This window comes from Ochotona curzoniae, unplaced genomic scaffold (genome assembly GCF_017591425.1).
Source record: "Ochotona curzoniae isolate NIBS_2020 unplaced genomic scaffold, NIBS_Ocur_1.0 contig_3498, whole genome shotgun sequence".
Lineage (NCBI taxonomy): Eukaryota > Metazoa > Chordata > Mammalia > Lagomorpha > Ochotonidae > Ochotona > Ochotona curzoniae.
Genome location: NW_024465885.1, coordinates 46,478,245 through 46,622,423, shown reverse-complemented (window position 1 = coordinate 46,622,423; position 144,179 = coordinate 46,478,245). Strand labels below are relative to the sequence as shown.

The following is a 144,179-nucleotide window of genomic DNA, read 5'->3' as shown; positions in this document are numbered from 1 at the left end:
GGTGCACTGGCAGGCCCGGGAATAGCTCACCATGTGCACATGGTGGCTGGCACGTGGGATCCAGGCTAGAGACGCCCCATGCTGAGACCCACCAGCAGCCGGGAGGCTGCTAGAAGTTTAAATTCCCAGGCCCAAGGCCGCACCCCTCCCAAATCCCATTCAAAATAAACAAATAAGTCTTTAAACAAAAGAAGAGGGGCCCTGCAAAGTGAGCCACAAAAAAAAAAAAAAAAAAAAAACAGGCCCCGGGGCTCAGGGTGGGGACACTGACTTGCCCAGCTGAGCCCTGGGGCTGAATCTCAGCTATCACCTTTATGCAGGGCGAGGGCAGCCAGCTGCCCCTCTGTCTGTGCCGTGGTCTCTCCTTCCTGTGCTATGGCAGCTCCCCCTGGGGCTGCGGTCTCAGCCATGTTCAAGGCCACACCACCTATGACAGCGCTCAGCTCCTCAGGCCAGCTCCTGGCAGCTCTGCTGCCCATCAGTGCCTGTGTCCGGCCTGAGATGGGACACCTCTGCCCAATCAACCAGCCACCCCCTTGTCCCCTCCACGGCTAAGAGCCAATCTCAGATAAAAGACATCCTGTAGAATTCCATACAGACCGTCCAAGTCAGAGCGAAGGCATTATTGGGGTGACATTTCACTCTTTGTCATCTCTGCTGCGGGGAACAGCAAAGGAACTTGAGCCCCAGCCTCATCAAAGCCTCCCCCTCCACATCATAAGAACCACCCCGTTTGGGAGTCCTGCAGGCGTCTCAAGGCCACTGAGGGGTCACAGAGGTGGCCTGCACAGGGAAGCAAGGTCTCAGCTAAGTGGCCATGAGCTAGGGAGTGGTGGCATAGCCTAGCCACCACTAGGATTCCGCCTCTCCTGGGCTCAGGGTCGGCTTTGACCGTGGTCTGGTGAAAGCTTTGAAGTGAAAGGAGAGGGAAAGGAAGGACAGACCTTGGGAAGACCTGGGCTCGCAAACCACCTGTGGCTGCCAGGGCCGGGGGCGGGGCGGGGCTGAAACCACCAAGGGGAGCCTCCTGCACCCCGAACCCTCTGCCTAGTCACACTCTCAAGGAACCTGTCCCCAGAGAAGGGCTTCCTTCTGAAGCCCCCATTTTTACACAACACTGTCTTTAGAACTGTTCTTTCTTTTAAGGATTGTGTATTTGTTCCTTGGGCAGGCAGATTGACGAAGGGGAGGGGCAGGATTCAATCCCAGGGCCACATAGTCCAATCCAACCACTTTCCACAGACCCCGCCCCGCAGCCATCGCAGTCAGCTTAAGTTCCCACCCTTCTCACACAGGAGATCCAGAGGGGCAGTGTCTTCGTACAGCCGGTTAAGCCTCTCTATTTGGCATACTGCTTCAAGTCCTGGCTGCTCTGCTTCCAATCCGCCTTCCCACTATTGTGCCTGGGAAACTGTGCATGATGCTTCAAGGATGTGAGCTCCTGACACCCACATGGGAGCCTGGGTGGAGTTCCAGGCTTCTGCCTGGCCCAACCTTGGCTGTTGTGGCCACTGGGGGGTGAACCACTAGTGGAAGATCTCTGTCTCTTTCTCTCTTTCTCTCTCTGTGTCATTTTGTCTTTCTAATAAATCTTTTTTTATTTTAAAAAACTTATTTTTATATGAAAGGCAGTGATAGAAAGGAGAGAGAGTCTTCCATCTGCTATCTCACTTCCCAAATAGCCACAATAACTGGAGCTGAGCTGATCTGAAACCAAGAGCCAGGAACTTCTTCCAGGTCTCCCACGTGAGTGCAGGGGCCCAGGGACTTGAGCCATCCTCTGCTGCTTTCCCAAACCACTACCAGGTAGCTGGACAGGAAATGGAACAATCAGGATTTGAACTGGCAGCTATATGGGATGCTGGCGCTATAGACTGAGGCTTAGCTTGCTATACCAAGGTGCCAGATTAATGACTCTTTTTCAAAGCAACCTTAGATTTTGAGGACTAAACTCTTGCCTGAACTCGGGGTACAAACTCTATCAAACCGTAGCAGGCTCTCCCTCTAAGATGTTAGTCTGGGGGAGACCAGGGCGTGTGTGTGTGACCCGGCCCTCTCCCACACCCCTTTGCCAGGCACCAGGACTGGAAGAACCAAGCTGCCCTATTTGTTAGAGTGGAAATGTGCATGGCATGTCCTGAATTATCCGGGTCATAAGACCCTCAAAGATCCAACTGCTAGGCCTGGGTCTTTATGTGGTAACCAGAGCTCAAGGAATGTTGGCACTCCCTGCTGACCCGTGCCCAACTGACACGAGCATGGTCCTGAGAACAGGAACCCGGTCCTGCCTGCTCTCCACACCCTCTCTGCTCACAGGGCTGGCCCCAGGGCATTCCTAGTGAGGACTCCACCACACCCACACCCCCTCTGCAGAGCTGATCCCTGAAGGCACCCAGGACAAGGATGGAGACCCCTCTTGCCGGCTTCCTCCTCCTTCCTCAAGCCCCACAGAGACTCCCAAAAGGCAGGGAAACTGGGTTCCCAGCCTCTCCTGGGACTTAACTCCCAGGCAGAGAATGGGACCAAGCAGTTCTTGCTCAAAGATGCTCCCTGCTGCCTACAAGATGTAACTGCCTGGGAGCACCCCACTAAGCCCCAAGTTCAAAGTCAAGGTGTCCAATAGTGCAGTGCTCCCTGGATAGTTCTAAGGGAGGCTCTGTCGCTGCCTCTCCTCCCTTGGGGCTCCCTGGCCCATGGCTGCACCGTCACAGCCTCCACCTCGGGTTTTCTCGGAACTTCCTCCCGTGTGTCCCCTCCTCACTCAGAACCCACAGCCATGGGTCGCTCCTCACACACAGGGACCTCATCTCCGCTCAGTCACCTCCACAAGGACTCGATTTCCTACCAAGATTGGGAAATCCAAGGTTCTGGAATCAAGTGCTGGCAGAGGCACTTTGCAGTCCACACCAGCATCCCTCGGCAGCATTGCCTACTGCTGTCTCCACTCCAGGAGCGAAATCCCACGTCCAGGAGGAGAGCCCGGCGTCACCCAACCCCTGCACATACACAGGCCACATTGGGTGACAGGATGTCAGTGTGTCCTTAACAGAGCCCCACGGGACTTTCCAAAGTCGCCAGCCCCCTGCCCCCACGGGCCCGCAGCGTGTTCTCTGAGCTCGCCCACACCCCCTTCCCAGAGCAGCCCTGTTCCCTCCTCTGATCTTTTATGGTCATTTGCTTATTTGTTTCTGCCCTTCTTGTTCCAAAAAGGGTTTCGGGCAGCTGCTTTTTATTGCGAGGCCAAGGGAACACGGTGGCATCCTGTAGCAAATACAAATACACCCAGCAAGTGTGAACTTCCATGAGGCCAACATGAAGAGGCCCACAGCGCTGGGAAAATCAGCAGGAGCGGGTTAAGGCTCCCCTTCTTGTTCCCATCACCTCACTGCAATGCGCTTGGTCGCCCCCACCACTTCTTTCTGGAAGGGGCTTCTGACTTCTGCTCCAGCAGAACTGAAGATAATGAGTGAGGGTTGGAGCAAAGAGCAGGGATGGAGCCAGCATCATAGTGTAGCAAACCAAGCTTCCACCAGCTGCACCAGCATCCCATATGGTTCTAGTCTCAGCTACTCCACTTCCAATCCAGCTCCCTGCTTGTGGCCTGGTATGGCAGAGGAGGAGGGCTCAAGTCCTTGTGCCCCTGCACCCCTCTGAGAAACCTGGCAGAAGCTCCTGGCTTCAGACTGGCCCAGCTTCAGCCATTGCAGTCATCTGGGGAGTGAACCAATGAATGGAAAATCTCTCCCTCTCTCTCTGTCTCTCTCTCTCCCTGTTTCTCCGACTCTGTATAATTCTGCATTTCACATAAAAGCGATCCAGAAAAGAAAAGTAAAGTAAAGAAAAGAAAAGAAAAGAAAAGAAAAGAAAAGAAAAGAAAAGAAAAGAAAAGAAAAGAAAAAGGAAAGGAAAGGAAAGGAAAGAAAAGAAAAGAAAAGAAAAGAAAAGAAAAGAAAAGAAAAGAAAAGAAAAGAAAAAGGAAGGAAGGAAGGAAGGAAGAAAGAAAGAAAGAAAGAAAGAAAGAAAGAAAGAAAGAAAGAAAGAAAGAAAGAAAGAAAGAAAGAAAGAAAGAAAGGAAGAAAGAAAGGAAGAAAGAAAAGACAGTGAGTGAAGCTCCCGAGGGACGTGGGACCCTCATGATCATGTGACCGAGGGCAGTCCCAGATAAGGGCTTGGGGAAGGCACCAACCAACCCTTTGCACTGAAATGGTGAAGCACCTGTGGTCTCCTGATTTATCCCACATGCACAGGGAGGTTGTGGCTGGCCTTGGCAGCTCTGCCCGGTTTATCTCCCTACAGACAGTCCTGGGGCTGGGCTACTGCCAAGAGCCGTCTCAGGACACCCACATGCACACCTGGGTGCCTGCGTGTATGTATGCCCACACGTGCTCCTGTACTCACACCTGTGTGTGAGTTTCTGAGTGTGCATGGGGCAGGACAGGGCCCACATTCCCCACGCGTGGACAGAATGTCCAAGGATCCCCACCAGGCCCCTCCTCAGCCTTGGACTTTGCAATGTGTTGCAGCTGGAAAGCCTGTGAAGGTGTTACAGGCAAGGAGAGTTGTCCTGTTTCCTGAGTTGAGACGGCGCCTAGAGGGGACTGCATGTGGAAACCCTCTGATACCATGCCTGTCCACTCCAGGAAGCCTGCTGGCCGCTCGTGTCTGATCAGATCCCGTTACTCCTAGCAACCACTCCTGACTGCTCTCGGCAGGGCTGGCCACCAGGGCAGGGCTGGCCACTGGAGCAGGGCTGGCCATCAGGGCAGGGCTGGCCATCGGGGCAGGGCTGGCCACTGGAGCAGGGCTGGCCATCGGGGCAGGGCTGGCCACTGGAGCAGGGCTGGCCACCGGGCAGGGCTGGCCACTGGGGCAGGGCTGGCCACTGGAGCAGGGCTGGCCATCGGGGCAGGGCTGGCCAATGGGGCAGAGCTGGCCACCGGGGCTGGGCTGGCCATTGGGGCAGGGCTGGCCACCGGGCAGGGCTGGCCACTGGAGCAGGGCTGGCCATCAGGGCAGGGATGGCCACCAGGGCAGGGATGGTCTTGGGGCTGATGACCAGTGTGATGGTGGGTGGGATGCCCAGACAGGATAGCAACTGCCACCCACGCGGACAGAGCCAAGGGCAGATTGGACAGCCATACACTGGGCTGGGGAAAGCTCAGGGGCGAGGAGCTCGGGAGGTGCGGCGGGCAGCTGTGGTGATGGACTTGCGTGTGAGCAGGGCAGCATCCAAGATGGGTTTGGCTTTGTCCAAAATGGCAGGTGGATGACTGGGCCGTCTTCCCCAGCCCACCCAACCTACTACCAGCCAGGCCCTCATGGGCACAGCTTGTCCTGTGCAAGCCGGTGCCCCCACACCCTGCACCCCAGAGTTGACGCATTCCCCCTCCCCCACCACAGCGTGTCCCCAAGAAACTGACGCTGCTACAGGAAGCTCCGAGTTTTGCGAGTTTTACATTTCTTGGCATGAAGTATGTCTGCACTTGTGCCCTCTTCATTGTCCCACACCCCCAGAACTGTGCCAGGCTTCCAAACAGAGACCCCAAACCCAGTAATCTCTGATTCCCCATCCCGCTCCCTCGGGTCCCTGCACCCCAATTCTGCTCTGGGTCCCTGTGAATGAGCTGCTCGAGTGAGGACCTCACATCAGTGCAACCTTTTTGTGATGGGCTCACTTCATTTCCAGGGTTGAGGAATGTTCTACTCTGTGTGTGAGAGTGCTCACGTGTGTGTGCGCACTGACCCTGTGTTGTTTACCTAAGCACTGACCTATGCACATTTGGGTCACTTTGGGTTATCGGGAATAAAGCTGCCGTAAACTTGAGTAAGCCGAAAGTTGCTCAAGTCCCCATTTTCAATTTTTTAATCTCATTACATATTTTTAATTTAGTTTCATATTACTTACAGAGAAACAGATCGAGATCTTCCTCCTGCTGCTTTACTTCCCAAACACCAACAACAGCCAGGGCTGGGGTGGACTGAACCCAGCAGCCAGGAGCCCTCGGAAGTATACAACAGGAGTGGCAGGTCCCCATGTGCCCAGGCCATCATCTGCCACCTGCCGGGTGCATTTGTTAGATCACTTAGATCAGAAAGGAAGGCAGGATTTGAACCAGCCATTCCAGCACAGGATCTGGGCCTCCCACACAGCTGCCCAACCTGCCACACCCCAACCTCATGCCTACCATCCTCTTTCTATTTTCAGACATCATTTTTCAGATGTCGCTTCCCATCACATCAGGCGGTCCCTAGGGGTGTGTCTCATCCAAAAGGCTGTATCTTTCAATGTCCAGGAAACAACATGGCAATTAGCAAACCCAGGGCAGTGTCCCCATGCCACCACTGCGTAGACTGCTGCCAGCCACGCTAAGGGCACCAGGCACTCAGAGGTGAGCTTAGGGGTTTGAATTTCAGAAACATTCCCACTGTGCCATCTGACCAACATTAGCCGACACACTCACACCCAGATGGAGAAGCTGCAGCCTGAGCTGCGATATGCCCGGCCTTCGAGAGTTAGAGTAGAAACGGGCTTTTGTCTCCTCTAGTTCCCCCGGCCTTTCCTATTAAAGACATTTACTGTCAACCCTTTCTCTCCTCAGGAGATCTCCTTACCAAACAGAATTCTCTAAATAAATTACAGAGCCATATTTAAAAAAAATTTTTTTTTTAATCTACAGTTTGAAAGGCAGAGTGACAGAGAGAGATCCATCTTCCATCTTCATCCCCAAATGGCTGCAACGGCTGGGGCTGGTCCAGGCCCGGGTCAGGAGCCTAGAACGCCACCTGGTTCTCCCACATGGGTGTCAGGGAGCTGAGCAGCCAGGCCTGGAACTGGCATCCCATATGGCATGCCAGCCTTGTAGGCAGCAGCTTAACTTGCTGTGCCACAGCATAGGTCTTCAGGGAGCCCTTGAGCCCTAGTTATTTATGAAGGGCCATTTTGAGACATGGGGAAATAAATGCCTTTCGACTTTGAGGGAAATGAGGAGTCCCCTGGAGTCACTGTGTGTGCTCTGGGCAGCCACTTGGTTTGCTTTTGTGGTCCCTTATCTCAGGATGTGAGGGCATCGCGAAGTACCCCAAGCATCAGCTTCAGAAGCGAGACAAGGGCGTGGCATGATGGCCCAGTAGCTAAATCCTCATCCTGCATGCACCAGAATCCCATATGGGCAGCTGGTTTGTGTCCCAGCTGCCCTGCTTCCCTTCCAGCTCCCTGCTTATGGCCTAGGAAAGTAGTCGAGGATGGCCCAAAGCCTTGGAACCCTGCACCCGTGTGGGAGACCCAGTAAAAGTTTCTGGCTCATGGCGTCAGATTGGCTCAGTTCCAATCATTGCAGCCACTGGGGGAGTGATCAGCGAAGATCAGGACCCATCCATCTCCCCATTTTCCTTCCTTCGTTCTCTCCATCTGCCGATCCACCCGGCCACCCACACAATCATCTGCCTTCCTGCCCATCCATTCTGAAAAGTCCATGAATTTCCATCTCCTGTAAAGCAGAGAGAGCCCTCACCCAGTGCAATGAGTCTGCAGGTGTTAGGGAAATGTACAAAACCCCTGTATTGGGCAGCCTCTGGGAACTGAAATGAACACCTGAGGTCATTGACTTGGTAAAGCGAAGACGCTTATTTAGCTCATGATTCTGATGTCTAAGTCCAAGATGAGGGCGGCCCCGCTGTTTTGGTGAGGTGGTGAAAGCACTGAGCGGCAGGCAGGTGCGGAGAAAGGATGGCATGGTGAGTCAGGAAACAGAGTGACTGGGCTCAGACGTGGGCTTCTAGAACATGAGAGCCACCTCCTTCAGGTGGGCTGAGGGCTTCCCACAGGGCGCCATCCCCAAGGGCTCACTCCCTGCCAACAGCCTGCTGGGGCCCAGGCCGTTAGCATTCAGGCTGATGTCCCTCCTCTCCCTCCCGGTCCGTGAGTATCTGGGACTTCCAAGCCATAAGACAGTCCCTGTCCCTCGCCCAAGCTGGCCTTTGGTGACTGACAACTGGAAACCAAATCGATATATTTGTCCTTAGGCTGACCTGTGATGTCCTCGTGGCCTTGCCCTTTGCCCCGGGAAAGGCTGCACCCTTCACGGGTCCAGGAACTGGGGCCAACTTCTTCCCGAGAAAAGCAAGACTAGCAAAAGTTGAACAGGATGTCCACAGCCACCTCCTTCCTGGCTGAAGGCAGGATGCCCACATGTTCATAATGTTCTCAGTTTGGAGTTTACATTTGCTCTCTGTGGAATTTCCCAAGAGTGAACACAGCAGAGCAAAGCCATTTATCAATCAAATGCATTCATCGGAGCCAAACAGTCCCAAAGGCAAAAATACCAGCCGAAAAGTTTCTAGCAGAAAAAGATAGGCAACATGGTACATTACACTACACGTGCCGGTGTCCGTTACAGACCCAGGACTCCTAAAATACGATTAGCAGAAGCAAGTATTCTATGTCCATATCAGTTTATTCCTTTCACAATTTCACTTCAACTCCTGTCTATTAAAAAAAAAAAAGATTTATTCACTTACTTGATTCAGTTATGGGAAAAAGGGAAAAGGGCAGACACACACAAAGGGTGGGGGTGTCTTTCATGCTCTGGGTCACTCCCCAAATGGCCACGACAGCCAGGACAGAGCCAGGCTGAAGCCCATCTAGGTCTCCCACGTGGGCACAGGGAATTAAACACTTGGGCCATCTTCCATTACTTTTTCAGGCACACCAGCATGAAGCTAGATTGGAAGTGGAGCAGCCGGGACATGAACCAGCACCCATATGGCATGCCAGTGCTTGCAGGCAGAGGATTAGCCAATGGAGCCATTGCACTGGTCCCAGGACACAGGCATCTTAACCCTGGGACCCAGCACCTGCCCCCTGTAGCCAGAGCCTGGCAGACTCACAGGTGCTAAGCAGACAAATGGGAACCTGAGTCCCTAACCTTGAGACCTCCACAGTGGAACTGAGCAAAGAAGGGTTCTAGATGTGGACCAGGAAATCTGCATCCCACATTCACCAGCAGCACACGTGGAGGGGCAGGAGGCATGCCCAGCACACCTGATGCCCTCAGCATCCTCCCATGCTCTCCTGGCTTTCCGCACAATCTCCTAACCCTCTAGGGGACTCCCAAAGAAGCCAGCTGCTTCCTGGGACATGACTTCCCTATTTCTACCACTGTGCCCGGTGGGTAAGTCAATTACCACTGCAGGGACACCAGTCCCTGACCCAGGGGGAGGGGACACACCTGTCACAAAGACACTTATCCTTGCCTGTGTCTGGCTCTGCCGGGCCCTCAGACTTGTGCGGGTGGTAACTTAGCATGTTTGGACGACTCTGTCAAGTGGCTGGTCCCGTGGAGTTGTGGGTGTGGGTTAGTCAGACTGGAAAGCACCAGCAGCCGGCATCTTCATCCAGCTCTGTCCGCTTTCCAACTCAAGCTCGCTGGGTTGGACAGAGCCATCTGTAGAACCATGTGTAATGTGGGATCCACACTTCGAAAGGCATCTCCAGGGAAACTGAACAAAAGGAACCCAGATGTTTCCTTTGTGACTGTGAAAATGTTGCCGTGAATATTTTGTCTGTCTGCCACCTGTTTTTGTTTTTAAGATTTATTTACGTTTGAAAGACAGAAAAGAGATAAGGAGAGACAGAGAGATCTTCCCTACACTGGTTTACTCCCCACATAGCTGCAGCAGCCAGAGCCGACCTGATCTGAAGTTAGGAGTTATTTCCAGGTCTCCCAGGTGGGTGCAGGGGCCCAAGGACCAGGGTTATTCTCTGCTGCTTTTCCAGATGTCTTAGCAGGGAACTGGACCAGAAGTGGAGCAGCCAGGACAAGAACCAGTGCCCACATGGTGTACTGACACCACAGGCACAAGCTTTTTTTTACTTATTTTTATTATTATTATTTATGATACAATTCCATAGGCCCTGGGATTTCCCTTAACCCTCCCTTACACCTTCCCCACCCCACTGAGTTCCCCTATATCGTTACTATAGTATAGTTCTTCACACACAGTCATATGTCCATCATTGCGGGCATGGACAATGGCAGAGAGTCCAACATCCTATCATCAAGATATAGTAACCAGTTTCACTGGGAGTCCATCCTTATCTGGAAGTAGAGATGCATACTGCATTGTATCCTCACATCTGGATATGTTAGTCTCCACCACAGTTACTATACATCCGCTTAAACAAAAAGCCACAATACAAAATCAACAACAGGAAGAAAAATAGAAATTTACAATGCCACGAAGTTAAATAACATGCTACTGAATGATTAATGCGTCACAGACACAAGCTTAACCCACTACACCACAGTGCCAAACCCATTCTACTTGTTTTTTAAAGAAAGATCAATACAGCTGACTATAGATACTCCTGAACTTACAATGGGCTGTGCCCCCACTAAACCCTCCTAAACCTCAGGTCATCTGTCCACTTGGGTGTCCAAGACAGCCAACAGTCCTCCATTGCACTGCAGCGGCAACCAGGCAGCCAACAACACGACTCCCAGGACACGCCCTGGGCCACCTTCACTGGCCTCGCCCACTCCACTGTAGTGTGGCTGGGGTCCCTGCCAGGGAAGGAGTCTGGAGGTGGCTGTGTGCTGCTGGGCCGGGGAGTGCCCACCAGGCCACAGAGGCTTGCAGCTCTGTTGTGCCTGCCAATGGCGCCGAAGCACCGGAGACCAGCGACCACTTTGTTTTCCAAGGTTCCTCCTTGGCAGGTTCACAGGCCTCACAGCTGCGCCCCAGCGAGAGCAAAATAAACCCGCCAGACTGTGATTTCTGATGTCTGCTTTCAGAGCGTGTCCATTTGCAGGCAGAGCCAAGTTCATGGACGAGTCACCTGTAGAGTTAGGCAAAGGGACCACACTGAGCTGAATACACCACAGCAGTTAGCTTGAAAGTCTTGATTAATTTTTAAGGATTGCAAAGCAGAGCTGAGAGAGAAAGCAGAGAGAGAGATATCTTCCATGTGTTGGTTTACTCCCCCAAAAGGCCTCAATGGCCAGGGCTAGGCCAAGATGAGGGCAGAAGCTAGGAACTGCATCCAGGTCGCCCAGCTGGGTTCAGGGGCCCAAGGACTGGGCCATGTTCCGCTGCTTCCCCAAGTGCATCAGCAGAAAGCTGGATTAAAAGTGGGATGTCAGAGTCCCAGGCACCTGATGCCAGCTCCTGGAGTCCTCGGGTTTCAGCAAGGGACTGCATTTTCACTCAGGGCTCAGTTGGGCAGGTTGTGGTACCAGTCCTGACAGCAGGTGAGGGAAACCCACAGCCCCCCGAGCAGCTCAGAGCTGAGGTCCGAGTGGAGCGGCACTCGGCCTGCCAGGCCTTGCACCATCTGAGACGCATGCCTGGCCCAGGTGCTTCTCACCTCCTAACGCAGATGAAAAATGTGTGCCTCAGGGACTCGAACCTGTGCCCACGTTACACCACCGCCGCCGGCCTCTGGCAAGCCTTTTCTTCACTTCTACACACCTGCTCTCTTCCTGAGACCCAAGTCCCCTGGGGTACTCAGCTCACTTCTGTGCCAGGAAGTCACCCCTCCCCAGGAATTTGTATTTTCCCAAAGGACCTTAAAAACCAAATCCCCCCTGGCCCTGGTCCTGGCATGTGACTGTGTCTCCTGCACAAACCATAATGCTTGAATGTAGCTCATATGGGATTCTAGCATCACAGGCAGTGGCTTTACCTGTTATGTCACAGTGTTTGTCCCTAAGACCTGGATCTCTAAGGTGGGTTGGCACGCTGGAGAGCCAGAGCTCGCTTTCCATAGGGAAAGGCCTATGTGCCACAGGACAGCTGCTGAGACTCTGTCTAGAAAGCTCTGGAACCTTCTAGAAATCTTTCTTTGTTGGCTGTTTAGTTTCAGTGCCTCCTGTGAAGCCCAGCCCCCGACATGATCGCATTTGGAGCAGGGGTCTTTGGGAGGTGATTCAGGTTGAATGCAGTCAAGAACATAGGGGCTCTCCCGATGGGAGGAAGTAAGACCGGTTTCTGTATCTGCACACAGGGGAGAGGGCCCGAGAGCACCAAGGAAGCAGCCATACCACCAACACACACAGCTGTGACCTTCCCGGCCTCTGTGACTGTGGCTTGAGCCAAGCAGCCTCCTGTGGTGCTGTGTCCAGCTCCTCCTGACAATGGTGCTGGTTCGGGCCGGGCACTCAAGCTGAGCAGCAAAACTGCCCATGTCCCTTGTGGCTGTGCCAGGATTCAGCTCCAAATCCGGCTTCCTGCTCACACAGACACTGCAAGGTGGCAGCTGCACACTCAAGTAGCTGGGTTCCAGCCACCCATGTGGTATAGACGAGGACAAAGCTCCTGGCTGCTGGCTGCAGCCTCACCCGGCCCTGGGCATTGCAGGCAGCCGAGTGAACAGGTGAATCGAGCTCATACAGGTGCATACACACGTACACACACACACACACACACACACTTTTTGTTTTATTCAGACTTTCAACAGCTCGGACAAGGCCCCTCCTGCCCTGCCCCCTGAGTAGTGAGAGCCCTCTGCTTGACTCAAAATCTATGGATTTACATGTTGATTTCACCCCAAATACCCTCACCCTGCCACAGAGTCACACGTGAGGAACTCTCTGGGGTCGTGCGGCCCTGCCAAGCTGACACATCCAGTCCACCATCACACCCTCCGAACACAGGCTCACCCAAGCCTGCCTCCCACCACTCACCACCCACCACCGTCTTCACCCCCTCATGGAATCCATACTCCTGTCTTCCAGTTGCCTGAGAAAGTAACCTCAGAGCCGTGCTTGACACACATCCTCACCCCACAGCGCCTCCTAGCAGCTTCCAGAAGCTGAGCTCACTATCGCCCTCAAGGCCGCGTCTCCCAGCACCTCACCCAGATGGCTGCCGTAGCCTCCTACCTGCTCTCCCTGATTCAGCCCGGGAGAGTCCTCTCTGCCTCAGTTTCCCTATCTGTGAATGAGAGCAACAATATGCACATTGATAACTTTTTAAAGAATTAATTAAATGCCCATGGAGGCACCCGCACATCAGATACACTGTCAACATTTGGTAAGTCTGGCCAAGCGTGTTTTTGCTCTCCCCATTAATGACAGCTTTGGAGCACCTGAGCTCCAAACACTGCCCGCACAGAGCGTGAGCCTTAAACCTCGTGCCGCACAGTGTTTTACTTAGCGTTGGTAAATCTTAGTCTTGTTCTCATTTGACGCCATGGCTTTAACCACTGCAATATATTTCCAGTTCAGTGCTTAAATAAGTAAATGTCAGAAGCTCAGAGAAGTCACAGAAGAGCTGTCTTATTCCAGCCCAGCTGTGACAGTAATCTATTCCCGGGGTCTGGGCCGCTTTCTCTGCTTGGAAGTGCATCCCAGCCAGTGGGAGGCCCCCACAGAGTTGGGCTAGGTTTTCAAGTCAAGACCAGGCAGCCTTTTGAGTGACTTTATTCAAGCCGGGCCTGCACCCCAAACTTTGGTTGCAATGGTCTACAAAACCAAGACTTGTGGATGTAGGAAAACCAGGCACCCAGCATGAAAAGGTCAGCCAGCCATCCAGGCTTGGGTGTAGCACAATTAGTGGCAGGTAAACAAGTGACAAACCCGAGACCCCCCAAACACCCTGGAGGCCACAGCAGTGGAGTCACTTGACCGCTGAACTGCTCACTCCCTGGAGTGGGCTTTGCTCTTGGATTTTCGGAGCCCCCAGAAGGTTTTCTGGGTTATTCCTTCTTCTCTTTGGATTCTGCCCCTCCGCCACCCACCTCCCCACACACACTTGGGGTGCTGCTTGACTTTCACCCCCAGATCATGCTGTTTTCAAGCCTCCCCTCCCACAGTCAAAAGGGAATGGACTTTATTCTTTTTTTTAATTATATTTTTGACAATCTTTTAATGTTTACATAGTTAATTAGGGTAAAAAGGTTCAAGAGCTATAGGAAAGTGGGTAAGACTATTATTTCCATATTGTTTCTTTCATATATCTGAGGTAAAGGGAATATTGAGGGAGAAACCCCACCCAGTTTCGCACCCACCCCAGGTCCCGGATGTGGGGCATTCTCTGAGATACTTGCACAAGTGGTTTGGATACTTCACCAGTTATGAATCACTGCCAATCTCACCACTCCGAGCACGAAGAGGTTGTTGAAGAATCTACTGATTGACACAGTCCCTAATAAAGTCTCCATTTACCCAGTATTTCGCTGCTAACACATAGCTGAGGTGGTTGATTGACTTGTTCTATCTTCTGTCTTTTCTTGGTTAGGGTTCTGAGTCCGGCATTTTGATTAGGGAGATGCCCAAAGAAACTTTGTCTGAGGTGTTCCCAGACCAGATTCTTGTGTGTTCTAGCAAGCACAGGGCCTAGCACAGTCCATCGCCCTGATCAGCAGCTGGTGGCTGCAATTGCTGAGTTGGTTCTGCTTTCAGCCCCAACTTCCACTGGAACCAATGGGTGTTGCAGTCCAGCCTGGTTCTACCCAGCACATACTCGGCCCTCGCATAAACCAGTGGGAGCTGCAGCCTAGTCAGAGCGACTCGCAATAACCCCCACCAGGCCCGTCCCCTACCCTGGTTTGCCAGTATGTGTAGCAGACTAGTCAGTCCAGTCTGTCCCACATCCCATTTAGCTCTTGTACATGTCGATGGCTATTAAAGCTTAGTTCCATCTAACCAGCTCCACTATCCAGCCCTCACAAATGTTGTTGAGTGCCTCTCTGTCTAGCCACCCCAGCCCCTGTCCTGGTTTTCATGCCCTCCCGTGGAAGTGGTAACCCGTGAGGGAAGAGCCCACTATTTCCCTCCCAGGCCTCTCTCACTCCCAGATTATGCACTCTCCAGATAGTTCTGTGGTTTGACTCAACAGAATTAGCCCCCAGTGCCGGCTTCCTCCAGCTGATGCTGTGGCTAAGCCCAAACAACCCTCGCCCACTCTAATTTTGTTTGTAACAGTAGGAACAATCAGCCCAGCCTGGCTTTTCCCTGATCTAGTCCACATGAGGCACACAGGTGTTGTAGCCCTGCTTAGTCTGGTCTGCCCCCATCCCAGCCCACGCTCTCCAGTGGGAGTAGCTGTCCAGCAAGGGAACCCCCCTTATTCTCCCTGCTGGCTTGGCCCCCTTCCTTCCTGGTTCTCATGTGTGCTGGTTGAGCGCTGCAGTCACATCTGGTTCAGGCAACCTCACCTTGGCATTCCGTATTGTGCACTGGTTTTTGTCGCAACCAAACCTGGCTCGACCCACACTCTGTTCTGGTGCTCGGATTTGCCAGAGGATGACGTGGACAGATTCAGCCTGGTCTGCCCCTGACCCATGCCAATTGTATGCCAGTGGGTAACTTTCCATGGCCTGCTCTGGGCTGTTTCCTATCATGTTTCTTGCGCTTACGTGCAGGGTCTGTGTTCTGCCAGAGGAGTTGCCCAGGCTCCTCCATCAGAACCCCTTCCAATGCCAGATTTTGCGCATACCAGGGGTCCATGAGCCAGACCTACTCAGTTTACCTCCTGTCCTAGCAAGAACAGTGGCTTTTCCTGACTGGCCTTCAACCCAATCTGGTTCTTGCTGTTGGATGTTTCAGCCCAGCCATGGTTTGTCCATACCCACATACGGTTCACATAAGGCTCACTAGGGGTTGAGACCTAGCCTAGTCCGTCCCACATCTACCCTGGTCCTCCAGGACACCAGAGGGTGTTGGGGTCTGGACAAGCCCCGAGCCTTAGCTTTTGCATGGACTGATGTTTGGTGCTTAGCATTGCTAAGTGATTACAAGTTTTACAAAGGAAGAGTTACTGTCACTGGGATTCTTTAGGATTGACTCACATCCCAGAAGCACAGTGGGTTCAACCTGGAGCTACCTAAGCAGCGATTCAAAGAACCCAAACCCCAGAGCTCCCCAGCCGGGTGGCCAGCAGGCGGAAGCTGGCACCAAATGGCACACTGGCCGCCTGGGGGACAGCTCACCACGTGCACATGGTGGCTGTCGTCTGGGATCTAGGCTAGAGACGCCCCATGCTGAGACCCACCGGGAGTGGATTTTTTTTAGAGCTCCCCGTGCCCTACACCAAGTCAGTGTTCATTCTTTCCCCGGGGCCGCAGCCAAGCTGGATGCCCAATGGAAACTCATTCTCTCTGACTCCTGAGGCCTAGAAGGCTGGCTCCTTCTGAGGGCAGTGAGGGGCACTCCCTCCAGGGCTGCTTCTCTAGCTTCCTAACAATCCTTGGCACCCCTTAGTTTGTGCTTAACTCCCTCCCATCTCTCCCATGCTCTTAATGTCTGTCTCTACTCTTTATAAAATAATAATAATAAAAAAAACCAGATTTATCTGTTTGAAAGGCAGAATGACAGACAAAGAGAGAGATCTTCCATCCTCTGTTTCACTGTCCAGATGGTCACAGTGGCCATGGCTGGTCCAGGCCAAAGCCACAAGCCTGGAACCTTATCTTTGTCTCCCCTAGGGGAGACAGGGACCCAACTACTTGGGCCATCTTCTGTTGCCTTCCCATCGACAACAGTAGGGAGCCGGGTGGGAAGGGCAGCCAGGACACGAACAGCAGCTGGGGGTGGCGGTAAGTGTCCAGCTTTTCTCTTCTGGGGGACACTGTTCAATCCATAGCACCCTCAGGTGAGGCCGCTCACACAACACTTTAACTTAGTTTCTAATATTTCAGATATGCCCTCGTTTGCACCGATACATATATGAGTTTTCACTTTTCTAGTATTTTTTCTTGTGCATTTTTTGCCTTGTTTGGCGAGGTTTTGGCCATCTGTTCCTTGAGAGATGAAAAACCCAACAAACTTTCCCAACTGTCTGGTTAGACATAAAGCAGCTATTAAAAGGCAATCATGTGTTTTATTAAACGAAACAAGATGATTTCATTCTGAAACACAGATCTACTGCATTTTTAATGGATTCTAATGAAATCTGCTGAGCTGAGCTCAGAGTGTACCTCCTGGGGAAGGGGTCAGGCCTTTTGTGGTCATGGTACCTGAAGTTTGTCATTTCCAATAAATCAACAACTTGTTTAGTTGCCATGAGTTGAAAGCATTTAATCACATACTGTGGTTTTAATCTATATTGCTATAAGCTTCACCCTAAAACAGTTCAGGAAGTGAGTTTAATCTGTAAGTCGTCATTTCTATACCATTTGGGCAAGCATTTCCATTGGTTTTCACACATGGCAATAGCAAGCATTATCATGGTCTAATGATTTCCAGTCTTATAATGACCTTGTGCCCACCTCTCATGGAAAGACTGGTATCAAAGACCACGTGGGCAGGCGTAGAATGTCCTCATAAACTTGAAATACATACGCCTGCCACTCTGAAAACTAAGCCCAAGAAAGTTCGAAGAATTGGGAAGGAAACTTTCTGGCAGAACCAAAAGACTGCAAGTCAGGCCAGCCCACATGGACGCAAAGTCGGTATTCCAAGATAACTGGATCACTTTCTCTCAACTCACATCTGTACAGGAGGATGCGCTAAGGCAGCACCTCCAAGGACAGCCATGTCTCCAGGAGCAAGCCACAGGCGCGGCGTCCATGATTAAGAAACCAAGCATCCCCCTTAATAACTAACTGAGCACTTAACAGCAGGCTCTCTCCTTGTGACAGGGCACCAAGTCACCATCTTCTCTCCCACTGCGTAGCTTGGCTAATGTGTGATTCCAACTCTGCTTTAAACTTCTTGGGAATCCACGAGCCTTTCAACTGTAAAGCAGTGGTGTGGCTGGCATGACAGGGAGTGTGTATCCTTATCTTCAGTTGCTGACCCTCCATGGAGTGGCCAATCTTTCAAGGGTCAGAGGTCACGCTGATTCACAGGTGACTCCTCATTTTTCTTCAGTAAAACTAGATGGAGTGAATTGACTTCCATAAGGCCCCAACTCTGCGGTAGGAGCATCCAGGCATAGTCGTGTGTGTGTGTGTGTGTGTGAGAGAGAGAGAGAGAGAGAGAAAGAGAGAGAGAGAGAGGTGGCCCATCTCCATTCAGCAGGAAATTGCTCTGTCTACAGGGCAGTCCCACGCCGAACCAAAGCCTGCGTGACCCAGCTGCCCGGGTGCTGCACAGGTGGCTCTGGGCAAAGCAGCTTCTAACATGCCCCAAGCATGGCTTGCTCCTGCCCAGAGTTGCCATCGCCTGCCCAAGTAGCAGTGATGTCCTCAGGGGATGATCTTCTAGGAATGAGGTGACACAGTAGCCAAATGTCAGACCTCCAAGGCACCTGGAGGGTGTGGGAATCAAAATCCTCCCAGCCCCAGGTCTGTAGCCTCTCCAAAAAGCCTGAACAGTACCAGGGCTTAGGTGAGCGCACGCGTGCGCACACACACACACACACACACACAGAGTAGTCACGGATAGGACAACATGCCCAGGAACAGCACAGAGTGAACATTAAGAGTAATTTATGCAGACCTCCACTTACATGAAAACTTTGGTACATGTTCCAAGTTTAGGAGACCAAATGTACATTTAAGGAGTGGGCCATTTAAGGAAGTTATATGGGGACCTGATGCGGTAGCCCAGTGGCTAAAGCTCTCATCTTGCATGTGCTGGGATTCTATATGGGCACCAGTTCTAATCCCAGCGACCCCACTTCCCATCCAGCTCCCTGCCTGTGACCTGGAAAAGCAGTTGAGGACGGCCCAAAGCTTTGGGACCCTGTACCTGCATGGAAGGCCTAGAAGAGGCTCCTGGCTCCTGGCTTCAGATAGGCTCAGCTCCAGCTGTTGCAGCCACTTGGGGAGTGAACCATTGGACAAAAGATCTTTCTCTCTCTCTCTCCTCCTCCTCTCTGTATATATGCCTTTCCAATCAAAATAAATAAATCTTTTTTTAAGTTATATGGGAACTTTGGAATTGTACGCTATTGTATGCTGAATGATACATATTTTTCCTGCTTTTGAGGAAATTAATAAGGTGTCATTAAATGTCTTTACTTTGCAAATAATTTCTTAAGACAGATGGAAGCAAGTGGGATGTTCGTGGTAACAGACAAGAAGATCTTGATCGGAGTTGGACTGGGTTGGGCTTCAGACATTCACTGCTGAGTTGATTCCCGGTTTTTTTCTACACTTTGGCAAAGGCAGCTGAACAGTGAAGAGAACCTGACAGTCTGCTGGCCTCCTGGCAATGAACTGACCCCATGAGCCTGTGCGAGATGTGTACAAAGCAGCTGGCACTTGGACTGTCTCAGGCCACAGGGCAAAGCTCTTGTCGCTTCACCTCCTGTGTTCCCACAGTAACATGTATGTGTGACATGGAAATTCTGTAGAACACGAACAGGATAAACCACATCTAAGCTGCTTTTCACGGGCCAGTTCCTAATGATGAGTGAATTTTAGCTTTAATCATATATACGATTGTTAGCATTCATTAGCTGGGCTCCTAAGAAGGTCCACAGAAGCAGGTGCCAGGCACGACATCCAACTGACCATCTCAGTGAACCTGCGCTTCTTAGATGAGGTTTCCATTTGACAATAGGAGAGAAAAAAAATGTGTTTGCATTAGAATTTATATCATTTGTGTACTCAGTTTTTTGAATTTAGGGCAAAAGAAGAAGAAAAAAATGAAGCTTGAGAATTTAAAATAGATTTTATTTTTGCTGTCTCTTTGCTGTTAATGGCAGGAAGCACAACCTATTAGGAGTGGCCTTCTTTAAAAGAAGATTTAGTTCATTTTTACTTGAAAGGTAGAACTGGAGAGAAAGAGAGACAGAAAGATCTTCTATCTGCTAGTTCACTCACCCAAATGGCTGTAACAGGGCTCCAAACATTCGAGCCATCTCTGCTGTTATTGTAAGCCATAGCAGGGAGCTGGATGGGAAGTGGAGCAGCCAGGACTCTAACAGGTGCCCACATGAGATGTTGGCACAGCAGGCAGAAGCCTAGGCTAGTAGGCCCTAGTGCTAGCCCCACGGGTGGCTTGTATTTACCCAGAGCCTTTGTTATCCACAACAAAGAGGAGTTTGAGATCCTATTTTCAGATCTCTTCGCTTCCTGCTGTGATGTTGGATTTCATCTTAGTTACGGTGACTCAGGTTGGAAATTGGGAGCATCTCTTGGGACCAGAGAAGCAGTCCTTGGCTTCATCCTAAACAAGAAGGCTGTGGAGGGTCCAAATTCACTTCCTGTCTAACACCGTAAGATTGGGCCCATTATATCTGCACGTAGGGTTTTAAAAACTAGTGCACACAGGTACACATGTACACTTTCAAGATTTCACCAGAGTCTTACAAGAAAACCAAAATTCCAGGCTAAGCGCAATAGCCTAGAAGCTAAAGTTCTCACCTTACACGCTCCGGGATCCCATATGGGTGCCAGTTCTAACCCCGGTGGCCCCACTTCCCACTCAACTCCCTGCTTGTGGCTTGGGAAAGTAGTCAAGGACAGCCCTAGGCCTTGGGACCCTGCACCAGCATGGCAGACCCAGAAGAGGCTCCTGGCTTCGGATCGACTTAGCTTCGGCCATTGTAGCCAACTAGGGAGTGAATCAAAGGACAGAATGGAAGATCTTCCTGTCTCTCCTTCTCTCTGTATATCTGATTTTGCAATAAAATTTAAAAAATAAATCTTTATAAAAAAAAAAAGAAAACCAAAATTCCACCAATAATTACAGTGCCAGCTATCAAAAAAAGAAGAAAAGTGTTGGTATGTCTGTTATAACTGGGAGCCCCACATGGCACATGGAATCAATTCACCGCTCTCATCTGTATCTCTAGTCACAGTGACATCAGCGTTCATACCATAGTGAAAATTCCAGCTTACCCTCGTCTACTCGAGCACACACTGAGTAACTAAAGGTATCTGAGTCTGGCAGCATATTTTCTACCAGAAGCATCAAACACTGTGCTGTAAAAATATCCATGTTGGTAGAAGTGTACGCTTTTCAGATAATACGATGCCTGCCATTGTCCTAGCAACAAGACCCAGCACAGGGCACCTGCACACAGCACAGACAGGAGTGTCGGGGTGCAAGTCCTGGCTCTACTTCTAACCATAGTCTCCTGCTGCTGTGCTCCCTGGGAGACACAGCAGGTGACAGCTTAACGGCTGGGTCCCTGACACTCACACGGCAGCCCTGTGTGGCCCGAGTGTCTCACTGCCTGGCTTTGGTCTAGCCCCATCCTGGCTGTGTGAGCATTTGAGGAGTGAACCAGTGGGATGGCAAATCTCTCTCTGCCTTTCAAACAAATTAGTTTTACAAATATTAGGAACATCATCTGACGGTGCATCTGCCCTCAGTCCTGGCTGAGCTGTCACACTGCCCACTGCTGTGGAAATGATGCTTCCTGGGGTGGTGAACTTCAGAGTTGACCACAATGGGGTCCGGGCAGTCTGGAAGGTAAGAAAAAGGAGAGAACCCCACTGGGTGCCATAGGGACTTGATTCTTTCCTTAAAAGGGGGAGGGGTTCTTAGCACAGTGGTGTGTCAGCCTAATCCTCTGCCTGCAGGGCCAGCATCCCATATGGTCACTGGTTCATGTCCCAGCTGCTCCACTTCCAAATCAGCTCTCTGGGAAAGCAGCAGAGGATGGCCCGAGGCCTTGGGTCTCTGCACCCATGTGGGAGACCCTAAAGAAGCTCCTGGCTTTGCATCAGCTCAGCTCTGGTGGCTGCAGCTGTTCGGGAGTGAACCAGCAGATAAAAGACTTCTCTTTCTCTCTGTGTCTGTCTTTTCTTCTCTCTCTTTCAAATAAAAATAAATAAATGTTGAAAAGGCCAACAAAACCATGTAGCTGTCGGACACCAGAAGAAGAGAACTACGTCGAAGTCTTCATGGGAGAACAAGGCGAACCCTGGCTCCTTGGCACCAGTGCTCATCAGCAGGATCCCAACCCCCTAAACAGCCAACGCTCTCTTTTCCCACTTCATTATTGCTTCCTTTAAACTTGAAAGGGACTCCAAGTTGAGTGATTTGGCCACAGTGGTTTTTAACCTCACGTTCTTCTTTGGAAAACGGGGTGGGAGGTCAGGTCAAGCAACTTTAGGAGATGTCACCAAGACGCCTTTCCTGGGAGTGCCACAATCGGCACATGTAATGAAGTACATGGGTACCAGCTTTTCCCAAACACACTTGCCATGCACACATGTCCCAACACAGGATGGCTTGCAATGCAGTGTGGCCAACGGGGCTTCTCTGCGGAACCCCTGCCTTGACATAGCACCAGGCCACAGGCGAGCCCCAGCACCAACTTCAGGATGTATCATCTCCTTAGATCCAGGCCCGCCCAGCCTGCCAGGGTCTGTCTGGAACTTGACAAAGGCTGTCACACAGGTACTCTGTGCTGTGTTTGCTGCTCCCTGCAGAAGGCCGGGCATGGATCAGCTCCTGCCTGCAGGACACACATTGCCACAGCATCAGAGAGGTGTCATGGCATCTCCAGGGGCATGCTTCGCTTAGAGCTGTTTGTCTATGGAATGGCCGCAATGTGAACCGGCGCCTACTGGGAAGTCAGCATCACCAGAAAGAGCAGCAGTGGAGAGGGTCGAGTCCGGGAGCTATAGGCTCATGCACATGAACACTGCCCTCATAAATGAGCAGATCCTTGTGGCACGGGTTTAAAAATAGCACCCTAATGGTTTCTAAAGTTAGCAGCCGTCCGTGCTCTCCATAAATACTGAGACTTCAAGGAGCTCGTGGCCGACTTGCCCCAGCCTTGCAGGGTGCAGCAGGCCCAGCTCCACTCTGCCACCACATTCTTCAGGATCAGCAAACAATAGTTGACCTTGACCAGCTAAGAGCTATGAGAAGGCACAGAACAGTCAGGGCCAGGAACAGCCTGTGCAGCCCTCTGCCCACAGGCACTGGGCAGTGGGACTGAGCTCAGAAGCTTTAGGTCAGGGAGCTGTAGTCCAGAGCCGCTAGGGACTGTCCCGAGACCACCCTCCCAGGCACTGATGTCCAGCCAAGCAGGAAGGTTAGGCACCTTGGGGATCCAAACTGATGCTCGGGGACACCTCTGGGGAGGTGCCTGGAGTCCTCCAAATCTGTTTATGATCTCTCTTTCTCTCTCTCTCTCTCTCTCTCTCTCTCTCTCTCACACACACACACACACACACACACACACACACACACACACACACATCCACACACGAACTCTGGTCCAGTAGACAGCAATGAAAGGAGAAATAAAACCTAGAACAAACAGCTCTAGCCAGGTCAGGCCTAACACTGAGGTCACAGGTGGCGCTGCTCTAGGGTAATCTGGGCATGGAGCTACGCACAGGGGTGCCGGGTGAAGTTCCCCTTGCCACCACCACCTCACCTCTGCTCCAAGCTCTGCAGGCAGCCACAGAGCCGCCCCCTTAGCCTCCACACAGCAAGGGCTCCTGACATGGTCCCCTCCCTTCCGGATCCCGCCCTGTGCTTGCAGCCTGCGAACCCCCAGGAGCTATTTTCTAGAAAATGCTAATTGTCACACCTGCTGCCTTGGAAGCAAATGCGTCGAGGTAATCTTTAACTGCTCTCCTTTCTCTCCCCGCCTCCCTCCCTGACTTCATTAGGGCTCCTACCGGCTCCTGAAGCTGCCCGCCGCCACCTGAGGGTCCCTGGGCTGCTTGCCGGCGGGACCCCGCGGGCGCCACGGCCTCGGCCATGGCTAGCACGGCTGTGCAGCTCCTGGGCTTCCTGCTCAGCCTCCTGGGCCTGCTGGGCACACTCATCACCACCATCCTCCCGCACTGGCGGCGCACGGCGCACGTGGGCACCAACATCCTGACGGCCGTGTCCTACCTGAAGGGGCTGTGGATGGAGTGCGTGTGGCACAGCACCGGCATCTACCAGTGCCAGATCTACCGCTCGCTGCTGGCGCTGCCGCGTGACCTGCAGGCGGCGCGCGCGCTCATGGTCATCTCCTGCCTGCTGGCCGGTATGGCGTGCGCCTGCGCCGTGGTGGGCATGAAGTGCACGCGCTGCGCCAAGGGCACGCCTGCAAAGGCCGTCATGGCCGTGCTGGGCGGCGTCCTGTTCCTGCTCTCCGGCTTGCTGTGCATGGTGGCCGTGTCCTGGACCACCAACGACGTGGTGCAGAACTTCTACAACCCGCTGCTGCCTAGCGGCATGAAGTTCGAGCTCGGTCAGGCGCTCTACCTGGGTTTCATCTCGTCGTCCCTGTCGCTCATCGGGGGCACCCTGCTCTGCCTCTCCTGCCAGGACGAGGCTCCCTACCGGCCCTCCCAGGCTCAGCCCAGGCCCACCACGGTGTCTGCGCCCACCTACCGGCCTCCGGCTGCCTACAAAGACAACCGTGCCCCCTCGGTGACCTCAACGACGCACAGCGGGTACAGACTGAACGACTATGTGTGAGTCCAGGGGCTTTGCCCAGCAGGTGCAGGCTGCACAACCACGTGGGAGTTCCCCAGGCAGGTGCAGGCTGCATAACCTTGTGCTAGTCTCCCAGCGAGGAGCTGGGGGTGGGGGGTGCCTAGAGTAAGCCTGCAGGACTGCCTGTGTGGGCAGTGGACAGTGTTTATGTTTCCAGACTGTTCTACCAAGGTGCTGATCGTCACAATCAGAACCTGTCAGGCCCAGGGTCAGGGTCACTGCCTGCCACCCTCAGGAGTGACACTCGGCCGATGCAAGCAGGTGAAAGTGGCACCACCTCGAGGGGGTCTCCCCGCTCGACTCTCCTCCAGGGCCGCTGACCTGCAAAGCCCCTGATGGGTGAGTGGCCTCAGCACAGCTGCTTCTGAATGCGAAGAAGTGGTGTGTGCCAGGAGGCAGTGTGCTGGGACACAAGGAAGGGGAGGAGAGGACTCCGCAGACCAAAGATTTCCATAAATCTTCCCTTCTGGTTTTGTATTTATTCAATGTATTTATGTGGGTGGTTTACATAACAGCGCAATAAAAACTGGGAGTCTGACTCAGGGGTTTTGTTTGGGATACAAGACTGGTTCTGTTGGAAAAGCAAAATTAGTTTCAGTTTCTGGAACCTTCTGCTAAAGTGCTGATACTCACAATTGGAGCCTGTGGTGGGGCTCAGGGTCACGGCCATTCATGCTGACCACAAGCACCACTGAGAGCTGACCCTGGGAGTGACCACTGCTGAGGCATGATGATGGGACATAGGGAAGAATGGCTTATGTTGATCCATGAGCTATGCACGAGTGTGCACACACATGTATACATACATACATATATACCCACATGTGCGCACACACACACACATACACTGCCCCCCCACACACACACAAGGTCTCCAAGCACAGGAAAGGAGGAAGGTGCCTCCTTGGGTCAAGGTCGTTGTCACCAACCACAAGACAAGGACAAGGTCATCTACCTATGAGCAAAAGGCAGAAGAAAGGCATGATGACGGTACTTAGGGAAGAATGGGTTTATGTTGGTCCAAAGCAAAGCACGCCTGGGCACCCGGCTCTCTGGTTGCTGCTAAGATGCCGGCCAGCTGGGGGAGCAAAGCTTTCCCCCAGGCACCAAGGAGGGTCTTGGCTGGCTTCCTTCCTGGGGTGGTCAAGGATGCGGGGACTAGCCAGGACCACTGCTCCTGCAGCTGCCCCGAGGCCACAGCCTCTGTCAGGGAGCTGAGCCTGCTGCCACTGCCCAGCAGTCACCTGCTTCTTTGCTTGCAGACACTGTCCCAGGACCAGGAGTGAACACAGCCCCCACAGCTGAATCCTCCAGGCTTCTCTGACCGCTCCTCACCCCCCACCCCCCCACCCCCGCCCAGAACATCTCACTGAAGTCTTCCAGCAGGATGGAAAAGCAGGGGAGTTCGGGAACAATCACACACACACACACACACACACACACACACACACACACACGTGTGTGTGTGCCTTTCTGTCCCATACAGAGCTGTGGGTCCCAAGATGGAGCAGGTGCTACACATATCAGCCTGTACTTGGCCACAAAGAAGCCAAAACAGTCACAATCTAGAGTCTGTACAGACAACTTGTTCCAGATAGTGGACTGATTCCAGAGGAAAGAAAAGTAACCTTTTTGGACAGACATCGGGCACAGCAGGTAACAGGTCCCTTAGGACACACACACCCCCTTTTCCAGGGCCAGAAGTCAAATCCCGGTCCTGACTCAAATCCCAGTTTCCTGCGAATGCACACCCTGGGAGGCAGTAGGTGACAGCTCAAGTACATGAACAAGACCTGGATACTTGTGGCCTCCTGGCTTGGACCCGGCCCAGCCTCTCCTGTTGTGGACATTTGGGGAGGGGACCAGCAAATGGAAGACCTCTACCTTTCAAATAAATGAAAATAAATTTAAGGAGCCCAGCATTGTGGAGCAGCAGGCGAAGCCACTTCTGGCCAGGCCAGCATCCCACATGAGAGCGCTGATTCAAGTCCCAGCTGCTCTGCGTCCTGTCCAGCTCTCTGCTACCTGGGAAAGCAGCAGAAGGTGACCGGAGACCTAGATGGAGTTCCTGGCTCCTGGCTTCGACCTGGCCCAGCTCTGGTCAGTACAGCCATCTTGGGAGTGATGGAAGATTTCTTTTAAAAAATAATAACTTTTTCAAATTCTCTGAATTCTGTCACTAGTAAAATAAAAGGTGCTTCAGATTGGTTATGAAAATGGAATTGGAAGATGGTATGCATTCTCCATAAACATTTTTAAGTTCCCTGATATAACCAATATTACAATTTACTGAGAACTAACTATATTCCAGGCATACTTTTCATCTACTAATTTAATCCACTGAGGCCAATGGGAGCCCAGTGAAACAAATACTATTCTTAACCCCATTCCATAGAGGGGACAATTAAAGCACAAAAAAGATATTGTTCCTTGCCCGGATCACAGAGCTAGTAGGTTAGCAGTCCAGGAATTCCACCCAGACAGGTGAGCAGGGGCAGGCATGTTAGTCAAGTGGGAGCATGACCTGTGGTCCACTCATATGTATAGCAGTGTGCATCCAAATGGGTTGATTCTTTGTAGAACCATCACTCCACAGGAATCGTTACTGGGTAGAATGAAAGATGATGTCACAGCCAGAGGTGCAATTTGAATCCGCATAGGAAACAGGAAGTGACCCCCCCAGACAGTGAGCCCAGGAAGGGGCACTCTGGTGCCTCGCTCTCAGCTGCTGGCCAGAGAGCACAGGAAGTTGAGGTCAGTGAGGCCAGGCTTCCCTCCCTTGGGCTACAGATTGTAGGAGTGCCCTCCCCACTTTCCTCTTGCCCTCATCCTCATTCCTGGAGTCCTCAGAGCCTGGCTGTTGTCACATGACAAACAAGGCCATCAAGTCGATGCCTGTTTCTGCCCGAATCTCCTCCAGGACTAGCAGTTCTTCACCAAGGTTGCTTTCATAGAGTTGTCTTGGGGAGGTGCAGCAAGTAACCTCCGATTTCAGAAGGCAAAGGAACCCTGAGTCAAACCCTGTCGTTTGCCAGGAAGCTGTTGTCACAGGCATGAACGTCGAGGACAGGACCCTTGAGGTTAAGAAAGGTGAGATGGTTGCTTAGGATCCAAGCGAGCTGGCCTCAGAAAAGGAAGGCCTGAAGCCAGCTTCCCTCTCCCCTGCACAGATGGAGGTCCTAGTCTGGGAAGGGCTGCTGGGCCAGTCTCCAGTCCCTGGGGACTGCCTTCTCAGCTACAGCTTCCAGGCCCTTGAGGCTTTGCAGCCCAGCAGTACACCTGTATTGGATTTGCTGTGTGAGCCTCTGGGAAGCCTGTTCCTGACACAGGCGCTCATTGCACCTGACCTCTCTGCATGTTGGGCTTCACATCCTAAATGCACCATGGGTTGAGTCTTTTGAGTTGCAAGGCTTCTGCAATCTCCCAGAGGATTTTATTCTTATCATGTCCTGGAATAGAAATACTTGTGTTAGGTAGCAAGCCAGAAATGAGCCTGTGTGTGTGTGTGTCTGTGTGTGTGTGAGGGGGGTAGTCCTGGAGGCACCTTGAGCGTACCTGGGTGTTTTACATGCAAGGTTCTTCTTATACCCCAGTAACTTTATAGGTGGTCCCAGCCCTCACTTCCCTCATCCTAGGAGAATTCTCTCTACCCAGTGCCAAGTGGGCTACCTAGTTTGATAACACTGGGCAATAAAACTTAGGGAGAAATGTTATTTATTTCACATTCAACAAATTCTTTGTTCAGGAGAAGGAGGGAGGAACGTAGGGGAGGACTGGACCCCGCTCCCTTGTAAGGCCAAGTCTGAGTGCACAGTGTATTCTCAGCCTTGCCCGAGATGCCACCTGCTCCCTGGGAGCTGCCCTCAGCTTGCTCAGCTCCCAGCTCTGTGCCGAGGTGCCCACCCAGCCCATTCGGTGCATTTTGTTTATTAAAACTTGCAGCCTTGCTTACCCTGAGCCACAGCCCATCTGGAGAGGTGCCTGTCCATTCCGACAAGGCCCATCAGACCTTGCTACATTGCTTGTCTGTCTCACGCCTCAGTTCTTTCTTGCATGGACAGGAACCTGTATTCCAACCAATGTCTGCTAGTATTTTTTTTATTTTTATTATTGTTATCATTTTTTAAAGACTTATTTATTTTTATTGCAAAGTCTTATATAGAGAGAAGGAGAGACAGAGAGCAAGATCATCCGTCTGATGGTTCACGCCCCAAGTGGCCGCAACGGCCAGTGCTGTGCAGATCTGAACCCAGGTGCCAGGAACTTCTTCCAGGTCTCCCACAAAGGTGCAGGGTCCCAAGGTTTTAGGCCGTCCTTGACTCCTTTGCCAAGCCACAAGGAGGGAGCAGGATGGGAAGCAGGGCTGCTGGGATTAGAACCGGCGAACATATGGTAGGACTTTAGCTGCTAGGCCACCGCACTGGGCCCTATTAATATTATCATTTCATGATACAGTTCCATGGGCCCTGGGATTTCCTTTACCCCCTCCTCAAGTCCCCTTCACCCCCACACTGAGTTCCCCTATATTATTACTATAGTACAGTTTTTCACACACAATCATATGTCCATCATTGCTGGCATGAACAATGGCAGAGAGCCCAGCATCCTATTGTCAAAATATAGTTAACAGTTTCATTTTTGATCTGGAAGTAGAGATGCATACTGCATTGTATCCTCACATCTGGATATGACAGTCTCCACTGCACAGTTACTATACATCCCTTAAATGAAAAGCCACAATACAAAATCAACAATAGGAAGAAAAATTAAAATTTATAACATCACGAAGTTAAATAACACACTATCGGGTATGATAATCCTCATTACACAGTTACTGCACATCTCCTTCAATGAAAAGCCACAAACCAAAATCAACAAGAAGCAGACATTTAAAATGCCATGAAGTTAAATAGCACGCTACTGAATGACTCATGTGTCACTGAAGAAATGAAAATCAAAAAGCTTCTTGAAGAAAATGATGTTACTGTATGATCTATGAGTCATTGAGGAATTTAATGAGAAGAAATTGTTTTCAAGAGGAGAAACTAAATAAAAAAATATATCAAATCCATGCGATATAGTTTCCGCTGATCTTTATTAGTGAGATATGTCTTCTATAGGAAACAAATCAATGGGTTTTTTCATCCAGTCTACTAATCTATGACATTTGATGGATGAATTTAAGCTATTTTTACATTCAGGGTTAATATGAATGGGTGGTAATTTGGTCCTGTCATTTTAGCAGTGTGTTGTTCATTGGTTTAGTCTTCTGTTGTCATTTTACTGGGATGTTCTTTGCATTTGCCTTTGGTTTTGGTGGGTGCTATTCCTCTTCTCTGTCAAGAGAACATCTTGAAGTATCATTTGTAGGGCAGGTTTGGAAGAAGCACATTCTTTCAATTTTTCCTGGCTATGGAAGAATTTTATTTCATTTTCAAAGGCATAGGAAAGTTTTGCTGGGTACATTATCCTGGGCAGACAATTTTTTGCTTTTAGAATCTGGAATATGTCTCTCCATTCTCTTCTTGCCTATGGAGTTTCCTGTGAGAGGTCTCCTGTGAATTTCATTGGCATTTCTTCATATATCAATTGATTTTTTTCACGTGCATATTTAAGGATCTTTTCCTTATGTTGAATTGAAGAGAACTGGATTATCATGTGTTATGGTGAAGAATGCTTTTGGTCAAACCTATTGGACGTTCTGTGCCCCTCCCGGATGTTGTTTTCCAATTCTTTCTCCACATTAGGGAAATTTTCCATTATTCCTTTAAATACTTTTGTAAACCCAGTTTCTCTTTCTGCACCTCTGAGACTCCCATAACTCTTATGGTTAGGCCTCTTAATAGTGTCTTTCAATTCTTGAATACTTTTTCTGGCCTGACCCAGCTCTGCTTCCAGCTCTTGCTTCTCCCCTTGGTGAAAGGAAATATCTTCCAATTCTAAGATTCTTTCTTCTGTCTCCTTCTATTTTGGAGACTCTCCACTGTACTTTTCATTTGCTCCACTGTATTCTTAATTTCTTATACATCAGCTTTCATTTGATTCCTTTCCTGTATAACATATTTCTTAAATTCCTTGAATGCCTGCTTCATGTGCTTCTCATTGTTGATAAGAAGTTTATAACAAGTGTTTTGAATTCTGTATCCTCCATTTTCTCGATGTCTTCCTCAGTGAACTCTGAGGATGGTAAAGGCTTTTGCTCCTTTGCAGGAGAGTCTTCAGTAATATTCATTGTGCCTTTGTCTACTCTTTTGTTCTTGGTCATTGTACTTCTAGCTATCAGATTCTTCTCCTTGGAGCAGGTTTCTAAGCTCTTGTCACCCACAGGTCTACAATGCGATTTTACTTATTGCAGTTGGCACATGGCTCTTTGTGTGCAGTCACTTTTGCCACTGCCTCCAGCAAGTTCCAGGTCTGGGTTCTTATGTTAGATTTCTACCTTGGTCTCTGTAGCCCCAGATCCTGGCTTACCAGTCTCCACCTCCTGTGATACCTTACTGAGGTTGCACCATTGTCTGTACAATCTTTCTCTTGCTTCCTGTTAGAGCAATTTCCGGGATTAGGGAGACACAAGGTGTCCTATATAATTAGATTGTTGGTGGTGCTGATCTTGCTGGGACCTGTTGGCCATTAGGTCTGAGGGCTACATGGACCTACTTTGACCCATACAATGCAATAGTCAGTATTATTTTCCTGTGGGACCAGTGCAATGCACTGAGCTCAGTGAATTGCTCCCAGCTCAGGACATGCACAGCTCACTGTTGTCCCTGCAGTCTTAAAGTTTCTCCACACTGTACAAAATGGTGCCTGATGTGCCTTTACCAGAGTTCTTGATCTGCTGGCTGTCAAGTCTGAGGGCTACCCAGACCTGTCTTGGGTGGAACTGGTAGGATGCCACGTTATTGCAGTTCACTGAGTCAGAGATGAGTTCACTCCCAGCTTAGTGCTTGCACAGTACTGTCTGTAGCCTTTGTCTCCCTATGCAAAATGGTACCCCATTCAGCTGTAGAGGGTGGACTGGGCTGTGAAATCTACCCTGTTGCTTCACAGCCCATCTGGGACCTGACGCTCTGTCTCTGGTTCTGGTCAAATCAAACAGACCAACAGGATAGGCAGTTTTTTGTCTGGGTTCATCCCCTGAGCTCCCGTGAATATCTCTTCCCACCTTGTTGCTGGTGTAGTTTCAGCTGCCAGTGGAGTTCAGATCACTGCTCGCTGAATGCTGATGGGATATCAGTCACTGCAACGCCACAGCATTGTGTCCGCTGCTTTTCTGTGTCTGTCAGTCTCCAGGTGCCCCTCTGCTGTTCTGTTCTTTCCTGGAATGTACCCTCTCTGCTTCATACTGGTGAATGTTTCTCCATCTCTTTAAGTGTGTCCTTACCCTATTCCACCATCTTGATTTGTCCAGTCTCTGCTACTATTTTGAAAAGAACATTCACGGAGCTGGCACCATGATATAATAGGCTATGCCTGCACCTGCAGCACCAGCATCCCATATGGGGACTGGCCCATGTCCCATCTGCCCCACTTCCTGTCCAGCTCCCTGATTGTGGCCTGGGAATGCAGCAGAGGATGGGCCAAAGCCTTGGGACCCTGCACTCGTGTGGGAGACCTGGAGAGGTTCCTGGCTTCAGATTGGCCTAACTCTAGCCATTGTGGCCATTTGGGGAATGATCCAATGGATGAAAGATTTTTCTGTCTCTCCTTCTGCCTGTGACTTTGCCTTTCAAATAAAAATAAGGTAAATCTTTAAAATAAATTAAGGAAGCATAGCATATTCAAAATTAAAATTGTCATCAGTATTTGACTGGAAGAAATGCACTTGGAGCCAAGGATTTGCACCCCAAAAACACCCAGTCACAGTTTCAGGCCACATGCCACTGGCTTCCTCAAGTTTCACAGACCAGGCTGCCCCACCTCTGATCCGGCTCCATCTAATGACCTGGGAAAGCAGCAGAGGATGGCCCAAGTACCTGGGCCTTTGAACCCATGCAGGGGATCTGGCTTCTGACTAGCCCACCACCTCTGGCCATTGTGACCATTTGAAAAGTGAATCAGCAGATGGAAGATATCTTTCTCTCCTCTCTCTGTAACTGCTTTGCAAATAAAAATAAATAAATTTTTGAGAGAGAGAAGAAAGCACCAACAGAAGCTGATTGCACGTTTCTTCCACCAGAAGCACCAGACTGAGACGGATGAGGTTAGAACCAGCAGTGCCCCGAACTGACCCATCCCTGTGGGGAGAGGCAGAAAGCTGAGAGATCCTGGAGGGCGGGACCAGCACCCTGAACACACCAACCAAGCTGGGAATGCTGCGGACAAAGCTGCCCCACATCTCCCCTGGGATCCTTACTTGCTTCTCCAAGTCACGAGTGTGTGTGTGTGTGTCTACCAGTTGACTTTCTCATGTGTGTCACAAGGGATAGCAGGAGTAAGCAGCCCCTTTCCTGCCTGGCCAAGGCCAGTGAAGGTCACCCTGCAAGGGCCCTGGCAGCGAGGCCCCTGCTTCTAGACAGGCTTGGTGATTCCTTTCTGCCAAGGTGTCTTCTGCTGGAACTGCCACCTTCCCAGGTTTTCCAGGGAAATGCGTGCCTTCCAGGACCTCCCATCCCACTGCAAGCCTCTGCTGCCTCCTTTCAAGGTTCAGAGGGAGAGATTTTCCAAAATGAGCATTTGCATAGCTTTTCCCCCACTAGCATAAGCAAGTGGCATTTGCCAGCCAGGAAAACGAAGGCAAGCTTCCATCCCGTGGTTTTAATGGGTACCTGGGGAAGGGGGTGGCAGCCTTTACAGGAGCTCACTGCGATCCCACTAATCAGGAGCTGGAGAGAGTGGGTGCCCGGGATGGTGAAGACATGCTGAAAACAGGAAACGCAGGCCTCACTTGTGAATCCTTGGCCCAGGTAGGACATGACTCCCAGTCCCTCCTGATCACACACACACACACACACAGGTGGCATTCCAGGGTATCTTTTTCCCACAAATAGCTCCATAGATGCTTCTGCTGTGACACTCAGCACCCACCTCCATAATACTTATGAATTGCTCCGTCGCACCCTGATGCAAGGCACCATTTTGTGTCCTGGCTGCTCCACTTCCAATGCGGCTTCCTGCTAGTACACTTGGGAAAGCCATGGAAGATGGCCCAACTGCTTGGGCTGCTGTACCCCTGCGGAAACCCAGCTGGGGCTTCGGCTCCTGGCTTTGGCCTGTCCCGTCCCCACCCCTGCAGCCATCTGGGGAGTGAACCAGTAGGCAGAAGATCTTTCTATCTCTCTCTCTCTCTCTCTTACTATATGCTGCCAAATAAAATAAATCTTACCCCCCAACACCAGGCATGAGAACATCACCTGCTTTTATCTTCCCCCAATCGAATCTTATTCTGATGAGAACCAAAGCAAGACAGCACTACACAGACACTAGAATGATGGCAATGCTGAAGATTGACAGGATCGAGCATGGACAAGAAGGTGGAGCATACAGTGTACACTTTGGGAAGGGGAGTAGGGACTGGGGCACCCTTTTTTCAGGTGATTGGGAGGGAGCATGGGGTTGTGGCTTGGGGTATCTGGGTGCTGGCAAGTTTCCCTCTATGGACCTGGGGAGGGGTGGCGGGAATCACACAGGCGTGTTCAATCCACAAGCACTCATCCAGGTCCACACTTCCAGCTCAGCCTGTTTATTAGAAAATGGACCATGCTGTCCCTGTCACCGACCGACTCCCACTGCCCTTGTCACACTGGGTCCAGCCAGGCTGACCAGGTTTCTGCAAGACCTAGTGACAATATGAACTGCAAGGGTCTGATACTCTCCAATAGGAGGCAGGTCTTCCTCCTGAATGAGATGACAAGCCACGTGAGGCACTTCCTAGGATCAAAGCAGAAGCACAAGGAGTAAACCACAGGATAGGCCAAGATCACGGAGACAGAATTACTCAGAGGCAAAGCACCGGCAGCAAACCCAGGCCCTCAACAGAGGAAAACCTCAGTCCATGAAAGATGCCACTACGCTCTCCATTGGAGGAAAAGGGACTCACACCCCAACACAGCCTCCTCCGGCCACTGGGACTGTTCCCAAGTGAATTCGTACAGGGAGTGGAGTCACAGCCACAGGCCTCTCGAATGACCAGCTGGGAACACTGGTACATGTTGACCCACAAGGCATATGGTCTTAGCTTCCAGATGTCAACTTTGACAGGGAAGGCTCGAAATTCAGAAGGTTCCCTTATTGTCAGCCAGCTGATTGCCTTTGATCTGGCTTGTGCTACAAGAAGCCCAGCAAGGCCCAGTGCCATTAGTCATTATAGAAATAGTAATTTCCTTGAGTTCACAATGATCATCACAGCAAAACACAAAGAGCTTGCACATCATCGCTGCTCAGTGAGACCCATGGTTGCAGGCACAGCTGACTGATTTACCACCAAATACTGCTGCTGAACGCATTGCACCTCCCCTGAGTGCAGTTCACATCCAACTCTAGTTATTTATTTAAATTTATTTGTTTTACTTGAAAGCATTGCAGATAGAAAAAGAGAGAGGGGGGAGAGAGAGAATGTTCTATCTGGTAGTTCACTCCCCAATGACTGCATCAGCCAGAGCTGGGCTGGTCTGAAGCTAGAGCCAAGAGCCTCTTCCAGGTCTCCCATGTGGGTGCAGGGTCCCAAAGCTTTGGGCCGTCTTCCACTGTTTTCCCAGGCCACAATAGAAAGCTGGATGGGAAATGGAGCAGCTGGAATTTGAACAAAGCAGTGCCACTGCACTGGTCTTTGACTTTGTTTAATTTAAAAGTCCTTTTACACAGACTTTCTAAGGATCACAGCATGTGGATCACACCATGGCTTATAAAACCACTGAAATTGGCGCCTTTTATACCCTGACCAAGCAGCCATCCCTGTCCTTAGTGGAAGCTAAACCTTATCTTACCAGGAGAGGCAAAAACAGACCACAGAGCCAGCCAATTCCTCCAACAGGCCTGACGGGGTTAGGGTCCTGGTAAATCGGGATCTTTTGGAAGAAGCTCCGAAGTCAGAGCCTAGGTTCTCCAGAGCATGGACACCATGTGGCCTTTCTACACGACTGCAAAGCCCTTCTGCTCATATCACAATAAAATGAGCTTCCTCCATGTCCCCTCCAAGCCTCAGGCTTCCTCCCACCCACACCCATTCCCCCTGCTTCCTTTCTTTCCCCTCCTGTGTAAGCCAGTCTTGCCACAAACCAGGGTGCCGGTCCCTGCAACCTTCTCCAAACTGCCTCCTTAGTCACATGTTCTGTTCTGTAGTGTTCACATATTTTCCATTCATCTTACTGTTCTATCCATTATTGAGAGAAGTGTATAGACGTCTAATTTGGGGCTCTCTCCCGAAGTTCTGCAAATCGTTCCTTCATAGATTTTTTTTTCTGCAGAATCTTTTAAAAATGTTATTTCTTTTTTATTTAAAAATTGTTCAGATTTATTTCAATTTGAAAGGTAGTTGCAGAGAAGAGAGACAGAGAGCGAGATCTTTCATCTGCTGGTTCACTCTACATGGCCACAACATCTGGAGCTGAGCCAATGCAAAGTCAAGAGCCAGGAGCGTCTTCCAGGTCTCCCACATGGGTGCAGGGTCCCAAGGACTTGGCCCATCCTCTGCTGCTTTCCCTGGCCATACACAAGGAGTTGGATTGGAAGTGTAACAACCAGAACATGAACTGGTGCCCCCAGGGATGCCAGTGCCAGCGAGAGGAGGTTTAGCCTACTATGCCTAGGCTGGCCCATTTAAAATATTTTGGCTTTTGTAGAGGAAGAGAGAGACACATGGGCAGACAGGCAAGGAGAGAGAGTTCCCACCTGCTGGCTCATTTCTCAGTTATCTACAATGTCCAGAACTGAGCGAGCCCATCAGTGAACAGGAACTCAGTGCAGGTGTCCCTGAGCCATCAGCCACTGCCTGCCAACATTCACATTAGCAGGGAGCGGGAAGAAACCCTGGCACTGGGCCCGGGGTCGTGGCACAGCAGGTAGAGCCACCTCTTGGAATACCTGCATCTCATGCTGCAGTGCCAATCCAGATCTGGCTGCTCCACTTCCAATCCAGCTCCCTGCCAATGTGCCACGGAGGACTTGGGTCCTTGCTACCCACGTAGAAGACTCAGATGTGATACCCAAGTCCTGGGTGTCTGAGTCTTCCCCCTGTCCCTGCCTCACGTACTGAAGAACTCTGCTGTCTCCCAATCCAACCTTATCATGTTAATAATCACATTAAATGGAAAGATTCTAAATCCAGCAAGCCATAGACAGACATTATCAAATGGATGGAAAAGCAAATCCCTCTACACCCTGCCTACAATCTACATAGAAATTCCTAAAAACAAACAAAAACTAAGTTAAATATAACAGCATAGAAAAATATACAATGTTGGGCCCGGCGCGGTGGCGCAAGTGGTTAAGGTCCTCACCTTGCACGCCCGGGATCCCATATGGGTGCCGGTTCTATCCCGGTAGCCCCGCTTCCCTTCCAGCTCCCTGCCTGTGACCCGGGAAGGCAGTTGAGGATGGCCCAGAGCTTTGGGACCCTGCACCCACGTGGGAGACCCGGAAGAGGCTCCTGGCTTCAGATCGGCATAGTATCGGCCGTTGCGCTCACTTGGGGAGTGAATCATCGGACGGAAGATCTTCCTCTCTGTCTCCCCTCTCTGTATATCCGCCTTTCCAATAAAAACATAATAAAAATAAATCTTTAAAAAAAAAGAAAGAAAAATATACAATGTTGATATTAATTTTTAAGGATTTGTTTATTTTTATTTCAAAGTCGGATGTGCAAAGAGGAGGAGAGACAGAGAGGAAGATCTTCCATCCAATGAATCACTCCTCAATCGTCCATAATGGCCAGAGCTGCATGAATCCGAAGTTAGGAGCCTGGAGCCTCCTCCAAGTCTCCCACGCAGGTACAGGGTCCCAAAGCCTTGGGCCGTTCTTGACTGCTTTTCCAAGCCACAAACAGGAAGCTGGATAGGAAGTAGGACCACTGGGATTAGAACCAGTGCCATATGGGATCCCGAAGCATGCAAAGCAAGGACTTCAGCTGCTGAACTACCACACCAGGTCCCTAATTTTTAGATGTATGATGGAGGACTTGGCATTGTGGCCCAACTGATGAAGTTGCCATATGTTTTTTACCAGCATTCCGTTCAAGCATTTGTTTGCGCATCGGTTCCTGCCACCCCACTGGGAGACTGTTAACAGTTATCCCCACCTCCCAACATTACCACACAGTGAACACATGGTGCACACACTCTCACCATATTCAGCCTTGGCAATGGAACAGAATGATTGCTTCCCATAGTCTGAAACCTACTGCCATGTGTTCACTGCTCCGCCACACCGAGAGAGAGAAGCAAGACACACAGGCCACATCTTGCAGGATGGCATTCAGCCAGATTGCTTCAGGAAGGGGCGGGCACTTAGCAGTTAAGACATCCACAACTTACTGAGTGCCTGGGTTCAATCCCTGCCTCTGTCTCTTGACTCTTGCTTCCTGCCAATGTGGACCTTGGGGGGCAGCCATGAGGGCTCAAGTGCTGTGCTCCTGTCAGGCACATGAGAGGCGTATACTGAGCTGCCAGCCACCAGCTTCAGGCCAGCCCATCCCTGGCCATGGTGGGCATTTGGGAAGGGAGCCAGCAGATGCCAGCTCTCTCCAGTTTCTCGCCCTCTCATTGCCTTGCTCTCTCCTCTCCCACTCTCAAATGAATAATTATTAAATACAACATCATCAAGTCTTGGCCCCAGTGCACACATATGTCAGCTCATCTGTCACTCAGACACTGCCCAGATGCTGTGTGTCCCTTGCTGTATTTGCTTGGTCAGGTTAGTGTTGGTCAGGAGCTGGGAGGAGAACACGAGGGAGTGAATCCTTAAGGAATGTGCAGTTTTCTTTTGGATTAATCACAGTATCTTGGGGCTCATGTTGCAGCAGAGCATGTTAAGCCACTTCTTGCACCGACAGCATCCCTTATCAGGAGGCAAGTTTGAGCCCTGACTGCATTGTTTTCCATTCATCTTCCTGCTAATGGAAATGGGAAAGCAGAAGAAAATGGCCCACGTGCTTGGACCCCTGAGACTCATGTCAGAGACCCAGATGAGGTTCCTGGCTCTTGCCTTCAGTTTGGCCCAGCCTGGCATTTGTGGCCAATTAGGTAGTGAATCAGTGAATGGAAGATCGCTTTTTCCTCTCGTCCTCCCTCTATAACTCTACCTTTCAAATAGCTATGTCTTCTTAAAAGCAACCAATTATTTTACATTCAAACAACAAAATGTGAATTTTTTCATATTAGATTACCAAAACAAAATCTCACTCAATGTGGGCTGGTAGAGTAACACAGTGACTCAGAGAAACTGAAAATCCAATTATTAGCAAAATGGCAGGTGAATTCAATGGTACAAGAAATTAAAAGAAGACTGGACCAGTCTGCTGTACATACTGGCAAGCTTGGGAATGAGGGCAGGGGGTGGACCTGGAGGGGGTTATTGGGAGTCACCCCAACTAGGTTGCAGCTCCCATTGGTTTATGTGGGCAAGTGTGTGCTGGGCAGGATTGGGATGGGCTCCAACACCCACTGGTTCATGTGGAAGACAGGGCTGGAAACAGAACTGACCCAGCAATTGCAACCACCAGCATATGCATAAGCTGACTGGGGCAACAGACTGTGCCAGGTCATGTACTGGCAAGCACACACAAGAATCAGGTGTGGGATCACTTCAGACTAAGTTTCTTTGGGGATCCCTCCAACTGAACTAAATAAAATAATCATAATAAAAAGATTAAAAGAAACAATGGAACAGTTATACAATGTTCTTATTAGAGAAAGTGGAATTTCCAGAAAACTTTATAACCCATTATGACAAGTCACTGCTTACCACCTGGGGGAAAATGACAGAAAAACACTAAGAGAAAGTTATTTTAGTCACTTTCAGTCCCTATCATCAAGCAAGAAAAACAAAACAAATATCGAGACTCCAAAGGACGGGATGAACAAGGCTCACCTTGACATTGATGTGCGATTCTGTGTCCTGAAAAGAACGAGAATGCAGCAAGCGCCTTGGAGGAACAGGAAAGGACTTCTCCCGTAACTCCGACGGATCGGGTCTCAAAGGAAACCCCATAACTTCCCCGGCGTGAAACAGAATCCTCCTTCTCCACCAGCAATAAAACTCAAAATAATAAAGTTGAGGCAAAACAAGATGAATATTCACCCTATTGGAAATCTAAGGAAAAAAAGTCTTATTTTTCCTAGCTTTAAAAAGGAAATCAAACCATAACTGCAGCCTATCTAGGAAATTAGAAGAAATGAGGATATTTTATAGCGAAAGCCCATGGGATTGGATCAGAGCTGAGGAAAAATCATATCGTTAAATGCTGCATGGGTTATATCAATGAGTCAAGTATCCTGGAGGGGGATGGATGACTTCGAAAAAATCAATAGAACCTTGAAAAAAAGCAGAAGGAGGAGGGCGATAGAAGAAGGGGCTCAGGATTTCGTTCCTTTTGAGAACACAGGAGAAAGCTGGCAAAGCAGGTGACGAACGATGCTGGGAGCCTGGGCACTGACCAGGACAGCTGCTAGAAAACCGCTCGTCACAAAGCCCCAGAAACCTGTGCTTTCTCGCATGGTGGGCGAGATGAGAAGGCGGGGTCTGCAGGTCCAGTAACAACTGGAAAGCTGTCGGCGACCTGCGGCAGGCAGAGATTTTCTTTTGTTCTGAAAAGATTTATTTTTATCTGAAAGGCAGAATTACAGAGAGAAGGAGAGAGATCTTCCATCTGCTGGTTCACTCTCCAAATGGCTGCAATGACCAGAGCTCACTTGATCCGCAGCCAGGAGCCATGAGTTTCTTCCAGGTGCAGGGACTCAAGAACTTGAGAGCCATCCTCCACTGCTTTCCCAGGTGCATTAGCAGGGAGTTTGATCAAAACTGGAGCAGCTGGGATTTGAACCCATCTCCATATGGGATGCCAGCACCAGAGGTGGAGCACTAGCCTACTGTGCCACAGCACTGGTCCTCGGAGCAGCCACTTGCTATGCTGCCTGAAGAACACATGAGCAAAGAGGAAGCAGTAGAGCATCCTGATGCTTGCATTGACCAGGCATCAAACAACCCCTTGGGCTCAGCTGGACCCTGGGATTGGGCGCTGTTGGCTAGCCCCGCTTCCAGCAGGAGGCAGACACTGAGCCTCAGTGGCTATGGTCAGTCTGGGTCCCATCAGCAGCACACCATGGCCAGCAGTGTCCTCCGAGAGCTTGGCCCTCACTCTGTGGGCCTCAAGCTTCTGGGTTTCCCTCTCAGCTCTCTGGCTTTCCAGGAGGAGGCAGCTTCCTGAAGTCACCAGCTCTGTTCTCTCTAAAGTCCCCTGTCCATCCTTCAAGTCCATCAAATTGCACCTAGAAGGACTTCAGTTTTACTGGGTGGACCCGAACTAACACACCACAGACGGTGTCAGCAGGGCAGCCACAGTGATCAAAAGTCTGCTTCAAGTTAAAGACAGCACCACTCACAATCTATCACAGGCAGAGTTCAGCTAGTTAGAGTGGGGTAGCAATAGTCATCACAGTTGATAAACTCCCACCTCCTTTTCTAATTGGAGGAAGATAACAAAGAGGTCGGGGGAGAACTCTTAATGCTTACGCTGTCATGAAGTGTCTCTGGAAACTGATGTGGCTGGAATTAGGGTACAGTGGGTTAAGCTGTTGCATACAGGGCCAGCATCCCATATGGGTGCTGGTTCTAGTCCTGGCTGCTCCACTTCCAATCCAGCTCCCTGCTAATATCTCTGGGAAGCTAATGGAAGATGGCCCAAATGCTTGGACCCTGCACCCACGTGGGAGACCCAGAAGAAGCTCCAGTTTCCTGGCTTCTGACTGGTCAAGTCTGGCCCTTGCAGCCATGTAGGGAAGAAGGAGGAGGAGAAAGGAGAAGAGGAAGAGGTGAGCTGGCAAGCCATGAAGTCCCAGGGAACAGCTGCACCTCGAGGGTGAGATCAGGCAGCTTTTAAGGCCACATGCTGTGTGAGTCCACCTCTGCGTCATCCTGGGAGCAGGAGATGGTGGGGAGGGATCTTGGGAGGTGCCCAGGATCCCGGAGGCGGGGAGGTGAATAGACAGCATATAGGGGGCTCCACTGTAGGACGGGGAAGCTATTGTGTGCGACACTAAGGTGGATCCCAGGGTCTCGGCTCCTGACTCACATCACCTATGACTGCTCACCGCGGGACGCAGCAGTGATGGCTCCGCTGGGCTGGCCCTGCCATCACGTGGGGAGCCAGCTTCAGTCTGGCTGGCCCTGGCCATTGTGTGGCAGGCACTTGGGGAGCAACCCAGTGGATAAGAGCACACACTCTCTCTCCTCTATCAGATAAATAAATTTTTAAAGATTTATTGAAAGAGGTAGAGAGAGAAGGAAAGACACAGAGAGAGACAGAGAAAGCCTTCCACCCACTAATTCACTTCCCCAGGCAGCCACAATGGTTGGAGTTGGGCTGGTCCAAAGCAGAGTCACGTGGGTGACTCCCACGTGGGTGCAGGAACACAAGCACTTGGGCCATCTTTCACTGCTCTCCCAGGCCATGAGCAGAGAGTCGGATGGGAATTGGGTCAGCCAGGAATCAAACTGGCATCCATATGGGATGCCGGTACTACAATCAGAGGATTAGCATGCTGTGCCATGATGCTGGCCACAAATAACTAAATTTTAAAAGTAAATAATGAAGAGCACAGTGGGACTGAGAGACGGCCCGCGAGGAAGGCATGGGAGCTCTGCTCAGCTTTTCTGTAAGCCTGAAACTGCTCCAAAACTAAAAGGTTATTCACTTTTCCAAAGGCTCAAGGAATAAACTTGAGAAATGAGCAGGACACATACGGAAGCTTTTGGACTCTCCCGAGAGAAATTAACAAAGCCTGCAGGAAGTGGAGCATGACCTCCAGTGTTCCACTGGGATGACTCAGCACATTTGATACCTTGCCTGAGACCGACCTATAAACCCAACGCCATCTATCAGAGCTTCGACTCTGGGGAGGCAAGGAACTTGAGAAACAATTATTTAATTCTAATTCATCTCTAAGAAATAACACCTGAGAGTAGCCGGCAGGGAGGGGGTGGTCCCAGACATGAAGGAGAACAGAGAGGTACAAGCTACACAGGCTGTTGGGTGCCTGTTGGGTTGGGACCCTCACGCTGCCACCGTGCTGGTCCTTGTAGTTTCTTTTTAAGATTCAAGCTTCAATCTGTGTGTCAGAAGTGAGGTTGAAAGCCAAGTGGCATTTTCCAAGCAGCTGCCCGACTGTTTCAAAGCCACTTCTTGGGCAGTTCATGTCCCTAGTGCACCCAAACCCCACTTCAGGATCTTGCACGATCTTGCATCATGGTGAACTTGCTCCTGCACTCTCCTGCCTCCCAGGGACATGCCTGGTGCTATGCAGGGACCACACCAGTTCATGGCCGTGCACTCATGCAGCAGGACACCCCCAGCCATACCGAGTGTACCTGGCTCCGGCTCAGGCCACCTGGGAATACACTGACTCGAGGGATGTGGGAGTCAGGGAGGCTCAGGAGACAGCAGAATTCTGTTTTTCCATCACTTGTTTTGGCTCTGAATCTTGGAATGGATGCTAAGCCAGCCTGTCTCTGGCCCCAACACCTCTCAAACGTAAGGACAGGTGCTAAGATTTAACTGGGAAGTAGGAAAGTAGGGCACTGGCAGAGCCATGAGAGCTCCAGGCCCAAGCCCATGCCAGCAACACGGTCCTTTCACCCCAAGTCCTCAACCTGCAGAAGGGGAGAAGGGAGTTCTCCAAGGAGCTACAGGGTTGGGGGCAGCAAGGGTGTGCCATGAGCTCACCAGGGAGTTGAGAAAGTTGTCTCTCACGGAATAGGTTTGCAGTAGGAGGACAGGTGGAGTCTCTCACACAAGACATGGGCCCAGCAGGAAAACAGACAGGATGCTGGGGAACCCAGCACATGCTCTCTCTCTCTCGCTGTCTGTCTCTTTCTCTCCCCTGGCAGAGTCTGGGGTAGGGTGCCAGCTCCAGTGAACACTGTCATTTGGGCTCCAATTTCCTCTTTCTCCACGGGACAGAGTGGGCTCTGCTTTGCTCCTCTTGTGGCCTTGGGTATTCGCATGATTTGATGACATTGCTTGAATGAAGGTGGCATGAAAACAGGAAACAGGGAAGACATGAGCATTCTGGAATGACCTTGATACTTCATGGCGAACCTGCTGAGCGGCCTGCGACTGAAGCCAGCCTGGAGGCCTCTTTGCACTGGGAGCACAGTGACCTCCAGTGGCCAGCAGGGATCTGCACTTGGACACACAAGAGGGCTGAACTTCACTTTCCAGCTGTTCTGATTTCACATCTCATTCTTGCAAGCACGGCTGGCTGACCCTTTTCCTTCCCTGCTGCCCTCCTGAAGAAAAAGGCCAAGGCCAAGGTTTTAGAGCTGTAGAGACCTCTTGAGGCGGAGATACTGAAGTACAGACCAGTGAAGTCATCTATGCAACAGCGGGCTGAGACGGTCCAGTGACACAAGGGGAGCTGTGGGTGCACTGGAAGACACCTGGCTGAGCCAAGAGATGGACCAGCCCGTCCTCCATCTTCCCCATGTGCCACGACAGTGATAACAAGGGCCCAGGGCATGAGCACAACATGTGGGAACAAAGTCTAACCCCGAGTGGCCACAGGGGTCCCTGGCGCCCAAGGCACATCCTTACCCCCTCTGCTGGGGGTGGCAGCCTGGGGGAGCAACCCCTCCTGAGCAGAGCTGCTCCCTCTGGCCTCCAGGAGGTACCTTACATCCTAGCCCACCCACTGCCCATACCCCAGGTTGTAACCAAGGCTTGACCTTCTGCTGCCCCTCCCTCACTGCTGGCCAGCCAATGCTGCCAGCTTCCATCCTGCCAACATCCGGGTGAGGGACAGGCCCAGCTTCCACAGGACACGTCAGGTCGCCCAGCAGCCTCTCAGAGCCCCCTGCTCTGCCAGTCCTGAACAGCAGGGAGCTGGAGACTTGTCACTCTGGGAATGTGGCTACACACACGTACAAGGGCAGATCCAAACACAGATGCTGTCCCATACAGTGATGCTGCCAGGGCTTCAGGCGAGGCTTGTTAGCAAAGGCCACCCCAGTAAACGACCCAGATGGAAGCAGGTGGTTTTAGACCATGAGGCTGAGGTGACATTCCCTGGTGTTTTCACTATTTGTGTCTGAGGATGATGGCCTACGCCCAGGGGGGCAGTCATTGCCACTGCCAACACTCCTGTTATCGCTGTCCAGAAGCAGATTGGTAACCCTTCTTGCTGCCCACCCATCCTGGGGTACAGTCAGGAAGCAGCCACTTGTGGGGAACCGATGACCCTCTGTCTGTACCCCAGGCCAGTGCTGTAATGAGCAGGCCTATGTTTACAAGAGTTAACAGGTTCAGGGCCGGCGCCGTGGCTCAGCGGCTAGAGTCCTCACTTTGAACAGGCTGGGGTCCCATATGGATGCTGGTTCTAGTCCTGGCAGCTCCACTTCCCATCCAGCTCCCTGCTTGCAGCCTGGGAAAACAGCTGAGACCTAGAAGTTCCTGGCTTCTGGCTTCAGATTGGCTCAGCTCCAGCCGTTGCAGCCGCTTGGAGAGTAAGCCATCGGATGGAAGATCTTCCTCTCTGTCTCTCCTCCTCTCTGTATATCTGACTTTGTAATGAAAATAAAATAAATTTTTTTTAAAAGTGAGTTGACAGGTTCCTGCATATCATCCTGGGGGAGGGCAGTGGGCAGCAGGCTTCTGATGAGTCAGTGAAGGAGCAGAGCCAGGCAAGGCATTCAGGCGATGTGCTGCACAGTGGCCGAGCCTGTTTGGGACGCCTGCATCCCATGTCAGCACACCGGCTTCTGATCTAGCTTCACACACACACACACCTGGACAGGTGGCAGCTCCAGTACCTGGGACACCTGGATGGTTTTTGGTTCCTGGACTGAGCCTCACTTCGCAGATCTTGTGACCATTTGGGAAGTGAACCAGCAGATGGAGGATTTCGCTCCCTGTCACTCTTTCAAATAAAAGACAGCTTTCCTCTTACACTCTCTCAGTAGTGGCTATGGAGAGCTTCAGACACCCCTGATGTCCAAGTAGGCCAGACCCACACGGTACCGGGGCCTTCGGCAGCTCCTGCAGGAATTCCAACGCACAGCTATTTGAGAACTGAGGTTGAAACAAATGCCACTTCAAAACCTTCCCACTCTGAATGTGACGACGTCCTGCGTCGCTACAGGTGTCAACACTTTTGGCTCTCAATGCACGGCCTTGCCAGTTAGCCCCACTTTGCCCTCTTCTTGTCTGAGGCACTCTCTGAGTTTGCAGGTTGAGGGCTAAGCAATGTGTTGAACTGTTGCTGATCCACTTCTGCCAACCGGCACCAGAGTACATCCTTCCACCCATCAGCCCAAGTGGACTTTATGGCAGACCCTCAACCTCCTCGCCCTCTGATCTGCTCGCCCCCTCCCAGCACCCACTGCACAGGCAGCCAAAAGACCCAGGCCAGGCAACTCTGGCCCTGCCAGACTGCCTGCCCCCGGGGCTCACAGATCCAGCACCCAACTCCTCCTGTCACATCTCACCTCACCTCAACATCCACCAGCGGGGGCTGCAGCCTGACAGTCCAGCCTGCCCCCAGGTCCACCTCATGCCAGTGGGTGATGCAGCCTGACCTGGCCCAGACAGCTCCTAGTCCCACCCTTAACATGAATTGGCTAGTGTTGTGATCCAATGCAGCCCCTTCTGCACCCCATCCTGGTTCTCAAATTTGCCAGTGGATGTTATCAACTGGCCCAGCCTGGCATGCCCCCAGACCTGACCCACATGTATGCTGGTGGGTATTGTAACGTGGCCTGGTCTAGGCCGTTCCTTGCCCTGGTTCTTGCACTCATGTGCAAGGACTGTGTTCTGACAAAGGAGTTTCCTAAGCTCCTCTATCAGGTCTCCTCCCAATGGCAGATGTTGCACACGCTGGTGTGTTGTGGGCCCAGATGGACTCTGTCCACCTCTTGTCCTGGCAGGAACAGTGGCCTTGTCCAATCAGCCCTCACCCATTCTGGTTCCCACTGTTGGGTGTTAACAGCCAAAAGATCCCTGATCCACACCAGCCAGCTCTCACATGGTTCAGCAGGAGCTGAGACCTAGCCCAGACCATTCTACACCCAAGCTGGCTCTCATGCCTACCAATGGTGCTGGAGTCTAGCCCAGTCTGGTGCTCCCCAGAACTAGTCCCCACCCACGCTGAAGGAGACTGCAGCCACGTCCGGCCAAGACCACTGCCCCCATGCTCACACTCACAAGTGGTAACTGAGCTGTGGTAACCGAGCTGGGATGTCCCCTTAGCTCCCAAACCAGGCCTGTTCCCAGCCACAGCTCTTGCATGTGGCAATGGAGATTGTTGTTCCACAGCATTAACCCCCCTTAGGCCCCTACAAATCCTGCCTCCAGTCCTGATTCACTCACATGCTACCCAGTGTCATGGCCCAGCCACACATTACCCATTCCTTAATAGGGTCATTTCTAAAGGTAAGGTTACAGGTACTTTCCACCTCCAGCCTGTTTTTTGTTGTTGTTGTTTTTAAAAATCTTTTTATTTATTTTTGGGGGTAGCAGAGGCTGACAGAGAGGTCATATCCACCGGTTCATTCCCCAAGGTACCGTCACAGTGGAGCCGGGGCCTCCATCTGCATCACCCACCGAGGCGGCAGGAGCCCAGCTACCTGCACGGTCACCACTGCCTCACGGGGGCCTACATCGCTGATGGCGGATCCCCGAGCTGGGTCCAGGAACCAGGTGCTCTGGTCTGGGACGTGGGCATCCTAACCACCAAGCAACCTTCCTGCTCCCAGGCAAACTGCTTTCTTTTCTTCTGATATATATATATATACACACATATATGCACATATATATGTATATGTGTGCATATACATATATGTTTTTTATGTCACTGTAATTCACTAACATTTCAGAACGAGCATTACTTTTGAAACCAGAAAATAAGCATAACGATCTTTCAGAGTTTAATCAACTAAACAAAGCCAAATCTAATCATTGCCTTCTCAAGTTGCTTTCTCACTCTGCGACCTCAGAGCATTCCGCCCGGGACATACACTCTCATGAGAATGCCAAAGGGGCAATCTGTGGTTTCCACACCGCAGACGGCCGCATGGCGCTCACCACACAAGCTCTCCAGCAGGATTCTGGCCCAGGGAAAAATGGGCACGGAGACCAAGGCACACGTTCCTGGAAGGGTCTCCTCTCATGGAAATCCAATTGCGAGTGAATGCCCCTGGCCTTGGGCGTCTCCCATGGGTGCATCCCCAGACCCGGCAGGCAGAGGTCAAGCGTCCAGGCTTTGGGGACATCCTTGGTTCTCCTCCAGGCTGGGCCGCTTTCGCTCTGGGGAGCCATCCTGGAGGTCTGTAGACAGCTCTGAAACAGGAACAAATGGGGTTGGCAAGGCAATACAGGCTGTGCAGAGGCACGAGCTGCCATTTACCACACACAGGACAGGACAAGGCACTAGCAGGGGAGGGCCTTAGCCATGGCCTCTCCATCTGGCCCGATTCTACCTCATCAGGGACAGGGGGCAATGGCTGGTGTTGCCTTACAATGTCACAGGGCAAGGGCTGGCACCCACGGATGCCGTCAACCTCCCACTGCCAAGAAGTGCCAGACCTGGCACCTGCTCTACTGCCACTGTACACCACTGCTCCGCAGCCACTACCTGGCTCCCTGGGGTAGAAATAGCTGGTGAGCCAGTGAGATGCAGACATGCCTTTGCAGAACTGACTCAAAACTAGGGGCTGTTAACTTCTAAGATTACACTAACCTAGTAAGGATGCCACTTACCGGCCTGTATTTCTTCTGTGGAAGGAGTAGAGGCTGTACTGGCTGGGACAGAGTCAGGCGGAGTGTCTGTCTTCAAGGGTATGAGGTTTATTCTCCTGGATCGGAAAAAGGAGAAGAGGAGTGGACAGCTCCTTAGTGTCAGTAGAAGTGCTCACGCAGAACACTATATGTCAAACACTTCAAAATGTCAGCCGGTCTTACAGTGCAAGCGATTAAACACAACGATGTGCTCACCATGTGTCAGTCTCGAGAGCTGTGCTTTATCAAATCGCTGACAGCCTGCTGCACACCTGCTCGGCCGCGGCCTGCGGAAGCTCATCAGATGGGGCTGGCACCATGGCTCAACCGGCTAATCCCATGACTGCAAGAGTCAGCATCCCAGTAGGGCACTGGTTCATGTCCTAGCTGCTCCACTTCCCATCCAGTTCTTGTGGCCTGGGAAAGCAATGGAGGATGGCCCAGGTCCTGGGACCCTGCACTCCTGTGGGAGATTTAAAAGAAGCTCCTGCCCCCGACTGGCTCAGCTCCAGCCACTGTGGCCATTTGGGCAGGGAACTAGTGGATAGAAGATCTTTCCATCTTTCCTTCTCTCTATAAAATCTGTCTTTCCAATAAAAACAAATAAATCTTTAAGAGAAAAAAAAGGAAAAAGGCATTCAGGAAGTGTCCACAGGTGGAAAAGCGCCAGACACGGACTGTTCACTTTGTAATTCTCACATTTTTCACTTTCAACCACTATCACTTATTTTTAAAAAGTACAATTGCAGGGCCAGCATGGTGGTGTAGCTTGCTAATCATCTGTCTGCAGCATATTGACAACCTATACCATATGGACACTGGTCCGTGTCCCGGCTATTCCACTTCCCATCCAGCTCCCTGCTAATGGCATGGGAAAGCAGCGGAGGCTGGCTGGAGGCCGGCTGGAGGCCCTGGGAACCTGCATCCCTGCGAGAGATCCTGAAGAGGCTCCTGGCTTTGGATGGCTCAGCTCCGGCCACTGTGGCCATTTGGGGAATGAACCAGCACATGGAAGATTTCTCTCTGTAACTCTTTCAAGTAAAATAATAAACAAACAAACTACAAGGAGCTTAGCAAATAGGAGAATGCAAGAAGGAAGCAAAAACAATTTACAAGTGCAACTACTTCAGAGTGACTTTCTCGACGACGGGACTGCTCTGCAGAGGCGTCGAGGCTGCGCTCCCGAGAGCTCCACCTGCAGCAGGGGCGTCTGCACACGAGAGCGATCAGCACCTCTGTCTGCTTTTGGTTTTTAAGATTTATTTATTTTGGGTGGGGCTTCTCCTTTAATATCCGCCTTTACCTCAGATACATGAAGGAAACAATATGGAAATACTAGTCTTACCCACTTTCCTGCAGCCCTTGAACCTTTTTACCCTAATTAACTACGTAAAGATTGTCAAAAATATAATAAAAAATGAAAAAAATTGTATTCAATAAAAAAAAGATTTCTTTATTTTTATTGGAAGGCAGATTTACAGAGAGGACACAGAAAGATCTTCCATCCACTGGTTCACTCCCCAAGTGGCCGCAAAGGCCACAGCTGAGCTGAGCTGAAGCCAGGAGCCAGGAGTGCCTTCCGGGTCTCCCACACAGGTCCCAAGGCACGGGGCCGTCCTCGACTGCTCTCCCAGGCCACAAGCAGAAAGCTGGACGGGAAAGGGAGTAGTGGGACACAAGCAGAAAGCTGGACGGGAAAGGGAGTAGTGGGACACAAGCAGGGAGCTGGACGGGAAAGGGAGTAGTGGGACACAAGCAGGGAGCTGGACGGGAAAGGGAGTAGTGGGACACAAGCAGGGAGCTGGACGGGAAAGGGAGTAGTGGGACACAAGCAGAAAGCTGGACGGGAAAGGGAGTAGTGGGACACAAACCGGCGCCCATATGAAATGCTGCGCGTGCAAGGTGAGGATTTAGCCACTAGGCTACTGCGCCAGCCCCTAATTTAATTTACCACTCTCATGCCTGCTCCCACCTGTGAGCCCTGGAAGTGTTGGCCAGGTAGGAGGAGGACTTGTGGAGAGGGCAGCTCACGGCGGACTGTGCTAAGGAGCTAAGCCTGCTGCAGAGGCAGCGGCCCACGCATGGGCAGCCTCGCCTGGACACTGGGTACCATCCGAGCAGGACATGCCTTGTCCCAGGAGCAGTTGGAGAGAAAGATCATCAACTCAAGATGCTCCTTAGAAGCACAATGGAATGGATTAAAGAGATGAAATCCTGGCATTTGGGGCCACATGAATGAGCATTATGTTAAAGTAGGTCAGGCAGGAAAAGACAAGTACCACATGATCTGTGGAAACTAAACAGCTAATCCTGCAGGGACCTTTGTGGCATAGCACATTAAGTTGCCACCCAGACCAGCATCCCATATGGATGCCACTTTGCAAACCAGCCGCTTCACTTCTGATCTAGCTCCCTGCTAATGACCTGGCCAAAGTAGCAAAAAATGGCCCCACCCATGCATGAAATCTGAATGAAGCTGCTGGCTCCTGGATATGGAATGGCCCAACCTTGGCTGTGGCAGTCATCCGGGGAGTGAACCAGCAGATGGAAGATTCTATGTGTCAGTCCCTCTCCTTAACTTTCAGGTAAATCAATCTTTAAGAAAAGAAGAAGTTAAGAGTAGAATGTAATGGAGAAATTGATCAACAAGCGTGCTATTACAGTTAAGACAGGAACCCAGCTGTGGAGCCCTAAGCTAAGACGCCACCTGCAACACTAACATCCCATATTAGATCACCAGCTTGAGCCTGAGCTGCTCTGCTTCCAATCTGGCTTCCTGTCAATGTGCCTGGAAAAGCAGCAGCAGACGGCCCAGGTACACGAGCCTCTGTCAACCACACGGGAAACCCGGACGGAGCTCTAGGCTGCTGGCTTCAGCCCGGCCCACCCCAGCTGTGTGGCCATCTGGAAAGCGAGCCAGCTCATGGAAGATATCTCTCTTTCTCCTTCCCTTTCAAACAAATGAATCTTTTTGAAAAACAGACCTGGACAGGAAAACAAAGTTCTGGTTTCTATTGCAAAGCAGGGTAACTACAGTTAACAACACAGGGTTTCAAATCGTCTAGGAGGAAAGATTTTGAATGTCTTCACCAAAAAAGAACACACATTTAAAGTAATGGATGTATTAATTAACCAATTTGGTGTAATACGTGTATATATATAGTCACAGTGCACTCCATAAAAATGCCTAATTCTTACATACCATTCAGAAGTAAAATAAATTTTTAAAAAGTGTTCCTGGGCCCAGTGTGGTAGCATAGTGGCTAAAGTCCTCATCTTCCACGTGCTGGGATCCCATATGGGTGCCAGTTTCTGTACTAACTGCCACTTCCCATCCAGCTCCCTGCCTGCGGCCTGGAAAAGCAGTAGAGGACGGTCCAAAGCCTTGGCACCCTGCACCTCTGTGCGAGACTCAGAAGCTCCTGCCTCCCAACTTCGGATTGGCTCAGCTCTGGCCATTGCGGTCACTTGGGAAGTGTACCAGTGGATGAAGGATCTTTGTCTCTCTTTGTCTCTGGTAAATCTGCCTTTCCAATAAAAATAAATAAATCTTAAAAAAGAAAGAAAGAAAAAGACCAGGAATGGAGAGGGATGTTCAACCCACCCGGGCCTTTCAGGAGGACTGGACATATGGGGGGCAGGTGTGCAGGGCTTCCCTAGGGAAGGTGGGGACGAGGATTGCGTGCTCTGACAACACACAGGCAGCCCCGGGCCGGGGACTAAGGCACGTGGCACTCAGGAGAGTGAGGAGCCGTAGCCTAGGACACAGGAGGCACGCAAACCACAGTCCCTGTGCCACCTGCCACTGCACCAGGCGGGCAGAGGCCAAAGGGGGGCCTCGGAGCCAGCAGGCTCTCATCAGCCCTGAGGTGGGCGTCCCTGGAGGCTGCCAGCTGCAAGGCTGTGCTGCTGGTTATTCCACCTGCAGCAGCCTGGGTGTTCGGTGTGTGCCTCAGTTTTTATTGCACAATCCCAGCTCCTTGTCTGGTGGAAGCTTACCGGGGTGTCGGCTTGCTCCAGGTTTGCAACGTGTTCAGTGTGACCCTCCGGGACGGGGGCGCTCTCGGGTTCTGACTGCTGTGCTGTGGGGTCTTCTCCTCCGGGGGTCCTGGCAAGGCGTTCCGGATGCCAGCAGGCACTGAGGGTGTGTCCTTGAGGGCAGGAGACTGCCTGGCCTGGGGCGGGGTTGTACAGGGACTGCTTGAGTCCTGGGTCCTGCTGGTGGGGGTCCCCTCGACAGATCTGTGCCCGGGCGAAGACCCCTGGTGGTTCTGACTCTTGGTTTTCTTTGCCGTATCAGAAGTATGCGTGCTTAAAACTGGCTTCTTTTTCAAAGGTATTCCCAGTTCATCCTTCTCAAAGGTCACAAAGGAGCAATAACCATCCGTGGACGAGACAGCCAGGAAGGCGCCATCACTGGACCTGTGTTCCCAAAGAGGGGCAAGTCAGCACTCCTGCAAAGCCTGGGGTCCCCTCAACACTCATCAGTGCCAGAAATGCAGTGCAGCCCGAGCACCAGCCTGGGCTCAGGCAGAGATCAGGAGCCAGCTGTGCCCACACAGGGTTTGTGAAGGCTCCTGCCTCATTCAGTTTCCTCTCCCAGTGCCAGCTCCATTTTCTAAGTTGCCACAACATGCACTGTTATCAGTTCTCATCTCAGTAATGATGGGATGACCTTTTTTCTCCCAAGACAAAAAGAAAATTAAAAGTGGAAAAAAAAAAGAGGGCCTAGCACAATTGTCTAGTGGCTAAATCCTCGTCTTGCATACACTGGAATCCCATATGGGTACCGATTCGTATTCCAGCTGCTCCACTTCCCTTCCAGCTCCCTGCTTGTGGCCTGGGAAAGCAGTAGAGGGCGGTCCAAAGCCATGGCAGACCCAGAAAAAGCTCCTGGATCTTGGCTTCTGATTGGCTTAGCTCTAGCTGTTGTAGCCACTGGGGGAGTGAACCAGCAGATGGAAGATCTTTTTCTCTGTCTCTCCTCTCCGTATAACTGCCTTTCCAATAAAAATAAATAATTTTTTAAAAGAAGAAGAGCTCTAAGGTCTAAGAAATAGTTGGTGACGGTCCAGGCCTCAGCCAGAGCACGGGCTGGAAGACGCACCGGAACCTTCTGTAAGAGCAGGGTGCTTGACCTCAGGAGCAGGGAGCACTGCCAAGGACTTTTCCCAAGCCTGATGAGTCCCCAGGGACCAAGGAATTCCAGGGCCTTCACTCAGTTTTATCAGAGTTCAAGTAAATCCATAGGACAAAAAGAAGGGAGGGCCAACACGGTGGGGCACCGCAAGTTAAACCAAGCCTTGTGATGCTGGCATCATCTATGGGCACCAGCTCAGGTCCTGGCTGCTCTGCTTCCCATCCAGCTCCCTGCTACGGTACCTAGGAAGGCAGCACGGGGTGGCACAAGCACTTGAGTCTCTGTCACCCGCATGGCGGACCCAGAGAAGAGCTCCAGGCTCCTGATTTGGGCCTGGCTCAGCCCTGGTTGTTGGAGCCGTCTGGTGAGTGAACCAGCAAGTAGTGGATGCTTTTCTTTTTCTGTCTCTTCCTCCCACCCTTGCCTTTCAAATATATAGAATAAGCTTTTAGAAAAAAACAAACAAATGAGCCACTGCTATAGCAAAAGAGAAATGGCTTCCATCCAAATGTTAATTCCTTTAAGAAAATAAGAGTGGGATCAAAAAAGCCAGGTGGGTGATGCAGCACCCCGTAACCCAGCATCCCCATCTCCCTCCTGCCTCCTTCGCCCGGCTATCAGCCACTCACCAGGAAATGTCACTCAGGGTGTGGTAGTGAATGTTTGCCACATAGCCGAAGGGGAAGGGCTGCTGTGTGTCATACAGGAGCACAGAGTCCTCGGCGGCCACCGCAAACACCAGGCGGTAGGGCAGGTCCAGCAGCTCCATGCCTGGCTCATGGGACGACTGGTCTGCCAGGGTAGAACAAAGTCAAACGACAAAGTCCCAAAGGGAATGCGTAACAAGCAAAGACCCCTCTCCCAGGAGGACACAGACAGCATCCTACTCACTCTGCTTAATGCAGGCCTGGCAGAGAAATGCACCTTTGCACGTTATTTTACTTACAAATAGATAAACAGGAGAGAATCAGGCATGGGCCAGGAGATCAAAACTAAGAGTCACAGGCACTGGAGTTCCCAAAAGAGCTCGGCAACAAGAGCCGCAGACGAGGCAAGCCCATCCGGGGCCGTGTGCTGCCATGCAGACAGCACAGGTGCCCAGGACCAACTGATGCGCTCCATGCTCGGCCGAGCTGATTGCATGCATTCACAGAAAGCCAACAACGGCTTCTGCTCTTGGCCGTGGAGGAACAAGGCCTGCACTTATGGTCCCACTTGAGCAGAGCTAAGATACCAGGCAAGATCTAGCACCTGACAGCGTTCGGGGAGCCCACTGTCAGGGACAGAGGACAGCAATCCCTTGAGGAGGAAAGCAAATGAGCTGAGTCCCACACCTGCCTAAACCTAGAAAGGTCCAACCATAATTTACCAATATAGAATCGCAAAGTTAAAAACTTTCTTCAAATGCCTCAATTTGTTGCCGGGCAAGTTTTCCAGGCCTCGTGACAGCAGAGCAAACTCACGGGAGTCAAGCAGGCTAGCTCAGCTGGAGTTCCCAGGGCTGAAGCCCAGGGACGGCACAGGAGCCGCAGACAGCAAGCTCCAGGCATCCCCAGGCCCCTGATGAGCTGCCCACAGAGGACTGACCAAGGCAGGCAGGAGCGGCCGGAGCAACTGCTAGCAGAGCAAACACTCGGAGGCCAGCCAAGGCACGAGAGTGTATGGGAAATCTGCTTGTGGGGCACCCTTCAGGGTAGTTGGGGGTTGGCCGCAGGCGTGGGGACACTAGGCGCCAGGCCGAACACTGCCATGAACCCGCCTACCATAGCTGCAAAGTGAAACACAAAAGAATCCAAATGTCTCCAAGGGACTGGACAGCACCTTAGAACAAATTTCAGGAGTATGTGTCAGAATACAAATAGACTCAATGTCCACCAAGATGAGGCTCATAATATCTGGCACCCACAGTCACCACGCATGCAAACAACCAGGGAAAGTGATCGGAAATGAGCAAGGAGAAAACGACCATGTGTATGCGAGAGGCACAACAGTAAGTCAAGAAGCCAGAGGAAGAAGAACAGCTTCAGTGGAAACCCAACTCAACCTCTAGAGACTAAAATGACGCTGCCCCCAGTGCAAAACACACAGAAGGGGACCAAGGTGAAGGACACAGAAGGCGAGTGAACATGAACAAAGGCCCCAGTAGTCACGGACAGCTCCCCACAGCTCCTACAGGTGCGCTTGGCTCCTCAAACAAGAGAGGATGACAGAAAACATTCCAAATCTGATGTCAAGTATAAACTCAAACTTGTTCAAGGAACTCCAAGAACAAGAAACATGAAAAAAATTACAGAGGTAAATCACAATTAGACTGTTTAAAACCAGTGATAAAGAGAAAAATCTGGGCCAGCATGGTGGCTTGGCATGCCAATCTTCAGCTGTTGAGCACCAGCATCCCATATGGATGCCGGTTTTAGTTCCAGCTGTTCCATTTCCGCCCAGCTCCCGGCTTGTGGCCTGGGAAAGCAGTGGAGGATGGCCCAGACCCTTGGCCCCTGCACCACAGAGGATATGGGGAAAAAGCTCCTAGCTCCCAGCTTTGGATCAACGCAGCTCTGGTCATTGTGGCCATCTGCAGAGTGAACAAGCAAGTAAAAGATTTCTCTCTCTCTCCATAAAATCTGCTTTCAATAAATAAATAATTATTTTAAAAATAAAAGAGAAATCTAGAAATCAGCCAGAGGGGGAAGCAACTATAAAAAAAGATCTAATTCACACACAATTTTACTGACACGACTTACATTCAAACATTCAATCTGTTACTGTACAAAAAACCAAAACCAGCCCCATCTTCCTTCACAGTTCCTTAAGCACAACGGACAGACCAGCCGTGTGTGTGGGCAGCACCGGTCCCTGCTGTAGGTGTTGAGGGCAAGTAAACATGCAAAGCACATGCTTAGCTCCCCCAAGCCCACCACCCTGGGGTTCTGAGGGTACCTGTGTCCACCGGCCTCAGCTCAAAGTAGACGGGACAGCAGCGAACGGCGAGCGTGGCTTTTCCGGGGCAGGGAAGATGTGCGATGGGCCTAGATGATGAATCACAGTTTTAGGGGAAGTTCTGCTATTCAACAACAGCAAAAAGGGGGGTCAACGTGCAAACACTTCCTCAATGTCATACCTTTTAAGATTCTTCCTGGAGAAAACATAAGTTGTATTCATTACATTTTCACCAGATTCCACACACCCAGCTGGGGAGCAAAGAAAATGGAGGGGGAGAAAGGAAAACGATATTTTATTAAGCCATTTATGAACAAAAGCTCACGACAAGGACATTCAATTCTGGCCATAAAATATTTTCCCCTGAAGCTGGAGCCAGGGGATGTTTTGTGGCTGAGCACACACAGGTATCCCAGCAGCGTCTCGCTGCACCCAGGCCCACTGTCCACTCCAGCTGAAAGTTCAGCTGCCCTGGAAACCAGGTCAAGTCCATGGCAGAACAGGTTGTCCCAGGTGATTCCAGAGGTGGAGTCCTGTGACTAGACCCAACTGCCCAGGCTCGCCCCAGGATCCACATCCGTCCTCTCTGACTCTGACCTTGGCTGCCATCTAAAGCGGAGAGGCTCGGTCTTTCCCAAGAGGCTGATGGAAGACCCGGGCTTTGCTGTCATCTCCACCCAGCCGCCCCCTGGACCTGACTGTGCCCTGGAACTGCCCACATGCTCTTCTGCATGTACCCAGGATGTAATCCAAACCAGCTCAGAGCCTGCGGAAGCCACCACGGTGCTCCCAGGAACTCCTCCCCATTTCATTTCACACTTGTTGGTTCATACACACGATTTCACCTGTGACCACTTCCCATCTACCGGAGGGCGGCAGACAGTGCCAGCAGTGGTCTGGTTTAGCGTTTCTGCAGAGCTACATTCTCCCACGCTTCCACCCCAGGGTAATCAGGCGAGCTCTCTACTTCTTCTGTACTCACACAACCACTTGGGCTCAGAATGTTGCTTTACAAAAGGGGTACTATTTACCCCTTCCTTACTGTGCTGCTCTCAGTCAGCTGCTTGGAAGAGCTGTCTACACAGCACTAACGTTATGCTTACGCTCTGCCTGTAGCTCCTACTACTGATACGAAAACACCATTGTCTGCTCATCCATGCTTATGTGAATGCTTTTGATTTTCTGCTGTAAATAACAGCCACAGCAAATGCCCTTGACATACACCCTTTACACTTTGCTTTAGTTTTCTAAGGAACTGGGTTTTAGACACAGGACAGACAGCTGGGATGGCACATGCATTTCGCTGCCATCATTCTCGATGCCCCCAGCAGTGCCCACCCTGCAGGACCACTGGCGGAGGTCTCTTGTCTTCCAGTCTGCCTGCTATGCCAGCTGACTGTGTGTCTCCTGTCACTGAGTTTCAGAATCACGTGCTGTAACTGTAATGCGCAGACTGGCTCTGCCCCCAATGCTTTTTGCATCCTTCACCCATTTCTTGCTGTGGGTGGTGGTTCTCTTCCTTTGTGTCTGTACATCATGCCCATTTGGAAGGCATCGCCGTAGGTCATACAGCAGCTAGTCCTCTCTCCCCATAGCACAAGCACCAACTTCCATTTCCGTCATTCTACCAACACGGCCTCCCACATCTTTTATCATCCAAAACTTTCACATTCAAATACATGAGGGTGCTGCAAAAAGTTGATGAGACAATGGAAATAAGAGGTTTCAAAGTTTAAAAGATGCAAAAAAGAAAAAATCGAAATCCAGATATATGAGAGCTCTTCAAAAAGTTCACAGAAAATGTGTTATGCAAAAAACATGCAGGGGGCCGGGCGCGATAGTGCAGTGGTTAAAGTTCTCACCTTGAGGGGCCCAGCGCAGTGGCGCAAGTGGTTAAGGTCCTCGCCTTGCATGCCCGGGATCCCATATGGGCGCCGTTTCTATCCCGGCAACCCCACTTCCCTTCCAGCTCCCTGCCTGTGGCCTGGGAAAGCAGTCGAGGACGGCCCAAAGTTTTGGGACCCTGCACCAGTGTGGGAGACCCGGAAGAGGCTCCTGGCTTCGGATCGGCATAGCATCGGCCGTTGGGCTCACTTAGGGAGTGAATCATCGGACAGATCTTCCTCTCTGTCTCTCCTCTCTGTATATCTGCCTTTCCAATAAAAAAATAATAAAAATAAATCTTTTTAAAAAAAAAAGTTCTCACCTTGAATGTGCCCAGATCCCAAAGGGATGCCAGTTCTAATCCCGGCAACCCCACTTCCCAGCTAGATCTCTGCTTGTGGCCTGGAAAAGCAGTCGAGGAAGGCCCAAAGCCTTGGGACCCTGCACCCGCATGGAGACCTGGAAGAAGCTCCTGGCTCCTGGCTTCAGATTGGCTCAGCTCCAGCCGTTGCAGCCACTTGGGCAGTGAACCATCTGTCTCTCCTCCTCTCTGTATATATCTGCCTTTCCAATGAAAATAAATAAATCAAAAAACAAACAAACATACATACATGCCGAGATTTCAGATGTCCACACCAAAGCAAGCATGTCCTCTGAGTCACTCCCCTTGTCAACCAAGAGCTCTATCATTTTAAAATTTTATTTTTAGTTGAAAGGCAGACATAACTCCAATCTGCTGGCTCGCTCCTGGGCTCACCGGGCTGCCTCCCTGCCGGGCCAAGCCCTGGGCTCACCGGGCTACCTCCCTGCCGGGCCAAGCCCTGGGCTCACCGGGTTGCCTCGCTGCTGGGCTCACCGGGCTACCTCCCTGCCGGGCCAAGCCCTGGGCTCACCGGGCTGCCTCAATGCTGGGCCAAGCCCTGTGCTGGGAACTTAATCCAGGTCTCCCTTGTGGGTGGCAGGGATTCAACAACGTGACCGTCACAGCCCAGGGTGTGCAACAGCAACTAGCAGAAAGCCGGAGTCTGGAGCTGAGCCGAGCGCAAACCTGGCACTTCAACATGGCAAGTGGCATGTCAGCCCGCATCTTTACCACCAAGCCAAATGCTGACTCCCTATCACTGCTTTCTTTTCCTCTCTCTCTTTGTTAATATTTATTTATTTGAAAGGCAGAGTTACAGCGTGAGAGAGGGGGATAAAAAAGTGAGAGAGGGTCAGAGAGAGAAAGATCTTCTGTCTGCTGCTTCAAGCCCCAGCTGGTTGCATTGGCAGGTGTGGGGCAGTCTGAAGCCAGGAGCCAGGAGCCTCAACCAGGTCTTCCACGTGGCTGCAAGGGCCCATGCACTTGGACCATCTCTGTCTTCCTCAGGTGCATCAGCAGAGAGCTGGGTTGGAAATAGTGCAGTTGGGATTCCAGCGTTGCAGGTGGTGATTCAAGCCACTATATCACAACACCAATATCTTCATAAAGGAGCTTAATATTTTTTTCAGAGCTCCTGAGTTTCCATTCTTAGGTTCTCCTCATTTCTAGAATGTCCCAGATTTTTTAGTTTTCTATTGTTACCTTTCATATTTAAGTACTGAATTCACTTGGGATCTATTTCTATATAGGAGTAGGAGTCCAAATGTAACTTCCCCCATACAGTTGACGTGGCCCTGTTCACTCAATAGTGCATCCTTCTTCCCTGCCAATCCAGCTCCCTGCTAATGCACCTGAAAGACAGCCCAAGCCCTTCAGACACCTTCATCCCCTGGGAGGCCAGCATGGAGCTCCAGGCTCCTGGCTTCCACCTGGTCCAGCCCCAGCTGTTGCTGTCATTTGAAGAGTGAACAGACAGAAAGCTCTCTCTCTGCCACAACCTCTGATTCTTTCAAACAAATGAGTACATTTTAAAACAAGCAGAAACCTTGCTTTACAACCTTCAGCAAGATCTCCGTCTTCCTGAAGGAGGCCCTGGTCCCGCCTGCCTAGATCCAGTCTTTTCTGCTCTGTGGCTCTTGCACCACTGTGACTAACAAGCTTCTCTTTTTCCATTTCTCAGGACTTACTGCTACTATAAAAGAAAAAAAATTGATTTCTATATGTTTCACAATATGTACTCACACTATCAGATGCTCTTTTCAATTTTGATAACATTTTTAAATATTAGGACTCTCCAGATTTACAACCCCAATGCAGGAAGAACGTTCTTTTCCTTTTCCATTCTTGGTGATTTCACTTTCCCTCATCCCTCAATCCCACAAGCAACAATAATGGTGACTGCTGACAATCTATCTTGTTCCTGCAAGTTACTGGAGTTAGTAAATAACTTCTAATAACACGCTGTTGCAAAATTACTAGCTTAAGCCACTAGTTACTTCTCAGTGCTGAGACTCCCTAAGCCTAAGTGTCATGTTCCATGGGTTCCCCAATGCTATGTTTTACTGAGAGGCGGAGAGACATTCACACACAAAGCTCTAGCCACCGATTTATGCTGCAGATGCCCAGGACTGGGCACGGCCAGCGCCAGGAACATAAGCCAGGTCTCCCACGTGAGCAGTGGCAGGAACCCAACCACTTGAGCTATCAACGCTTCTTCCTAGGCACACACGAGCGGGACGTGGGAATCACGAGCTGGGGGCAGGACTGGAACGTGGGCACTCCAACATGGGACCCCCACATGTCCTTACATGAATGGAGGATTCGCATCCCAGCCTGGATGGAACGCTCAGTGCAAACCTGAGCTGGGTCTTCCTGTTTGACCCAAGCCTGTGCTATGTCATCCCCTTTCTGCTCAGGGTGATCCTACAGCCCTGGAGATGAGTGGACACTCTTCTCCAAGTACACTCAGGGCTAACACAGCAGGGCCTCATCATGCTTGGCTCACCCTCAGTGAACCTGTCCCGTCCTTGCTGATTCTGCTAACATGTGGGATTCCAGCAGGCTAATCAGCTTCATGTCACAACATGCTGCTCACTCCTGAGAATTGAACACAAAGGCACCTGAGCTGAGAACCAGGCCTCTACATACACGCAGTGAAGAAGCATTCACGAGAACGGTTAGAAACACTGAACTCATGGGCCCGGCGGCGTGGCCTAGCGGCTAAAGACCTCGCCTTGAATGTGCCGGGATCCCATATGGGTGCCTGTTCTAATCCCGGCAGCCCCACTTCCCATCCAGCTCACTGCTTGTGGCCTGGGAAAGCAGTCGAGGATGGCCCAAGGCTTTGGGACCCTGCACCCACACAGGAGACCCAGAAGAGGTTTCTGGTTCCCAGCTTTGGATCGGCACAGTACCGGCCATTGTGGTCATTTGGAGAGTGAATCATCGGACGGAAGAACTTTCTCTCTGTCTCTCCTCCTCTCTGTATATCTGACTTTATAATAAAAATAAATTAATTAAAAAAAAAAGAAACACTGAACTTCTGAAAATTAACAATATCAAAGGGAAAATGTGTATCACTCTTGTCCCACGACTAAAAATGTATCTGCACATTAGATCATCGTGAAATTTGTTTAACATCCACAAACCAGGTCACCCACCCAAGGCCACTCAAACCATAGTCTCTCCGTGTGGATACAGGAAGCCATACATAGCTAAGGCTCCCTAAAGGTCTCCAGTATATGTGTGGACCAGTCATGGACTACGCACGCCCTGGCCAGGACTCACTGAGCTACAAAGCACATCAGGAAACACTTCTCTGCTCGCCCTTCACGACCTTAAATCAGATGCCACTGGGCATGGTGCACTGGCTCAGCAGGCTAATCCTCCACTCTGTGGCAATGGCATCCCAAATGGGTGCCAGGTCAAGTCCTGGCTACCCCACTTCCTGCTTAGGGCCTGGGAAAGCAATGAAGGATGGCCTAAGTGCTTGGGGCCCTGCACTCACATGGGAAACCCAGAGGAAGCTCCTAACTCCTGACTTCAGATCAGCCCCTCTCTTCTCTCTAAATCTGCCTTTCCAATAAAAATAAATAAGTCTTAAAAAGATGAATGAAAATAAAATCAGATGCCATCAACACACCTGGGGTGAGGAGCAAGGATCCGTCGGGAGTAAAACTGAGTCTACGAAAGAAGGACTTCATGCTGTCATCATGGAACATCCGGTAACTGCGGGCCTGTGACATACAGAGGCTAAACATTAGTCCACATCTCCACAGCAAAGGCCTACCAATGCCTGCTTGTTTCATCACATACAGTGATTTATCGTTATTGAAAGTGAGCGTTACTGCGCTCACCTGGGGAGTGAATCATCGGACGGAAGATCTTCCTCTCTGTATATCTGACTTTGTAATAAAAAAAAAATAAATCTTTAAAAAAATAATAATAATATACACAACAGACAAAGAACAAACCAGATAAATGAGCAAGACTGCAGGATGTAACAGCAACGATGCCCAGGGAACTGATCAGCCATTTTGATAAACACAGTAGCGTGTGTGTGCGTGTATGTGCGTGTATGTGTGTGTGCATGTGTGTGTGCGTGTGTGTGTGTGTGCGTGTGTCTGTGTGTGTGTCTGTGTGTGTGTGTGTATGTGTGTGTGTGTGTGTGTGTGTGTGTTTTGTCTGGGAAATGAGACTGGATGACAACAGGAAGACGATCTGTGTGTATACATTTAGAATTCCCAATTGGGCAAACACTTTACAAAAGGAAACAGATTATTAAACAGATGAACGTATCACTTTTCAAACCACATCTCTTGAACACCGTGTAGCACAGCTCCTGTTCACAGACATTTTATAAAATACTAACACTTAATTCTCAAGAACCCAAGGCAGCAAGTGTCGGTGTCCTTCCCTCACGTGTGCCCTCTCAGCACGTCAACTCTGGGCCGCCTTGAGAGCCGGCACCTAAGACTAAGTTGGCCTCAAGCCCTCAGCTGCTCCCGTCTCCTACGTGCCATTCTTCGTAGTCCAGGTTCCTCTGTTCATCTGCCAGTGCTTTCAAAGACCAAAACCCTTCCCATTCCTGAACCCCAGCCCCTCGCCAGGCTCTCCGCTGACTGCTACGAGTTCTCGGCTGACCTGCTGACAGCGTGCTGCCTGCTGCTGGGCACCTGGCACTCCATCCACCAGCTTTTCGGATCTTCTGGAATCGGTGGTGAACAGCCCAGAGACCTGAGTCACCGAGGTTCCTCCCACTTGAAGCCAGATGGAGCACACAGCTGGGGACAGGACCCAGGCACCAGCATTTGTAATGCTTCCCAGGTGATGTATCCACGCCCATCCATCACGGGCCTTCCCCAGCCCCAAGATGTCTCCATTTCCACAAAGCCCACCAGCCAGAGTGACTGAGCCTTGACTGTCCAAAAGAAAGCCTGCTTATAGTTCAGTTACTGACCATCAGTCAGCAGTCCACGTAGATTTCTGGCTCGACACACCAAATTCGCCCATGAATAGAGACTTTAAAGCAGACAGAAAGTGCGACCAATGGAGAACTCCACAGAAGGAGTAGGCAAGGACAGCAGTGTTTTTTAAAAAGGCACTCGTCAAGTCAAGTTTGGGCTGGAACCGTGGCGGTCAGCAAGCAGCTGTTACAGATGGATGTGTATGCATGACTAGGCATTGAAGAGAAGGCTACCGACAAAGAGGTGAAGAAGGCCTACCGGAGAAGGCTTTCTCCTGTCACCCAGACAGAAATCCTGACAATTCTGAAGCAGCCCAACTCTTCTACCAGTTCTCCCGGCCTGGAAAGTACTGACTGATGGTGCAGCCCGGATCGTATATGACAAGATCCCGACAGCCAGGAAGCAGGCAGCCGAGGGGACCCAGAAGCTTGATGAGAAAAGGAAGAAAATGAAGCTTGACCTAGAGGCGCGGGAGCAGCAGGTACAGGAAAAGGAGGCCAAGAGCTGCAGCGCCAGGATGCTCAAGCAAGAGACTGAACACCTTGGGGAGGAAGGCTCCCACTGCTACAGGAGCAGCAGAGGCCGATCCGGGAGCAGAGGCCGATCCAGGAGCAGAGGCCTATCCGGGAGCAGGAGTAGAGGCTCAGAAGAGAGCCCGAAGATGCTGAAGCCCAAGCAATCCCCAAATTAATGCTGAAATGGGAGTGCAAGAAGGACGAGGGGTCCCATGGCGGCTACTCCAGACGTCCTCCTGCAGCTTATCCAAAAGTGTAGTGACCTCTCCACCTGGTGCTTTCCAGTAAAAGGCCAGGCACGACAGTGGTAGAGTTTGTGACTGCCAACACCGCAGAGCTGGCTGTGCAGAATGAAGTGGGCCTGGTTGATAACCCACTGAAGATCTCCTGGCTGGAGGGACAGCCCAGGGCGCTGCGGGCCCCGGCCATCCAGGACTGCCAAAGGACTAGATGCTTTCGGAGAGGGACTACGAGAGCCTGGCCAGTACATACATGCGGCAGGCAGCAGAGCGGCAGCAGCTGAATGGCAGACGCAGCAGGAGGACACAGAAGGTCTGCCCGTCTAACCTCCGCCCAGGAGCCGCAACACACTGCCCTTTCCAGGGGCCCCTACAATAAACTTGTTAATAATAATAATAATAATAAAATGAACTTGTTGACTTACAACAGGAAAGACACATTCCTTGGGAGTACAATTTTAGCTTATTTTTTTGACCTGTTGCTGCCATTAACATAAAGCTTCAGACACCAAAGCCTTTGGGGGCACCCAAACTAATATCCAGATGACAGCATGCTGCTCACAGACCCGCTGGGAAATGCATAAACCAAGGTGGCTCCAGACAGAACAGACCTACCCAAAGGCACCAGGCTCATGACGAAGCCTGCCTGTCACCACACCTCGATCCTTGCCAAGCCCCTGCCACCAGGCACTTGGCTACAGTGAACAGGACGAACAGGACCACGTGATAAAGCGCTGCTCATCAGTGCACCCGCACCCCCGATCAAGGTGCAAGACTGTACCTCACATTCCAAGTCAGACAAGTTTCCAAGAAAGTAGTGTTACCAAAAAAAACCATAAACACCAGCTTCTGTGTTCTTGTGCATTGTAACTGCTGCTGGACTAGTAAAAGTGTTGCAAATGGAGTGCAATTTACATGACCGACTCAAGTTTCTCCACAGCCTTCCTCCCCGCCCCTCCCCAAAAAAACAAGGAGAAACATTACGGAAACAATGATCACACGCACTGTTCCATCCCACTCTGATCAACTGTGTTAACATCACCTAAAACTAACAAGAAATTTCAAATGTATAAGCAAATGACAAAGAAAGAAAGGAAACTTGCTTATAGTTCAGGTGCTGGATCCTTGAGGTCAGAGCCACAGCTGCCAGGGTGTGTAAGCACAGCACAACTGCCTAAGGGGCAGGCACTGTGGCACAGCAGGTCAGGCCTCAGCCTGGCATACCTGGTTCAAGTCCTGGCCACTCCACATTTCCTATCCAGCTTCCTGCTAATGTGCCTGGGAGGCGGCCAATGAGGACCTAAGTACTTGAGTTCCCAGCAGCCAACCGGGAGTCCTGGATCCTTGGCTTTGTTCTGGCCCAGCCCAGGCTATTAAAAGCATTTGGGGAGTAAAGGGCAGACGGAAGATCCCTGTCTGCCTTTCTTCCCTCTCTGTCACTCCATCTTTGTTATAAATAATTGCTTTAAAATAAAGACTGAAAGGGAAGGTCAAAGGATTTATAGAAGGCCTGGCACAGTGGCTCAACTGGCTTCAAACACCAGCATCCTACATGAGTACCAACTTGGGTCCTAGCTGCTCCACTTCCCATCCAGCTCTGCATGCAGCCTGGGAAAGAGGTAGAGGATGGCCCAAGTCCTTGGGACCCTGGACCCTCATGGCAGACCAGGAGGGAGCTCTTGGTTCCTGACTTCAGATCAGCTCAGCTCTAATTGGTGCAGTCATTTGTAGAGTGAACCAGCACATGGAAAATCTTTCTCTGTCTCTCCTTATCTCTGTAAATCTGTCTTTCCATATAAAAAAAAATCTTAAAAAAAAGAATAAAAGATGTATACCTCTCCTTCGGCTCCTATGCCAGACAGCATCTTCGAAACGTTAAAAGCTACCCGCTTCTTCTGTGTGCTATACACCCGCAAGACCCTGAAAAGGAAGGCACGTGAGTGACTTCTCCCAGAAAACAAGCTATCTCACACAGAAACAACTGGTTGCCCGAATGGAAGACCACCTATACAAGTGCAGTCTGTACAGAACTCGTCAACAAGGCCGCTCAGACTCGGCCAAGGAGCTGTGCCAGAAGCCAATGTTCATGACCTAACCTCACAGGGAAAACCCATCATCCCTAATTTCACTGCCCTTTCACTGTCTCAGTTCCTCAAGTGAAACACAGGCTGGGCCTGCCTGTGTTCAGGTGGTGGACGTGTGGCCCAGGAGGCTCAGGCTGGGCCTGCCTGTGTTCAGGTGGTGGACGTGTGGCCCAGGAGGCTCAGGCTGGGCCTGCCTGTGTTCAGGTGGTGGACGTGTGGCCCAGGAGGCTCAGGCTGGGCCTGCCTGTGTTCAGGTGGTGGACGTGTGGCCCAGGAGGCTCAGGCTGGGCCTGCCTGTGTTCAGGTGGTGGATGTGTGGCCCAGGAGGCTCAAGCTGGGCCTGCCTGTGTTCAGGTGGTGGACGTGTGGCCCAGGAGGCGACGTGGACAACTGCAGTAAGGTTTATCTTGTGTTCGAGTCTTGCTCTCAGGATTTGTAAGGTAAGACAGCACCAGTAGGTGGCTTTGCTGATGAAAAGCCTCAAACTGTCTCCTGATGGTCTGAATGAACCGCATGCCCCAGAAAACAAATGCCATTCAGAAGCCAAGCAGGTTCCACGGAAAACAAATACTAACTGCTCCATATTGCTCTCACTCTAGGCCCATCTTGGCTCCCACTACAATTCAGCCAAACAATTAATTAAAGTTTTAGTCCAGGATTGATTTAAATTTGATTGATTAAAATAGATTGATTTTAGTTAGAAGTAGATGAGTAAATACTCAAAAGCATTAGACTGTTAAGTAATGTACCCGACCTGTGACATTTTTTAATTCCTGTTCCCAAGGGTACAATTAAATGAAATTATACCAGTGAATGTGGGAACATGACACCTTTTCAGAAAAGGCAAAATATTTCATTTTATATCAGTTTAAATGAAGTCATTAAAATCAATATATCAAGCGATCATGAAAAAGAAAGAGAAGGGGCTAGTACTGTGGAATGGCAGGTAAAGGCACTGCCTGTGATGTCATGCATTTACATATGGGTACCAGTTCGAGTCCCAGCTGCTCCACTTCAATCTAGCTCCCTGCTAACGACCTGGGCAAAGCAGTGGAAGATGGCCCAAGTCTTTGGGCGTCTGTCAGCAAAGTGAAAGACCCAGATGAAGCTTCTGGCTCCTGGCTTTGGCCAGGCTCAGCCTGCCTGCTTCCGTGGCCATGAGGGCAGTAAACCAGCAAGTAGAAGATAAACACTCCAGCCCCTCCACTACCTTTTCTCTTTAAATCCTATTTAGGAAACATTTCTAAGTCCCTCATCACACCAAATGTAATTCAAAGCTTATTTAAGGCTGCAAAGCATCTTCCCCATCCATTCATTCATTTATAAAGATTTACTAAATGCTAACTTTATGTAAGACACTTGCCCTAGTTTCCAATTTCTCACAATGTCATAAGACATTAAAATAAGAAAACGAACAAGAGAATCAAAGCTGGATTATGGCTTATTTTAACCAAGTTGTGATGCAAAAAAAATAATAATACCTCTGCAGAAAGCTTCCCATATGTCCAAAGGCGGCCTGTAGTCGGAGCCTACCTGTCGCAGCTCAGGGTGGCAACATACTGGCCCAAAGGATCCCACGTCACTCCTTGCACGTAACTTTTGTGTTCATTGAAAATTGACATCTTTTGTCCTATAAAAAAAATAAACAAAAAAGCACAGAACAGTGTTATCCCAAATCTCCTCAAAAGCAAAAAATGCATCAACGACTTAAATACAAGGGTATTTTAAAGTTTATGGAAAAGTGGAATTAAAAGGCGAATTCTGGTAACTAAAAATTTGAAATGCATGCATAGGAATCTGATTCCCTTTCTGTCATCACATTATTAGGCAGTTGGTGGCCAGAGACTCGGGACCAAACACCAGGTGAGGCTCTGGGGACAGAGACAGCTGTAGCCAGTCCCCCACAAGAATCGAGGGAGGCCCCATCAGCAGGAGACTGCCATCCAGCAATGGACCACCTGTGCATGCTGTCTTGTAAGGTAAGACTGCCTGTGTGGTAACACTGATGCTGTCCCAGTCAGAGTAACGAGCACACCACCATACCACCACACTCACACAGAGACCAGATATTCTAGAATGCACTTTGCAAGGTACCCCCAGGACCCAGCGGGATAGATCAGTGGCTAAATCATCGCCTTGCACGCGCCAAGATCCCATATGGGTACCTGTTCATCTCCCGACTGCTCCATTTCCCATATAGCTCCCTGATTATGGACTGAGAAAGCAGTGGAGGACAGCCCAAAGCCTTAGGACCCTGTGCCCACATGGGAGACTCCGAAGCTCCTGGCTTCGGATCAGCTCAGCTCTGGTTGTTGTGACCATTTTGCGGGGTGAAACAGAGGATGGAAGATCTTTATCTCTGTCGCTCCTTCTCTCTATAAATTTACCTTTCCAATAAAAATAAATCCTTTTTATTTCTTTAAGAAGGTACCCCACTGTTAAGCAATACATGACTGTAATACAGTACAGATTAGAGGAGGTAGCAATGAGCACCAGAAGACCACAGTTCAGCTCTCCCAGTGTGACAGAACAAAGGAAGGTAAGGGAACAGAAGAGCAGGACACCCTAGAGAACCAGTTGCCCTCAAGTGCCTTCCAGTGCCAAAACGACTCCACTTGGCTCATTCACTTCACATACCATCAGCTTTTCGAATGTATATCTAGAAGGAAAGCCTGTTTGTTCACTTCTCGTCCAATGTCAAAGGAGCCCAGGATGATGAAATCAAGCCCTCTGGGGGCTAACCAGAAAGAGGATAAGATGAGATAGTAGGGGCCCGGCACGGTGGTGCAAGTGGTTAAAGGTCCTCGCCTTGCACGCCCGGGATCCCATATGGGCGCCAGTTCTAATCCCGGCAGCCCCGCTTCCCTTCCAGCTCCCTGCCTGTGGCCTGGGAGAGCAGTCGAGGACGGCCCAAAGCTTCAGGAACCTGCACCCACGTGGGAGACCCGGAAGAGGCTCCTGGCTTCGGATCGGCATAGTATCGGCCCGTTGCGCTCACCTGGGGAGTGAATCATCGGACGGAAGATCTTCCTCTCTGTCTCTCCTCTCTGTATATCTGCCTTTCCAATGAAAAAATAATAAAAATAAATCTTTAAAAAAAAAAAGATGAGATAGTACAGAAGATGGTCTGGCTGTGTACCCTGGGTACACAGACAGCTCAGGGGCTGGCATGGTGGTGTAGGGAGTTGGGCCTCTCTCTGATATACCAGCATGTCATATGGGGACCAGCTCGTGTCCCAGCTACTCCACTTCCAATCCAGCTCCCTGATGGTTATACCTGGGAAAGAAGCAGAGGATGGCCCAAGTAACTGGGCCCCTGCAACCACATGGGAAACCCGGAAGAACCTTTGGGCTCTTGGCTTTGGGCTGGCCCAGCTCCAGCTGTTGCAGCCATTTGCGGAATGAACCAGTGGAAGGAACATGTCTCCCTCTGTCTCACCAGGCTCTGTAAATCTGCCTTTCAAATAAAAATAAACAAAACAAACAAACAAACAAACAAAACAAGACAGCTGAGCCTGGTGTATTTGGAGCAGTGAGAAGCAACTGAGCTCCCTGATAATGTGCCTGGAAAAGCAGTGGAGGATGGCTCAAGTACTGGGGCTCCTGCCTGCATCCTGGACCAGCCTTGACCTTTGCAGCCATTGAGGGCGTGAACCGGCAGATGAAGATCTGACTCTCCCTCTGTTAATCTGCCTTTCCAATAAATAAAAGAAATCGTAAAGAAAACCCTGCAGCAATCCTTTCCAAGGGGCACGACCTGCCCCCTCCTCTCCAACTCCAGTCGCTCCCATCCTCCCTGGTTTACTCATCCTCCTTCTGCTCCTGTGACGTGCCAGGCAGCAACTCCACAGCCTCCAGTTGCTCTTCCGTTGAATAACGTACTCGGCTTCTCCCTCACTTCAGTCTGAGCTCTGCTGCAACATCACAGGCTCACAGTAGCATCCCCAACAGCCCTCATGGCACCTGTCACTGCATCTGTGTCTGGATTGATCTCACTTTCCCACCACAATGCAGCCACTTCATTCCTGCTCTTTCCAACACTGCATTCCATTGTATTAGAAAGGTCTGAGGTCAATATGACTGACTTGAGGGCATGCTGGACGGACTGCCCACAGGGACCTGAAATTATCCACGATAAAGCAGGCTTGGGATTCTGAATAAGACTGGCACTGGCCTTGCGCTGTGCGGGAATACTGGGGGCTAACCAGAAGATGAGATAGTACAGCAGACGGTCTGGCTGGATGGTGTAGAATGGAACAGAACAGATATTTTTAGGGGGCGGGGTGTTACATGGACTGCTGAATGAAAACCAGCAGCATGAATACCAAGTACACTTCCTGAACTACAAGCCAGCACCTGAGTGCAGGGAGGGTAGGCAGCCCACCGGTCACAAAGAGCATGGGAAGCCGTTTGGCAGGAATAGGGAGTGTCATGGAGGTCAGCAGGGGACACGAGCAGCCATGAGCCACCATGAGTTCCAGCAGTTCACCACAATGCTGACTCCATCTCAATGCTCAGGCACCTGCCCTCGCCCCAAACCGAAACAACAGGTGGAATGTTCTTGCAGTCAATGAAAACCTGATTCCACCTGCCCCTCAACTACCACCCAACACCCTACTGCCAAGTGACTTACTCACTGTCCTGTGCTCCAGGCTTGCCCCTGCACGTCTGCATCCACTGGTAACTCGAGCCTTCTATGTTCCAGCTTGGGCCCTGAGTCCTGGGATGGATCTAAGGCTTGGAGGACAAATTTCTATTTTGCTGAGCCAACACGTATCTAACTTGGATCACTAAAGATATCTGCCATGCTGCTTTCAAAATTGAAGCAGCTATTTTTAACAACATTCAGAGTAGTCCCACTGAAAACCATAGAAGTGAGTCAATCACCTTTGTTGACATCCCAGATGATGGCCGTGTTGTCCACGGATGCCGAAGCCATCAGGTTCCCATCCGTTGCCCAGCAAATATCATACACATCTTCTAAGTGGCCCCTATACGCCAAGTAAGTCAGAGAAAAGGAAGCAGTTATTGTTTTAAAACAGGAGATATCACTAAAAGCTTAAAGGCAAACTCCGGGACCATGCATGAGGACGGAATTATAGAAATTTCCATTGGTACTATATTAGCTATAGCTTTATACAACCACTTTCAAGACATTTTAAAGACATCTGTATCTCTGAAATGGATTTTTAAAATTAGTCATGTGAAAGGTAGAGTAACAGATAACTCAGATCTCCTATCTTCTGCTTCACTCCCCAAATGTCAATAGCCAGGGCTGGTCAAGCCAAAGCCAGACGCCAGGAATCCATCCAGTCTCCCAAGTGGGCAGCACGAATCCAAGCAGGTGCACCAGTAGGAAACTGGATCAGAAGTGGAGGAGGGGTATGCGAGGGGGTTCTGTACCTGCAGGCAAAGCCATTGCCTATAACACAGGTGCCCAACATCAGAGAGCCAGTTTTGAGTCCTGGCTGCTTCACTTCTGATTCAGTCCCTGCTAATATACCTGGGAGGGTAAGGGAAGATGGCCCTGCCACACACACGGGGAGTTGGGGTAGGACTTGTAGGCCCTGGCTTCAGCTCGGGTCAATCCAGACTTTTGTGACTACTTGAATCAGCAGATGGAAGATTTATCGTTACCTCTCTATTGTTCTGCTTTCCAAATAAATAAAAATACATTAAACAGATAAGAGTGGAAGCAGAAGCCAATCTGAGGTTCTTCAATATAATGCACAGGTAGCCCAAGTGGTAGCTTAGCAGCTGCACGATGCCCCCATAAACTAGCTCATTTTTTATACGGAAAAGATTTTAGCAGAAACAGAAAATCCATTTTTTTAAGGTTGATTTTTTTGAAGAAAAAAATTTCATCTGAAATGCAGATACAGAGAGGGAAAAGACTTTGATAAAGAGAGGGAGAGAGATCGATTGATTTTCCACCTGCTGGTTCGTTCCCTAAATGGCCATAACAGAAGTTGAGCCAATCCAAATTCAGAAATAAGGAGCTTCTTCCAGATCTCCCACATAGGTGCAGGGGCACAAACCCATGTGCCAATCTCTACTGCTTTCCCACACACATTAGCAAGGAGCTAGGGCACAAGTGGAACAGCCAGGATGAGATGCCAGGACCACAGGTGGTAGCTTTATTCTCTATGCCACAAAGCCAGCCCCTAAAATCTGCCATCAGTACCCCATTCCTTTGTTTCAAAGCCGTTGCACACCAATGAAAGGGTTGGCTTAAGGCCAGGCACAGTGGCTCATGGCTAAATCCTCGCCTTGTACATGCTGGCATCCAAATCGGGCACTGGTTTGGGTCCTGGCTGCTCCACTTCCCATCCAAGTTCTCTGTTTGTGGCTTAGGAAGGCAGTGGAGGATGGCCCAAAGCATTGGGACCCCAAACTCATGAGCGAGACCTGGAAGAAACTCCCGGCTTCGAATTGGCAAAACTCTGGCCATTGTAACCACTTGGGGAGGGTATCAACAGACAGATGATCTTTCTGTTTCTCATTTTTTCTATGGATCTGCCTTTTCAATGAAAATAAATAAATAAATCGAAAGAAAGAAAGAAAAGAAAGAGAGGGAGGGAGAGAGAGGAAGGAAGGAAGGAAGGAAGGAAGGAAGGAAGGGGAAAGGAAAGGAAGGGAGAGAGGGAGAGGGAGAGAGACAGAGAAAGAGAGAGAGAGAGAGAGAGGGAGGGAGGGAGGGAAGGAAGGAAGGAAGGAAGGAAGGAAGAGAAAGAAAGAAAAAGGGCGGGTCAGACATAAAAGGCACAGCCCATCTCAGGCTCTCAGTGTAGAAAGGCACCTGGGCGGTGCTCCCCATGCTACCTCAGAGTCTTCACCACTGTCCAGTTCTCCTTATTGAGCTGGGCCTCATCGTCGTCCTGAAAGGTGATCTGCTCGGGCTCCTTGTTGTCGTTCACCTTCCACAGCAGGATGACAGCATCTGCAGGGCAATTCAACCAAGGACCAGCCGGGCATCACTGTGTGTGCCACACTCCTGGAATCCCAGGTAGTACACGATGTTCAAGCTGACCAGTAAACTACACAACCATGGGATTTACAAATAAGAATGCAGAGCAGAAAGGCAGGCTTGCCTTCTGAATTCATAAACTCTGAACTCAAACTCATCACAGGTGAGAGCTCTGTGAAATCACCTAACAGAGGGTCTCCAGGCCGGCCAAATGCCCCTGCAAGCCAACGCAGCTCATTAAGCTAAGGGCGTGACCTGAAAATAACAAATCAGTGGAAACACGGCCACCAATGCAAGCGTGAGGGAAGCGTTCCTAGCTGTCCCTCAGGAAGTCCTTTGACACCCGGATGCATCAGTCTCCTCACCTCAGGGGTTTAATGTCACACCTTCCTCACGGTGCTGCTGACATCCTCGGGTCACAGTGTACAGCACATGGGAAACCCTGCAGTTAGTTAGGTGTATGGCGGCACCAGATAACGACGTCTGAGGTCAGCGATGAGTGGAAACCACTAACTCCCCACATTCCAATTCCACACTTGCCACACAACATGACTATGTTGCATCCTGGCTCCCCTTTAAAATGATTATTTATTTGAGGAGAATCAAGATTGCGTAATAGGGTAAGGTCATGTTTAAACAGAAAGAGAAATATTAGCCAGTGTGCACCACAGAGGGCACATTCCAGGAAAAAGAAGAGGACAGAACAACAGCAGAGGGGCACTTGGAGATTGACAGACACAAAAAAGCAGCGGACACAACAGTATGACGTTACAGCAACTGACACCCCAGCGGCACTCAGCGAACAGCCATCTAAACTCCATCAGCAGCCGCAACTCCAACAGCAACAAGGTGGAAGGGATGTTTACCAGGAGCTCCAGAGGTGAACCCAGACAAGGAACTGCCCGTCCTGCTGGTCTGTTTTGACCAGGAGCAGAGACAGAGAAGCAGGTCCCAGACAGGCAGTGTGTGAACAGGCCCTCTAGAGCCATTATCGGACACCATTTTGCTTAAGGAGCCAAGAGCTATGGGGCAGGACTGCGCATGCACACAGCTGGGAGTGAACTCATTTCTGACTCAGTGAACTGCAATAACGTGGCATTCTATAGGTTCTACCCAAGACAGGTCCGGGTAGCCCTCAGACTTGACAGCCAGCAAATCAAGAACTCTAGTAAAGGCACATCAGGCTCCAATTCTCACAGTGTGGCAAAGAATTTAAGACTGCAGGGGACAACAGTGAGCTGTGCATGTGTTGGGCACTGCAAGAACCCACTGAGCTCAGTGCATTGCACTGGTCCTACAGGAAAACAATACTGACTATTGCATTGTACGGGTCAAAATAGGTCCATGTGGCCCCGAGACCTAACAGCCAACAGGTTCTGGCAAGATCAGCACCACCAGCAACCTAGTTATATAGGACACGTGCTGTCTCTCTAATCCTGGGAACTGCTCCAACCGGAAGTGGGAGAAAGACAATACTGCAGTCTCAGCACAGGATCATAGGAGATAGAGAGGTATGAGCCAGCAGATGGGGCTACAGAGACCATGGCAGAAGTCTTAACATAAGAACTCAGACCTAGAACTCACTGGAGGGAGTGGCACAAGTGCCTGCAAAGAGCCATGTACCAACTGCAATAAGTAAAATCACACTATAGACCTGTGGGTGACAGAGCTTAGAAACCTGCCCCAAGGAGAAGAATCTGATAACCAGAAGTACAATGACCAAGAGCAAAAGAGTAGACAAAAGTACAATGAATATTACTGAAGACTCCCCTGCAAAGGAGCAAAACCCTTTGCTAACCTCAGAGTCAACTGAAGAAGACATCAAGAAATTAGGGGATACAGAATTCAAAACACTTGTATAAACTTATTAACAATGAGAAGCATGTAAAGTAGGCATTCAAGAAAGTCAAGAAATATGTCACACTGGAAATGAATCAAATGAAAGCTGATATATCAGAAATGAAGAATACAGTGGAGCAAATTAAAAGTACAATGGAGTCTCCAAAGTAGAATGAAGGAGGAAGAAAGAATCTCAGAATAAAAAGATATGTCCTGTCAACGGGGGAAACAAAAATCTGGAAGCAGAGTTGAAAGACACTCTTAAAAGGCCAAATATAAGAGTTATGGGAGTCCCAGAAGGTGCAGAAAAAGAAATTGGGATTAAAGGTGCATTCAATGAAATAATAAGGGAAAATTTCTCTAATCTAGAGAAAGAATTGGGAAACAAGATCCAGGAGGGGCACAGAACTCCCAACAGGTTTGAGCAAAATGAATCTTCATCAAGACACATGATCATCAAGCTTTCTTCAATTGAACATAAGGAAAAGATCCTTAAATGTGCACGTGAAAAAAATAAGCTGACATATAAAGGAATGCCAATTAAACTCACAGGAGACCTCTCACAGGAAACTCTACAGGCAAGAGGAGAATGGAGTGACATATTCCAGATTCTAAAAGCAAAAAAATTGTCTGCCCAGGATAACGTACCCAGCAAAACTTTCCTATGCCTTTGAAAATGAAATAAAAGTCTTCCACATCCAAGAAAAGTTGAAAAAATATGCCTCTTCCAAACGCGCTCTACAAATGATACTTCAAGATGTTCTCTTGACAGAGAAGAGGAATAGCATCCACCCAAACCAAAGGCAAATGCAAAGAACATCCCAGTAAAACAACAACAGAAGACTAAATCAATGAACAACCCATTCCTAAAATGACAGGACCAAATTACCACCCATACATATTAACCCTGAATATAAATAGATTAAACTCATCAACCAAAAGTCAGATTAGTAGACTGGATTAAAAAACAAATTCCATCTATTTGTTGCCTACAGGAGACATATCTCACTAACAAAGATAAGTGGAAACTATATCTCATGGAGTTTAATTTTTTTTTGTTGGTTCCGTCACTTAAAAACACTTACTTCCTCTTTAAATTCTTCAATGATTCATAAATCATACAGTAACATCATTTTTTTCAAGAAGGTTCTTGATTTTCTTTTTCATTTCTTCAGTGACACATTAGTCATTCAGTAGCATGTTATTTAACTTCACGGTGTTGTAAATTTCTATTCTTCTTCCTGTTGTTGATTTTGTATTTTGGTTTTTCATTTAAGGGGATGTATAGTAACTGTGTAATGGAGACTATCATATCCAGATGTGAGGATACAGTGCAGTATGCATCTCTGCTTCCAGACAAAGATGGACTCCCAATAAAACTGTTTACTATATGACAATAGGATGATGGACTCTCTGCCATTGTTCATGCCCGCAATGATGGACATATGACTGTGTATGAAGAACTATACTATAGTAATGACATAGGGGAACTCAATGAGGAAGGAGAAAATTGGGGAGGGGATAAGGGAAATTCCATGATCTATGGAACTATATCTTTTAATGATAGTAATAAAAAGTAAAATGTTAAAATAGAAAATAAAAATGATTATTTATTTGAAAGTCAGAGTTACAAAGAGATAAGGGAAGAGAGAGGGAGATCTCCCTTTCCTGATTCACTCCTCAGGTGGCTGCAACAACCAGCGCTGGGCCAGACTAAAGCCAGGAGTCAGGAATCTCTTGCCGGCCTCTCATGCAAGCGCAGGGACCCAAGCACTCGGACCATCCTTTGCTGCTTCTCCGGCCCATTAGCAGGGAGCTGGATCAGAAGTGAACCAACCAGGACACACACTGGCACCCATTACAGGAGGCTCTGTCACCCATTATACCCCAGTTCCTTGGCTCCACTACCTGCAACATCAGCTTCCCATATCCCAGCGCTAGTTTAAGACACAGCTGTTCTGGCTTCCCACACAGCTTCTTGTAATGCACCTTGGAAGGCAACAGAAGGTACTTGGAGCAGCTGCTTGGCTCCTGGCACTTGCATAGCTGGCTGCTACAGCAATCTGGGGAGTGCACTAACAGATGAAGATCTAGCTCCCAATCTATCGCTCTCCCTTTCAAATATCTCTTTTTTAATACATTTTTATTTTGAATTTTGAATTATGTGGTACAATTTAGTATAGGCTGGGATTCCCGCCCCCCAATCAAATATCTTAATAATAATAATAATAATGAGGAGAAGGCCCAGCACAATAGCCTAGTGGTTAAATTCCTTGCCTTGCATATGCCAGGATCCCATATGGGTGCCAGTTCGTATCCTGGCTGCTCCTCTTCCCATCCAACTCCCTGCTCATGGCCTGGGAAAGCAGTGGAGGACAGCCCAAAGCCTTGGGACCCTGAAACCATGTGGGAGACCCAGAAGCTCCTGGCTTCTGACTTCGGATCAGCTCAGCTCCAGCCACTGTAGCTAACTGGGGAGTGAACCAGCAGATGGAAGATCTTTCTCTCTCTGTAAATCTGCCTTTCTAAGAAAAATATTTTTTTTAAAAAAGAATTTTTCAAATTAAGCAACTCTAATTCAAAGATCTGAAACAGAAAACCTCTTGGCTGTCAACATGATACTCAGCATGTTCCAGCTTTCCAGGTTCCAGATGAGTGGTGCTCGGCAGGTCAATCTAAGCAGATTCCCAAATCTGAACCATTTCCAAATTTGAAATTCTTCTGGTCCCAAGCATTTGAAATCAGGGATCCTCAGCCCACACAGCAAAACTCACCATCACCTCCTGATGCCAAAACGTCCCCAGTTGGAGAGAAACGCACGACATTGACGGCTTTGGTGTGACGCACAAGGTTGGACAAAAACTCCACGACGGCTTTTCCGTCTGGCCCCTTTTCGACCTTCCAGATCTGTTGAAACCAAAGCAGCCATCATAACATCACACAGGGAGAACCGACCATGCCATTTGTAGTAAAACAATACCACACTTGTTTTCAGGAAGCAAATTCTTTTTTTTGGGGGGGGGAGGGTGGACACAAAACGCAAGAAAATCTCCTATGGAAAATATAAAACCAGAAGCCTTTGTTTTGGCATCGTGGGTTAAGCTGTCACCTGCATCCCAGCATCCCATAAGGGGCATCATTTCTGCCCTGACTGTTCCACTTCCTACCCAGCTCCCTGCTAACAGTCTGGGACAAGCTGCGGAAGATGGCCCAAGGGTTCCGATCTCTGCTACACGCGTGGGAGACCCAGATGAAGTCACTGGCTTCCATCTGGCTGTTGAGGCTATCTGGGGACCAAACCAAGGGATGGAAGATATCTCTTTCTCTCCGAGACTCCGTCAGCATCCCATATGAACACCAGTTCATGCCCTGGCTGCTCCGCTTCCCATCCAGCTCCCTGTTTATGGACTGGAAAAGCAGTGGAGGACAGCCCAAAGCCTTGGGATCCTGCACCTGCGTGGGAGACCCGGAAGAATCTCCTGGCTTCAGATTGGTTCAGCTCCAGCCACTGCAGCCATTTGAGAAAAGAACCAGCAGATAAAAGATCTTTCTGTCTCTCCTTCTCTCCAAAAATCATAAATCTGATCTGCCTTTCTGATAAAAGTAAATGTTTAAAAAAAATAAATAAAGAGGCCAACAATTGCATGTCAGCTGCGCTGTCACTGCATTCTGGAGCTAGCTGCTGCCCACCCTGTCATGGTGGCGTCCAGCACAACGACACGGGACAAAACCAAGAACCAAGAGACTTCTGCTTCCCTTGGTCACTGGAGTCCCTGAGCATCAGGCATTCAGGGCTGTGTGCCATGCAGCAACACAGTCGACGCGGGTTCCGCCTGCTGCTTCGGGGAGCGCCCGCCCGGTGTGCCTTGGTGCACCGGCCTTACCCTGACGGCCGTGTCCACGCCCGCCGAGGCGAGCCTGTGGATCTTCCCCGAGGAGCCGTGCTGGAAGTCCAGGCTGTACACGGGCTCCTTGTTGTGCCAGGCGATTTCACACGTGATGACTTTCATTCTCCCGAGTCTTGAAGCAAAATATTCCCGGAGTGATGCTCTCAATGTTCCTCCTTTAAAGACAAAAGAAGAAAGCTGAAAAAAAAAAAAAAAAAGAAAAACTAACACTGGTGATAAATAACAGTATTCTAGCAGCCAGGGTTTACCCAGCACTAACTGCGACAGAACAATCGCAACCAGTTACAATGTGCAAGAAAGCGCAGGTGCCTGCGGGCCGTTACCCTGCATCCCGGGACGGAAGGCCGCAGGTGATGCCCAACGCCACCCAGGAGGGGAGACCCCAGGAGGGGGTCCCAACGCCGCCCAGGAGGGGAGACCCCAGGAGGGGGTCCCAACGCCACCCAGGAGGGGAGACCCCAGGAGGGGGGTTCCGGCTTTGGTCTGGCCAGGCTATTGTTGCCAGCTGATGTAAGAGCTGTCCACTATCTGCCTCTGCCTTTCAAATAAAAAATAAATTTGAACCCTAACAAAAAAAAAAAAAACAGACTGAATGCAAGCAACTTTGGGCAAAGGCTGTTGATACAGCCAGTTGACATTAGCCCCTCAAAGCTCCATTTCAAAGGCTTCCTGGAGGCCAGGCTTCCTTCTGCCACGCCCAGAGAAGCGAAATCAATCACCCAGGGGCCTGAGGGAATGCGGAGGGTCCCCGGGTCCTCACCTTCCCCCGCCCCCAAAGAGGGAGCCTCCTGCGTGAGGAGAGGGTCTCGTGGGCGAGGGGATCCGGACCGCGGGCGAGCGGGGACCTTCCGCCCCAGGGGCCCGGGGTGGCCGCAGGCCGCTGGGCCGGGGCCTGGGCCGGTACCCGGAGCCCTCCCGCACGCCGCCCTGGATGTGCCCGCGCCGCAGCCGCCCGTTACCCTGCCCTGGGCAGCGTCTCTCGTCCCGGCCGGACCAGGCCCGGAGGACCCGCGGAGCCGGACACGGGCACCCGGAAAGCCGTACCTCACGGACGCGGCCGCTCACCGGCGCCGACCGCTCCTGCCGCCAAGCGCGCCGTTTCCCGCGCGCCGCAGGCCCCGCCTCCCTGTGGGCGGGGTCCCCAGGGAGTCCGGCCCCCCTCGTGGGTGTGGCCTCCGGCGCCCCGCCCCCGTCCCAGGCCCCAGGGCTGGTCCAGCACCATCAGCCAGAGGGTCGGAACCGTGGCCGCGGCGTCCGAGCGCTTGGCTTCCCACCAGATCGTCGCTCAGCGGGGAACGGCTGGGTGCTCCGGCCCTCTCCTGCCTTGCTGGTGCATTCTGAGCGAGCACTGCCGAGAGTGCGTCAGATGCTGACGCTGGCTTCCTGGTGGAGCGCAAAGCTGGCTCAGGCTCACTCTCCCGGGTTCACGGGCGCAGGAAGGGAAGACCCTTCTAATGGGACTCACGGCGACACGGCAGCTCTGAAGACCGCCGAGGGCCACAATGGGCAAATTCTCGGGGGTGGAGGGGCGGCGTGCAGTTGAAAGCAAAGAAGTCCACGCAAACACAAACCGATGAGGCGCCAAGAGTTGAAAGGAGCTACGCGCTGTTTTCCCACAGGTCACTTTGAATTTGAAAGCTCCAGGACTTGGAAAGTACTTCAGCCGCCCGCTGTTGCCTTTCAGCTGGCCTGCACTTGAGATGTGGATGCCTTAAGTGGCCTTAACCGCTGCAGCCCACGTCTACCCCGTGGCAGGCCCTCTAATTTCGACGTTTCTAAGCGCGACCTCTTTTGTGTACAGTTTCCTAAAAGGCCAGGAAGCGCTTCACGATGTGTGCCCCCGCTTGACACAGGGCACACACACCTGAATCACCCGAGCAGGTGCCTTCCCAGGCATTTTAGAGGGAAAAGAGTGGACACGGCTTCTTAAATGCTTAACATTTTGTGGAGCGACCCATGGATGAAAGTCTCGCGTTGCCGGAATGGGCGACTGCTCCTTACAGTTCCTTACCCTGCAGGGATCAAGGACTGTGTAATATGGAGCTGCAGCTTTTTGATGGCTAGATTTGGATTGTGGCTAGGAATGGCTCTACAGTTCAGAGCAGATGACTGACTTAAAGATACAGCTCTCCGCTCCACACAGGCCCATGAATACAGAGGATGGGGAGGGGGTGCCAGGGCAGGGCTTGTGCTTGTCCAAGTTCCTTGCTTAAGTCTGGGAATTAGCTGTGTATTGAAGAAACATGTGGAGTCCCAGTGTGGCTTCTCCAAATTTCTGAAACATGTTGATTCACAGCCCACCTTCCTCTAAACTACCAGGGTTTTGAACTGTGCATGAAAGAGCTAAAGCACACACGTTAGCTTCTTGGACTGTGCACAGGCAAATGGACTTGCTTAGTTAAAACCCCAGGGCCCAGAGAGGAGTCCTGCCTGGTGGCATTATGAAGAAGGAGTAGACTGAGGCCCAGGCTGTGCCAAACGTCTGCTTAACAAACGTTGGACTAAATATGTCCCACAACTAGTTATTCTATCTGGATGCCCCAACACTGCACTTTACTTATGGCCCTAAGCACAACCTTGAGAACTGTTTCCGCTAAGAAAGATCACTGCTTTTTGTTTTTGTTTAAAGATTTTTTTAAATTGGAAAGTCAGATATATAAAGAGGAGGAGAGACAGAGATCTTCTGTCTGATGTCCGAAATAGCCCCAACAGCCGGAGCTGACCCATTCCAAAGCCAGAAGCCAGGAACTTCTCCCGGTCTCCATGTGGGTGCAGGGTCCCAGGACTTCGGGCAGCCCTCCACTGCTTTTCCAGGCCACAGGCAGGGATCTTCCACCCATGGCTCCACCAGCCAGAGCTCTACTGCTCTAATGTGGGAACCTGTAGCTTCTGGGTTTCCTTTGTGGGCGATAGTGCCCAAAGCCTTGAGCCATGCTCCGCTGCTTTTCCAAGCTGCTTGCAGCGAGCTGTACCAAAGTGGAGCAGCCAGGACACAAGGTGTCCATACAGTATATGGCACATTAGGCAAAGGAAATATCCAGGTTCTTCAATACCATTGCTCTGTCCCAAAAATAAGTATTTCAGGAGACAAAAAAATCAAGAAAAAGACATTTTGAAGCTCATTAAAACCCTAGTTAGGGCGCCACGGAACCGCGTCAGAGCACCAGGCTTCATCATGCCTCGGGTGCTGATCCCAGGTTTGTGTCATACAGACTCTGGGAAGTAACCGTGATGTTCCCATACTCGGGTCCTGCCTCCCACATGGGAGACATCGGGATTGAATTCCCTATTCCCTGGTTTGATCTGGCCCTGAGCTGTCATTGGAATTCAGGGAATGAACCAGTGAACCAAACGGTTGGAAGCAGTCACTCTCTACCTTGTTAAAAAACACCACACTCTAAGTGTGAGAAAATACTTGCAAAAACATTTCTGGTGTACTAATATCCACCATATCTAGTTTTTTTCCTAAGTTAGCACACAGAACACACCATCCATCTGCTTCTATCTTTTTATTGAAAAGTCTGAAAATGGAGAGGACAGAGAAAGATCTCCCATATGCTGGTTCACTCCCCAAGTGGCCACAATGGCTGGAGCTGAGCCAATCAGAAGCCAGGAGCCTGGAGCTTCTTCTAGGTCTCTCACGCTGGTGCAAGGTCCCAAGGTTTTGGGCCATCCTCCACTGCTTTCCCAGGCCACAAGCAGGGAGCTGGATAAGAAGTAGAGCAGGCGGAACATGAACTGGTGCCTACACGGGACCCCAGTACATACAAGGCAGATTTTAGCCACTAAGCTACCGCCCCAGGCCCCACACAATCTATTTTAATAACTCCTGCCACTTAACAGGAAAACCTCAACAAAGCAATGCTGCTTCCTTGGAAGTTTGGAGAGTCCTCAGAAAACGAAACATAGAAGAATGGATACACAAATGTGGTCTACACATACAATGGAAATATTATTCAGCCTTAAAAAGAAATTCTGAAGTAGACATATGGAAAGATATCTTCCACTTGCTGATTCACTTCCCAAATGGCAACAGCAGCCAAGGCTGAGCCAGTCTGATGTCACGAGCCAGAAACTCCATCTCAGTCTCCCAAACGGGTGACATGGTCCCAAGCACCTGGACCATTATTCCCCAAGCACATCAGCAGGAAGATGACTTGAGGGAGTGGCAGTCAGGACTCAGACCGCACTCCACTGGGCAATACTGGCATCACAAAGCACTGGCTTAACTTGCTGTCACACCAACCCCCTAGAGGAAACTTACAAACATTATACAGAGTAAAATGAGCCAGACACAAGAGGTGACTTACCTGAAGTTATCAAAATAAATTTAGACAGAAAGCAAAAGTTACCAAGGGGCTGAGGATGAAAATGGGGAGTTACTAATCATGGGAACAGTTTGGGATGACGAAAAGGTGCTGGAAACAGATGAGGGCTGAGCAACAATGTGAATTCTTCAGTAACGCCACAGAAATGGACATTTAAAAAACAGCTAAAAACATCTCACCTTCCTAAATTCTTAAATGAGTTTATATTTGCAATAATCACCAGTATAATACATTAAGTAAATGGAGTGCAGACTAAAACAATTTGAGCCGGTCTTGAGGAGTATTTGTGTGGTGGGAGCAGTGGGTTACTCTGCAGCTAATACATCTTCCAGCTAATGCACCCTGGGAGGCAGCAGATCACGGGGGAATTACCTGGGTCCCTGCACAGGAGATCAGCTAGAGTTTCAGACCCCTGGCTGTGACCTTGTCCAGCCTCCACTATCTCTGGCATTTGGAAGAGCAGATGGAAACATCTGTCTTTGTCGCTCTACCTTTAATTTTTTTTAAAGAATAAGTACTGGGAATCCAGGAGTAAAATTTACAAACACACACACACACACTGCATGATGGGCCTGGTTTTGCATGTGCCTGGATTCCATATGGGTGCCAATTCCTGTCCTGGTTGTTCCACTTCCCATCCAGGTCCCTGCCTGTGGCCAGGGAAAGCAGTAGAGGATGGTCTAAAGCCTGAGGACCCTGCATCTGTGTGGGATCCACAAGCTGCTGGCTCCTGGCTTTGGATCTGTTCAGCTCTGGCTGTTGCAGTCACTTGAGGAATCAGGGGGTGGAAGATCTTTCTCTTTTCTCTCTGTAAATCTGCCTTCCTAATAAAAGTAAATCTTTAAAAAGAAAAAACAAAACAAAGCAAAACAACCCACCTCATAGCACTTAGCTTGCAAACTCACCACAAGATTCTATTCTACAGCCTGTGTGTCTCCCTTAGGCTGGACCTGCTCTGAGGCTAGACAGCAACCTGGGGCCAGTGCTCTGACGGTACCTCAACCGCCGCTGTGAAAAATCTATTTCAGGAAAAACTGAACCAGTAAGGGAGTAAGGCAGCAGCCACACAATGCAGGATAAACACCTCTAAAAATACAGTAATAACATACAATGCATAGATAGCACAGTCTATATACCCACCTTTTTGAGTTGCAGGTAATTGGTATTTACATTTCTTCCCATAAATACCTATATACTATTTTGCAAGTATAAATAATTTACACTGATAAATAAAATTGTAAGTAGAAGCACTACAAAGCCTAGATTACTTTAAGTCAGGCTTGGTTCAGGTCAAGCAGAAGCAACAACTTTTCACATCATTTATTAGTAAGACAAGGGTAGGTTGGGAAGATTGGAGTATTCTGAAGTCATCACACACTGTTCACTTCCTCATTAAGACAGAGCCAATCCTGGATATTTATATACCAGAGGCATTTAAGCCATTGCCTTAACCTTAGCCAGTTGAGTCTGTCATTTGGAGTCAAGTTTGAACTTACTCTGAATCTTGTTTCCAAGATGGCTGACTACTCTGCAAGCACTCTCCCAGCACTAAGTGGTGAAGGCTGTGGGACACGTGATGCCAGCATCCAGTCCTGCTCGCTTGATTCCCAGTTTACTCCCTGAGAATGGACTTGGGCCCCTATCACTCACCAGGGACACCTGGTCATTTGGGGAGCAAACCAGTGGACAAAAGATCTTCTCCCTGCTTCCCCTGACCCCCCGTCAATCTGTCTGTCAAGTAAAAGAAACTTGTATGCTTGTTTGGTAGGAAACCACATTTACTCACAATTTCTGCTTAGAATGCTAATGAAGAAAATTAAGTTGCAGTTAGCACTCCAATTCTGTAATGGTTAATTCTCATTCTATGATTACACTATTTAACAATTTCCTTTGTATTTAAATTTACCAAGACTGTTTCCTGTGGATATCACTTTCTAATATTAACCTTGTGATGAGCACATTTCATTCTAGAAAGCAGCACACTGTCTACTACACTAATGCATGCATTTTTTTTAATGGCATTCCTTGAAACTGTGCCCAAATATCCGAAACACGGAATATTAGGTCTCAAGCCCCAGGGACTCACTCCCCCCAGTGAGTCTATTTAGAAGGCAGTAATATTTAACCTACTGTGGATTTCCTAGCTGTTGGTCTGGTATGAGAGGCCACACCAACATACTTTTAGCTTCTTTATAGTAACTAGACAAAGAACCCAATAGAAAAAGATTAGGAAAATGATCAAAAAGGCATAAGAAAATGTTTAATGAGATGAAAATAGCACCCATTTTTTTCACATTTTAAAATTCATGAAGCCAAGATCTCATATAATTATTACTCATATATCCTGTGATTATAAATTCCTTCCATTTTGGATGACAACCTTTATTAAAAGGAACTCGGCATTCACTCTTCCATTCACTGCAGATACACTCTGGATACACCTGAGAAATTACGTACGGTTTGCATTTAATAATTTTCACAATAGTAATTCCTAGAATATGAAAGGATGAGAAATAGCAAAATGAACATTAAGAGCTTACTCATATCATAAAACATTTCTGAAGTTTTTCAATAAAATGTTATGAAAAACATTACCAATCGTATGGTACAATACCTTTGCATATACTGAAATAACTTGATATACATTCAATGCATATATATTAAGGTGTGTAGCTGCACAGTCAGCAGCTGCAGGAAGAACACACAGAAGCCAGCAGTGGTCACCTCTCGGCGAAGGGGCAAGTCTTTGACCTTTATCCCATCCAGTTCCATCTGCTCTTCCAACTGGGGAACCCTCCAGCTTGCCCCAGCATCAACAGCAGCCATGCTGAGAGCCTGAGTTTGCTCCATGAACTACTGGGATTCAACATTTGTTAAGATATTCTACAGCAGAACGCACAGATGAACAGTTTTCAGCTGTACAGTAGGTGTGGACGACAGGAAGGTGTGAGGAGAACAGCTCCCGTTTGGCAGGGCCCGGGGGAGCTTCCCGCTGCACGGCAGGACTGGCAGATGTCTCTACAACCACCTGAACACGGTTCTACCTCCCTTTGCAAGGACACCTGACCACCCTGCTAAGAATTCTGTAATCTGTTGAGGCATTGTTTGTCCCTGCGAGATGGCTTTTACATCCAGTGTGAGCTTGGGAGTTAATGTTGCTGACGACCTCTTGGTGAATGGGCCTTTAATAATGTATGCTGTCTCAGTTGCTCTTACGGCCCTTTGGCTGGAAGAGCTCAAGAAATGTCTGTAATACATGCTTTCAAACTAACTTAGGGTTATTGTAGTTGTAGTGGGAATTCATGTTTGTATTTTTTCTGTTTCTGATCTTTATCTTTTCCCCTCTGTGATATATTTTCTCCTCTGATAAGCTATAGAATGAGAATTGTGGTAGGAGTGTATTACTGATTAATATAGGTTGTCTACTGAGAAATTCCTGGCAGCAACGTTACAACGTCAGAACGGATAATGCCCTACCTTAAAGTGAAACAATCTGCGGAATTATCTTTGGAAGCACCCACTTGTCCATTGTAGAGTTGAAATAAAAACGGAGTAAACATGGCTCGTTGCTAATTGCAATTCTTTTTGCCTTTATAACTTCTGCTTTGCTTGCTTGGCCAACAAACTGTGTGACCCTGCAGGCCTAATGGCCAGCATGAGCTTTAGTGCCAACTGAAGCAATCCCTGTAAACCAAGGCCCCAGCCTTATTTCCCATAGGTAATTCAAGGCAGGGGTCTGGTTGTCACAGGTGGCACCAAGGTTAGAGCCCAGACCTGAGGAGAGCAGGCAGGGGCTGCCAAGCCGAGATAAGGAATGTGAAATCCTTCCTCACTCACCGGTTGTGAATTGTGCCCCCCTTTGAAGCTGTGTCAAACTGCCCCTAAAGAAAACTTTGTAATTGTACTGCTCTGGGCCCGCACTCTGTGGTCAGGTGGATCAGCACCATGAGGTAAAAGGCCTGAGCCAGAGTTTGTGACTGCTTCCTTGCATTGTCCATTATGATTCTGAAACTGTAGTGGTCTGTTTCTTTTCTCTCTACGCCTATTTCATACACCCTTCTCGAGTTCTGAACTCGGCTGGAGCTGGCCTCTGGCAGTACAGTACTGTGGCATGAACCTGAGATGCCTTTAGGACACGCTGGTCCCTGAGCCCAACCCCCAAACATTTGAACTTCAGTATGCGGGGTACGGCTTCACCGTGGGAATTCTGAAAGCATTCCAGATGCTCCTAACATGCAGCCAGTGCTTAGTACCACCTGGACAGATCACGTAAATGACTCTTAAATGATCAGTATGACCCAAGTTCAAAAGGGCCGTGTGCCAAGCAAGAATCCAGTACCTGAGACCCCAGGCAGTGTTTCCAGCAACACTGGCCATCACTGGAAATCTGAAACCCCAAAGGACAAAGAGGTGCGAGACGCTGCTCCCACCGCGGTCACCCAACTTTCCCTGACCTTGCAGTCCTCGTTGATCACAGCAAGCACAAGGAGGGGAAGACTGTTTTGGTGTAGTTCCTCATATTTTACTTTAAAAGAGTAAATGGCAAACAACAGCCAGTTGGCTGAAAAGCTCACGATGTTCTGAAAAAGTTCTTGCTTGTTATACTTTCAACGTCACATTTCTTGGTAATAGCATACCAAAAAAGGTGAAAAATACGTAATTATTTCTAGTTTCCCTTACAATTCCCAGGACTGATTTTCCCAGTCACATCAAATACTGTTCCTGTGAATATAGCAGCTGACCAAGATGAAGGAGAAAACAATCAACCACCTCCCCAAAAAGTTATAAAACTTAAACAGCCACTCTCATCTAGGCACGGCTGCCTTCTGCGGGGGAGGACTTCTTGCACAGCAACACACACCGTGCCAGGCCATCTCTCTCCCCAGAGGACGCTGGTCTCAGGACGACTGGCCTAGTCTTCAAAATGTAGCACATCATCCACACAATGAAATGAACTCCTCCTCAGGGCTTACCCGACAGACTTGCACTTTCAAAATATTTTTAACTTAGCATTAAATTATTTAAAAGTAATACCTAAACAGTTAGCCACCATATATTTTTATTTTTTTTTACAAGATATCTTAAAATCTGGGAAGTTGTAATTGAGACAGAAAACCAGCTTCATACCAAAAATACACTTTCAATTACTTTATCAAGCAAATAAAAACAATCTTCATTTATTTGCTTTTAATGTACATTAAAAATTTAACTGTAGATGAGATTTAATTAAGCACACATACAAATGATACATATGAATGTCCAGTAACAAAAGTAAAAATAAATAGCAACAATAAAACTTTGGGAAAAATAATGTACATTTTAGCTGTGGAAAATACAATTCTTAATTATATATACACTTTTATACTCAATAAAATTGCACAAAACATGGAAACCAATAAAGCATAATATTTATAGCATGTAATACTACATCCTAGGCAGTTGCTCCTGAACGCCAGGAAATACAACACTTCAGTCTGTAATATAATAAAAGGTATGTAGTTCTGCTGGAGAAAGACAGTCTTCCTCAACTCGCTTTAACCTGTGGTATCCTACAAAAGGCTGTACAGGAAATTTCACAAAAAGAAATATTTAATAATTATCATGCCCACTTCATGCTGACTACACAGCCAAAAATGGGCTTCAAAGTAAACTTGTAGTCATTTAATATTTTCAATACTTTTTATATACTAAAGATCATTTCTTTGTTCTACAAAAACACTTTGTGTTTAATCATGATTAGCAATCCGAGCACAAGAAAAATCCTGGCAAAATGGAGTCACTTCTCACTTACCTTATTTTCTTGAATAAAAGATTTCAGAAGATAAGAATTTATAGAAAAAAAATGAATTAATGCTCATTTGTGTATACCCAGAGTCTTATCAGGAGTTCTATTATTTAAAAACCCCACATAAGTTCCTTTGTAAGAAAAGCAAACCTAACATTTTCATTTGTATTTATGGCACAGCCCTTAGTTCAGAGAAAAATACACTCTGGGGAACCAGAAAAATTGCACAAAGCTTAGAGGCAACTGGGAAAGCTCTTGGTGAAAAACAATTAAGTACTTTAGGGCAGTAAAAAAATATGTGCTGACTTAATTACAAATATTTACATTAAAACAGAATCAAGAGTTTAGCTATTCAGCCACTCCATACCAACAGCTCTTTGAGTCTCAGAAAGCATGATGTGTCCACAGTGTGTGACCACATTCAGGTGCATAGAATACAGTAATGACTATGGTCTTCAGTCTGTTACCCATCATAGCTAAAAAACAACATTTTATATTTTGAAAGCTGTACAACCAAAAGCATTCAGGAAATACTTTTATTACATCACGTAAATTATACTTTTAAGTACTACTGATCTCGCTCATTTGTTCGACCACCTGCCCTAGAATCTCATCCACCACGTCGACGTCGTAATTGACTTGCTGCAGGTCGAGGTCAGGCACGATCATAGCCAGCAGCTGGCCCACGTTCACGCGCAGAGACCGCAGCTTGAGGCTGCAAATGCACAGTCACTCATTAGGGACCCGGCAGTGCAGCCTAGAGTCACACAGAGCTTACAGGGAAACATGAACATCCACAAAATAAAAAGCAAAGCTTCCCTAGGGAGCTGGATGTAGTTAACAGTTCTTTTTATCTGCTGGATCCTAGTCTAAATCCAAGCATAGCAACATTTCATAAAACTATCAGCAGAGTGGTTCCTAACAAGCTACTAATTAACTGATACGAAACAGACCAAAAAAAAAATCATAAATTGGAAGATGCTGTTACCAATTTAAAGTACTGCTCTGACCTGGAAAACAGTCATGAACATGCTACACAGAACACTAGTCTAAAAATATGCAAGTGTTTGAATTTCAGCTTCCCATTAAATTAAATAAAACAGACCCTAAAGCATGTGCTATGAGACAATTCAGTCATATGAGGACGGAAAAAGGTTCCACAGCCAAGTGAGCTTGTGGGTCTCATTTTCAAAAACACTTGTCAAGGGACTAGCGTGTGGCACAGTCAGTTAAGTTGCATCCTGCAGTACTGGCACTCCATATGAGAACCAGTTTCTGTCCTGGCTGCTCCAGTTCCAACTCAGCTCCCCGCTAAAGCACGTGAGGAAGCAGAGGAACATAAAGTAAGACCTTGGGTCCCTACACCTATGTGCAAGACTGATCAACATCATTAGCAAATCACAGTTATAGAACTTAGTGACTTTCTAAGAATAAATGAACACGGGCCCGGCACATTGGCCTATCAGCTAAAGTCCCATAGGGCGCTGGTTCTAATCCCGGTGGCCCCACTTCCCATCCAGTTTCCTTCCTGTGGCCTGGGAAAGCAGTCGAGGACAGCCCAAGGGGCCTTGGGACCCTGCACCTGCTTGGGAGACCCAGAAGAGGTTCCGGGCTCCTGGCTTCGGATCGGCTCAGCTCCAGCTCTTACGGCCACGTTGGGAGTCAATCAACAGAAGATTTTCCTCTCTGTCTCTCCTAATCTCTGTATACCTGACTTTGCAATAAAAATAAATCTTTAAGTAAAAAAAGATAAACTCCCTCTTATCTCTCTTTTGGAACCACAGTGGATAACATTTTTTTCCACAGGACAGTCTCTGTTGGGTGCTAGTAAATAAAGCTACCGTAAGAGCAATCCCAGCAAAAAGCCTCATTTACAATTACCTTTCCCCATCCGTGTAATTGACAGCCTCTTCAATGTTGCTTGAAGTTGAAACATCTGCTCCCGTGTGTTGATTTGTAGATTTTAACTGTTCAATTTCAGCTTTGAGTTGTTCACACTGTGAACGAATTTGTGACTTTTCCATTTCCAATAATTCAACCTGTTAAAAATATAAATTTTGTAACTAATATTTCACAACACTATCAAAGTACAAATTTAAATTTAGAAATGTAGAGAACCAGCTTGAAAAAAATACTGATTATCACATTAAACACACTCAGCCCCAAAAAACTTCTACCAAAAAAAAGTTTCATGTTTGGTCTGAATGTTAGGTATATGCTTACTTTGGAGAAATCAAAATACTAATAACCACTACACCAGAAACACCTGGAATCTAGAATTGAGAAGCTACACACTAACACCTAGGTCGTGTCAATGCAACTGACACGCATGTCTCCCACAGCACTCAAGCAGCTCAGCGTCTTACTGTGGTTTCCAAAGGCTTCTCAGCACAGAAATGCTTTCAAACCCGAGGTAAAAGCGCAGCTCCCCGAGTCTGAAGTGACAACAGATGCAGAGGTTACACTTGTCTCCTGAACACTCTTTCTCAGTAGAACAGACTACATTTCCCAGGAATTAAATCCCCGCAGCATCTTCCAGGAGCCAAACTCCTGTCTTTCCTGCTGCAGCTTCCAACAAGGAGGGACATGGTGGTCCCTCCAGGAGAGAGCTATCTGAGACCCCAACTGCAGGCGGAGTGTCCCTGAAGACCATGAAGCTGTTACCGGACATGAGGTATCAGGGTCACCAGCAATCAATCTTAACCCTGGGCTTACAAGCCGTTTCAGGCCCCCCAGGCTGTTGGCACTATGTATAGCTGTGTGCCAACCCCTTGGGGCCTCCGGGCAACATTGGCTGCAGGTGAACCTGGGTGGGGGGCGGAGCCAGAGCAGGGGAGCAGGTGGAGGTCCAGCTGTTGGCAGGGCAGCTCCATCAAATGATACCACCATTTACCTGTCAGGACGACGGTGAAGATGCAAAGTTCAGGGGCTGTGTCACTGTCCAACAACGTTCTGTGTACTACAGGACATGCACTGTACCTGACCACCACCCATTATCTTCTAGCAGTGCACATCTCCTCAAAACACTCCAATCCAAATACACCTTTACACACGCCCCCGAGGAGACCCGGCGGAATATCAGATGCTTAATGAGTAGACCACGGCAGCAACTACAGCCTAGGAACTGGTCATTCTTTCAAGCTGGAATGGACAGATGGCAGAACTCACCTCACTTTTAAAGCGATCTCGCTCAACACTGCATTTGTCCAGCTGTCTAAACACATCGTCAAGCTGCACAGCCATTTCATCCATTTCACTTTTACTCTCACTATTGGAACAGTGGCTGCATTCAGTCTTGACATGTTGCAAAGCACTATACTGTTTTTTCAGCCTTTCTATTTCTTCCAAAGCTTGCTGATACTGAGATACTATATGGTCTGGACTTTCAGATTTGCCATTAATACTTTCAACTAAAAATACAGCATCCGTTTCAGTAGACTGATGACAAGTTTCCTTCTTCACACACTTGTCACTCAGTTCTAGTATCTTCTGTTGTAACACTTTGATTTGGTCAGTAAACACTTGACACTGACTTTTGTAATTCTCTTTTTCTTGAGAGACTAGCAGCAGTTCATTTCTCAATTCATGCAACTGGCAGCCGGTGTCGTCTGGCGGCTTATCCAAAGCTTCCTGCGTCTCCTGTCCACTGGCTTCAGCTTCTGCACAGGAGGGCAGTGCCACTGCGTCACCGGTGACACTTATCTCATGTTCAACACTTTCTTCCTTTTTCACCACTAAGCTTGGGACTTCGGTCTGAGTGGCTGCAGCAGTTCCCTGATCACATCTGGACGCCGAGGTGCTGGCCAAACTGGTCAGGCCACAAGGTTCAGTGCTACCCACGAGATGCACTTCCACAGCCCTTTCTTCCACACGGCTCTGTTCTGACTTCACCTCAACATCGTGGTCCACTGCAGGTTTCGGCGTACTGTTTTCTTCTAAAATGATGACATCTTCATCATCATCATCTTTACGAGCTGAATTTTCAAATACTGGATTACTCAATCGTCGACTCTTAACATTCAAAATTGATGAGCGAACTGGAAGTTTTCGTTTCAAGCTGGAAAAAGAATTGTGTTTAAAATATAAACATAAAAATAGGGACGAAATAGATGGCCTTGAAGGAACTGATCTAAAGCAAAGGCACAGCTCATGTCACTTTCTCAACTATCTTTAATTCTAAGACATGTCCATTTATTCAAAATATTTAAAACAATACTTTGCATGGTACAGACCACTAATTTAACAAAGTGCAGATTACTGTCTTTTCAAAAAAGATTTATTTATTTTGAAAGTCAGAGTTACAGAGAGGGAGACAGATTTTCCTTCCGTTGGGTCACTCCCCAGATGACCACAATGGGCATCACTGGGCCAGGCTGAAGCTAGGAACCAGGAGCTGTACCTGGGGCCTCTCCTGTGTGAGGCAGGGACCCAAGCACTTATGCCATCTTCTGCCAATTTTCCCAGTTGGATCAGAAACGGAGCAGCGAGGACATGTACCGCTGCCCACAGGGTATGCAGGCACTGCAGCTGGTGGCATTAAACTGCAGGGCACAACACCAGCACCCCACTGTCTCTTTACAGATATAGACACAGCCAACCACTGAGATCTCTTTGAAGAGTTAGATGTACGTACTACCCCCTGCCAAGCATCTCTTCATATGACATTCTCCCAGCATTTCCACGATACATTTCCAAAACAGGAGCCTCTTCTTGAGGTCTTGAGGTCAAGGAATGGCATGGTCATATCCATTTGCCCATCCTAATTTTGAGCAACACTGAATGATCAAAGGCAAGCCATAAAGCAGACCAACAATTCCCATCCTTGTCACATGAGACAATTTTCTCTGAATTAAAAAACAGCAATCACCTCATTTTCTTATGCAGTTTTACCAACGAATTTGGAAGCAGAGTTATGCTTATTTGGTGTTTGGGATGCAATGTGGATCTCAGCAAAGACGCCCCTCTTTCACAGGCTTATCCATCTCATGCACCCTCTGACAGGAAAAGACATTTGGGGTATAACAGTTCATACGATGAACTGTTTCTTATTCCATTCACGCCAGATATACAGGCTGGAAATGATTTTCTTAAAATCTTAACCCTCCGATTCCTGGTCTTTTGTAGATAACCTATGGTTTCTCCTTCATTTTGATTTGCCTTGGAACAGCTCTCCCGGATACTCTGCCCTGTACATAGTGAACCTGAACTTTTTCTTGTTTTCTATTCCTCCTGATTTCGCAAGCCCCTTACTTACACAATGGCGACCATAGGGGATGCTGGCACCACAGGGGAGACAGTTTGCTATGTCATCATGCTGGTCCATGGCAGTTAATCTTATTTATTTCATTGATTTGAAAGGCAGAGTGCAGTGACAGGGGGGATTTTTCTTCTTTTTTTAATCTGCTGGTTGACTCCCCAAATGGCAGCAAACGCCAGGGCTAAGCCAGGCCAGAGCCAGGCCAGAGCCAAGAGCTTTCTCCAGGTCTCCCACATGAATGCAGGGGCCTAAGTAGCTATGTCATCTTTTGCTGCTTTCCCAACTGCATCCGCAGGGAGTTAGATTGGACTTGGTACAGCCTGGAGATGAACTGGATCTGCATGGGATGCTAGCACACTACAAGAAAGTAGATTAATGCACTATGCCCAGCACCAGCCCCAGTGGCAGGAAACGTTTAAACATTTATTTATATTTATTTGAAAGGCAAACTGTGTGTGTGTGTAAGGCAGAGATCTATTTGGTTCTCCCCCTAAATGCTCACAATGGCCAGGTCTGGGGACCAGGCACGAGCAATTCAACTTCAGGCTCCCACACAGAGGGCAGGAGCCCAAAAACTTGGGCATCAGCATCATCTGCTACTTTCCAGCTCAATGATCGGGACACTGGATGATCAACATAACCTTCGAGAAAGTCCGTCTCAGACTAAGGTTCCCCTTTCAGCAAGACGTCAGGTGTTGTCACACACGCAGTCACACGGTCTGCTGATCACCCCAAGAGCACACACCTTTAGTTTCGCTCCACCTGTGTTCATGCTACCACCACCCAGATGAGACACACCCACTACAACTGTAAGATCCATGTGGGGCCAGTGTTGCAGACAGCGGCCTCCTCTGTGAGTGCCTTTGGGGGATCAGCCAGCGAGTGGGAAATCTCTCACCCTTTAATTCAAACATACAAATTAAAAAAAAAATCTATTTACTTAAAAAAAAATGATGACCACTCATCATGAAGCTGTCCCTGATTATGCTACTTGATGCAGCTACGCATGCAGTGCCATCCCCTCTCAGGGTGCAGGGTGCTGTGCCATCCCGTCTGACACAGTGCAGGGTGCTGCGTTAATGCTTCAGGTTTTCTCTATTTAGATATGCTCATCTTGGGCCTGGTGCGATAGCTTAGTGGTTAAAGTCTTTGTCCTGCATGTGTTAGAAACCCATATGGTTGACGGTTCTAACCCCGACTGCCCTGCTTCCCATCCAGCTCCCTGCCTGTGGCCTGGGAAAGCAGTCAAGGACAGTCCAAAGCTTTGGGACCCTGCAACCACGTGGCAGACCCAGAAGAGCTCCTTGCTCCTGGCTTCAGATTGGCTCAGCTCCAGTTGTTGCGGTCACTTGAGGAGTGAATCATCAGATGGAAGATCTTCCTCTCTATCTCTCCTGCTCTGTATATCCACCTTTGCAATAAAGATAAAATAAATCTTTTAAAAAAAATAGATATGCTCATTTGAAAACCAAGAATTTTCATACACATATGAGAGATACAATTTGATCAAATACCTCCATAATGAGTATCCTCAGCAATTTCTTTTAAAAAGTGACACACACGTGTTAGTGAAAAATTTTGATGATAAAAGCAAACAAATTGTCATTACCAGTTCCCAGAACTTCCTTACACCCTGCAGGTCAAGCAGAATGGTATTTCACATTGCCCATAGAGAAAACATATCTTAGCCGCTGACCTGCTGCTCTCCGGGTCAGACAGGGGTGAGACACGATGATTATTTATGAGCCGTGTTGTGTAAGGATTTGTTGCCTCTGAAAGATGTCCCCTTGGAACACTTTCCTTTGCAGGAGAAAAGCTTCGACTTGAAGTGGGGGGTGTCCGAAATAGCAGTTCAGTATTAATCTGCTGGGAGTGGGAGGAAGACAAAATTTGAAAGGAATCATTTGACTGTGACGTCCCAGGTATGCTCTGCCTCTCCCCTTTGAGTGCCATCCGGGCAACGAGCCAGAGCAGCACCGAGCCACACACACGGCATCCAGAACTATCCTGAACGCGTCACACCACGGATTCCAACAGAGCAAGGAGACACATCCAGTCTACAAGCCAGTTACGATTAATGTTACATTTGAAACTGTATGAACAAAATAAAACCATAAAGACTATGCCACAGACTTACGTGGCCAAAAAACTGGAAGCAGAAAGATTTATTCCAGGTGACCCTTTACTGCATAACTTAAGAGGCCTAAGGACTCACTTTTTAAGAGAAAATAAAGACAATCATAAACACACTGCCTTTGGGGGAAGGGAACATAAAACAAAGAAAGTGCACTCACCACAAAATTCAAAAGTTAAAAAAAAAGAAAGAAAAAAGAAAGTGCACTGTTCTTTCCCCCTTCCTTTCTGGTTCTCCTCTCAAATCCTTAGCATCATAGTAAAAAACATTTGGTTGGGAAAGCAGCAGAGGACAGCCCAGGGACTTGGACTCATGCACACACGTGGGGACATCCAGAAGCTTCTGGTTCCTGGCTTTGGATGGGCTCAGCTCTGGCCATTGAGGCCACTTGGAGTGAAGCAGCAGATGGAAGAACTCTGTTATTCTCTCTCTCTATGTAACTCTGCCTTTCAAATGAATGGATTAATCAATCTTTAAAAAGCAAAAAACAAACAAGCAAAGAAGAACTGGAGAATTGTAATCGTAAGCAAACCTAAAAAGCGCAGCAGAGCAGAACGAGAGGTAAACCACCTACTCAGACTCACTCCCCGCCAAGGCTCTTAACACTGAACTCTGGCTGAGAAATGGCTGCCTGGCACTGGCACAGTGGGTAAGGCCGCCACGCGGGTTTCTAGTATCCCATACAGGTGCCAGTTTGAATCCCAGCTGCTCCACTTCAAATCCAGCTCCCTGTTAATGGCCTGGGAAAACCACAGAGGATGACCCAAGTCCTTAGGCCCCTGACCCATATGGGAAACGCAGACAAGGTTTCTGGTTTTGGCCCTGGCCACTGCGGCCATTTGGGAAGTGACCCAGCAGGCAATCTCTTTCTCTCTCCCTCTCTTTTTCTGTTTCTGCAATGATTCCTTCTGACAAATAAATGTTTAAAAACAAGAAAAAAAAAAAAAAAAAGAAATGGGAAGGCCAGGCAGCAGAGTTCACAGAGCGAATGAAACACCTTGTGGTGTGCGTTCGGTTAGCACAGAAAAGGGCTCCAGGCATGCCGTGCTGTTGTGACTTTTCCCCTTCACTGCCCTACAGTAAGATCCTTAGCAGAGTGCGTGCCTCTCCTCAGAAGCTGCCTAACTAAACAACACCAGCAAGCAGTCTGAGACTGCAGGGTTAGGAAGCAAGGGTTGGAAAGGCCAGTGAGGAGCAGGAGTCGGGGAGAAGGTGAACTACAGCATGCAAGTCCTAGCATTACATCAGTATTAGTTAAATACCATGATACATCTATAAACTGCAAGGCTTACCCGAGAAATTAATTCTGGTTGCCTGATCCTGAACTTTTCCTTGTTGCTTTAAGGGGGGAAAAAAAAATTACATTGCTGATTATTATTTCGGAAACCCATGTCCCAATGACATACCTGCCAGATCACTATATCAAATTACTTAGATTTCTTATTGAAGTAAGCTTCAATATCATTATAGCCAGTAGCCAGCTGTTATTTCTATGCAGGAGAATTTGTAATCCCCTTTTATCTCAATTAACATCCTAGGACTGAACTAGAGCTTTCTGTCTCAAAGCCATGAGTGGCAGACTTCTGAATTGGAACATCACACAGCTATCCAACTGGTTTCTTCGCTTTCAATACTGCTGTTGGATTTAATGAAGGAATGGTGCACAATAACCAAAGCCACTGGAAATGTCACGAACATGTTCTCAGTGTGTTCCCCTGGCTGACTATCCCTACGCAGCCTATCTCATCCCATTCCCATTCTTCCTCTCACATACTCAGCTCTGAGGCTGACAAAAGGCACGGTTCCCTACACCTGCTAACCTTGAGCATTTGCCCAGACCCACAAGGACAAGGTCTGTCTTCCTGAAGCCCCTGACCCATTTTTCCCCTGGCAGAAGCCCTCTTTGCTTGGGCGCCTCCCTACATGACTACATTGTATCTTCTACACACTGTTAGGGAACTCATCTCACCTTCTCTACTGACTATAAACTTGTAAGAGGAGTATTTACTTAGAATTCATTCACCTGCGTATCAGTCAAAACATAGATTCTCTTCTGCAGACGATTTTACAAAGAGTACACCAACAAAGAGCTGACTGAGCAGCAGCAGCCCACACTAACTTGCTATTCTGTCCTCCACAGCTGTACCTTTTCCCGTTATTCCAGCAGCCAGGGCTGCAGACACCCACTGCCTCCCACCACATGGGGATAGCACACTCACCTCTTTTTGTAGGTCTTTTCGTAGGTGGGATGCACCAGATCCTCATCTTCAGGTTCTTCTGGAACTTCACAATTTCTGGTCAGAAAAACCACATGGCAATAACACGTCACCAGTGCCTATTCAATACTCTTAAATAGTACAGTGTCTGCAGGGTACTACCAACTATATGGTACCTGAACTGCGGGTCAGGGTTATTGGAGCAATACCATTTTTCTGGAAGTTGATCTATCCCATCTGGTAATTTTCGCCACTTTAGACAGGAATCACACTGAACCCATGTCTGATCAGGACGTTTCCTTTATTATAAAAACAAAATAAAACAAAACAAAACATAAGCATTAAAAAAATGGAGACAAATACCTCATTAAGTTTTTATCATTGTGGAACCAGTGTGATGGTGCTACAAGCTAGTCCTCCAGCATGTGGTACGGGCATCCCTTTACGGGCATCAGTTCATATCCCATCTGCTTCACGTCCAATCCAGCTCCCCGCTTATGGCCTGGGACATTAGTCTAAGACAGGACAAAGCCTTGGGACCTTGCACCTGTGTGGGAGACCAGGAAGACGATCCCAGCTCTCTGCTTTAGACCAGCACTGTTCTGGCCACTGCGGCCATTTGGCAACAGAATCAGAAAATGCAAGACTTTCTAGCAAGCTCTCCTTTCTCTCTAAAGTTTGTCTTCAAAATAAGTATTTTTTAAAAATAAAAATGCTAGTCTTCATTGTTCCTACCAAAAAATGAATGGTACTTAATTTCTTTCCTGAAAATTCCATAACATAAAAAAGTTTATTGCACAGTAATTTGTACTTTTTAAAAGAACTGTTTCAGATTATCTTTATAGATAAACTTCAGCAAGGTGATTTAAATGTTTTATTTAACAGTATACTATTACATATGACTTGTGATAATGACAACCTAAAAATGTTTCCAAAAGCCTTGGCCAGAAATTTATTTGTTATCAGGTACAAGTCAAGTGTGCAGTAAAATCTATTATGAATATGACGCAACAAACCACTCTACCACAAAAAAAGTTAGAAATTATTCTTGTCAAGAATTTCAGCATATTAATTTTGTATTTGATTAATCTACCTTAATTTTGTTTTGTTTAACATATTTTTACTTATTTGAAAGTCAGAGAAACAAAAATCTTTAATGCACTGGTTCACTTCCCTAATGCCATTTAAGTCTGGTCCTGGTCAAAGCCAGAATGCATGAACCACTGTGGTCCATAGGATGAGTGGCAAGGGCACAGGTACCTGAGCCACCCCTGCTGCTTCCCAGGGAGTGTGCCAGCACTAAGCTGGATGCAAAGCTGAACCACAACTAGACTGCTGTATGGGCTAAGGATGTCGAAGAAGTGGCTTCACCATTGCCCCAAACACCTGCAACATGCCTTTTAAAGCCAGTTTTCAAAATCTTATTTACACATTAATGTAAAACTTTAAAACAATCCAGAAATTGATAAAGTAAAAATTAACACTTTATTTCAGAATACGACGTTTTCATTTTTACTTGAAAGGCAGATTTACAGAGAGGGAGACAGCTTCCATCCACTGGTTCATCTCCCAGTGCCCACAGTAGCTAGAGCTGAGCTGATGCAAACGTAGGAACCAGGAGCCTCTTCCCCATCTCCCACATGGATGAAGGACCCCAAGGACTTGTGCCATTCTCAGCTGCTTTCCCAGACCCTAGGCAGGAAGGTGAACAGGAAGTAGAGGAGCCAGGATAGGAATTGGTGCCCATGTGGGATACTATGTTGCAGGTGGAGGATTAGCCTGATAAGGCACTGCGCCTGCTGCTAGCAGAAATTTATAGCTTTATATACAGATACTTGGGGGGGGGGAGGAATAACACATAGAATCTACAGTGAGCATTGTAGCATACCACATTACATCACTATTTCAGATTTGATAAACAACAGTAGAAAGCAAAAAGTCGAATCCTGCTTCTACTTTTATTCAGTTTCTAACACATGCCCCACAAGGGGAATACAAAGGGTCAAGTTCTTGGGCGACCTGGAGGACATTCCTGGCTCCTGGCAGCAACACGATCCAGCCCCAGCTGTTGTGTGAGTTGGAACAGTGAACCAGTAGTGAGAAGATCTGTCACTTGGTCTTAAAAAGAATTCAGCTTAAAAAAAATGACACGGATGGGGACAAGAACCGTGGCACAGCACATTAAGGCACAGGCATCCCATATCCAAGTGCTTTTTCAAAGTGGCTCCGTTTCCAATTCAGTTCCCTGCTAACAAAACTGGGAAAGCACCATATGGCGGCCCAGGTACGTGGGTCTCTTGTTACTCCTATGGAAGATGCAGATGGAATATCTGGCTACTGGCTTCAGCACGGATCATCATAAGCCAGCAGGGAGATCTCTATCACCTTGTCTTTCAAACACATAAATTTTTTTTAAGGATTTATTTATTTATTGGAAAGTCAGATATATAGAAAGGAGGAGAGACAGAGAGCAAAATCTTCCATCCGATGATTCACTCCCTAAGTGAGCACAACGGCCGATGCTGTGCCAATCCGAAGCCAGGATCCAGGAACTTCCTCCAGGTATCCCACACAGGTGCAGGGCCCCAAAGCTCTGGGCCGTCCTCGACTGCTTTCCCAGGCCACAAGCAGGTAGCTGGATGGGAAGTTGAGCGGCCGGGATTAGAACCGGCAACCATATGGGATCCCAGCGCATTCAAGGTGAGGACTTTAGCTGCTAAGCCACATTGCCAGGCCCCAAACACATAAATTTGTTTTAAAAAAAACAGTGAGAAATGCATGCACTGAACTTCAGCCTTGTTTTCCACTATGTACGAGTGTAGATGGATTTGCTCACTCAGTTACGAGAATATCAATATGCATATGTCAGGAAGTCCTTGTCAAGCACCAGACAACTGGAGGAAGTGTCATGAGGACAGAAGCTTATAGGAAGGAGCCTGGGTAGTATGTTAAATGCCACATGGTTACTTAGAAGAATTAGAAACTCAACTCAAGTTTGGCTTCAGAATGTAATTCTACTACACTCAAAGTTTTTCAAACAGTTAGATGTAATCCATTAGTGAATCATGAAATTAACCTAATGGCTGGGTTTCAGGACGGGGCATCTCATGCCCGGATCCTGGACGCCAGTCACCACGTGCACGTAGTAAGCTGTCCCCGGGCCTGTCTGGGCTCCAGGGACTGCTCCCTTTGGGGTGAGTACACCGACCGAGGAGAGGTCTGCCGGCCTCATTGAGCAGTGGATGGGATTGGGGAGGGGCACAACATTGGGCCTGGGAGTTTAAACTTCCTGCAGCCTCTTGGCTGTAAGTGGGTCCTGGGACAGGATGTCTCATGTCTGGATCCTGGGCGCCAGCCACCATGTGCACGCCTGCTGGCTGCCCGGCTGGGGAGCTCTCGGGTTTTAGTTCTTTGAATCACTGCTTAGGCAGCTCCAGGTTGAACCCACTGTGCTTAAGGGATGTGAGTCAATCCTTAAGATTCCCAATGACAAAGTTCTTCCTTTGAACAACTTGTAATCACTTAACAATGCTGAGCACCGAACACCAGTTCATGCAGAAGCTATGGCTTATGGCTTGTGCTGCAGAATTATATCATGTTACCTGACATGATGATGGATCAGCAGACGGGTCACATTATATAGGGCAATGACATTAACTAGCACTCTAGAACCATATCCGGGGGTAGATTCTGTGAGGGATGGGTGGGTCACATCCTGTAGAAATTCTAGCCCCACGGGTTAGCTCAAGAGTCGGGGTGGTGATCGACTAATCTAACTATAACCAAGGAGCTTGCCATCAATCACAGGTAAGGGAACCCGCAACAGTCTGGACTGGTCAGAGCAGCAGCACCCAATTGTGCATCCTGAATAGGGTGTGGGGTGGGCCAGGCTGCAGCGTTCACCAGCTCACATACATGGCCAAATGGAAGGCCAGACTGTTCTGGGACTGGCCTAAACCCAATGGCATGTATGAGAACTGTGTCTGGGAGTGGATCAAGTGGAGGAACTTGGGAAACTCCCCTGGCGAGTCTCAGCTCCCGCTGGTGAACATGTGATCCAGACCTGGGGGTTGGACAAGCTGGGCAAAGTAGATCCAATGGCTGGCCATTGTGTGAATTGGTAATGGAGCACGATGTACTAGGCAGGACTGAGCAAACCTTAGCCCACAAGTTAAACTAGAAACCAGGATGGAGCACAGGTCATGCCAAGCTAGGCTCTTGCACCTACTGGTCTACATGAGTTAGGAACACTAAGCCACAGTGTCTTAGGCAGAGGCCTGGACAGGTGAGGGGCTGAGCCAAGCTGAGTCAGAGCAACCACTGGCATGTGCATCATCTATGGCTGGGAACAGGCCCTGATGGGGAGCAAAGGGACACCCTAGCTGGTTGGAGGTTCCCACCAAGGGGCGTGTCGGCTGGAATGGGGGCTGTGTTCTGATCAGCATACAGATATAGTCTCCCTTGGCAAAAGTGTGGACTGGCACTGGATACACCAAGCTGGGCCAGACCCCAACACCCTCTGGTGTCCTGGAGGACCAGGGTAGATGTGGGATGGACTAGGCTAGGTCTCAACCCCTAGTGAGCCTTATGTGAGCCATACGTGGGTATGGACAAACCATGGCTGGGCTGAAACATCCAACAGCAAGAACCAGACTGAGTTAAAGGCCAGTCAGGAAAAGCCACTGTTTCTGCTATGACAGGAGGTGAACTGAGTAGGCCTCGCTCATGAACCCCTGGTATGTGCAAAATCTGGCATTGGAAGGGGTTCTGATGAAGTAGCCTGGGCAACTCCTCTGGCAGGACACAGTCCCTGCAGGTAAGCACAAGCAGCATGATAGGAAACAGCTCAGAACAGGCCATGAAAAGTTACCCACTGGCATACAATTGGCATGGGTCAGGGGCAGACCAGGCTGAATCAGTTCACGTCATCCACTGGCAAATCCAAGCACCAGAACAGAGTGTGGGTCGAGCCAAGTTTGGTCACGACAAAAACCAGTCCACAATACGGAATGCCAAGGTGAGGTTGCCTGAACCAGATGTGACTGCAGCACCCAATCAGCATGCATGAGAACCAGGAAGGGAGGAGGCCAAGCCAGCAGGGAGAATAAGGGGGGGGGGTTCCCTTGCTGGACAGCTACTCCCACTGGAGAGTGTGAGCTGGGATGGGGGCAGTCCAGACTAAGCAGGGCTACATCACCTGTGTGCCTCATGTGGACTAGATCAGGGAAAAGCCAGGCTGGGCTGATTGTTCCTACTGGTACAAACAAAATTAGAGTGGGCGAGGGTTGTTTGGGCTTAGCCACAGCATCAGCTGGCAGAAGCTGGCACTGAGGGCTAATTCTGTCAAGTCAAACCACAGAACTATCTGGAGAATGCATAATCTGGGAGTGAGAGAGACCTGGGAGGGAAATAGTGGGCTCCTCCCTCTTGGGTTACCACTTCCACGGGAGGGCATGAAAACTAGGACAGGGGCTGGGGTGGCTAGACAGAGAGGCACTCAACAACATTCGTGAAGGCTAGATAGTGGAGCTTGTTAGATGGAACTAAGCTTTAATAGCCATCGACATGTACAAGAGCTAAATGGGATGTGGGACAGACTGGACTGACTAGTCTGCTACACATACTGGCAAACCAGGGTAGGGGACGGGCCTGGTGGGGGTTATTGCGAGTCGCTCTGACTAGGCTGCAGCTCCCACTGGTTTATGCGAGGGCCGAGTATATGCTGGGCAGAACCAGGCTGGACTGTAACACCCATTGGTTCCAGTGGAAGTCGGGTCTGAAAACAGAACCAACCCAGCAACTGCAACCACCAGCTGCTGATCAGGGCGATGGACTGTGCCCTGTGCTTGCTAGAACACACAAGAATCTGGTCTGGGAACACCTCAGACAAAGTTTCTTTGGGCATCTCCCCAATCGAAATGCCAGACTCAGAACCTTAACCAAAAAAAGACAGAAGATAGAACAAGTCAATCAACTACCTCAGCTATGTGTTAGCAGCGAAATACTGGGTAAATGGAGACTTTATTAGGGACTGTGTCAATCAGCGGATTCTTCAACAACCTCATCGTGCTCGGAGTGGTGAGATTGGCATTGACTCATAACTGGTGAACTATCGAAACCACTTGTGCAAGTATCTCAGAGCATGCCCCATATCCGGGACCTGGGGTGGGTGCGAAACTGGGTGGGGCTTCTCCCTCAATATTCCCTTTACCTCAGATACATGAAAGAAACAATATGAAAATAATAGTCTTACCCACCTTCCTATAGCTCTTGAACCTTATTACCCTAATTAACTATGTAAAGATTGTCAAAAATATAATAATAATAAAAAAAAGAAATTAACCTAATGGGTCAAGGTAACAGTTTTTCAACCACTGCTTCCTGAATGTATACAAAGCATACATGTCTACACCCCTTCATCTACTCTGTGCTGTGCTGACTCATGTTGCACAAAGTTTTACGATGCTAAGTTGGAGTTGTAACCTTGTAGAATATTCTATAAATACCACATTTTAGTATCAGAGTGAAGTTTTTCTCTTTTAAAAGAATATACTCACTGTATATCTTCAACTGGCAAATTTAGAGGATATTCTGAATTTTTCTTCACTTTCATTTCATTCCAATAATCATTCAGTTTGTCTCCCAGTGCTTGTATTGTAAGCCTTAAAGGAGTAAATTACAACATCCATTTAAGAAAAACTTTAATATAGAAATAAATCTTTGCAAATGCAAGAAAGCATAAACCATCTATTTATACAAACACATGGACACTGTGAGGACTAGAACCTTCTAAATCGGAACAGAATATTTAAAGTACAGTAACTGCCCCCGGGAAACTTCTCTCAGTTACCTAGGGCCGTGTTGAGAAAATGCGATCAGGGAGACCCAGCAGCCTTTATAGCTCAAGCCCAAAGAAGCAGCTTACAACCTTCAATTCCAATTGGAACTCAAACTCCTGGGATGTAAAAATAAACTACCAACAGGAACACTTCAAAACAGCTTGTGTTCCACAATAAAAACTCTGACCACTTCTTTATTTTCTTTTGTGCAAGCAGAGAGATAGACAAAGAGATCTTCTATCTGCTGGGTCACTCTGAAAATGGCCCCAACAGCCAGGGTTGGCACAGACCAAAGTCGAAAGCCCAGAGTTGTACTGGGGTCTCTGACCTGGATGCCAGGACCCACACAGCTGCCTCCCATGGTACACTGAGGGGAGCTCAACAGCAGCAGAGCAGGCAAGACTCAACCAGTGCTCACAGTGGATGGCCGTGTCACTAACCACATTCCAGTGTCAGCCCAAGCAGAACTTTCTGTTCACTGGTTAAGATGTCACTTGCAACACTGCATCCCATAGTGGAATGCCTGGGTTCAAATCCTGGCTCTGCTTCCAATCCAGCTTCCTGCTGTACATATTTGTACAGGCAGCAGGTAAGAGCTCAAGTACCAACAACCCTGCTATCCCGTGGAAGACCTAGAATGGGTTCTGGGCTCTTGGCTTTGGCCTGCTCTGGCCCTAAAATTGCAGGCACTTAGGCAGAGGCCCAGTCCCAATGCTGCCGGTATGTGGGGAGTGAACTAGTAATGTGTGCCTTTCAAGTGAAATGAAATGAAGCCATGTACATTGAACACAAGTCCCAGAAAATGAAAAATTCTGAATTTAAAATAAAGCTTAAAAAAATCAAGACTTCAGCATTTTCTACTCTGGCAGGTTCCTATTAGACATGGCTATTACCTTATAAATTATCTCTAACTTTCCCCCTGTTCACTTTATTTATTTATGTGCTGGATAGAGACACAAAGCAACACTGTAAGAGAGGGAGGCAGGGATTGGATGACTATTTAAATGAGCCATCAGCCAGAACCAGACTGAGGTCAAGGCCAGGAACAGGGGCTCAAGCACGATCTCCCATGTGAGCACAAGCACCATCTACCTGAGCCGTCACCACTGCCTCCCAGTGTCTGCACTGGCAAGAAGCTGGAGCTGCAAGCTACAACACAGCATCAAACCAGGGACTCAGACAGGTATGCACGAATCTTAACCAGCGCCTAAGCCTTGAAGCCAGGTTCCTACACCTCCTGCCCGCTTTAGCCTTCTCCAACAATTCCCCTTATCAACCATAAATGTCAAAATAAGAACAAATCTTTGCTCCTAAACTTGGCATTCCATTTTGACTCTTTGCATCTCTTTTTTTGTTGTTGGTGGTCTTCTTTCTTCACATCTCTCTTCTCAAACTCTGATTCCTCAAGCCATGAGACTGTACAAACTCCAATTGAGAACACGTCTGGAAGCAGTACCTGCAAAGCCACAGGGTCTGCACTGAAGTGCAGCCTTACTCAACAGGCTATTACAGTCTCTCCACCTGCCAGCAAGACGTACAGGGGGGCATGTACTGCCTCGGCTCTTGTCAACACCTGCTATAAAGCCTTCTCACCTTCACTTGCTCCACTTCTGGCCCATCACGATCAGCACTTCTGTGCCCTACTGAAAAGGTCACGAAAACAGTTTTCTTTCCTTTTTGGTTTTCATTTAGGGTGAAGATACTTGAAACTGATTTTTACTCCACAGGCGGGAGTTTTAGGTCAATTTTGTCCACATGAACAGTTAACTTATTTAGCATTCAGGAAAGATAATCATTTTCCCACCATACAACAATCCAACCTTTGATATAAAAAGCTATTGGTTCGTGTAAAAATAATCAAATGGCTCAGCACTGTGGCCCAGGGTTAAGACGCTGCTCGCAAAGCCACCATCCCACATGGGTGCCATTTAATATCCTAGCTGTTTCACTTCCTTTCCAGCTCCCTGCTAATAGCCTGAGAAAAGGAAAGAATGGACAAAGTGTTTGGGACACTTCCGCTCACATGGGAGACCCAGATGAAGTTTCTGGCTTCAGCCTGTCACAGTCTGGGTAGTTTTGGCAAATGAACCAGCAGATGGAAGATCTCTTTCTGTGCCTCTCCCTCTCTATAATTCGGACATTTAAATTTAAAAATCTTTAAAAAGTTGTGTGTAGGAGGTTTGGCACATTAGCCTAGTGGCTAAAGTCCTTGCCAGGATCCCATATGGCCATCGGTTCTAGTTCTGGCTGCCCTGCTTCCCATCCAGCTCCCTGCTTGTCACCTGAGAAAGCAGCTCAAGATGGCTCAAAGCTTTGGGACCCTGCACCCGCGTGGGAGATCCAAAAGAGGCTCCAGGCTCCTGGCTTCAGATCGGCTCGGCTCTGGCTGCAGCAGCCACTTGGGGAGTGACTCAAAGGACAGAAGATTTTCCTCTCTGTGTCTCCTCTCCTCTATATATCTGACTTTCCAATAAAAATAAAATAAATCTTAAAAAAAAAAAAAAAAAAAGAGCTGCATGTTGAATCCAGCACCATTGCACAGTAGGCTAAGCTTCAGCTTATAGTGCCGATATCCCAAACAAAAGTAAGTTCAAGTCCCGGCTGATCCACTTCCAATCCAGCTCCCTGCAAACAGTTTGGGAAAGCAGGAGAAGATGGCCCTTGCCCTTGCGTCCGTCCACCCATGGGGGAGACCCAGAAGAAACTTCTGGGTTTAGACTGGCTCAGCTCCAGCCAGTGCCACCATTTGGGGAATGAACCCGGAGGGTGGAAATTCTCTCTCTCTGTGTCTATCGATGTGTCTGTAACTTTGCCTTTCAAGTAAAAATAACAGATTTTTTTTTTAATTGGAAAGGCAGATCAGATTTACAGAGAAGTAGAAACAAAGAAAAAGATCTTCCACCCACTGGTTTACTCCTCAACTGGTCACAACAGACAGAGCAGAGCTAATCCAAAGCCAGGAGCTAGGAACTTCTTCTGGGTCTCCCACGCCGGTACATGGTCCCAAGGCTTTGGGCCGTTCTTTATTGCTTTCCCTGGTCAAAGACATGAAGCTAGATTGGAAGTAGAGAAGCAGGGACATGAACCAGCACCCATATGGGATCCTGGCACTTGCAAGGTGAGAATTGGCCATTGAGCCATCATGCTCATGGGCTAAATGAACCCATCTTTTTCCATACCAAAAATAAATGTTAAAAAAAAAAAAAAAGATTTGTATGAGACTGACGCAACTTTTTTTTTTTTTTTTTTGGAAAGGCGGATATACAGAGAGGAGAGACAGAGAGGAAGATCTTCCGTCCGATGATTCACTCCCCAAGTGACCACAACGGCCGATACTATGCCGATCTGAAGCCAGGAGCCTCTTCCGGGTCTCCCACGCGGGTGCAGGTTCCCAAAGCTTTGGGCCGCCCTGGACTGCTTTCCCGGGCCACAGGCAGGGAGCTGGAAGGGAAGCGGGGCTGCCGGGATTAGAACCGGCGCCTATATGGGATCCCGGGCGTGCAAGGCGAGGACCTTTAACCACTTGCGCCACCGCGCCGGGCCCTGATGCAACTTTTCAATGTCCAAATTCAGTAAATGGGAATTTTCTAAAATAAACCAGGGATGTGCATTGCAGCTTAGCAGCTTAAGTCAATGCTCGGAAGGCCCACATCCCACATGGGAGTGCCCAGTTCAAGTCCAGGTTCTTCCACTTTCAATCCAGCTTCCTGCTAATGTATCCCAAGAGGCATCGAACAATGGCTAAAGTACCTGGTCACCAGTCTGTCTGTCAGCGTGTGGGAAACCAAAGTAAAACTTTGGGCTCCTCAATTTTGCCTGGCCCAGCCCTGTTACAGCAATGTGAGCAAGCAGCAAACAGAACACTTCTATTTCTCTGCTTTTTAAACAGATGAAAACAGAAATTTAAACAGTAAAGATTAATTCAATTCCAAAATTAAAAAGTCTGGGTCATCCAAAGTGACGTTCGCCTACTGCTTAGGTCTCTGCGTCAGCAAGATCATACAATGACCTCCATTTCGGTTAGGTTATGGAAAACCTGTATTTCCTCCTTTTTTTCCTTAACCAGTTTTAAAAGGTGCTTATAAATTTCACTAATATTGAGAACAAACTTTCAGCTTTTTGTTTGTGTCAGTTCTCAACTTACTGCCTTTCAGGTTCAAATCCAGTGCAGCATTCAACTGCTGCGCTTTGGACACAGCCCTTCAGGCACACAGGGAGATGGAGACTGGCCGTCACAGCACAGCCTGCACTCCAGCACTCCCTGCTGATGCCACCAGCCCACAGCCTCCACTGCACAGCGCCTTCTGCAGACGGGCTGCAGCCCACTCCACCCCGAAAGGGCTAAGCTGCCTGCTCATAACAGCACGTGCCAGCCTTCTAGGTCCCCACAAAAACGACTGACTCCTCTTAATGTTTACAAGTTTATCTGGCTAAAGTTCTTTCCGTCTTATGGATAACTTCATATTTAATAGCAAAACCATCACCACTCTACAGAACTTTCAGAAAATGTATGAGTGAGACAATATCAATGAACCCATCTTTTTCCATCTCAGAAGCAAAATGAATACATCAAAAGTAGCATTTTTTACCAGCATTACTGATGAGTTCTGGCCAAAGTTGAAGAAAATTAAGTAAATGCCTTTTATTTTATTAAAGATTTATTTTTATTGGACAGTCAGATACACAGAGAGGAAGAGAAACAGAGAGGAAAATCCTCCATCTGCTGGTTCACTCCCCAAGTGGCCACAAAACGGCCAGAACTGAGCCGATTTGAAGCCAGGAGCAGGTTTCCGGGTCTCCGACACAAGTGCAGAGTCCCAAGGCTTTGAGCCATCCTCCACTGCTTTCCGAGGCCACAATCAGGGAGCTGGATGGGAAGCAGGGCTGCCAGGATTGGAACTGGCACCCATATGGGATCCCAGCGTGTTTAAAGCATGAACTTTAACCTCTAGGCTACTATGCCAGGCCCAAATGCCTACGTTTATTATTTATTTATTTATTGCTATTCCATTTCCTGTTGCAATCACTAACTTAAATAGGTTACATACCTGTATTCATTGGTGTAATCAAAATCTTGCTTATTATGAGTTGGCTTAAGGAAATTACATTCTATAATTCCAACTACTCCAACACCCATGTTGTTTGCCTGAAACAAATGAATAAATAGATGAAATCAGCATTTAAACATAAGCCATGATTATTGGGAGGACAACAAGGAACCCCACCAGTGTGAGACCATAACCAGCTGTTATCTTGTGGAAAACTCCAACCACACAGGGCAAAGGTCCAGAAGCAGCTGGAATAAAAAAGCATGGACCTAGGAACTCCCTAATGTTCAAGCCATGACAGCAAATGCAAGAGGCCTTTCTTCTAGCATATGCTGCTTAATCATTAGCCTATTACAAAAAGATACTGTCCACTGACTGAAACCTCCCCAACCCCTTGCACACCTGCATGGAAATGGCATCCTGTTTCAGATCCTCCTCCTTAGGCCTACAAGATCCTCAGTCTTTAAAAGTCTTTTGCTGGGCCCTGTGGAGTGGCCCAGCGGCTAAAGTTCTCGCCTTGAATGCACCAGGATCCCATATGGGCACCGGTTCTAATCCCGGCAGCCAATTCATGTCCCGGCAGCTCCACTTCCCATCCAGCTCCCTGCTTGTGTTTGGGAAAGCAGTCAAAGATGGCCCAAAGCCTTGGTACCCTGCACCCGTGTGGGAGACCTGGAGGAAGTTCCTGGATCCTGGCTTCGGATTGGCACAGCACCAGCCATTGCATTCACTTGGGGAGTGAATCATCGGACAGAAGATCTTCCTCTCTGTCTCTCCTCCTCTCTATATATCTGACTTTACAATAAAAATAAAAATAAAACTTTAAAAAAAGTCTTTTGCTATTGATAAACTTTGGCTGTTGACCATCAGTCAGTAAACCGTGTGTGTGCTCATCTGCTTCATGTACCAAGTGCCTTGCTGCTGGACAGTGACATATTTACCCAAGTTACAAATCCAACTGCTAACCATGTTCAGGTTCAGTCTGCAGAGTTAGCCCCTTTAAGTGCTGGTCATGAAGACGCTGAACCGGAAGCCTATTCTGCATCTCTGCATCCTGTTCTACGGACGCTCCATGGAAAGCCCCCTTCCTTCGGCACCACACGCTGTCCTTTGCAGCTCCTCAGTCCACTGCTCTCCGTCAGCCACTGCCAAGGACTTTCCCCGTGTCTGTAAATGTTCACTCGATCTGGACAGTCCTGCCCACCATCTCCAAAGCAGCAAAGTGACCAAGAGATCTAATTCACCCCTTTTTCCAAGAAGCCCCTTCAGCTACTTGCAGGATTCCTTCATCCTCTCACCAAACTAAGCTCTGGATGTTAACAGCGTTGCATGTAGAGCACAAAGAAAGGTAAACCATATGAAGTGATACCTATTTCATAAATGTTTACTCAACACACAGAATGTGAATCCCCGTCAGCTGGTAAAGACAAACATTGGCTACTTTAACAAGCCTATCTTTACATATTCAAGCTTAATATACAGACTTCACTGGCCTGGAAAAATGGGCCATGTTTTCATTATATCAAATTCACAAATGATACAAGGCAAATTCAGGGCTCAGCACAATAGCCTAGTAGCTAAATCCTCACTTTACATCCACTGGGATCCTATATGGCGCCAGTTCACGTCCCAACTGCTCCAGTTCCCTTCCAGCTCCCTCCTTGTGGCCTGGGAAAGCAGCAGAGGATGGCCCAAAGCCTTTGGGATCCTAAACCCATGTGGGAGACCCAAAAGAGGCTCCTGGCTTTGGATCAGCTCAGTTCTAGCCATTGAGGTCACTTGGAGAGTGAAAAAGCAGATGAAGAGCTTTCTCTGTGTCTCCTTCTCTCTGTAAATCTGACTTTTGAGAAAAATGAATAATCTTTAAAAAAACAAAAAAGGAAAAACCATAATTTGTTGTGTAGCAGAAACCCGGAATAAGTGCCATTGTTATCTTACAGCATGGCTACTAGATTTTTACATTTAACTTCTGACTGCAATTAACGGTTGCAAAGAAGGCAGCAAAGTTCATTTATTTGCACAGAAATGTTATATTCTGAGCTCATGCATGGTCTGAGATGGAGCAGGGTGAATGACTGCTGGTTAGTGTTCATGGTAAGTTCACATCATTCAGCAAAGAATTTAAAATGAAACACAATGAACAGAAGGTGAAAATCAGATAATTCAAATATTTTTGTATTTTTATATGCCTAGTCTTATTAAACCCTTTTTAACAAGGTTGATTCTCTGAATTCTGAACTTCTTAAAAAAAAAAAAAAGAAGAAGAAGAAGCAAACACCCCATGAGGAGCTAATGTTGTAAAGTGGTTAAGCTACTGCTGGCAGCAACAGTGTTGAGTCCCAGCTGTTCCACTTCCAATCCAGCTTCGGGCTAATGCATCTGGGGAAAACATGGAAAATGGCCCAAGTACTTGGGCACCTGCACCCAAGATGGAGACCTGGAAGCAGCTCATAGCTGCTGGCTTCAGATCAGCTCAGCTCCTGCCACTGTGGCCATTTAAGAGACTGAACCAGTGGAACAAAAAGCTTCTATCTATCAACTCCACCTTTCAAATGCACAGATTGTTAAAATGAAAAGGCTCCTTTATGCAAATAGGTAAGGGATGGACAGACAGACTGCCCTTGCAGGCCATGTTGACCATCCTAAAATGAATGCCAACACAACGGAAGTTACTGAGGTTAATTCTAATACCTACAGGAACTAGCTCCAGCAAAGCACACCATCTCCTGGAGACTGCTCTCCCACTGCTGCAGTCAGCACCAAGGAAATGGCATCGTGTCTGTGCAAAATGAAACCACAGGATCCATATCCACACACAGTCAGACCATTCTGACTCGTTCCCACACTCACTGCTAGATCGCTGCATAACCTAGTTTCTCCCTTACCTATAAAATGGGAAATATTCTGCACCCTCACAAGATTGTTCAAGATCAAATGAGAAATTAGTACAAAGTTCAAATGCCACACTAATGTTAATTAAAAGCACTGACATTTTAAAGAAAAGCATAGTAAAATCATTTTACATTTGACCCAGTAACATAAACTGTTCTAGCTTATGTAAAAAAGATGACATTCCCTTTTCAAACATTAAACTTACCCTTAACTGACATCCAACTTTTTCATAAGCTTTGATGAGTCTGTTTCTGTGATACATCATTATCCCATAATGATCCTTATTTCTGCAGTTGAATCCAAAAGTAATTCTCACTGTTTTAGTCTCAAAATGTTAAGGAAATCACAAACACACTTTACCCTCTCAGATCAAAAGTACACAAAGAAGAGCAAAGCTGGGCAGCAGGGACTCCGTTAACAGGAAAGAGACCGGCCAACGGGGAATTCGCCTGACTGACACACAGCCACACAGAGAACCACCCCGGGAAAAACAAAGGATACTAAAAATTTGGGCCGATAAACATCCCGTTCGATGTAGGCAAGGCTCTTGGACACGAGCTGCGTCTTCACTTTCTGCCCGCGAAGGATGATCTGCATCCTTGGCTTCAGATACAAGATACTGCAGTAAGCCTGCGGGAAGAACATAATGGCATCTGTCCTTTCTAAATGGTTATCTACAGATTTGCTCCACATCAGTTAGATGTCTTAAAAAAGGAACCACTAATTCTTCATTAAAACATAGACTGTAAAGTTATTTTAGTTACTCTGGTCATGTCTCATCAGAATCAACTCAATAAACTATCGTCTGTAGAAATAATTGACAGAAGGATCCCATAATCCGTGTGGTAGCCTAGCTACTAAAGTCCTCGCCTTGCATGCACTGGGATCCCATAAGGCCGTCGTTTCCTGTCCTGGCCAGCCCTGTTTCCCATCCAGCTCCCCTGCCTGTGTCCTGGGAAAGCATTTGAATATGGCCCAAAGCCTTGGAACCCTACACCCACATAGGAGATCCCGAGGAAACTCCTGGCTCCTAGCTTCGGATCAGCTTAGCTACAGCCATTGCAGCCACTTGGGGAGTGAATCATCAAAAGGAAGATCGTCCTCTCTCCTCCTTTGTGGATATCTTATCTGACTTTCCAAAAAAAAAAGTAAATCTTTAAAAAAAAATGACTTAGGAGGTCACTAAAAAAAAAAAAAAAAGGAGTTAAAAGGTAGGTTACTTTAAAGTTCAGTTTTTCCATAATATGCATTCCATAACAATTCCTCACATGTTCTTCCATGCCTGCCACCAAGCTATCAGAAATCCCTGGAGAAAATGCACTGAGGAACTCAAAAAGGATTGTTAAAGGTTCAACACAAACTGCAAGTGCAACACTTCTCTTCCTCTTCCTAACTCCTGAATTCACAGGCAGTGTTTTCTCATTTATAAAATTCATAAGAAACACGTCTGTACATGTTAGATTTGGGCAAGGCTCTCAGCAGGCAGGACGCGCCACAGGAACACGGCAAGCGCCTGTGCCTGTAATCCCCAGGACCTCAGAACAAGTCACACAGCAACCTGCAACCACCAAACAAAACCTCAGCTGGGTTCTGCAGTAACTCTAATAAAAAAAAAATAAAAAGCAAAAAGCAACATATATTATCATAGCAAGCAACAAGCTTAACATTCTTCATTAATCAACATGGTTTTATCAAAACATTTCCTTATTTACACTTAACTACATACCTAGATCTAAAGTTGTTTTAGACATAGTTATCACAATATTGAATAAAGAACACCATAACTTACAATTTATTGCTTTAGAAAAACAAGTGAGATTAGCAATGTATTGCTACATTATAAACATTCTTTTAAGGTTCTGAATCTGGGTTTTCCTAACTGAATATGACCATCTTACTGACACAATGATTCCAGCATCACCCATTCACATAATCTATACCAGTACTTTTATAAATCTGACCATTTTGTAACTTAAAAAATATTTTCTAAGCAAATCAAACACGTGAGCTAATGAACAGTTCGTAAATCTGAGAAGAGCGGCATCCTCTATCACACACACTCTCCCGGCCATCGCACTAGCTGTCACTCGGGTCCGCAGGGCCGAGCACACACCCTCAGGGAATAGTCGCTTTCGGGGGCAATCTGGTCCACTCGCTCCTGCTTCTTGTATCCCTTTTTGCCAGTCGCCTCATCCAAATCCTCAGGAATCCGGATGTCATATTTATCCTTGTCAAAATCAAACTCTGTTGCATTTTTGTAGCTATAAAAACAATTTTCAGAAAGAAAAAACGATTTACTTATTTGCAGCATTATAAGCAAGAAAATACATTCAGTATAAACATGACACTCCTGTCTGCTTACCTCAGACAAATGAAGACTATATTTCTACCAAAACTTGCATGTGAACATGAACAGCTTTTTGTAACAGGTAACTCTAAGCAATCAGATGTTTTAGTACACAAAGCAATACCACTCAGCAAAGGGGAAAACCAAACACACACAAGAACCTTAATGAATCATCAGAAAATTACAGCAAATGAAAAAAAATGTCAATCCCAAGGATTCCTACTACATTTTACATTTTCTTAAAGATTAATTTATTTTTATTAAGACTATATACATAGAGGAGGAGAGACAGAGAGGAAGATCTTCCGTCCGATGGTTCACTCCCCAAGCGGCCGCAATGGTCACAGAGGAGCCGATCCACAGCCAGGAGCCAGGAGCTCTTCCTCCAGGTCTCCCATGCAGGTGCAGGACCCCAAGGCTTTGGGCAGTCCTCCACTGCTTTCCAAGGCCACAAGCAGGGAGCTGGATGGGAACCAGGGCTGCCGGGATTAGAACCATCACCCATATGGGATCCCGGCGTGTGCAAGGTGAGGACTTTAACCACTACACTATCGCACTGGGCCCATCATTTTACATTTTTTAAAAAAGTTAAGACTCATGGGCCCAGCACAGTAGACTAGTGGCTAAAGTCCTTGCCTTCCACATACCAGAATCCCATATGGGTGCCAATTCATGTCTCGGCTGCTCAATTTCCCATCCTGCTCCCTGCCTGTGGCCTGGGAAAGCAGACGAGGATGGCCTAAAGCCTTGGAACCCTGCACCTGCCTGGGAGACCTGGAGGAAGGTCTTGGCTCCTGGCTTTGGATCGGCTCAGCTCCAGCTGTTGAAGCTGCTTGGGGGAGTGAACCAGTGGACAGAAGATCTTTCCATCTCTCCTTCACTCTATAAATCTGACTTTCCAATAAAATAATATTTTAAGATTCATTTCTTTTTATTGGAAAGGTAGATTTACAGAGAGACAGAGAGAAAGATCTTCCATCTGCTGGTTCAGTCTCCAAATGGCTGCAATGGCTGGAGCTGAGCTGATCCAAAGCCAGGAGTTCCTTCCTGTTTTCACATGTGGACAGAGGTCCCAAGGACATGCATGGGCCATGCTCTCCTGCTTTTCCAGGCCTTAAGCAGGGAGATGGATTGGAAACAGAACAGCCAGAACACAAACTGGCACCATAAGGGATGCTGGAGCTTGCAGGCAGAGATTACCAGCTGGGTCATGGTGCCGGCTCCTGCACTTCATTTTCATAGCATTCTTAAAATGGGCCTGATAGGATAGCTTAGTGGCTAAATCTTTGCCTTGAATCCACCGGGATCCCACATGGGCACTGGTTCGTGTCCCAGCTACTCCACTTCCCATCCAGCTCCACGCATGGGGTCTGGGAAAGCAGTAGAGGATGGCACAAAGCCTTGGGACACTGCACCCATGTAGGAGACCCAGAGGAGGCTCCTAGCTCCAGATAGGCTCAGATCCAGCGATTGTGGCTACTTGGGAAGTGAACCAGCAGACAAAAGATTTTTCTCTGTATCTTTTCTGTAACTCTGACTTTCCAATGAAAATTAAAATGAATTTTTAAAAAATTTTTTAAATGACAAAGATATGGAGAACAAATCAGAAATGTGCCAGGGATTATAAGGATGGGAAATAGCTATAGTTCTAAAAGAGCAATGCTTCTGGTGATGGAAGGTGCTATGGATCATCACCGTGTCAAAGTCAAGAACCTGCTAGTACCAATGCACTATTACGTGTTTAAAAAGACTGGGCAAAAGGTACATAAAAGCCCAGGATTACTTCTCACAACAGCACATCAGTCTACAATGATCTCAAAAACTTTTAGTGAGAATTCCACCAACCACAAAAAAAAATAAATAAATAAATAAATAAAAGTCCTCAGAGGAAGAATCAAAATTAAAAAGGGGCAAGTGTTTGGAAGAGCAGGTAAGCCATCCTTGGGACACACACATTCTATATTTAGAGTGCTTGATTCAAGGCCCAGCTGCAATCCATCTTCTTGCTAGGACCTAGGCAGCATGTGGCAGTGGAAGTACTTGGGTCCTACTATCCACTGGGGAGCCCCACCGAGCTCTGGGCTCCTGGCTTTGGTCTGACCCATCCTCAACTTTTAGGACACTTGGGGAGTCAGCAGAAAGAAGATCCTGTCTCTCAGCTCTTCAAGTAACTATGAATTTTCAGGCCCAGCACAGTAGCCTAATGGCTAAAATCCTCGCCTTGCATGTGCCAGGATCCAGTTTGTATCCTGGTTGCTCCATTTCCCTTCTAGTTCCCTGCTTGTGGCCCAAGGCCTTGGGACCTGCAGCCACTTAAGAAATGAATAAGCAGATGCAAGATCTTTCTGTCTCTCCTCTCTGTGAATTTCACTTTCCAATAAAAATAAATTTTAAAAATGTTTCTGTGTTTTTGTTGTTTTTTTTTCCAAAAAGAAAACAAAGCAATTTCAGGCTAACCACCACTGGTGCTTTATTCTTCCACCTGGGATTTCTCAATGCTGTACATTAATCCTACATTTTAAAACTCTGATCTGCAACAGATTTTTACCAACACAAAATTTCATCTATATTACTTTACTCAACAGATGCTAAATCCTACTTAAGAAAGGGATAAATGAACAAGGGTTTCTCCTTAACTTTCTAAGCAGGACTATGTCTTTTTTTTTTTTTCTTTAGTTTTTTTGAGAAGACAGTAGGACAGCAGAACAGAAAGCTAACAGACTAAATGGCAAAAACAGGATTTAACAGTATCAAAATACCTCAAAATGAGGGCAGAGTGGATTCTGTAAAATACCCCTAGAAAAATCAAATCGTGAACCATGTCTAAGCAAAGTGTCCTTTCACATATCTCCAGTCTGTGTGCTGAGACACACTTAAGAACACTATTTCCCAAATGATCAACAACAGCTGAGGTCTGCATTTACCTTCTCAGATTCCAAATGATGATCCTTGTCCCCTTCTTGCCCATGATAGCATCAAGCTCTGCCAGTAACTTTTGCTCCGTAGAAAACAAAGAATGTTTCAGAATTGCAGCAAGGCTCGCTTTCGATTCTGTTAAATTAATCATCTGCCGTAAATCCGAAGTTAAGACTAAGATCATCAATGTGTTTTTGAGTTACGATATGGAAAGCACGCCAATGAATTTAAATAACAGAAAAGCTATTTCCAAAATCATCTGATAAGCTTTAACATGGCACTTTGAGCTTATAAATAAGCACCGGGCCCAGCACAGTGGCCTAATGGCTAAAGTCCTCGCCTTGCACATGCCAGGATCCCATATGGCCACCAGTTCTAATCCCAGCCACCCGCTTCCCATCTAGTTCCTTGCTTGTGGTTAGGAAAGCAGTAGAGGACGGCCCAAAGCCTTGGGATCCTGCACTGTGTGGGAGACCTGGGAGAGGCTCCTGGCTCCAGGCTTTGGATCGGCTCAGCTGCAGCCATTGCAGCAGCTTGGGGAGTTAATCAGCAGATAGAAGATCTTCCTCTCTGTCTCTCCTCCTCCTTTCTGTATACATCTGACTTTCCAATAAAAATAAATAAATCTTTAAAAAATAAATAAAAAGCTCCAAGAAAGATAAAAATTGAGCAAATTTACTATTATTCCAAACTGATTTACTGTCCCCTAATACTTCACTCTGTGTATACAGAAGGTATTTTCATATAAAGTTATTTGGCTCTTTGTGGTCACTAGAGTAAGCAACATCTTCAAGCCAGACAACAAATGCTGTACCAGTCCACAAGAAGCCTGAAGTAAAGTGGACAGTCCAGGGAGCTTAAGAAAATGCAATCACTTCATGTGAGGGATTTTTTGGGCACAATTCTGACAGAGGGGAGAAAAGGACAAGCCATCCATAGACTCTGGTGTAACATAAAGGCAGCCAACAGACAGTGGCAGCAACAGTCAAGATTCAAAACTATGCAAAGGCCAAAGGACAGAGTTTTGAGAGAATTTCTTCAGTTTCTCCAAGGCTTCTATTTCAAAAGTAAAAGGATATGGTCTTTGTTGAATGCCACTATCGGGACAACAACATGCTCTGCTTTTATGGCTTCCAAGTAGGTCTGAGACAAGAAGCCGACGCTCATGCTTTCTCCGTTTTTGGTAAAAACGATTGCATCTCTACCCAAACGCATAGAACCGGACTTGAAGCCATTCCCGTACAATCCAACTGGCACATGACCATTCATGGTGACTTTGTCGCTGAAACCAAAGCTAAAAGGAAAGATTTTAAGCCTAAGTAAGCATCCTTGTCCTTTTTTAAAAACATGCAGTGAGTAAACGCAGCAAGTACAATGCCAGCTCCCCTTCCCCCGTGGCGTACTCTCTCGGGCAACTTCCTTTAAGCTATGTGAGTGTTTCTTCCTGACCAGCACCCAAGTAGCAAGGATTACAGGTACTAAACATTGAGTTCACTGCCTGGCGCCCCCAGAGCCTGGGACCCCAAGATCTCACCCCACAACTGTTCTTCTTCACATGAATGAATGTCTTGTCAGCAAGCCCACTCTGGCGTGATTACTGACGAGGTCGACCTGATGCTCTTGCAGCACACGCAGCATGCAAGGGACAAAGTCCTCTGCTTCTCCATCCCCCTCACCCTGTGCCTGCGCTCTGCATCCCAGCCCTGGGCACTCCATCACCTCTTCTGTGACACGAGGTTTTGTGACTACTTAACGCAGCTCTCTCCTTCTCTCAATCCCTTTAAAGTTACTCCCCTACCAAAACAACTGGAGTGTTTTTTAAAAATACCAGTTATGTGCATTAAATACAAGTAACAGATACCACTGTGCTACAACTTACAAGAACAGAATTCTGGGAAAGTCACACGAAGAGTAGGTAGAGACTGCCTAATGATACAACGCTGGTAGAAAAAGACGAAAAGCTCTTAAGAGTAGAGCACATTGTGGCTATCACATTTCATGCTGAAAACACCAAAACAAACTTAGGACAATCGGCTATGACACATACAACCATAAAAGCAATGACTTTAGGAAATACAGCACATTTGTACATACCTCAGCATTTTATGTAATTTATCTGAAGTCATACCATTCCCGTTGTCAGTAAATGTCAAGCATATACGCTCATTTATCACTGTTTTGTCAATCCATATCTGTTTAGCATTCACATCAGGATCATAAGCATTATCTGAGAAACAAAAAGTTATGAGAGATTTTGATTTTACATTTCAAATAAGAGTAACTAGTTCAGAACAACCCTGTCGCAAGAACTGAATGCTAAATTGTAAGCAATTCTGAAAACATGAACCTATTCTACATTTTAATTACTGACTAGTACAGAATTAATTCTTTCCAAATCTCTCTGTGGTATGTAGAGCAAAAGCTGGTATTCATACACTGCAGAAGTATAAAATAAAACCCAATGCACTATAGAATCGATGAAGAGGACTGGCCTGGGACCAGTGCAACGGCATAGCCAGCTGATCCTCAGTCTGCAGTGTTGGCATCCCCTATGGGCGCCAGTTCTGATCCCGGCTACCCCACTTCCCAACCAGCTCCCTGCTTTACAAGCTAGGAAAGCAGTGGAGGATAGTGCAATGCCTTGGGACCCTGTACCCATCTGAGAGTCCCAGAAGAAGCTCAGGGTTTCAGATTGGCCCAGCTCTGGCCAATGCAGCCAATTGGGGACTGCATCAGCAGATGGAAGATCTCTCTCTCCCCATCTCTGTAACAATGACTTTCATGTCCAACAAATCTTTTTTTTTTTTTAAAGATTTATTTATCTTTATTGGAAAGGCAGATGTGCAGATAGGAAGAGGAGAGACAGAGAGGAAGATCTTCTGTCCGATGATTTAGTCCCCAAGCAGCCACAACAGCTAAAGCTGCACCAATCCGAAGCCAGGAGCCAGGAACCTTATCCAAGTCTCCCAGGAAGGTGCAGGGTCCCAAGCCTTTGGGCCATCCTCGACTGCTTTCCCAGGCCACAAGCAGGGAGTTGGGTGGGAAGTGGGGTTGCCGAGATTAGAACCAGCACCCATATGGGATCCCAGCATATGCAAGGTGAGGACTTTAGCTGCTAGGCTACTGCGTCGGGCCCCAGTAAATTAATCTTTAAAACAAACAAAAAACACGACCAACAAAGAACTCGCCTGGCTGTCCCTAGAAAACCTGGATTGTCTCGCAGCACGAGTTGACATACAGTCACTAATTAACAAGAAGGTGTTGTTATTTTCTACTAAGCTATATGCAGACAGAAGACTGCCCAACAATTACAAATCGTGGCCCTTTTCAGTCTGACTGAATGTTTTTAGAGTTGTACAGTTCTCCCTGTGCATACACCTCTTCAACATCCTTTTCTGGCATATTGGCTTCTCATAGAATAGGCAAGCAGTGGGGCTAAGCCACTGTTCAGCACAACACATCCCACCCTGCACTGCCTGGTTCCAGTCCTGGCTCGTCCCATCCTGCTGCAGCTTTCCGCTGATGTACACTCCGAAATGCGATGAAGGATGGTTTAGGTCCTCAAGTCCCGCACCCCATCAGGGAGACCTGAATGGTTCCTAGCTTCAACCTGGCCCAGCCTGGCAACTGCAGTTCTTTAGAGAGACACTCAGGAAATGAAAGATGTCCCTACCCAACTCTGTCAGGCTACCTTTCAAATAAATATAAGCATTTTAAATAATAACAAAATAGAAATATTTCAGTGGTACTGGCAAATACAGTATCTTGTAAGTTATTTAAGATGCAGCCAATTATGAGTTAGGAAAGGGGGAATGTGCCTAGTCCTGTAGAATCAAACCACAGGCAGGACTCGAAATTCATTAAACCTAAGGAGGTTACACTTTGGGTTGATAATTTCGTATGGCCCATGAATTATGTTATAAAAACACTGCTTTAAAAGTATCCATCCTTAAAGTAGCCTACAATTAAGTAATTTCACCCCGAGTCTTCCTGGGAAGACAGTATTCCATGAACAGTGTCCCTGGATACATCCCGAGAAACACTGTGAAAGTCACAGGCACCTCCTCCAGACCACTGCAAACACCAGGTCTGTGAACCACTGAAATATTTTTTGCAGATTTAGACCAGATTAAAAAAGAAATCACCCAAGTGAACTGTTAGTATACTCTGGAAAATCTAATTATACCAAAAAAAAGAAGAGTGCTTGGCCAAAAGTATTTTTTTCTTGTACATCCCTTCCTTGATAAAGAACTTAAAATGTATCAAGACTTTTCTTTTGTTTTTAAAACACACACTAAAAAATGTGTAAAGTATTCACACAAGTGAATTTTCCTAAGAAAAAGTCATGATCAGCGAGCCTCTTATGGTCACTGACACACGATCAGAACATCATCCCTGGAGGCCGACAGCTGCAGGTGACTGAGATGCTATCTGGGACACCTGCACACCTTCCAACTTGGGCTTGCTCCACTGCCCAGTCCAGCTTCCTGCTCAAACACACCCAGCAAAGCAGCAGATGAGTCCCTTCCACAAAAGGAGACCTGGACTGAGTTTCCCTGGCTGTTCCCAGGGAATCACAGCATAAAAGATCTCTGTCTCAGACAAACTTACAGAAAAATACTGCATGTCACACTACTGACTGGAAAGATAATCCATTGTTTATGTTGAAAATACTTTTCCACTAAATTCTCATTTTATTCTTGTATAATCAGAATAAAAATATTTTCAACATTCTTTATGGTCTTAGCAAATTAAATCCTAAATATCATGAAACACTTGGAAAGCATTACAGAGAAGTCTGAGCAGTGATTAAACTGATATATACCTAAAAGCTTATTACATTTTAGAAACATTTGGAAAGTATATTTGTATACTATTTTTCAATAAAAAGCTTTAAAACTGTAATTGCAAGCCACAGATGGTACATAAAATACCAATTTACATACCTATTAATTCAGCAACTGCACTGAATGGCCACGTGTGACTGGTAGAATTTGTGTGTAAAAACTTCGGACAAAGCTGAGACAAAATAAAGATTCATGCAAGTTAATTTCAGCTGTACTTTTGAGAACAGAAACACAAATACAATTATTTGTCCCCACATTAAGCAACACTGAAACCAAACAAAAATGACTTAGCTGCTGTCTCTAGGACAAAACTTTTAAAGGTTATTGGAAAAAAGGCTGGGAAACAATCAGACAGCTTGCTAAAACTTTTCCTAAAGTTCATCTTAGAATTTACCCAGCCAAAGGCCTAAGATCCCATAAGTATCATTTCCTAGTTCCTAGTCAGCCTACTTTTCATACAATTTTGTCAATAAGTGTTTCCCCCTAAGTGTATTAGCCCTGCCAAACTCAGCTCTGCTTCTTCACAGGCTTTTCTGTGATCTCTTAGTCAATATCTGACACCTCACTTTGAATAGTGCCACCAAGATCATTACAGCTGACCACGGGGCAATCACGGTCTGCCCGCCGAAAACCCTGTAACAGCATCAAGTAACAATTCCAAAGTACCAAACCAACCTGTACGGTTGAATCTGACTTTACTCACAATAATAGTTTGAAATAAGCCAACCATTCATGTAATGAGAACACTCCAAATTTTTCACAAATGTAGATATCAAATGTAAGATATGCACATAGTTTTAAAAGGCTGAGACTTGAAATTCTCAATACATAGAGCATTTACACACGGTGCACACGGAGCATTTACACACGTGCACACGGAGCATTTACACACAGTGCACACAGAGCATTTACACACTGTGCACATGGAGCATTTACACACGTGCACACGGAGCATTTACACACAGTGCACACGGAGCATTTACACACGTGCACACGGAGCATTTACACACAGTGCACACGGAGCATTTACACACGTGCACACGGAGCATTTACACACAGTGCACACAGAGCATTTACACACGTGCACACGGAGCATTTACACACGTGCACATGGAGCATTTACACACAGTGCACACAGAGCATTTACACACGTGCACACGGAGCATTTACACACGTGCACATGGAGCATTTACACACAGTGCACACAGAGCATTTACACACGTGCACACAGAGCATTTACACACTGTGCACATGGAGCATTTATACACGTGCACACGGAGCATTTATACACGTGCACATGGAGCATTTACACACAGCACACGGAGCATTTACACACGTGCACACGGAGCATTTACACACGTGCACATGGAGCATTTACACATGTGCACATGGAGCATTTACACACGTGCACATGGAGCATTTACACATGTGCACATGGAGCATTTACACACAGAGCACATGGAGCATTTACACACGTGCACACGGAGCATTTACACACGTGCACATGGAGCATTTACACACGTGCACACGGAGCATTTACACACGTGCACATGGAGCATTTACACACAGAGCACATGGAGCATTTACACACGTGCACACGGAGCACTTACACACGTGCACACGGAGCATTTACACACGTGCACACGGAGCATTTACACACGTGCACACGGAGCATTTACACACGTGCACATGGAGCATTTACACACAGTGTACACGGAGCATTTACACACGTGCACACGGAGCATTTATACACAGTACACATGGAGCATTTACACACAGAGCACACGGAGCATTTACACACATGCACATGGAGCATTTACACACGAGCACATGGAGCATTTACACACAGAGCACACGGAGCATTTACACACGTGCACACGGAGCATTTACACACGTGCACATGGAGCATTTACACACGTGCACATGGAGCATTTACACACGTGCACATGGATCATTTATACACTGTGCACATGGAGCATTTACACACGTGCACACGGAGCATTTACACACGTGCACATGGAGCATTTACACACAGAGCACATGGAGCATTTACACACAGAGCACATGGAGCATTTACACACGTGCACACGGAGCATTTATACACAGTACACATGGAGCATTTACACACAGAGCACACGGAGCATTTACACACGTGCACATGGAGCATTTACACACGAGCACATGGAGCATTTACACACAGAGCACATGGAGCATTTACACACGTGCACACGGAGCATTTACACACGTGCACATGGAGCATTTACACACGTGCACATGGAGCATTTACACACGAGCACATGGAGCATTTACACACCGAGCACACGGAGCATTTACACACGTGCACACGGAGCATTTACACACGTGCACATGGAGCATTTACACACAGAGCACACGGAGCATTTACACACGTGCACACGGAGCATTTACACACGTGCACATGGAGCATTTACACACGTGCACACGGAGCATTTACACACGTGCACATGGAGCATTTACACACAGAGCACATGGAGCATTTACACACGTGCACACGGAGCACTTACACACGTGCACACGGAGCATTTACACACGTGCACACGGAGCATTTACACACGTGCACACGGAGCATTTACACACGTGCACATGGAGCATTTATACACTGTGCACATGGAGCATTTACACACGTGCACACGGAGCATTTACACACGTGCACATGGAGCATTTACACACGTGCACACGGAGCATTTATACACTGTGCACATGGAGCATTTACACACGTGCACACGGAGCATTTACACACGTGCACATGGAGCATTTACACACGTGCACATGGAGCATTTACACACAGTGTACACGGAGCATTTACACACGTGCACACGGAGCATTTATACACAGTACACATGGAGCATTTACACACAGAGCACACGGAGCATTTACACACATGCACATGGAGCATTTACACACGAGCACATGGAGCATTTACACACAGAGCACACGGAGCATTTACACACGTGCACACGGAGCATTTACACACGTGCACATGGAGCATTTACACACGTGCACATGGAGCATTTACACACGTGCACATGGAGCATTTATACACTGTGCACATGGAGCATTTACACACGTGCACACGGAGCATTTACACACGTGCACATGGAGCATTTACACACAGAGCACATGGAGCATTTACACACAGAGCACATGGAGCATTTACACACGTGCACACGGAGCATTTATACACAGTACACATGGAGCATTTACACACAGAGCACACGGAGCATTTACACACGTGCACATGGAGCATTTACACACGAGCACATGGAGCATTTACACACAGAGCACATGGAGCATTTACACACGTGCACACGGAGCATTTACACACGTGCACATGGAGCATTTACACACGTGCACATGGAGCATTTACACACGAGCACATGGAGCATTTACACACAGAGCACACGGAGCATTTACACACGTGCACACGGAGCATTTACACACGTGCACATGGAGCATTTACACACAGAGCACACGGAGCATTTACACACGTGCACACGGAGCATTTACACACGTGCACATGGAGCATTTACACACGTGCACACGGAGCATTTACACACGTGCACATGGAGCATTTACACACAGAGCACATGGAGCATTTACACACGTGCACACGGAGCATTTACACACGAGCACATGGAGCATTTACACACAGAGCACACGGAGCATTTACACACGTGCACACGGAGCATTTACACACGTGCACATGGAGCATTTACACACGTGCACATGGAGCATTTACACACGTGCACATGGAGCATTTATACACTGTGCACATGGAGCATTTACACACGTGCACACGGAGCATTTACACACGTGCACATGGAGCATTTACACACAGAGCACATGGAGCATTTACACACAGAGCACATGGAGCATTTACACACGTGCACACGGAGCACTTACACACGTGCACACGGAGCACTTACACACGTGCACATGGAGCATTTACACACGTGCACACGGAGCATTTACACACGTGCACATGGAGCATTTATACACTGTGCACATGGAGCATTTACACACGTGCACACGGAGCATTTACACACGTGCACACGGAGCATTTACACACGTGCACACGGAGCATTTATACACTGTGCACATGGAGCATTTACACACGTGCACACGGAGCATTTACACACGTGCACATGGAGCATTTACACATGGTGCACAGTTTTCTCTAAATTTTAAGGAAAACAGAAAGGGGAGCATGGTGTCTGGCATGAAGTGCCAGAGGAACAGGATTAGACTGGTGCCAGAAGAGAGGTTCTTGTCCACTGTATTTGCTGCAGGCCAATTCTCAATCCTTGGGCAGCCAGCAGGTTGCACTATCACACCTGTGAGGCACAGCACACTTCGGAAGACTGTTCCTGACACACTAGTACATGTGAGTCTCATTTTCTATGTCATACATCAGGTAACAGCACAACACATTCATGAGATGAGGAGATACAACTCGGTCTTTCTAAAGCACCCATCACAGTTCCAAATCAATGTCCAGATCTTCATTTTGCTTAAAACCGTCTTCTCAAATGCAGAATGAGAAAGTGCCAGCAGTGGCTGTCAGAAAGGGCTTTCTGACCCAGCTCCCCGCCCCTTATACCATCTTTGTTTATAAAAGAGCCAGTATAGTCTTGGCTTATTCAAAATTACATTACAGTGTGAATTGAGATGCAAGCTACAATGTGGTGATACAAACATCCATTCTCACTTAATGATTTCTACAATACCTGCCACCCAGGCACGTATCTTTCTTGGGTAACATTTCCCTAAGAGCAAACCAAAAAGGTCTAAAACAACAACACACACTGAAAAGAGGCTTTCCAGTGATCTAAACATAAGCTACTATTCTTTAGCCATTCTTAACTCTTTCGTGAGTACACAATCTTAACTAGAAAGAATAAGTACTCCTGCAAAAAGCAATGTAATACACACACACACACACACACACACACACACACTAGAAGCAGACAGGTTAGAAGAGGGGTAACTAGATGTGTTATCTGGGGCGAGCAGCTTAACCTCTGTGCCTTAAGTTCTGTCATCTGAACTGAAGATGACTAACAATATCAGCTCAATTTGTCACCAAGAAAAATACATGACAATATTTTCAAGTCCTCACAAGAATGACTGGAACATGCACAGTAAACATTGTAAGCATGAGTTCATTTTAAAATAAGGACAACCTGGGCTCAGCGCAGTAGCTTAGTGGCTAAAATCCTTGCCTTGCATACAATGGCATCCCATATGGGTGCTGGTTTGTATCCTGACTACTCCACTTCCCTTCCAGCTCCCTGCTTGTGCCTGGAAAAGCATCTGAGGATGGCCCAAAGCCTTGGGACCCTGCACCTACGTGGGAGACCCAGAAGAAGCTCCTGGCTTTGGATCAGCTCAGCTCTGGCATTTGTGGCCACTTGGGGAGTGAATCAGGGGATGGAAGACCATTTTCTCTATTTCTCCTTCTCTCTAAAAATCTGACTCTTTATGACATTCCAATAAAAATAGACACAAAAACAAACAAACAAACAAACCAAGGACAATCTGTAAGAGTGCCACGTAAAGGAACGAAAATCCAAAATAGGACTTGAGAACAGGAATGCACTGGCGTTTACAGTGGGGTTATTTAACCAGATTACAAAGAGCTTGATTTTCTGACACAAGAGAAGCAGGTATCTGACTGTAAGTAACTAGTCCCCACCCCAATAAACAATCCCAGGCTTCAGCCAGAGATGAACCTGCCCAACAGAGTCTTAGCTCTATCACTCCTGCCCTGCCCCAAAGCCCAAAGAGCATAATGCAAAAACACATAAAAATAAGCAGACACAACTTCAACCAGACAGTCCGTCCTAGGTGATTATCTGGGAAACACTTGAGTACAGAACCCAAAATAATGAAGCACTTAAGCAACTAATCAACCACGAGAAAATGCCAGCACTCCATGTGTTTTAGAAACCACCCATTCAGGGCCCGGCAGCATGACCTAGCGTCTCAAATCCTCGCCTTGAATGCACCGGAATCCCATATGGGTGCAGCCCTGCTTCCCATCCACCTCCCTGCTTGTGGCCTGGGAAAGCAGTCGAGGAGGGCCCAATGCTTTGGGATCCTGCACCTGTATGGGATACCCGGAAGAGGTTCCTGGCTCCTAGCTCCTGGCCGTTGTGGTCACTTGGGGAGTGAATCATTGGATGGAAGATCTTCCTCTCTATCTCTCCTCCTCTCTATATATATACCTAACTTCGTAATAAAAAATAATAAAATAGATCTTAAAAAAAAAAGAAACCACCCATTCAGAACACTGAGAAACATCACCCTTTAAAGCATAGTGACATTTAAACATTATTTACAAACATATATGACTTTATTATAGCCCACATACATTTTTTAAACTGAACTTTTAGAAACGCAACAAGAGGCCTGGCGAGGTGGCCTAGTGACTAAAGTCCTCACCTTGAACATGCTGGTTCTAATCTCAGCATCCCCACTTCCCTTCCAGCTCCCTGCTTGTGGCCTGGGAAAGCAGTGGAGGATGGCCCAAAGCTTTGGAACCCTGCACCCACATGGGAGACCTGGAAGAGGCTCCTGGCTTCGGATCAGCGCAGCCCTGGCTGTAGTGCTCACTTGGGGTGTGAATCATTGGACAAAGATCTTCCTCTCTGTCTCTCCTCCCCTCTGTATATCTAACTTCGCAATAAAAATTTTAAAATCTAAAAAAAAGAAACAGCATAAGTTACAAAAGTTACAAATTTAAAACTTGGAAGCTTAAATACACAAAGTGTTTACCTATGCTCCCATCTGAAACTGCTTCAACATAGATGAAAAAACTCAAAAACCCCAAAGGACAAAAAGAATTAGACTAGTAACAAGTAACAGCAAACAACAAAATCAATAGTATAAGAACTGGAAAACACAGATTAGTGGCATCAGTCTGTAACAAATTAATTAAATCCAGTCTGCAGTGACAGAAAGCCAAAAATAAACCAAATGGGGAAACTTGGCCGATTAAGGTTAGACTTCTGTACCCTGCATCTCCCACTGGTGAGCGCAAGAGCTGCGCTGGGGGCTGAGCAAGGCTGCGGCACCCACAGGTGAGAGCCAGGACCGGGGGCAGGCTGGTCTAGTCTAGACCAAGGTATCCATTATCTAGTGCAAAGGGAGAATCTGTCTCTCCCTCTAACTCTGTCTTTCAAAAAATATTCTTTTTTTCAGTGTGCAAAGCAAGATTTATTTAAAAGAGGTCCCCTGCCAGTGACGAGAGGGCTGCAAGGGAGCCAAACACACACACACACACACACACACACACACACACACACGACAAAATAAAAGCAAAACACAAAATTACAAACATTGTCAAAGACAGAGGAACTGGACCTCTTGAGCTCTGTGCTGTGAAAATAGTCAGTATCCAAAGGAATCATTTGTGGTAACATGGAACCAGGGAAAACCATGAATGGAAGCCCCATCCCAACCCCTGCCGAAACCACAACTTTGCAGAAAGGGCACCACAATTCTGCGCACACACACACACACACACACACACACACACATTCCATGAGGACATGTGCCAGGAAGTACCTGACTAACGTAGGGCTGATACACCCACAATTTATGCAATCTTCTTTGCTTTATTCCTTTAAAGTTTTTAAAATTTTAGAGGCAATTAGGGAGTGAGTGAGATAAAGCTCCCATCCATTGGTCCACCCCCCAAAAAGCTGTAATAGCCAGGTCCAGTCCAGGATCGACCCACATCTCCTACAGGGTTGGTGGGAACCCAACACCTGAGCCATCATGTCTGCCTCCCAGTGACTGCGTTGGTAGGAAACTGGAATCAGGGCCAGGTATCAAACCCAGACAGGGAACCCAGGCATTCGCACTGCAGGCCCAAGCCAGCCCCTTGTCTTCCTCTGTCCCTTGAGCATGTCTTCAATCACAACACACGTATTTACCACGGCAATGCCCTGCTATTCCTGATGAATCTGTTTCAGAGAGCCACCCTGTTATTCGGGTTGACAAGCTGGCAGGAATTTCAAAGATTCAGCTATGGAAAATGGTACAGTTCTTCAAAAAATTAGAGTCACTGTATGGTTGAGCAATGCCATTTTACGTAGGGACCCAAGCTGAAAGCAGTTTATACAGCTACCACAGCAGCTTTATGCACAATATTGAAAAGGTAGAACCAACCCAAATGGCAAGGAACTGATTAATGAATAATCAACACATGCTATTGTAAGAAAAAACTGTTTAAGTATTTCCCCACGTATTCACAACACTTACAAAATCAAGTGTGCAATTTTTTAAAGACTTATTTTATACAGAGAGGAGGAGAGACAGAGAGGAATATCTTTATTCTGTGAATTCACTCCCCAAGAGGCCACAACAGCTGAGCTAAGCCAATCTGAAGCCTGGAGCCAGGAGCCCCTTCCAGGTCTCCCATGTGGGTACAGAGTCCCAAGGTTTTGGGCCGTACTCCACTGCAGGAAGTTGGATGGGGATCAGGGTCACTGGGATTAGAACTAGTGCCCATATGGGATCCCAGCAGGTACAAGGCGAGGATTTTAGCTGCCAGGCTACCTCGTTGGGCCCAAGAGTCAGATCTTTTTTTTTTTAAGAACACAATTTTTTCATCAATGAATAAAGTTAAAATCTCTTTCTGGAGGCTTCTTTCTAATGAGTACTTCCTGAGCATGGGAAGTAGGGGAGGCCAATATTAATCCCCAGACTCTGATCCACTGTCATCTTGACTAATCTAGAAATAACAAAGTTCACAGATCTCCTTGTCAGAGGAGCTAATCATAAAAACTGTTCTTAAGGTATTTATTTTTTTAAGATTTATTTTTATTGGAAAGTCAAATATACATAGATAAGAAGATACAGAGAGGAAGATCTTTCATCTAATGATTCACTCCCCAAGAGGCTGCTACAGCCAGAGCTGAGCTGATCCTAAGCCAGGAGCCAGGAGTTTCCAGGTCTCCCACACAGGTGCAGGACCCCAAGGCTTTGGGCCATTCTCAACTGCTTTCCCAGGCCACACACAGGGAGCTGGATGGGAAGCAGGGTGTCCATATAGGATCCCAGTACGTTCAAGGTGAGGACTTTAGCCACTAGGCCACCACACCAGGCCCCCTAAGATATTTCTTGAAAAGGTATTTCAAATACCTTTTAGAGAACTGTTTCTCAGAAACAGCTGTGATTTTGTTCTTGAAGCGTTCAAGGTGCACAACCTCCCAGAGATGGCCAGTTTTCCCACTGACTTTAACCTTCTCCCAGAGAAACTGTTCCTACTTTAAAACAGAAAGAACGCAAAACTAGTACAAAACTATATATTCACTAGGAAAGATGCAAACATTTCCAGAAACAAAAATTGCATCTTCCGTAGGATGAGTGAAGTCCAAATTAAACCTCCAGGTTGACTTCTTGGGCTTTTTATCTTTCTGCAGCACCATCTTAATGTGTGGGATTTTTAATAAATAAATCACTTTAAAATTTTTTTATTTGAGAGTTACAAGGGCTGGTACAGTGGCATAGCAAGCTAATCCTGAACCTACAGCAGCAGCATCCCACATGGGCACCAGGTCATGCCCGGCTGCTCTTCCAATCCAGCTCCCTGCTAACGTTCTGGGAAACAGCAGAGGACGCCGCCAGACCCTGGGCCTCTGCCAACATGGGAGACAAGGAAAAAGCTCCTGGCTCCCAGAGTCAAACTGACCCAACTCCTGCTGTTGTAACTGGGGAGAGAACCAAACGGATGAACCATCTCTGTCTCTTTACCATCTCTAACTCTTAACTATCAAAACAAACTAAATCTTAAAAGAAAAAAAAAAAGGAAGAAGAAATGGTTACAGTGAAAGAGGGTTACAAACACGGAAGCAGGATATTCTAATCTGCTGATTCACTCCCCAAATTGCAACACTCAGGGCTGGGTCAGACCAAAGCCAGGAGCTTCTTCCAGGTTTCCCACATGGGCACAGGGACCCAAACACTCGGGCCATCTCCCACTTCTTTCCCAGGCACATTAGCAGAGTTGGATTAGAAGGGAGCAGCTGGGACTCAAACTAGCACTCAAAACACAGCAACAGCTGACATTGCAAGCAGCTTTTCTTGCCTTGCCACAATGGTGGTCCTGAGATTTTTTTCCCCCACATAACAATACATTCTCTTTCTTAACACCAGCAAGAATACAATGATTTACTCAATTTAAATATTGCCTGAAATGCTGGTTTCCACTGCTCTACTTCTGATCCAGCTCCCAGCTAATGACCCTGGGGAGCAGCAGGGGGCAGACCAGTACCTGGGTCCTAGCCATCCCTCCTGGTTTTCATCTGGCCCAGCCCTGAGCTGTTGCAAGCTTCCCGGGGAGTGTGCCAGTGAAGAGAAGATTCTCTGCCATTAAATATTATCTCTAAGAAATAACAACAGAACATATGGTGATGCCAACGTCAAGTCCAGGCTTCCCATACCTCTAACAGACCAATCACGACTGGGGGTCCCACGACTGCCTCTTGAAGCCTCATGATTGGCTAGAATGGGTCACAGAGCTCAACAAACATTGAGGTCTACTGTCTCACTGCTGGGTTATTACAAAGGACACTGATGAGCAGCTCAATGCAGAGGACAAGCTGTGGGGAAGCAGCCGGGGCTTCCCTCCTGGCACCCAAGGACTCACCAACACAAATCTCCCCTAGGATTTACAGAGGCCCTACTAAGTAGGTATGGTTGATTAATCACCGACTGTGGTGATGGCTCAATCAGCTGCCCTTCACACCTTCCTGTAGGTCAAAGAGGAGGCTGAGGCGGAAACTCCCAACCTCCTGGGGCATATCAGCACACCTGGCGACTAGTCTCCATCAGGAAGCTGCATGAGCGGCACCAAGATGCTGCTGGGGACCCCACAGCCTGAACCCAAGTGCCTGCCTTTCCGACATATTCTAGGCGCACCCTGGGACACAGCAGGCGGCTGGGTTCCTACTCCTCAACCCAAATAGGGCTACTCAGATTGGTGTTGTGTCCCCTCAGAGCAGTTAATCAGCAGAACGGAATGCCCTCAGCTTGTCTTTCCACCTTTCAAATTAAAAAAGCAAAAAGCACTTCATTAGAATAAACTGAGGTAAGGTGGAAAACAGGCTCATTGTGAGTAACAAAGGATGCCTCTCCACCTATTAGCACTCAGGAAATTCCAAGGGCTTAGGACCGGGAACCAATACACACCTCCTATGTATAGCAGAGGTTTAGAGTGGGCTAATAGGTGGCCTTTTTTTTTCTTTGGGGGGGGGGTGTTGAGATGCTGCAACCTGGATGAACTTGGAAGACGTTAAGGTAATGAACAAGTCACAGAAAGGTGCAGCCTGTACCAAGTACTTCAAAAACTTTATGGGGGGTGGAAAATTTTCAGATACACAAAGAAACAAACAAAAAACAACCCCAGAAATCCAAGCAGGCCATTTTTCATTGTATCAGTTTTCCCATGAATTTTCTGAAGACCCCTTACCATCCCTGGGGTGGGGGGAGCCGACAGCAGTGGAACAGTATGTCGCAGGACTGAAAGGGAGGGTGGGGAGCTCCCATTGAACAGAGCTTCAGCCTGGCAGGAAAGAAGGATGGAGTGTTCCACACGACTGAACACGGAACAAGCAAACGCACGGCAAGGCTGGACCGAGCGACTGCGTCTTCCTCCTGCGGCCCAGGCCCCCGACAAGCAGGCAGCAGGACCACGCACACCCTCCAAGGAGACCAGACAGTGAAGTCCTCTAGCAAAAAGTGATTTCTGAAAGTTCTATCTGGCTCCTACACAAGTCTATCCAGCCTTTCAGGACATCTTATTTTTGTTATTCTCTTTTTAAAATGAACTTTATTTTGTGGCTTAGCCCTTCCCATTCTCCTGGTTCTCCGTGCTATTTGATGACCCAACACCCAAGCTGTCAGAGGACACACACAGCCTGTCACATCAGCTCACTCCCGAATGCGGGCAGAAGGCTAATCATCTCCACACATCTAAGAATGTTTAAAGTTAGAATCCAAAAGCACACAGGAAAAGGTTCTAGCGGCGTGGCCTAGCAGCTAAAGTTCTCGCCTTGAAAGCGTGCCAGGATCCCATATGGGCGCCGGTTCTAATCCCGGCAGCTCCACTTCCCAGCCAGCTCCCTGCGTGTGGCCTGGGAAAGCCTTGGGACCCTACACCTGTGTGGGAGACCCAGAAGAAGTTCCTGGCTCCTGGCTCCGGATCGGCATAGCATCGGCCGTTGCGCTCACTTGGGGAGTGAATCATTGGGCGGAAGATCTTCCTCTCTGTCTCTCCTCCTCCTCTCTGAAAATCTGACTTTGTAATAAAAATAAATCTTTAAAAAAAAAAAAAAGCACACAGGAAAAGAAACCAGAGACAATATAGTGAACAGAATTTCAAAAAATACTATGATAAATATATCCATGATACATTTTGTCCAAGGAGATTTTGAAAAGACAGAATAAGTGCATAAAAATAATAATATAAGAATAAATGGAGGAAATCTAAGGAAGGAAGGAAAAGGAAAACAGGAAACAAGAACAGAAACATTTAAGGATATTTGTAAAAAAAAAAAAGTCTCCACAACCTTGCAATAAAGCATATCTTAAACTCTTACAGAAATAACTTCTAATCTAGAAGTCAAATGACAAGAGGAGCCAGTGTTGGCGTTAAACCTCTGCCTCCAAGCACTACTTCCTGTTCTGGCTGTTCTACTTTCGAGCCAGCTTCCTGCTAATGAGTTTAGGAAAGCAACAGAAGGCGAGGACTTTAGCCGCTAGGCCACGCCGCCGGGCCCATTCAAGATGTTCTCTTGACAGAGAAGAGGAATAGCACCTACCAAAACCAAAACCAAAGGCAAATGGGAAGAACATCCCAGTAAAATGACAATAGAAGACTAAATCAATGAACAACCCATTCCTAAAATGACAGGACCAAATTATCACCCATACATATTAACCCTGAATGTAAATAGCTTAAGCTCAATCAAACGTCACAGATTAGTAAACTGGATTAAAATAAAGTCCTCACCTTGAACGCGCCACGATCCCATATAGGCATCAGTTCTAATCCCAGCAGCCCCGCTTCCCATCCAGCTCCCTGTTTATGGCCTGGAAAAGCAGTGGAGGATGGCCCAAAGCCTTGGGACCCTGCACCCGTGTGGGAGACCTGGAAGAGGCTCCTGGCTCCTGGCTTCGGATCGGCATAGCATCAGCCTTTGCAGTCACTTTAGCATTGAATCATTGGACAAAGATCTTCCTCTCTGTCTCTCCTCCTCTCTGTATATCTGAGTTTGCAATAAAAATAAAATATTAAAGAACTACACAAATAAAACTGAGTAAGGGAGTGCAAAAAGAACAAACAGGAGAAGTAAAACCTATTTTCAAGAAAGAAACAGCATGAAATATTTTCACCTCCCGTACGCTTTCCTCAGGAAGCCACACCTGCTGTGGGGAAGCGTGAAGCGCTCCACCACTGACGGGAATAAACACAGCAAATGCCACCGCCCACCTCCGCAGGCCTTTGCTCCTCTGATGTTTAGAACAATCCTCTGAGCTGGGTAGGTTCATGATTCCCGCGTGACTGTGTACCGTCGCACGGAGCTGTCAGCCAGTCAGGCTTTGACCTCTGGGAAGGGACACAGAGCCCTACTGTCCACATCACCGAGGTAAGGTGCTGACCAAGGAATTAATCCAAAACACACAGAACGTGCGATGGGATAGGAGGCAGGGAGGCAGTGCAAGGGGCCTAAGGCGCACAAAGCAAGTGTAGAAAGGAGCGTGGCAGCTTGGGTGGCAGCCCGGTGTCTCATCCCCACAGAATCCTGCCTGGACTGCAGGAACCTGATGGTTCCAGGTGGTCCCAGCTACCCCCAAGCAGAGTCCTCTCTGTCCGGCACCAAGCAGGTTTCAGGCCAACAGCATTGGAGCATAATACCTTGGGAGGAATGTCATCTGCTTCACACCCACGAAACCAGTTTCTCAGATCCCTGCGTGCCGGCCCTGGCTGGTGTGTTCCGGCCCTGGCTGGTGTGTTCCAGCCCTGGCTGGTGTGTTCTGGTCTCTGCAGCAGTCCACTCTGCAGCCTGCACCCCTCTCACTACACTCTGCTACCTGTCAACCACTACCCTCATGTCTGCAAGTCAAGAGCCCTCAGCCACTTCCACTAACAAGGAAATTTCCACAGAAAGATGGAAGGGAAGCCCCTAATCACATCCAACCCAGTGGCTCCCTCCACTACCAAAACACCGTGTGTATCCAAAAACATCTGGAAAAGATTTCCCAGCTGTCTGTCAGTTTGGATGAACGAGTGATCAGCTCTGAGAAAACTAAACAAAATCTAAATAAATCAATGATCAACTTCAAGGAAAACAAAACACTGCATAAGCAAGAGAACAAAATCAGTCTGCATAGGGTCGCTCAGCTGTGCATAGAGAGCTGTAACAAAGCACAGGGTCACTGAGCCAAGCAGAGACAGAGGCGCAGGACGGACAAGCACGCGCCGAAATCTGGAATCACAGAGGTAAAGAGGGCAAATAGGCCGTAGCAGCATTTACTGAGGAACGCCGGCAAACGCGCACATTCTGTAAAGCTGCCGTCCCTCTGCCTCCACCTGGGGTTTCCAACATTCCAAATCACATGTTCATGTCTTAATACATGACGGGCACCTGTTGTGCCTCGAGTTCTGTGGCTTTTGACAAACGCATGAGGTCAGTAATTTTGAGCCCTCTCGTAATGCAAGCATTTCAGCTGTTATTCGTGCATAGCTATGTTCCAATAAAACTTTATGAAGGCTACAATTTGTATTCATGTAAATCTCATGTCGTGAAATATTTGACTTCTTCCCAGCCATTTATGAACGTACAAATAAATCACTTTTAGCTCACAGACCATACAAAAACAGGTGCTGGGCTGGATTGTGGCCCGCGAGCTGTACTGTGCCAACTCCTAGCCTAACGCAAAGAGGCTGGTGGGGAACTGTCCAGACGCCACAGATGGCAGAGTTCTGTCAGTGAGGCTCCAAATGGCCCACATGGCTTACAAAGGATCTAGCACATTAAGCTGCTGCGCCCAGAGAGGCGCCCAACAATAATGGCCCCCCAAAACTGTTTTTTGACTCCCATCTCTATTCTTTGTCACCTCACCTTTTTATTGAAAGATTTGCTTATTTATTTGAAAGGCAGAGTGACAGAGACACGCTCCAACCTCTGGTTTGCTCCCCAATGGCCCTAACAGCCAGGGCTGGCGTGGGCTGGAGCCTCATGCCGTCTCCCACTGCGGGTTCAGGGACTCGGATAATCCAGTCATCCTCCACTGCCTTCCCAAGCTAGAGACATGGATCGCAAGACAACACCCAGGGCATGAACTGGGCACAAACGGGATGCCAGCATCAAAGGGGGCACCTGACCACACATTCCCTTCGCCTCAATCTAGAACAGCTTTTAACAGGGCCGGGGAGAGGAGAGAGCACCGAGATGAGGAAGCCAAGTCAGTCGTCTCCTCCATTACAGCTTTCTGGACCAGAGTTTGATCCAAGATGGCAGCAGGAAGGAGCTAGGCCTTAAACAAAGAGATTTTACAGGAAAGGAGGCCAGGCTTTCTAACACTCGTGGCTAACTGGAAAGAATTAGCATTGCGCTGATTCACAGCGGGAGGAGTGGACAATGAACGAATAATATTTACAGGCAACGGTAAGGAAAACTGACCCGCCATATTCAAAGTGGTAAAAACTGTATGAGAGCAGGCAAACCCTAGACTCTATCCAGTTCATGTGAAGAACTCATAAGGCAGCAGATCCCGCGCCCAAGGAAAAGGAAAGAGAAAAATGAGCCAAGAATATGAACAGGCAATTCAGAAAAATAAAACGTATAAGGGGAGAGGCCAGACACAGTGGCAGAGGTGAAGCCAGGGCTCGCCACACCCAAATCCCACACAGGTCACTCCTCTCAGATCCAGGCTCCTGCTGCTGCAGCTGGGAGCCAACAGGTGAGGGCTCAATTTCCTGGACTTGTGCCTCCCACGTGAGAGCTCTGGATTGAGTCTCTGGATTGTGGTCAGCCTGGCGCAACCCTGCCATCTCTCTCTCCTGCTGCTGCTGCTGCTGCTGCCGCTTTGCCTTTCAAGCACAAACAAAACAGAAACCCATACACTAAATTGGGAAAACAAAGGTGAAACGTGCTCAACCCAACAACAGTACAACGTGCGGGTAACACCAGGTCTCCCTTGATCCACAGCACACCGGCCAAGTCCAGCGCTCGTTGCTAAGGACCTGGCGGAATGAATGAAGTCACAGAACAATGGCCCCCTCCAGAGGTGCGTGTACCACCAGCGCGGCCGTGAACTCTGATTTCCACCATCCCACAGCCGCCAAGACCGCGGCGCCGAGGTACAGCTCTGCAGACCCACAACCATCAACCGTGCGCAAAAGAGCGCAGGAAACTTTCTCCGGACAATCAGGTGGCGAGGCCACGCCCACCAGTCGGAGGACCTGGGACTCCAAGTCACTTCGGGTGACCGTTCCAGGAGGCTTAGGACGCGCGAAACGCCTCGCGGATTTCCCAGACTCCAGACGCCAGCGGAGGGGACGAGAGGGAAGGCGGCCGGGGGACCCGGGCCTGACGCCTTCGGCTGCAGGGGATACCGCGGCCGGTCAGACTAGTCCGGACTCGACTCGGGGCAGCCCGTGGGCAGCAGCCCGGGCCCCGAGCCGCCGCCGGCGGGAGGCCAAGGTCCCCGGGCAGCCCGCACAGGGCCGTTCCCGCCTTGTCCCCGTCCCGGTCCCCGTCGGGCAGAGACGGGCCGGGGGCCCTGAGGGGTGGACGCGAGGGCTGGCCCGCCGAGGCGCTGCCCTCGGACGACAGCTGTGAGGCGGGCGACGGGGAGGAGGGGCCGGGGCTCGGGCCCGCCCCGAAGCCGCCAGAGCAAAACAGAAACCTAAGCCGGAGACGACGGGACGCAGCCCGCCCCGGCCCGAGCCGCCCCGCCGACGGGAGCGAGATGGCGGTCCCCGTCCCCCCTGGCCGGCTCCGGCCGCCGCGCACGGCCCACCGCCTGCCGCCCTCCCTCCGCTCCGCCGGCCCGCCCGCCCGCCCTCCTGGGACACGGCCCGCTCCACCCCTTGCGGCTGCTCACCGCGCTGAGGCGGATCCCGCTGGGTGGCTGCGCCGCCATCTTGAGCCAGCTACAAAGCCGGGACCGGCCTCCGCTGCAGCGGGGCAACTGCGGGGTCGCCGTGGACACGCCCACTTCCGGGGCGGGCCGGCGGGGCCCCGCCCCCGCACTTCCGCCTTCCCGTCAAAGTCCGACCCGGACTGTGTAGAGCGCTGTGGGTCCGGCTCGGCGGGTCAAGGGCGCATGCGCTCGGGGCGTCGGGGCTCGAACCCCCGACGACGCGGAGGTGAACTTGAGGCTCCCAGGAAGCCCTGTGTGGCCCATCGGGTGCCGTTTGGGTGGGCCCCGAGAATGATCAGAAGTCATCCTAATTGTCCAAGGAATAGATACAAGTTAGGGCATTTGCTGGACAAAATGACTAGAAGGTTCTCGAAAATGCCTTGTCATGATGAGATGGCAGGAACCACAAGTTTGCTTTGCGAAAATTCAAGTTAACATAGAGGCGGGCGTCATGATGTAACGCTAATCCTGTGCTTTGGGTGCTGGCGTCGCATACCCCAGCTTACCCCACTTCCTGTCCAGCTCCCTGCCAAAGCCACCAGGAAAGCAGCAGCAGGCCCAGGAGCAAGGGGACCTGGCCACTCACGGGGGACATCCGGAAGAAGCTCCTGGCTTCAGATCGGCTCTGCTCCAGGGCTTGAGGTCATTTGGAGAATAAACCAGCAAACAGATCTTTTTCTGATTTTCCTCCTCTCTGTAAATCTGCCTTTCCAATAAAAGTAAATAACTTTTTAAAAAAGAACTGTCATAAAATCTGTGTATAAATACACAAATCTATAAGTAAATACATAAAATTTGCCTCCATTGCTTCAGACTTACTATGCTAATCGTGCCCAATATTGTTTATGATTTAGGACTCTTGTATCAGAAAAGGTTTCTTTAAACTTATTATTTTTTTTATAAAGACATTTATTCTTATTGGAAAGTCAGAGTTACAGAGGGAGAGACAGAAGGAAAGATCTTCTGTCCGCTGGTTCACTCCCCAAGTGGCCACAATGGCTGGAGCTTCGTCTATCCAAAGCCAGGAGCTTCTTCTGGGTCTCCCACACAGGTGCAGGGTCCCAAGGCTTTGGGCTGTCCTTCACTGCTTTCCGAAGCCACATGCAGGGAGTTGGATGGGAAGTGGAGCAGAAGCCCCCACCCTCCCTCCTGTGACCCTGAGGGAGCCATAGGTGTTCTGACACTCCTTGCTGCCAGATCACCTCAGCACCTGGGAGCAGAAAAGGTCCCCTGATTTCATCCCAAGGACTCTGATGGGAAGAATGTCCTGGGGGTGTTACTGGTGTGATCTAGAACATTCTGAGATGGTATTGGCTTCGCTGCACCTGGTATGAGACACCGTTTCCCATACTTGCCAGCTGTCCATCTTTCCGTATACCCATAGCCTTAGATACTGGGTGCAGATTGTCCTGTGGCATTGTTCAGCCTGCTCTTCTTTCCATCTTTTGGTGAGGCACTCAAGGTCCTCTTTGAATCAGAGAGACCAGCATCCTGTCTTTCATGTGCATCCCAGTATGTTGTCTCTCCTTATACAGAGTCAGCAGGTGGGTGGCCCAGTCCTAAAACGTGTGCTCAAATGTCCATGAAGTGTTCCCTGAGGTGGGGAATTGAGTGGGGTGGACCCATCAAGCCAATTTCTAAGAGACCATGCATAGTGGATCCCCAGATCCAGCTCTCATGTACACTGGAGAATGCTGTGGCCTGGCCAGGGTGACCCCAAGAACTCCAGGCCAGGCCCACAACCCAAACATGGCCTCCACCTGCGTCAGCAGGTGCTGTGGCCTGACCCAACCGCTAGTTGTACTGGGGGGTGCTAAGGATCCCTTCCAGGCCTGCTCACCAGACCTGACGTGTGTACCATCAGGTGCTGAAGCCTGGTCAGAACAACCCCCATGGCCCAGTGAGAACTGTGCCCACATCCGGCCTGTTCACTGTACAGTGCTGAGGAACTTGGTGAACAGAGTTGATAATCACACACAGAGAGACTAACAGACTACTGATGGTCAATAGCCAAAGTGTCTCACCTGCAGAAGACTGAGGGTCCTGTAGACATAAGGAAGTAGGGTCTGAAACAGGATGTGGTTTGCATGCAAGGAGGGTCAATCAGTGGACAACGTGTTCTTCTAATAGGCCACTAATAAACAGTGGATGCCAGAAGAAGCACCTATGATCTGTGAGCACAGCTGGAGGATTAGGGAGTTCCTGTGCCCGTGCTTTTCCATTCCAGCTGCTTCAGGACCTTTGCCCTGAGTTCTTGGAGTTTTCCACAGGATTACAGCTGGTTAGGGTTTTACACCTGCAAGGCTCACCACTGGCCTCTTACAGGGCCCTGGCCCCAGTTCTTGTGTGCACCAGCAGGAGCTGCAGCCGGGCCTGGTGTGCCCGCACACCTGGCACTTACTTGTAGCAGTGGGTGTTGCAGCCTAGTCAGGAACCAGGATCCAGGAGCTTCTTCCACATCTCCCATGCAGATGCAGGGGCCCCAGTACTTAGGCCATCCTCCACTGCTCTTTCAGGCCGTAAACAAGGATCCGGATGGGAAGTGGAGCAGCTGGGACACCACCCACACCCATACGAAATGCTAGCACTACAAGACAGAGGATTAACCTTTTGAGCCACCATGCCAACTCCAATTTTTTTTTTTTTTTTTTTTTTTGCATGGCGACAAGAATCTGGATGCATCCATCAGGTAGCAGAAATCAGGGAGCAATTAGACTAACAGAAGCCAAGTGCCAGGATCTCTAAACAAACCGTCCTACCAGCCCGAGCCAAGAGCGGGTAGAATGAGGCCCTGGGAACAGCCAGACCTGGTTCCCACATCTATGGAAGAGGAAGGAGCAAGTGTGACTGATGGATGTGAGGACACTCAGGAATGTCCACTGAAGAATAATGGCTGTCATGGCACCCTTCCACAGCACATGAAAACAAGCATGCTGTAGCTGAGTGAAGGGGCTTAAACAGTCTGGCCCACTGGGCTTTTCAACAGCACATCAAGTGCCTCAGTGCCTCTGCAGTGAACAACTCCTGGGTTCAGCCTTAATGTCGCGCCCACGTGTCCTATCGTCCAGCAATAAGAGGCAGACGCGAGTGAAGCCTTCTGCGGTAATCTTTATTATGCACACCAAGATGAGGAAGAGGAAAGGGGCTCCGACCCCGGCAGGCTGTCTGCTCTTATGTGCTGACTGGCCCCGCCTCCGCCGATGATAGGTCGGCGTCATGATCACGCAGGGTCCTGGGCAACCGGATTCGTCAGTCCCCAGTGTTCACGTGCCGGCCCCGCCGCAGCTCACTGCGCATGCGCTAGGCACCTGCGCAGT

The 144,179-nt window shown here is 48.4% G+C and overlaps 3 protein-coding genes and 2 pseudogenes across 4 annotated transcripts; 2 read left to right on the top strand and 3 right to left on the bottom strand.

Moving 5' to 3' along the window:
• The first annotated feature begins 23,562 nt into the window (after positions 1–23,562).
• Positions 23,563–24,279, top strand: CLDN14 (claudin 14). The gene has a single exon (XM_040980903.1). The coding sequence runs from the start codon at positions 23,565–23,567 to the stop codon at positions 24,273–24,275; it is 711 nt and encodes a 236-aa protein (XP_040836837.1). The 5' UTR covers positions 23,563–23,564; the 3' UTR covers positions 24,276–24,279.
• A 23,027-nt stretch (positions 24,280–47,306) lies between these two features.
• On the bottom strand, positions 47,307–79,186 carry CHAF1B (chromatin assembly factor 1 subunit B). Its single transcript, XM_040980800.1, has 13 exons — positions 79,031–79,186; positions 77,921–78,053; positions 73,163–73,280; positions 71,228–71,331; positions 67,874–67,970; positions 66,092–66,176; positions 62,179–62,272; positions 56,472–56,541; positions 56,291–56,379; positions 53,983–54,145; positions 52,213–52,635; positions 48,196–48,290; positions 47,307–47,775 (listed from the first exon to the last, which is right to left on the bottom strand). Exons 1-13 carry the CDS (start codon positions 79,154–79,156, stop codon positions 47,684–47,686), a joined length of 1,689 nt encoding a protein of 562 aa, XP_040836734.1. The 5' UTR covers positions 79,157–79,186; the 3' UTR covers positions 47,307–47,683.
• LOC121156922 lies at positions 62,548–64,635 on the top strand (annotated as a pseudogene).
• Positions 79,187–88,424: 9,238 nt separating the features above from the next.
• MORC3 (MORC family CW-type zinc finger 3) lies at positions 88,425–140,902 on the bottom strand. 2 transcript variants are annotated; one of them, XM_040980799.1, is made up of 17 exons: positions 140,824–140,902; positions 123,763–123,835; positions 120,911–121,043; positions 119,896–120,110; positions 118,825–118,972; positions 115,667–115,814; positions 114,055–114,183; positions 113,759–113,878; positions 110,662–110,759; positions 105,332–105,436; positions 98,951–99,073; positions 98,778–98,852; positions 97,851–97,896; positions 96,121–96,287; positions 92,336–93,224; positions 91,049–91,206; positions 88,425–89,882 (listed from the first exon to the last, which is right to left on the bottom strand). In XM_040980799.1, the coding sequence occupies exons 1-17, from the start codon at positions 140,860–140,862 to the stop codon at positions 89,729–89,731; spliced, it is 2,820 nt and encodes a 939-aa protein (XP_040836733.1). In that variant the 5' UTR covers positions 140,863–140,902; the 3' UTR covers positions 88,425–89,728. The 2 variants fall into 2 exon arrangements, with proteins under 2 accessions (XP_040836733.1, XP_040836732.1); XM_040980798.1 differs by having other exon boundaries at positions 96,121–96,290; positions 140,824–140,900.
• On the bottom strand, positions 132,247–133,221 carry LOC121156824 (annotated as a pseudogene).
• Positions 140,903–144,179: the final 3,277 nt, after the last annotated feature.

What these genes read in the sequence shown, in the direction of transcription:
- CLDN14 (XM_040980903.1), top strand. Translation starts at nt 23,565, where the DNA reads ATGGCTAGCACGGCTGTGCAGCTCCTGGGCTTCCTGCTCAGCCTCCTG.
- CHAF1B (XM_040980800.1), bottom strand. Translation starts at nt 79,156, where the DNA reads ATGAAAGTCATCACGTGTGAAATCGCCTGGCACAACAAGGAGCCCGTG. An exon ending in TTTGGCATCAGGAGGTGATG is followed by an intron (nt 73,281 to 77,920) that starts GTGAGTTTTGCT and finishes ATTGCCCTGCAG; the next exon opens with ATGCTGTCATCCTGCTGTGG. An exon ending in TGGAGCAAGCCGACACCCCG is followed by an intron (nt 48,291 to 52,212) that starts GTAAGCTTCCAC and finishes TTTCCGATCCAG; the next exon opens with GAGAATAAACCTCATACCCT.
- MORC3 (XM_040980798.1), bottom strand. Translation starts at nt 140,862, where the DNA reads ATGGCGGCGCAGCCACCCAGCGGGATCCGCCTCAGCGCG. An exon ending in AAAGCGACTATTCCCTGAGG is followed by an intron (nt 114,184 to 115,666) that starts GTGTGTGCTCGG and finishes TTCTTCCCGCAG; the next exon opens with GCTTACTGCAGTATCTTGTA. An exon ending in GAAAAGACCTACAAAAAGAG is followed by an intron (nt 97,897 to 98,777) that starts GTGAGTGTGCTA and finishes CCCCCCTTAAAG; the next exon opens with CAACAAGGAAAAGTTCAGGA.